The sequence below is a fragment of the Pimephales promelas genome, chromosome 12 (genome assembly GCF_988280905.1).
Source record: "Pimephales promelas chromosome 12, fPimPro1.hap1.1, whole genome shotgun sequence".
In the NCBI taxonomy this organism is placed as follows: domain Eukaryota; kingdom Metazoa; phylum Chordata; class Actinopteri; order Cypriniformes; family Leuciscidae; genus Pimephales; species Pimephales promelas.
In genome coordinates, this window is record NC_142780.1 from 14,714,085 (window position 1) to 14,820,245 (window position 106,161).

At 38.6% G+C, this 106,161-nt stretch overlaps 4 protein-coding genes across 11 annotated transcripts; 3 read left to right on the plus strand and 1 right to left on the minus strand.

The window, feature by feature from the left end:
- Positions 1 to 4,510: 4,510 nt before the first annotated feature.
- On the plus strand, positions 4,511 to 7,041 carry uts2r3 (urotensin-2 receptor 3). Its single transcript, XM_089118177.1, has one exon. It carries the CDS (start codon positions 4,636 to 4,638, stop codon positions 5,785 to 5,787), a length of 1,152 nt encoding a protein of 383 aa, XP_088974303.1. The 5' UTR covers positions 4,511 to 4,635; the 3' UTR covers positions 5,788 to 7,041.
- A 6,931-nt stretch (positions 7,042 to 13,972) lies between these two features.
- On the minus strand, positions 13,973 to 28,198 carry LOC120495081 (uncharacterized). Of its 7 annotated transcripts, XR_016145699.1 has the most exons (9): positions 27,814 to 28,198; positions 18,532 to 18,621; positions 18,094 to 18,185; positions 17,109 to 17,570; positions 16,062 to 16,418; positions 15,574 to 15,748; positions 14,875 to 15,316; positions 14,627 to 14,730; positions 14,313 to 14,435 (listed from the first exon to the last, which is right to left on the minus strand). XR_016145699.1 is itself a non-coding variant. In XM_039694480.2 (7 exons), exons 1-7 carry the CDS (start codon positions 28,134 to 28,136, stop codon positions 14,177 to 14,179), a joined length of 1,758 nt encoding a protein of 585 aa, XP_039550414.2. In that variant the 5' UTR covers positions 28,137 to 28,195; the 3' UTR covers positions 13,973 to 14,176. The 7 variants fall into 7 exon arrangements, 6 of the variants coding, with proteins under 6 accessions (XP_039550414.2, XP_088973672.1, XP_039550415.2 ...); XM_039694480.2 differs by lacking the exons at positions 14,627 to 14,730; positions 14,875 to 15,316 and having other exon boundaries at positions 13,973 to 14,435; positions 27,814 to 28,195; XM_089117546.1 differs by lacking the exons at positions 14,627 to 14,730; positions 14,875 to 15,316; positions 27,814 to 28,198 and adding an exon at positions 25,025 to 25,218 and having other exon boundaries at positions 13,973 to 14,435.
- A 2,437-nt stretch (positions 28,199 to 30,635) lies between these two features.
- stk31 (serine/threonine kinase 31) lies at positions 30,636 to 46,986 on the plus strand. The gene is made up of 26 exons (XM_089117545.1): positions 30,636 to 30,960; positions 31,044 to 31,114; positions 31,197 to 31,236; positions 31,323 to 31,375; positions 31,496 to 31,591; positions 31,660 to 31,731; positions 32,282 to 32,440; positions 32,577 to 32,896; positions 33,409 to 33,568; positions 34,841 to 34,966; positions 35,080 to 35,187; positions 36,193 to 36,354; positions 36,549 to 36,674; positions 36,980 to 37,162; positions 38,596 to 38,712; positions 38,901 to 39,020; positions 39,435 to 39,566; positions 39,756 to 39,857; positions 40,117 to 40,197; positions 40,630 to 40,755; positions 42,152 to 42,271; positions 42,370 to 42,456; positions 42,732 to 42,881; positions 43,988 to 44,113; positions 46,564 to 46,635; positions 46,734 to 46,986. The coding sequence occupies exons 3-26, from the start codon at positions 31,206 to 31,208 to the stop codon at positions 46,836 to 46,838; spliced, it is 2,934 nt and encodes a 977-aa protein (XP_088973671.1). The 5' UTR covers positions 30,636 to 30,960; positions 31,044 to 31,114; positions 31,197 to 31,205; the 3' UTR covers positions 46,839 to 46,986.
- Positions 46,987 to 47,439: 453 nt separating this feature from the next.
- On the plus strand, positions 47,440 to 76,723 carry pals2a (protein associated with LIN7 2, MAGUK p55 family member a). Of its 2 annotated transcripts, XM_039694539.2 has the most exons (13): positions 47,440 to 47,574; positions 54,449 to 54,524; positions 61,134 to 61,252; positions 62,927 to 63,079; positions 63,330 to 63,479; positions 64,320 to 64,547; positions 68,509 to 68,640; positions 68,755 to 68,851; positions 69,880 to 69,951; positions 71,821 to 71,982; positions 72,084 to 72,286; positions 73,385 to 73,513; positions 74,734 to 76,723. In XM_039694539.2, the coding sequence occupies exons 2-13, from the start codon at positions 54,518 to 54,520 to the stop codon at positions 74,908 to 74,910; spliced, it is 1,629 nt and encodes a 542-aa protein (XP_039550473.2). In that variant the 5' UTR covers positions 47,440 to 47,574; positions 54,449 to 54,517; the 3' UTR covers positions 74,911 to 76,723. The 2 variants fall into 2 exon arrangements, with proteins under 2 accessions (XP_039550473.2, XP_039550474.2); XM_039694540.2 differs by lacking the exon at positions 54,449 to 54,524 and having other exon boundaries at positions 47,458 to 47,574.
- The last annotated feature ends 29,438 nt before the right edge of the window (positions 76,724 to 106,161 follow it).

The following is a 106,161-nucleotide window of genomic DNA, read 5'->3' on the forward strand; positions in this document are numbered from 1 at the left end:
TCTCCATTTTAGACTGAACTTTTCTGAGAAAAAAAATGATCTGACCGTTTTAAGCTCTATAATGTTTTTTTTTTTTTTTAAATAATGGAAAGTCTATAGTAGTCTAACAGTAATTCACTTTAATGAATGTTTGCAAATATTTCAGTGACTCAAATGCCTTCAGTTTTACTTACTTACTGTGGTCACAAAATGAGAAGTGTATAGGAAAAACACTGAACTGTTGAACCAGGAGATAATTCATTAAACAGGCCCTAGGCTGCGATGATGATGATCCTGCTCTTGCGGTCAACTACACACATACTCTCCTTACCCCATTGATTAGATGTGTTTGAGTGTTGACCGTATCGGGTGTTCAGAGGTGGTGTTAAGTTGAAGTGTGTCAGCGGTGTGTGTGTGTGTGTGTGTTGGCAGGAGTGCAGTAGATGTGCAGATATGTGTTTGTTGGCCTTGTGTAGATGTGTGTTGGCACGCGGTGCGACTCTGAATTCGGTGTCAGTAGCTCATGAGACGACGGGGTTGTAACTTTTTCTCTCTGTCTGTCTCTTTCTCTCACTCTATTACTCTTTCTTTCAGTTATTTACGCTGGTTGTTCCTTTACACTGGACCGCCTTCATCTAATGAATCATCTTCATTTTACAGGAAAGAACATGTGTCCACACTGACCCGCTTCAAAGATCTCAGGATCAATGTATAACTGAAATAATATAGGTTGAATATTAATACAAACACTGTATGATAACTAATCTTGGTCATATAAAAGCATTTTGATAAACATGTTTAACTATTAGCCACTGTTCCCAGTTAGAATCTAATTCGATTTTGGTGTTTTGGATTTATTCTGACCTGACTGGTTAAAAGCTTTTTTTGTGGTTTACACCAAAATGATATCAAAACAAAGGAAAACCGGTCCCCATAATCAAAACTGTATGCAGCTCAAGTATCACTTTCCCCACTTTTTGTTTCCCTTGGTTTAACAAAAGTTTAAAGTGTTAGTTTACACTAAATTGAATATTCTATCATCATTTTTCACCCTCGTGTTGAGCCAATAGTGTATAACTTTCTTTTTTCTTTTGAAATACAAAAGAAAATATTTTTGAAGAATTATTTTTTTCCATATAGTGAAAGCCAGTGGGGCCATAAACAACATTGGACCCCACTGACTTTCATTATACACTGTTTTTACTCAGTATAGTGAAGTTTCAGCTATATAAAGTATTTAAATGCAGTTTAATTGTGTATTAAGAAATATCATTGTTTTAGAGGAGTCGAATAAAATGAGTTCAGGGTACTCTTATATTGTTTGTTTTTATAAACTTAATTGAATTGAGGCAATCGGTTTTCTCAAATGAAATGAGTTTAACTTGTTGGGAAAACAGACATTCCTCAAAACATCTTCTGTGTTTTATAAGAAAGTAAGTCAAGGTTTAGCATTACATGAGGGTGCAAGATGACTGAATTGATGATTTTTTTTTTGTGTGTACTATCCCTTTAATCCATTTATGTGGTTCTAGCATCCTTGTAGATATCCACACTATGCATCATTTTAAGTTTTGCATGACTAAGGAGGTGAAAATGTTCCACTGAAACGGTTTATCTCCATTAATGGTTCTGTATTCCTGTATGGTCGTTAGGGAGCGATAGCCTACCATATTTTTTAAGTGATTAAATGGTTTTCACTGCATCGGCTGTGGTTTGGATCGTGACGCGTATCAAAATTTCATCCAACATTTTTCACGCATGATTCAGCCTCAAAGAATGGGTTTAACAACATGTTCATTTGTCCTGTGTGTACCTGAGCAACTGAAATCATTTTACGTACCTTTTCATGTTTGCTGTTGTAATTCTCTAATAAATTCTACCTAAAATATTCCTTTTATGCTCCCAAACCCAAATAACTTTGATGGATGGTGGACATAAATATTGTTCCCTGACATTTACAAGTGTTTTTCCTATGGTATACTGACTGTATTGCTTTTGGCTCTGATAAATACAGCCCCAAAGCACAGATTTTTCACTCGTAAAAATGCTCGTTTAAAGTGGGCTGGAGGGATCTAATCACAAGAGAGAAGTTATTGAACACCACAATGAATATCAGTCAGGGTTAGAGACTAAACATCAAATCACATTCAGTCCTCTGCCAATAAAGATCAATTGTCTCCCTCCGATGCCATTCATAATAGTTGGTCTTTATTAAAGACACCCTTCTTTCTCCAGAGCCTCTCTTCATCCCTCCCTTCATTTGCTTCAGACAACATATGGGGAGTGGACTGACTGTGACAGAGATATTCTACACCATCCTAAGTTTCTTTAACTCTGCCCTTAGAGGAACATTAACACCTCGCTGAGCTTTTTGATTTATACTTTACAAACACACAATTTAATTAGAATATTCTAAAGAGGGATTTCCGTCATTGTCTCGCGGTTTGAAGTGTGGATATGCCGACATATGGAACATGCCATCTCTGAATACTCAATTTAAGGGTAAGACAATTTTAGGGTTTTAAAAAATAAGATTAGGCTACTGTGTTAGCTCATTTTAATCCGACTAATTTAGTTTACTGTGTCCGGAATTTAAGCGAAACAAATATCCTTTGCGTAAAGCTGTTGTAGCTATTTATTACAGTTTATTATTCAGTTTGTTTGAATAATAGCAGCCCATAGCTTACTTACAGTTTCATCTGTCTTATGAACATGCCGTTCTTACATGCGACAACCATCGAGTTTTATATTAAGGATGCGTATGATAGGGGACCGCGAAGTGTCGTTACACATTTTTCGTTACATCTGAAATTATGTGTTTTTGCGTGATGTGTCACAAACTTTGGCCTATGGGCTAGCCTATCTCCATATTTATCTGTTACGTATTAGAAATTTACAACGAATACATGAATTAAATGAATGTCAAGTAGCAACAAAGAGTGCAATTGTTACAATATTTCAATATCAGGAAACATTTTTTTCGTTTAAATATGTAGCTGTTTGTGGTAAGCAGATATAGCCTATAAAATAGGCCTTATATTATTATTCATTTTTCATTTATTTTTTATTCATATTATATTTCATTTAATTCAAAATAGCCTATAGGCTACAAAATAATGACAACATAAAAATGGAAAAAAAATTAACTGGCCTATAAAACAGTGTGCGTTTGTGTCAAGTGTTCTGTCTCGTTTTGTTAAGTCTTTATAAATGTTTCAAATTCCCTCCCCGTCAGATATTTATTCATTTATTTATAAACAGGTGAAAAGCTTGTGTGGACGTTATAGCCTATCAAATTAAAGATTAACACGATTTGATTAAGATGATATCTCTTGTTCTGTCATCATTCATTCAACATGCATTTTTTTGTTCTCCTGTAAATCCTTAATATGTTATCACACGCAACACACTTCTGCTGTCATGAAGAATGAATGATCTCACCCCTGTAGCTCATTTGGTTAAACTGATGGTGTTACAACTCGCTCACTGGCGCAACATTCCCCGATTTCCCCTGATTCAATGCAGACTACATGTGTTCGACATTTTTACATTATGAAAACAATAAATTACAACCACTAAAATGACTAGGACTCCTTTGACACTAACTCTTAAATTCCTAGAATTAGTCAACAAGAGTTTCAGTTTGCATAGCCTGCCCTAACCTAGGCTACATGAACAATTATTAAATCGTTTTTATTTACTATTTAATTGTCTCAGCTGGGCGTCTTAAGGTTTAAATGAACTAAATCCATATTTGTATTGATTTTATAAATAAATAAACTAAAACTAGCCAATCCGTGGATCTCCGTGTCGATCTAAAACGTGTTATTTAAAGCACCCTATGGGTAATGGGCGCAGCGGGTAACCTACTGTGCCAGTGCTTCACTGTAGAAACAGTAGCTCGTGTAGCCTCGTAACCCGTCTCTCTCTCAGGGTCACCATGTGCCACACACATCATTCTCTCCCATGTGTTCTTGCGGCCCCCCGGCCGGGCTTTGATCTTCACACCCGTCATTATGACGAGGATTAGAATTCCCCATGAAAAGAAGCGCTTTATGACGACGTAGATATAAGCTATAAGCAAAGTGCAGCAAAGTGTTTCTCATTGTCTTGTTTTTTTTTTTTTCAGGACTTAAGCTTAAAATTTCATAGGTTTGTGGGGTAAATTTTAGAGCAGCTTAAAACAGCGCTGCTGAGATCATTGATCTTAAATAGCCTAACAAGATCAATTTTATTAACAATAATAGTTCAGTTGTAAGCTAATAATAATAGGCTAGTTAAACGAATCCAACCAAGTTCGCTGTGTTGATATTAGTTAGTTGATCTCTTTACCAAAAAAAAACAGAATTTCTGTCAATACTGATTAATTATCCTGAACATAATATTATAGTTCTTGTAATTTGTGATGATATTTTGCGTAGCCTACTTTGACAAACTTGTACATCATTTCTAGTTGTAAATGAAAAAAAAAAAGGTTTATAAAATCACTCTTTTGTTTCTCTCTTCTCTCTCACCCATTAAAGCAGTCCGCACTCTCAGCTCTCCCCTTCAGATTTGGATGCTCTGATCACCTGGGCACAGTGAACACCCTAACACACTCTGAAGTAACATCTCTCAGAAGGTCACTCATCTTGGGATTCTTGCCATCCAGGACAAATGGACGTCTTTGGCTCCACTTCCCTTTCCTCTTCCCCTTCCCCTTCATACACCTTTCCCATTCTCACTAACCTCTCCCTTCCCTCATCCTCTCCTTCTCTCTCCCCATCCCCAAGTGTAGCCTCCACTGCTCTCTTCTGCTTTTTCCTATCCCTCCTTTCTCTACTGGGCATTCTGGGGAACCTGTACACCCTAGGGCTTCTGATTCGCCGCCGCAGGATGTCGAGGCGGCGGCGTACCTCTCCTACCTGTTGTTACGGCTCCTCCTGCCTCGGCACCTCCTCCCCTTCGTTCTCTCCCCCCTCCTCTCCCACCTCGTCCTCCTCCTCTTCCTCCCTTCACCTGCAGGTCCTGAGTCTGGCTTTAGCAGACCTGGTGTACCTCTCCACCGCCCCCTTCATCGTGTACGACAGCCTGGCATCTGACTGGGCCTTCGGTGAACTAGGCTGTCGGCTCCTGCTCAGTCTGGATTTGCTCACCATGCACGCGAGCATCTTCACCCTCACCGCCATGAGTCTGGATAGGTATCGAGCTGTGGCCGATCCGTTGGCTGCCTCGTCCACACCTTCCTCTGGACTCCTGCGAGTCGCTTTGGCCTGGGGCTTCGCCGTGGCTCTCAGCTTGCCCATGATGATCACTTTGCACCTCGAGGATGGAGAGAACCAGGAAGGCAAGTTGTGCGTCCCCGCCTGGGACGAGCAGAGTTCGAAAGCCTACCTCAGTATCCTCTTCTGCACCAGTATCCTAGGCCCAGGGCTGGCCATCGGAGCTTTGTACGCAGCTCTGGGGAGACTCTACTGGGTATCTCAGACGCAGCCAGCTTGGGTTGGAGGGAGCAACGCCTACCCACCCCGGGCACCTCGCCCCAAAGTCCTGCTCCTCATCCTGGGAATTGTGTTGACATTCTGGGCTTGTTTCCTTCCATTCTGGATCTGGCAGCTTCTACCATTGTACCGGCCTGAGGTTCTGCGCGTGGTGCCGGTGGGCACGCAGGTGACGATAAATCGCATCCTCACAGGGCTGACTTATGGAAACTCGTGTGTGAATCCCTTCTTCTACACACTGCTGACAGGCAAGCGCAGGCGTCCCAGCAGGAAGGCCATAAGCGCGGCTGCCCCACTCTGCAACAAGGGCAGCTCTGAACAACAATAACAGCTGCCCACTATTTTATTCGCAGCCCATGACCAGTAAGACTGTCCATAGTTATGCTCATTACACAGATTACTAAATTTGGTGCTAAAGGGCTTAAAGATTATAGCTTTGTACGCCGTGCAAATATAATACTACTCTTTTATCCAAGCCACTGATGGTGTGTCTTCTTCTGATGCTGGACCTTTTACATATATAATCATAGTTAATATGATCAGCAATATGGCCCCTGCAAACCAAAATGAAACAATAAGTGATGAAATCTTTAGGGTTTTGTCACCTTTGACACAGCAATCAATTGTGGTCAAGCCGCTGGACAAAAATGTGTGAAACATCTGTAACTTGAAAGGGACAAAACAAGCTTTGTCAGGATTCGTGAATCGCCCCCAGGATACTGTAAAAGCAGGTGTGAAACATTTAACTACCAAATCGGTTTAAGTGCAAAGGAGAAATTACATGGATTTGGCTCAAAGCTAAAGGACTTTGCTCTTTCGAGGAGGATAAATCACTTTTGTCACGAAGCCAGGATAAACAATCACCATTCTGCAATAGGACATTATGTTCTCCATGAGGTACTTCAACTAAAACACACATTTTTGCCAACAGACCTATTACAATCCTGACTTTGTGTATTTATTGGCACCTTATTTGAGTCATTCATTTTTTTATTCTACCTGATTCTGTTTTTTAATTGTCACAATTAAATTGAATTATGCAATTTTAAATAAAATTTTGAACAACTCTTAAAAAAAAACAGTAGCCAACATTTGAAGTGGATCAAAACCTTTCATCAAAAGTTATACATGAATTTTAAACAATACCCGTTCTTACTTTGATAAACTTTTTGATCCACTGCTGTAAATTGTTTCAGATCTACTCAATTTTTTTAAAAGTGCATCTTTGCCTATTTATGCATGTTTGTGGACAATGTCAGCTAGGGAAATATTTATATCTCTAAAATTGTAGATCAAATGTTCTTAAAAAAAAAAATAATAATAATAATCGTGCTGTATTTGAAAAATTGCACCAAGCCTGGACCCTTCAAGATATATTTTTGAAAAGATTTTGTTTTAATTGTTCTAGCTTACCTGTATTATATTTGTTATGATTTACTGTTTAATAATGCATTGCTTTGCACAAGAAAGCTTGGCTGAAAGATTTATAAATTAAATATGAGGTGCTTATTATATCTTACAATTGTCAATAAAGAAATATTCTATGCAAGAACAACAACTTTGCACAAGAAAGCTTGGCTTAAAGAATTATAAATGAAATCAGAGGTGCTTTCTATATCATGCAATTGTCAATAAAGAAATATTCTATGTAAGAACAAACAATATTGTTGGTTTAACTTAAAAAAAGTAAGTAACCTGGTTGCCTCAAAAATTGTCTAAAAACGTGGATTTCCATTTATCGGCCAATATATCGGTTATCGGCTTTCAAATACAAATAATTATCAGTTATCGTATCGGCCAAAATTGTCATATCGGTGCATCCCAACAACCTGGAAAAAGTGAGTTAATACTCAAAATAATAAGTTCTCAACTAAATCAATTATTTAAGTTGATTTGACAAAAGAAAAAATGTTGTGATTACTACACTGTAAAAAAAATAATGTTGGTTTAACTTAAAAAAAGTAAGTAACCTGGGTTGCCATAAAATTTTAAGTTGATTGAACTGGAAAAAGTGAGTTAATACAATGAAGGAGATTGATTTAATCATCAGAAACTCAAAATAATAAGTTATCTCAACTAAATAAATTATTTAAGTTGATTTGACAAAAGAAAATATGTTGTGATAACAAATCTTGAAAATAATGAGTCTTCTGGAAAGCTTTAGAAGACTTCCTGACACTGCTTAAATGATACTGCAGAAACGTGACACTGTAAAGCAGTACTGCCCTTATTACAATAGCAGATGAGTGGGTTTTTTAGTGAAGAAAAGAGATGGAAGGTCAGAGAGATGGAGAAAGGCATTAGAATGGATGAGAAATTAATTAGAAATGAAGAGAAAAACACAGAAAAGATCCAGAGAGAGACTGTGCAAATAATAAAAAAATGAAATATGGTTTTCATTCAGGAAGTATTTGTTTGTGTGTCTGCATTGGCCTGGACTATGCTTTTGCTAGCATTCACTTTTTTGTGGGTCTTGCATGGGGTGTGTGTGTGTTGTACTGCAGTGCTTGGATGTGACTGTGTTTTCATTGGATAACATCAGCCTTATTGAGTCTGTATCAGCTTTTTGCACTTTCTGAAACTGACCCACACCAGTGATGGTGTGTGCTTCAACCTTCATGTTTGGTTAGTGAACTTTGTAATGCCAGTTTGTGATTTATTGGCATCATTATAAAACAAGTACAGACCTTGCCTTTGCAATATGTACAATTCATGTGTATTGTTAAAATGGCAGCACTGTATTGGTTTATGGTTGCCTGCTGCTCTGTGACGCACATGAACTTTTGTTGTGTGTGTCTGTCTTTAGCCCCTTGGAGATGTAATTGGGACTTGGTAGTCTTGGCAGGTGTTTTTAAAGATGAAACATTAAGAATAAAAAATCAACAATACACAAATAGCAAATAAATAAGCTGGATACAGTGATCAATCACCTATAAAATATACATTTTTTATGTTTGAGGTTGGGGTTTCATTGAGCTATATCATAAAACACTGATGTTCTCATTTGGTCTAAAAGCTCCATCCAGTCACTATAACGTAGTTTGGAAAAACGCCATCTAACATGGGACTCCATGAGGACCTGATGTGTGCACCTCCCTCTCTTTTCATTTTCCTTAGGCATGTGTTTCCATTTACCTGAGAAACTTTACAGCATCTTGAAGGAATAATACTGTATGTGAATGTTCCTACCTCACGGTGTGATCAGTCCTATTGCATGAGAATACAGTTGCCACAACAGCTTCAGTTTGTCCCAATGATCCACTTTTCACTAGGGTAAATCCTGTGGAAAAAAACAAGCTTGTATTGTATTTAATATGTCAGTTATTTTATATTAAATGATAGCTTACCACTTACTCACCCTCAAGTTGTTCCAAACGTTTATGATTTTCTTTCTTCTGCTGAACAAAAAAGAAGATATTTTGAAGAATGTCGGCCACAAAACAGTTGATGGGCCCCATTGACTTCCATTGAATGGGGGGGGGGGGTGGTTGACTTTGTAATTCATCTTCCTTAATATCGTAGCTCTAATATCTCATTAGCTTTGCAAATATGCTGAATCACAGTCCGTCAACTTTTGGAACTTTAGAGTGGCTTTCTGTAGCTCGCACCACTAAGGTCATGGGTTTGATGCCCAGGAAGAGCAAGAACTGATAAAATGTGTACCTTAAATGCAATTAAAGTCTCTTGGGATCAAATGCATCAGTAGTTATGGCTTACATTTGTTATTGTTCTTCACACAAAAATATTGTATGACTTAGAATATAGCGCATTAGTCATGGGACAACTTGTGTGATACTTTATATTGCTTTTCTGGAGCTTGGCAGTATAAATCAATCTTTATTTGCAAGAAAAATGTTATTGCACAATCACAGCTTTTTGCGTTTCACAAAAGAAAGATCATTTTGAGTGAAATTGATGAAAATTTTGAATTTGGGTGAATTATTTATTTTATGCTTCTCATGCTCATCTATGTTCTGCGGATTCAGATTAATTGAATAGTATTTACCATTAAGAAGTCTTTCGGGGGGATGTTCTTAGCCTGATAGTTTAATAACAAGACTTTGGGGTCTTGAACTCAGACCCTCTCCGTTGTTCTCCCTCAAGAGGGTCTGAATGATTGAGCATGTGATAAACTTCAAACATATGCTAGTATCCAACGAACCCAAACAGTGGAAAATATTGCCATGAGGGAGGGCAGCAAATCCATAAGCTGTCAGTTTATATTGGTAGTCACCAAGAGCTGGTATGGTTGAGGTTTCCAACAATAACCACTGCGACCGTGTCGGAGAGAAAGCTCTAATTTTGAAGGAGGCAGCAGAAAGCTCCCGAAGACCAACCTCAGAGGTACTACGTATGGGGGGGAAATAGTTCACTTTTTTCCACTGCATCGTTTTGTGTTACCTGTGTGCTCCATAAATCCAACACATGTTCCTGTTCCTGGAATCCTGAGTGTCTTTCCATCCTCACACTCCCCTCCCTGCGCTGCAGAGTTTGTGGCAGGGGCAGGTGCCCCTCCCTTGGGCAGTCAGCTCAGGAAAGTCTCCTGCTGGGCAGACGAGACTAGGCCGAAGTTTAGGCCAAGCTCCTGCTGAGAGAGAATAAGAGGCTCCCTTTCTCTAAGACACACATACACAGACCCAAATTCAAAATTCCCATCTGTTTTTTCTCTCTCTCTTTTTCTTTGTATGCCTGTCGCTCTTCCTTGCCCGTTTTTCTCCCTTCTTGAGCAGTGAAAGAATATACAAACGCTCCAACGTGTAGAAAATGTATGACTGTCATTACATTAGATTGCAAAATATGAAATTAAGTGGAAGGAGGTAGCACAAATGATGAGACTGTGTTCATGACTTTGCAAATCTTTTTAATGAGTGCTTGATTCAAACTGACCAAGTCATATGATTTCAGGAAACTATAGGCTTTGTTCTGGTCCTGATCTTAAGTGAACCTATGAATGAAGCAGTATAAAATGTTTATTAAGTTTTATAATTAAATAAAAGTTGTATTTTTGCTGCAATCTCAGTGTGGTTATTTTATCCAGTAGATGTCCCTAGAGTGCGCATTTTTACTGAGCTTCGCAAAAAAAAAAAAAACATTTTTAAACGGCAATTGGTTCAGTTGATTCAGTTTTTTAAAGCCTCACTTTAAAAAATATGATCAATAAGTTATGACATGGTTTTACATTGCTTTAATTCATCAAAATAAGTTACCCAATTATCAACATTTTTATAAGTTATACAAAATTCAACTCATTTTTCAACAGTCAGTTTAATGTAATTTAAGTTGAAATGACTTAGACATCCAAGTTGGTTGTACTTCATTTAAGGTAGCAACTTTTTTTTTTTTTTTTACAGTTTATCACTTCTCTGATCCATAAGCACAAACATTTGTTTAGTTAAACATTTAAAAAAAAAGAAAAATGTTAATAGAATCCATACCAATTTGATAGGGATGCACGATATATCGGCCACATTATCGGTATCGCCGATATATGATCATTTTTAATGTTATCAGTGTCGGCCGATATATGATCATTTTTAATGTTATCGTTATCGGACCAACAAGAACATTTAGCCGATATCTAAAAGCCGATAAATGTATTATTTCCTTCAGCTGAGGCACTTTAGATGCGCACTGTTCAACATGATGCTTTTAAGTTGCTTGAAATACGATTGAAAAACTAAAATCCAGTTTAAGTGCAAAATGTGCAGTGCAAGTCTGTCATATCGGCAATACACAACATTAAAATAAGAACATCATAATTGTGTTTGTATCTTGGATTTTAAGGAGGAGACTTTTTTTGATAATCAGGCTCTCAAAAATTGTCTAAAAACGTGGATTTCGATTTATCGAAAACCAATATATCGGTTATCGGCTTTCAAATACAAATAATTATCGGTTATCGTATCGGCCAAAATTGTCATATCGGTGCATCCCAACAATTTGACAAATGTAAAAGAAACTGCTATGAGATTGTGTTGGTCGAAATACTTTCGGGTCCCCTCCTCATCATGACAAATAACAACAACAACAACAACAACAAAATCAGTTTTTGTAATGTTTATTTGAAACTCTTTACAAAGAAAAAAAAAAATCCCCACAGACTTGCTAAAGGGTGCTGATCGCCGCCTTTTATACCGTAACTTACGTTCACACACATTCACCAGAATGTTTATGTCAGCATGTTGCAAATCTTGCAGATGTGTGACTGAAAACCTTTCGAACACTGCCAGCAAACAGAAGATGGCCAGCAGTACAAGCGTCTCTTTGTAGACCGAGGGGCTCTGCTGCCATAAAGCACCTTCTCCTGCCTCAATCCCTGTCTTCACACATCCATGTCAGCCGCCAAGATCAGGCGAGACCCTGGTTTGCGTGCTTTGGAGGCCGGAGGTTACATAAATGAACATCAGAGCCACTGTTCACAGTAACACACTGATTCTGACCAGCAAGCAAAACTGTAAAAATGCCATGTCTGCACCTCTCACCAACCTCAGCAAATCTCTCCTAACATACAGTGACTACTAGTGAAAATGCATCTATTTTGCATTCTTCTAATTTAAACAACGGTTTTTAATACAAATCAACATAACATGACATGAGTAAATTGGGTAGCCTACATGAAATTCCTCCCTGAGGACAGTGGACCTGATCAAACACCTTTTTGTGCAAATGAAGTCACATGATTAATATGATCATGTTTAATTACTAAGAATTTCATGCCAAACTTTGTTATACATTTCTTAACGTTTGTTAACAAAAAAGTTTAAAGTTTAAAGGAAATCAGTTCCAGAATGTTTTATATGCAAATAATACAGAGGTTTTGTAGAGATCTTGCACCTCCTTCTGGTCGTATACGGCTAATAGCACCTGAAAATCTGTCATTTCAGCCTTCCATAGCCCCTCTAAATTGATTTCACTACGAAATTAAGAATATTCATAATATTCTAGTTACCATATCTGTATTCTAGAATAGGTCCTTGTGTCAATGAGTTAAAAAAAAAAAACACAAAAAAAAAAACAACCAAAGTCACATCTTTTATTCTTACTAGTTTCACATTTAGTTGGAGATGCAGATAGGAAAGATTCTTCAAAAGAACCATTCCATTAAGAATTGTCAAGCAACATCTTTAAGGTTTATTATCAGCTGAAAAGTGGAAAAACAGCCTGAAAACATTCACTGGAAATCAAAGCCATTTCAAAGGTGGTACAGTTCTCCTAGTCCTAGAAAGAACAGATTACTCATGTTCAAACATTTGCCCATTCTTTATAGCACCTAAATTTAAGTTATGAACTTATTACTTAAGTTCTATTTCTCCCAAAATGCACAATTCCCCAAAGCTATTTCCTGAAATAATAAATTGTGCAAACAAAATGGTTAAAAACACTACTTAAAGGAGTAGTTCACTTTAAAAAACACATTTGCTGATAATTTACTCACCCCCATGTCATCCAAGATGTCCATGTCCTTCTTTCTTCAGTCGAAAAGAAATTAAGGTTTTTGATGAAAATATTCAAGGATTTTTCTCCATATAATGGACTTCAATGGGAACCAAACGGTTTAAGGTCCAAAAGACAGTTTCAGTGTAAACTGTTCAAAGGGCTTTAAACAATTTCAGACGATGGATAAGGGTCTTATCAAGCGAAACGATCGCTCATTTAAAAAAAAAAAAAGCTTTATAAGCTCAAATGGTCGCCTTGCTCTATCCTGTTGCGTTCCGTTCGTCACTCTCTCTCTCCTGTTCGAACTCGTTTATCAAATTGAACAAATCCTTTTTTCGTGTCATTTGGTTTATTCAACAAATGAAATCAAAAAAGCAAAAGTTTTTTATTTAAAAAGTGAACTACTCATTTAAATTAACAACATTGCCTTCTAGTTGTTTTAAATTATTATTATAAGATATAATATTTTTGTATAACATGTAGCCCTAAATATACATTACTGTGAAAACGTAAACATTAGTAATTTCACCAAAATAACTAGAACAAAGGTTAAGCCAGTTATTTATATCTTTTGCTGTAGTGTCCATCTGAAATATCCTTTCCAATTATTCCTTTTGCCATTAATTGTAATAATCCATTGAGATTTTTGTATGCACGAGGAGTCTGACAGCAGCCGGTGCTCCACAGAGATCTGAACTCACCATCTTCAAGTCTGCCTGCGATTACATGAAGAAACAGACTCAATCCAGAAGAACTGCGGCAACATCTCCAAGATGCTTGAGGAAACCTTCCTGCAAAGCTACTGAGCTGTGAAAACTTTTAGGCATTCTGTTGTCAGACTCCTTGTGCATGTGCATACAAAAACTGATTATTACAATTTGGATTATTACAATTAATGACCAAAATAATTTTTGTTCTAAATTTACAGTATTAACAGTAAATTTACAATTACGCTATTTACAGTTATATAGATATGAACAACTGGCTTAAAACCTATTTTGAGTGTGAAAATACTAATGTGCATAAGACTTTTGCATTGTGCTGTACATAAATAAAAAACGACAATGAGCAAAGGCTGAGAAACCATGTGCAAAGTTTAATTAATTTACCGTATGATCAATGATTTCTCCTCCAAAATATAAAATCTAGACAGCAATAATCAGCAATTGAATGCAAGAACTTTTAAATCAAATGTACAGTACTTTGTATATAAAATTAAAACATTTTATGTTACATGTGGACATGTCAGCATCACCCGCAGTGAGGGCACAGCCCTGCACTCAAGAAGTGTTCTTGTTTACACGTCGCTTCGGTGCAGAAGGATTGTTTCCAGAGTCCTTGAGAGTCCATTTGTGGGGTTTTTTGTGCGTGTCAATGTTTTTTAGCTTTTGTCTCAGGTGTCTTGAAATGTGATTCCTTGAATGTCGTGTGAGATGACCGACTGGACGACTTGTTCGGTTTAAAAACTTCAGGAAGGCCAATACATCCAGTAAGTAGTGTCTGACATTCATGTTACCGTTCTGAAGGGTCACCACCCACCTTAAAATAAGGTTTGACAAGTTTAACATTTTAAATGATCATTTCATTTTTTTTTTTTTTTCCTTTTCCTGTTTTTAGAAATTGAACATTAGAGAAAATACTATTGAGATAAGATGATAATTAAATATGGCAAGTGAAAGGTTAAAGGGATAGTTCGCTTTGAAATTAATTTTTGGTACGTTTTAGCTTACCTCACGGGCATCCAAGATGTAGGTGTCTTTGTTTCCACAGTATTTTCAATTTTGATATTTTTAGGTCGAACCGTTCTTGTCTGTCAGTCATATAATGGAGGTCTCTGGGGTCCACCTCAAAGAGCATGCACAGAGAAGTCCAAATTAAACATGATTTAATGACTCGTAAATGTAAGTACACATTGATGGCCTAAGAAACGAAACGAGCGGTTTGTGGGAGAAAATGAACAGTATTTATATCGTTTTACCTCTTGTAATCAGAGCCACGTCCAAGTGATCTGAAAGTGCGGATGCTTTTGGTCTGCGCAAGCGCCGGAAAGCATCTCTCGCGCGGTCTCAGGGGAAGAGGAAATAAAATAAATCAACGTTGTCTGTTGATGTATCGAAAGTCTTCCATTGTGGTTTCCTGTATATCTAAATATGTTTAGATCTTCACAGTGAAAGGTAAAACTTACGAGATCTCTGTGTAAACAATGAGTGACGTACATGCACGAGATATCACTTCCGGCGCTTGCGCAGACCAAAGCGTCCACGCCCTCAGTTCACATGTAAAACTATATAAATACTGTTCGTTTTCTCACACAAACCGCTCGTTTCGTGTCTTAGGCCATTAATGTGTACTTACATTTACAAGTCATTAAATCATGTTTAATTTGGACTTCTCTGTGCATGCTCTTTGAGGTGAAAATACTGTGGAAACAAAGACACCTACATGTTGGATGCCCTTGAGGTAAGCTAAAAAATATCAAAAATTAATTTCAAAGTGAACTATCCCATTAATGCTAATTTTGTGTAAATTTTAAATATAAACAAGGTAGTCTAGCAGTCCAATAACACAACACCGTTTCCTGTTCTTGGACATTGAGTTCAGAATTTTACATAAAGAACAATCATAAATCTATGAAATGCTAATCTTTGAAGAAATTGTAAATGATTTCAGTACTCACTCATCGATCCGCTCCATGTTGTCCAAAAAGAGTAATGTTTTGATTGGAGTATAACCTTTTGTCATGTAGAGAATGAAATCTCTCACATGATTGACCTTCTCTGTAGTGTTTTCTCTCGCCTTACATAGTGGATTTTTACTCAAGCAATTCTTGTGGAAGCCTTTGAGAAGTTTCTCTGCACAAAAGGTAAAAACACAAAATGGCCATTAACAGTCCCTATTACAGCAATGCAAAATGCTTTAATACTTATAATTAAAATGATGGAAGCTGTGATTTTAAAATTATGGCTAAATGAGCTGATTAAGAATACACATAAAAATTATGTATGCCCAAAAAAGATAAAATGATTAAAATTATTCATTTATAAAACTAATTGAATGTAATAAAAATGAGTCACACTCGCTTTCTAAGATTAAGACTGTAGTCCCCAAGTAACAGTAATCATGTGATCATAATTAAAATGCACTTGCATTGCAAGTTGTTCTTACCATAATCAAGATCACAATGTGGAGAGTAGACTGAGTGCTGGGAGACTTTTGTACAAATAATGGCTCGAATTCGGTTTTGAAGAACTGCAATCTGTATTTGGAGTTCATCTCTGACTTTGGCAAGAATTAGACAATTTTCACATTGACCCTTCATGGCCAGTTCAGAAACTGTGCTGACAGGTTGAGGTGTGGTAGAAGACACTTGATTTGTCTGCATGTGGGTGGTCTGGTTTGAGATGCTATTAGAACAGACTTTGGGATCCTTCCGGTCCATGCTCTGTTCCTCAATGGCATCCTCAGTCTTCAAATCTTCACTTTTGAGAGTTTGTACAGGATCCTCCGAAGGTAACAATTCCACTGTAGAACAATTGGTACGAATAAATTTAATACAATTGTAATATATAGCAAATCTCATAATAATGTAAATTATAACATTGTGATGCCAAAGGGTGCTTTTTACACTAGCACTTTTGATGCACACCAGGGTTCGATTGATGTCAGAGTTTAGTTCAACTTCATTTGGATGATGTGAATACTGCTATTCGAACTCAGATGGGGACTGTACCGCTAAGTGAAAAGTGAACCGCTATTGATACCGCAAGGTTAGATAAAACTGAGTTTGTCTGTATTCGTATTCACTTTCTGGACGCACTGTAAGCAGAGAGAATGTACATCTCATTTCTTCTCGCCTTCGGCAAAAATGGACTCCCTCGTACTTTAAAACATTTGCAGTATGACGCTTTGAAAATAGCCCAGCACACAACATAGTTTTGGATGTTTGATAAGCTCCATTGCAAAATAAACATCATAAAAGCTGACCAATCAGGTTGTGAACATATTCTTATGCTTCCTAGGTTCGGTGTTAAAACGCCAATGTGAACGCCAAGCGGACCAGGACTAAATTTATTTATTTTTGGACCAGGCAAATCGAACCAAGAGAACCAAACTACATGTATGAACACCCTAAATGTCACAATATTATCCAATAAGTGTTTCATATCAGCATAATAACATTAAATTCATATAAAAATATTACAGATTACTTGCCATTTCCACAGTAACGATCAGTTTCTTCTTTGAGTTTGTTGAAAGTAAGTGGAACTGGGTGACTAGCATCTACACCCCCAGACATCTCTGGATCTTGCTGCATGCACCAAAACTCTGACTCGTCTGGGTCTTCCTGCTTCACCTGTACTGGGACTTCCAGCTTCAACTGTACTTGGTCTCCCTGCTTCACCTGTACCGGGACTTCTTGCTTCAACTGTACTTGGTCTTCCTGCTTCATTTGTACTGGGACTTCCAGCTTCAACTGTACTTGGTCTTCCTGCTTCACTTGTACCGGAACTCCCAGCTTCAACTGTACTTGGTCTTCCTGCTTCACCTGTACCGGGACTTCTTGCTTCACCTGTATCGGGACTTCCTGCTTCACCTGTACCGGGACTTCTTGCTTCACCTGTACCGGGACTTCCTGCTTCACTTGTATTATGTCCAGATTTAAAGAGGATGAATCTGGGAGTGGAAAGAGAGATGCGTAAAGATTCTCATTAAAGTTCATTGATAAATCATTAATCAGGAGCGTCAACCTCATTTAGATACAGGAGTGAGTTATTATTGTGTGTGTGCAACTGTGTACAGAACATGACTCAATCCTAAAATTACAATGACTGACATTGACAACCGCCAACGTTTTTTTATTATTATATATTACAAAAGTAATATTACAGCAAACAAATACTCATGTTCTACGATTTTAACCAAACCACCGTTAACAGAATCGGGTTAGCTTATGCTTGGAAGGCTGCTTTGCAGAGTGCACTCTTGAAGTGATGCTATGTTCACTTGTTAATTTGTACAATCATGTTTCAATAGTTAGTTAAAAAATTCTCTGTGTGTAAATAACAGAATTAAGCTGTAAAAGGTGAATTTAACTGCAGTGTGCATGTGGACCAGTCTTCTGGACCAGCATTTTGCTCAATAGAAGGTGTTTGTTACAAAAGTGTATATTCAGCCACACAGAAAAATATGTACTTGCCATTTCCATCACTATCTTCTTGCGCTTGCTCAAGTTTAAGTGAAACTGAGCTCCAAGGACCAAAACCCTCCGACTTGATCTCCTGCTCTTTGCTAGAAGAAACAATTCGATCAGATGAAATACTGTGGGAGCAAGTGTTTTGTAACTTTGAATTATACTGTTTGCTTAGCTAATACAAATTATGAAACATCCCTTCAGAGCTCCCTAAAGCCACATTTTTTTGAAAAACAAACTCGCACAGCCTGGGCAGAAAAACTAAATAAATATATCAATCAATTGATCATGCAATGAAAAAAATAAATACAAATAAATCGCATATCTCCCTAAAGATGCCTTGCACAATACATATAATGATATACATTTTAAAGGTTCAATTAAGGAAGGCCCTTTTCTTACTAGATTAAAAAATAATAATAATAATAATAATATTTCACTTACCGGTCGGACAAATTAGTCGAAACAGCTGCAGGTGGTGGTGGTCTTATGAATCCAAGCACCAAAGGGGTGGATTTAGCAGTTTTCTCGTAACTTTGGAAACATAAAAAAAAAATGTTAATGTTACACCGTAGCTGCTGTTATTAGCGTTGAGCTAATTCATAAAGGTAATAAACACGTTAGCTAAATAGCTCAAAACAGTAGCAAACTCCACCAAAAACAAGCCAAACCATATATATATTACCACTCCAAAAGAAAAACAGCAACCACAGCGTCGGTTTTCAGACCCTTTGAGTCCCGTAGTTGTCTCCAGCGTGGAAAACCAACAACGATGTTAACTCTAGTTTGAGCTCTTGCATTATCCAGACGTTTTTTTTTTTGTCGTAGCAAGTTCTAATACGGTTTTTCTTTTCCTACCTTTGTTTCCTGTGCCAAGTGTTGTTGGTTGAGGAGGAACTACAAAAGGTGGCTGCTGTTTATGCCATTGTCGTTCAGTGATCGCGTCGATGACGTGTGTTGTCCGCGCGAGCAGGGTGCGTGTGTATGTAAACACAGACCGCATGCAATGACTGGTTGAATATTTTAAGGTCCCGATTTAAAAATATTTTATTTTAAAATTACCCTCGTTACCCTCCCACTGAGTTCGTGCTCGTCAGTGCGTGTGCACCAGCTATAATTGCTGTATGGTATATGCGACAGACATGGTCATTGTACATTGTTCAATTGCTTATATAGCGGAGCACAAACAAGAACACTAGCTTTACTACTGTTCTTACTCTCGTAAGAAAGATAGAGTAGCATTGATTCTTAAATAAAGCCGAACTTTATCCCTTCATCTGGACATGTTTATCCACCTAACGTTACGTTCACACGGATTTAGTGCAAAAACTAACGAACCTGCCCAACAAATGCTAACGTAACGTTAGCTATCCATACCAACACATTTGGGCAAACATACTTAGATTACTACTAACATTACAATAAGAAATAAAGTAACTTGTTGATAAAGCACAATTAACGTTACCTGTCGAGAAGAAATGTTGCAAGCTCTGCATCCAGCCTGAACCCGATTAATTCGCGTAAAACTCTCCACCTTTCAAATGCCGATCCGATGTTAATCCTGGTTTTATTACGGGCACGGTCGCCTTCTTTCTTTACCTCTTCTTTTTCAGCACGTGTTCTCTTTCCTCGTTTTGTTTTTGACCCCCTAGCTCTTTCCGCCATCATCCCCTTTCGATGCTGTGCAAACTTCAGGCGCGTGCATGTGATTGTAAAAGGCCGGAGACACACAGTCTGCGTGGCGTGTCCTTTATTATTTCGGCTCAGATGTTAAAGCTATAGTCTACGATGTTCAAAAATCGGTCGAGAAAGCCTGAGACGGTTGGGAAGCTTTAAAAACTCATCCAGCCCCTCACACACACCCACACCCCTCCCCTCTGTACTTAGCAACACATGAAATGTTCTAAACTCCCCACTACCATTAATACTAATACTACTAGTATTGCTAAGGTTTTGAGTAATTGATATAGCAGCACACAGCGCATCTTGTTCAAATTCGGAAGATCGGCTCGAACAAAAACGCGCTAGGCATACTGACATACATTCAAGCACCTTAAGAAATATAATTACTTTGACCCGTGATCGGCGATGCTAAACGGCTAACACGAGCATGTCGTCAGACTGATAAAAAGCTATTTATGTAACATGTCACACCATAAAAGTATAAATAAATGTTTACCTGATCAACAAAAAGTCAGCCGTTTCAGCGTCGGTTTTCAGTCCCAGATCTCCCTGAAGCTTCCTCCACCGGTCAATGGTGGACCCTATATTTATTCTACTTAAATTGCGGCGTTCTTCACATTTTCTCTTAACCTCTGCTCTTTCCTGTACAGACTTTCTCTTTCGTCCAACCTTTAGAGTAGGAGCAAGCAGGGGTCGCGCGTTCATTTTGAACCAATCTTTAAAATGACTCGGGACTACCGAGTTGCCTCCGAGAGTGATTCGTTCATTTTGTAGTATCACCCGCGCATGCGCATTGAGCAACATATGGGTTCTGAATCTGTACTGGAAACCAGGGGCGTAGCCATTATACGTAGGCGTAGCCATTATACACCCCCCCCCCCCCCCCCCACACATTTCAAAATCTAAGTTCAAGGAAAATAAGACTAAACCAAAATTAAATAACCAAGACTTGGATGGTATTTTTCTCAGGAGATGTTTTGAGCATTTTACTTCAGACACCGGATTATCAGCAACCTGCCAAGGGAACTGCTAGCTGGCTACTAGCAATCTATTCAGTCAGCATATTTGTGTTTGATCTCTTTGAATTACTTGAAATATAAGACTTGCTAGACCTATGTTTAGCTACCAATCAACCTTTCCACAATGGATAGATTGATTTTATTTTTTAGTATTTTATAGTTAATGGAAATCAAATCAACCATTTATTTGAGTTATTCAGTATATGACTGATTAACAGTAATGTAAATGCTAAATGCCCCAATAGATATTGATACTATAACAATGCAAAGTATCCTATATGCTCTTAACCTTGCAGTTTTTCACATATCATGTAAGACTCAATTTCTCAATTTCTTTGCACAAAACTCTCCAGAAAGTGTCATTTTATCATTTATTTTTTAAAATTCTACGGGGGCATACCCCTCCCCCATTAGCATTTACTGTCCGGCATAGCGTAGAGCTACGTCACACGTAGGCTCACTATTGGCCGACGCTGATCATGTGTGTGATGCTTGTGACGTACAATAACAGAAGCTTACGTTATTAAACTAGTAACCTGACTCAAGGCAGAGAGAGAAACAAATGAATAGTTGAAATAAAGTCGTTTTTTTGTTTGTTATTTTTGTTTGTTTTTGCGCACAAAAAGATTTTTTGTCGTTTGATAAACTTAAGATTGAGCCACTGTGGTCACTTGGACTATTTTAACGATGTCTTTAATAACTTTGAGGCCAGCAAGTTTCAATTCCTCAAGAAGCCTATGGACTATGCAGTAGTGATCCAGCTCTCAGATTTCATCAAAAATATCTTAATTTGTGTTCCGAAGATGAAAGAAATCTTACAGGGTTGGAACATGAGGGTGAGTAATTACTGACAAAATTTTCATTTTTGGGAGAACTAACCCTTTAACTCCAACCCCCTCCCTTTTCGACTCCTTCCAAAGCCACGCCCCCCAAAAATTGAGAATGAAGAGTTGACATCATTGTACAGAGCCCATCCCATTTCCGCCATGTTGGTTGGATTCCCACGGCAAAACCGTGCGTTTTTAGCTCGGTAGTAGAAGAGTTTCTCGCAATACCGCACTGTTTTACCATGCCTGGAAGTAACTGCTGCGTTAAAAACTCCTCCAGTAACTCACACGATACATATGGAAAACATAGGAACAATGGAAGACAGTTTTTGGGGTTACCGAAATTGACACAGCAGGGAGAGTCTGATCTGACGAGGAGACGCGGATTGCTGGATTTGCTGCTGCCTTTAGTATACGATTTTCACTATTTGCTGTGCCTTAACGAACATATGCAAAAGTGTTGTTTGAGCGCCTTGTTCATTACTTTTTTATTTCATTGAAATAAATGTTTGAAAGAACTTGATATGGCTTAACAATATTTATTGAGAAGAGAACTGAAATATATAGGCTATTTGGACAACATAAGTTTCATGGACAACATAAGTAATAATAATAAAATAATAATACTGTCATTAGTGGAAAATAACAAATATATTGATGCTGCTTCTCCAAATACAGCTGTTTTGCACTTTGTGTGAGTTTGTTCCAGTAAGGTCCCTTTTCTTTCACCTTATCTTTTAGCATTGCTTTACTTTCTTCCTTTTTTTCTCGTATTCTTAGATCAGTCTTTGTCCTTCCAAAATAATAAATGCGCGAAAATTTAAGAGCTCTGGAATGTTTAGTTGTGTCTATGGGTTCTAAAGGCGTTGCCGCTGGTAACCGATAGCGTCTCCTACCATCATGGCCGACCGGCTCAGACCCCGCCCAAATAGGCAAGTGACTCCTCATTCTCAATAGATCCCCTAAACTTTTTAAACTAAAGTTAGATTTGGCGAAATGAAACAAAACCGCTTTCAACTGCAGATAGGCCTTTTGATTATTTATCGTCTCAGGCTCAGCCCAAGCTCAATAACAGTAATGTTATACTAGTCAACACCAAAATTACATTAGCCGCGTTTCCACTGCCGGGCTAGGGCTAACAGCGAGCCGAGCCAGTGGTCTCGGGCCTCAAGCACCAGGCTAGCATTACATGCTTCATGAAAAAATAAATTCCATCTAACTTATATGAAAACGGCAAGATTACCTGTCCAGCAGAAATAAAGCCATCATGGAGTCACTTTTCAGCCCCTTGAGATCCCTCAGTTGTCGCCATCGCTGGAAAGCCATGCCAACATTGACTCTCGTTTGATTTCTTGATTTATCCAAAGACTTTTTGTTCATAGCCTTTTCAAATACTGTCTTCCTTTTTTTTAATCCGCTGACTCTATATGCAGGTTCTGAGAATTCTGACTGTTCTATCTCTGCCATAATTGCACTAGCTTTCGTGCCTCTTCAAACGGGTGCGCGCATTAGGGCTGCGCCATATCAGCAGAGGTGGTATCCATGGTAGCAAGTGAGAGTGACAGTGAGTCGCCCCAGCCAATAATTTCTTTCGTCCCGAATGAAATTTATAAACACAAAAATAGTAATATACATTATGTAAACATTAATTTGTGTTTCTTTTAATTTAAAAAGTGCACCTGTAACATATTGCGATGATTATTATGCTAAAAATTAATTACATAAGTATAATTGCATTATGAATTGCTGTGAATACGGAAAAGCTCAGCAAGCACCCTGTGGATAGCAAGATCATTGGATAGCTGTATGCTAAATGCTAAGCTAATAAAACAAACACTAACAACGAGAAACGTTCAATTTCACAATCTATAGCTTCGGTTATATTAAACATATACTTTAAAATACATTAATGACTTGTTATAACGTAGTTCAAACGTCTTCTATAATTAAGTGATTTTGTATGATTTTTAACCAGGCACCAAAGCGATTACCCATAAAAAGTGCTTTGAACCAATCGGGTTGCTTGGGTCCTTAGCTCGGACCGGACTGATCTCTTCAGTAGGACGGGTTTTGGTCATAGACAGTAAACGAAAGTTTTGGTTTTGGTAGGACCAAAGACCATACTCTCCTCTCCTCATCACCACACCGGCAGATTTTGAAAATACACAATGGGCTATATGCACGCATAAGTTCCGCATTTGACGTAAGGATGCTCGTCCATTTCCGGTTGTGTAGATTTAAGCGGAGGAGAACCGAGGAAAACAAGATTATGGCAGAGTCTTCAAAATTTACTGTCCTCCCGTCTTTGAAACGAAACGTACACACGTTTAGATGTAATTTTATATATAGTTATATTTATTTAATATAATTTTAAAAAGAAGCATAAACACAACGAGGGGTGTCTGTTTTATCTGTTTTTGTGACTAACGTTTCATTAGTATAACCATGGAGTATAAAATTCAATATAAATTCTCGGTATTGCATTGGACTCTATGATCGGCGGAAGTTATCGAGCATCCCTAATGCTTCACCGGAAATACCGCCGTGCATAGAGCCCATTCAAAAGGTCCTTCTCTCCTCCCAACATGGACGCGCAATCATCCACGAGCGAAAACTCAGATGCAATAAGCCGGTTCCGTGATTACTTTAGTAGTAAATACCAAAGATATATGGATATCTATGGTAAATAAATACTACTAGTTCATTGGCTTCTCACCTGTCGAGCAGAAATGAAGCCACAGCTGCATCTGTTTGTAGTCCTTCCCGGTCCTTCAGTTGCCGCCAACGTTGAAAAGCATCGCCTAGAATGACCCTTGTTTTTGCGTTTTGTCTTTCAGCCGTTTTGTTTGCGATTGCTCTCTCAAATATCGATTTCCTTTTCCGTGCTGGTGTCTTGTCTGCCATTCTCCAATCAGAAGCAGCTTGTACTTACACACACACACACACACACACACTCTTTCTCTCACTCTCTCTCTCTCTCTCTCTCTCTCTGTGTACCGGGGCGACTTCATAAAGGGCGACTTGCACTTACTGTGACTGGGTCACGAGCTTTGAGAATACGCACGAAGGGGACACGCGCGAGAGGGGGATGGATTTAAAATTAAATGGAGTAAAGTTATGAATAGGTAATAGTTCACTTTTTACAATATTCCTGTTAAAGATACTGTTAAATACACATTACAAAGGATAATACCTCACGTAATAACCTCAACATCTGAAATAATCTAGATACGTGTAAATCTTATTTGAAGTTGTGGTCTCAAGAGACATTTCTATTATTGACTGATTTTGAGATGTTTACCTTGTCCACGCGGTGCATGACTTGTGCCAGGACAGCATTGCTAGCTTATTAACTTTTACTGGCAGTGATTTTAAATGGATTTCTCCAAATAGCATGACAAACTTTACCTGTCTAGGAGAATCTTCGCGACTGCGGCATCAGTGGGAAGCCCAACCTGTGCTTTTAGCGCACGCCAGCGTGTGAAATATTCACCCAAAATCACTCTGGTCTTGTTTCTATTTTCTGCGGCCTTTCTCTTCTTATCATAAACTTCGTATACATTTTTTCTCTTTCGACCCTCTGCCATTTTCAAACAAATGGCTGAAACCGTAACTCATCACACATAATACACCTAAAAGTGCGCATGCGCAGAAAGCAAAACCACAGAGGGACGAGCACGTTCGACGGCCTTACGTAAACATATCACCAGAATAAATGACTCTTAGGTGGACCAATAGTATCGGCTACCCACCCGGAAAATAAAATCCTCCTATGGACTACTTGCACAAAGTTGTACTAGGCTACTTTAGAAGTTCTACTTCTGCGTTCTACTTCTTACATGTACAATACACAAAATAATGGTGAACAGAACAACTGAGTTTGGATTGAATAATCTGATTTTAATGGCCAAATATTTCATACACAAATGTCGATTTCTTAAAACATCCCCTGTTTTTAATGCCTTTCTAAATGATATAATTCTGCATGAACAATCCCTGAAATGTTGCAAAACAAAAAAGCCCTAATTTTTCATGAATACTTATTCCCAAGTGTCTACTGCTGAGTCTTTTTGTTACAATGTTGTACTCCATGTTCAATTCATGTTGTAAGATTGACTGAATATGATTGTGATGTGCCTTGTTTTATGTTTGATATACGATTCAATAATAATAATAATAATAATAAAAAAGATTACATATCAGTTTCGGTTCATTGCACGTCCATACATGAGAATGCAGATTATCACTACATTTTATGGATGCCAATTAATTAAAACAATAAATAATGATCTGATCTCTGTATTACTTATCTTGAGCTTGCTAAAATGTTCCTATAAATATATTTTCTTTCCAACTGTTCCTGAATAACAAATAGGCTAAATATCCACTAACCTGCAGCAGCCTTATGTCTTCTCATTAACAGAATTTTTCATAGCCTACTTATATTCTATACTTGAGTTTACATTTTTTAATGAATTTGACTAATAAAAGTATTTCTTGTGTGCATTGGTGCTTTATTCCTGTCTTTTTAAAATAGTTGAATGAATGAATGAATGAATGATCACAAGGTTATTACAATATTTAATCCAAATAAATAAATGTCATACTGATGTTATTTATCTCTCAAACAATTCAGCGTCGCGGTCACAATTGTAGATGAACACTGACACCCTGTGGTGAAATAATGGCTTATTTTTAACAGTCGCAGCTTTCTCTAATTGGCTTGGTTTGGATTTAAACTTTATGTTCCGATGAGTTTTGAAAATTCTGCACACGGTAAACATCAGAATATCACTTCTTCTGTCAATAAAAATGTCCAAAATATAAATCTTATCACAGACACTCATTTTAGGTGGTGTTCAACTAATTGACCGCAGTAGGCTACATTGAAAGTAAACATAAGAAATAAGTGATATGTATTGTTTCCAAACGGAAGTGCGTCCAGTGCAAGTGGTCCATGCCTTTAACTGGAAAATTATCTATTTGCATAATGTCAGTCCCCACAGCAACCCTTTGTGGAAGTATAGCCTAGATCAGGGGTCATCAAATATTTTTTTCTCTGGGGGCCACATATCTTTCCTGACTGTGATAGGGGGGGTTATATATATATATAAAACATAGAATTGTATGACCCAGACAAAAATGACCACCAGCAGGCCTTGTGTTACTAGCCTGGCACAACCATCCCCACTACTATATCCACGTACTACTCAACACTTGATTCCGAGTTTGGCGAAAGAATACATTCTGTTGTGCAGCCAGTCCGCCTTTCATCCTCGAATCCTGTCTTCTCTTGCTTGCCCTCACAAGCTAGCATACTCTTTGTGGCGGATTTAGTGGTGACGACACAGATTATATTCTTTGAAAACTGCCACACTTTCTTTTGAAATAATACAAACTGCACGGTCCTTACACTGAACAAAAAAATAATAGTTGGTCCACTGTTCTTTGAAAACTCTGCACTCTCCATCAACTTTTCGCTTAACATTAGACATTTTGCTGTCCTGAACACTGACTGTTCCGTGTGCATGTCACTGCTTGATCTCGAGCATGTTGGGTGACGAATTTGGCAAATATAGTTTATTTTATTAATAAATATAGTTTTTAACAGAAAAAAAAAATCAACAAAATACCAGACGCAGACATGTTATTATTTTCCAAAAAGCAGTTAAAAAAAAAGGCTATGACGACTTTTGGGGGATTGCCACATAGGGCAGTTTTAGTGGGGGGCTGATGGGCATGGGCGGGCCTGAGTTGGCCCAGGCCTTAGTTTGGTGACCCCTGGCCTAGATATTAGGTATTTAGGAACAATTCTTTTTTTTTAAGTAAATTGGTGGGAGAAAGGAATATGTTGTGTGATGCATATTAGATAGGCTAATACCTGACTGAGTTATGTCTTTTGAGACTTTCAGTTCAAATTAATTTGACAGAAAACTGTAGCCTATGATAAAAATCAACCCTGCATTCTATAATTCAGATGTGATCTTAAAAGTAAGCTAATCCCCTGTCTTCCTAAATGTCCAATATTTATGTGGAAATTGTAACTTACAAGACATGTGGAATTTATTGGACTGGTCTAATTATCAACAATGGATGAATGAACAGCATCGTAAAGAATTGAAATAGCCTACTACAAGCAAGCGCAACAACATACAACATAGAACGCAAACAAGATTAGAAATAAGATATTTACTTACTAGTCCATCAACAAGGTCGCCAGGTCGGCATCGCTGTTGCATCCAGTGCTGCTTTTTAGCTCGCGCCAACGAGTGAAAGCCCGACCGAGTGGGACTCTTGTCCGGTTCCTCACTCGGTCAGATTCTCTTTTCCTTTCCATAGTTTCTTCCGACCGATTTTTCTTACCTTTTTCCATCATCAAATAAGCCTGATATGCGTGCAAGTGTTTTCTTGCTTCATATGTTGCTGTTGTTGTTGTTGTTGTTGTTGTAGTTATTGTGTGTGACATCGTTGCCATAAAGCTTGTCTTGATCCTCGCGAGATTTGTCGGGGGCGCTCCCATAAAAAGTTAAGAATGGCGCTCCTCTTCTCAAACTTCTTCTTCTTCTTCGTCTTCTTCTTCTTCTTCTTCTCTGGGCTTTGTGGCGGACCGCAACCAAGAAGTTCAGGTGCATACCGCCACCTAATGTGCCGGAGTGTGCCCAGGGCTTTAATAGGTTACAAGTAAATAAATTACTAGAAAACAAAACACGCAAAACAAACAAACAAAACAATCCAGAACAACAACATCCAAAAAACAACAAGTATATTTTATGATCTAATCCTGTAGCTTTGAGAAAATCAAAGAGAGCTTCACTCCCTTGTTTCCTCAATCATCCCTAAAATCCCTGCTAAATTCCATCCATGTCCTAATTAATATATCTTGTCTTGTAAGATGTTTCTCTCAGAATTATATTTACTACACTTCATGATGACATGCTCAACATTTTTGGGAACATTATAAGCCTCACATTTATCAGACAAACATTGACATAAAGCGTTGATTTTAACCCAGGATGTCCAAGCCTTTGTCTTGAAAACACAACGTCATCTCTTCTACATTTTCCTTTGGAGATCTTCACCTTAATTGATTTCTGTATACTGTTCTCCCTTTAGTGTCAGTGTCCCACTTCTTCTGCCATACGTCACTCACTGCTTTAATGATTTGGCCTGTCCTCCAAAGGGAACTGTCATTATTTCATAATCTTTCCATTTCAACACTGACTTTGCAATCTCATCTTCTTTCTCATTCCCATCAACACCAACATGACCAGGTACCCAAAGAAAGTGCACATCCACTCTCCAATTCTTTGAATTCTCAGCGTTATTGTGCATATTTCAATCAATAGATCATCGCTTACTGACTAAACGGGCTGCACAGCAGAGTCTCAACTCTCTCAGGCCGCACCTCTTATCCTCTTCTATCCTTCTACCACCAAATTTACTTTGAGGCTGTTAAATGAAGGTACAATTCTTACATAGTGTGCCAATGCAAAATATCTTAAATTTCCAGTTGCACCAAAAGCAAGGAAGTGCATTTTAAATTAATGGAGTGTATCCCTCTAGAGAATTTTTAAGATGTTAATAACATTTAAGATGTTAATAACAAGATGTTAACATCTTGATGTTGAAAGTTGTTCTTTTGTGTTGGAAAAGACAGACAAGATCAGTTGGAAACAACAGAACACCCTGTTTTATTATTGTAAATTTGCCTGTGCCTTTTGAGAGGATTTGCATTGGTTATTTCCTAAATTTGAAGATTTTCCAGAAAATATAATATTTGGTATGTTTATTAAAGATAAAACACGACTTGGCAGTTAACACATTTATTGTCTAAATTCTTTTTTCACAAGAATAGATTCCTGAAAACACTTCAAAACCTTTACGTTTTTCATAAGGAACTGTCGTTATTTCTTAATCGTTAAAATTAATGAAGAAAAATAATGCCTAAATGTTGTCTACTTTGATAGAGGATCTTAAACTTGCTAAAAAACCCTAGTCTTTTTTAAATTTTTTTATTTAGTCGGATGTATTTTTATTTTACTTCTTTATTTACTATCTTTATATATGCTGTGATGACTTGTTGTGATTGTACCAGGCCATTATGTTTGTTTATATTTTTCAATAAAGTTCTTGAAAAACAAAAAGTTACATTTACTTCTGAACAAAAAGTTGAACAAAAAAATGAAAAAAAGTTAATTTCTTTGTAGATAGAAATGGCTCATTCTAAGGTAATAAAAACATAATGGTTCATTTTGTAAGGTCTTTATACACCACTCAAACAGTTATGTATATTATCATGCATTTCTGACAATAGATCCTCATATATTTTACACAATGACTGCACCTTAATTTGAATGCAGCTACTGAGTGCTTGTGCTTTTCAAATGAAGAAGACCAGTAGACCTCCTCGACCAGTTCCTCTGAGGCTTCTTAGACTCCTCCTCAGCATAGAATGAGATGGTTTAGTTAGGTTAATGTCACACATGTTCCCTCTCCCACGGTCACGGCATAAAAATACTATTAAAACTTCATTTTGGAAACAATTTAAATGTTTATATTAACTGTTTTTTATTAATGTAAAACCGAGAAGGACAACCATCCGTGTTCTCTCAGTGGCGTACTTTATTGGCAGTTTAGTGTTAAGTGATTAATTAAAACAAAATATAACATGTAGGCCTGGGTAGCTAAATGACACTAGAAGAATTCAATTCTGTTTGCGTCATTCAAGAGTATTTTCCTGTTTATTAGGCTAGCAGCTTTGAAACAGTCTGTATTGTATAACACGCTGTAGATTATTTAGCCGAAAAGATTGCTTGTCCAGCTTGAGTAAAATAAAAAGCCACGATCTCTTCTCGCCACCTACTGGTCCACTGATGGGTCTGAGTCATTAAAATCGGTTCCTTCGAACAGCTGTTCAAAGATCCATATTTCTGCATATTGCAATATCGCATTCGAGTTTTTTTTAATTTAAATAAGACTATTTAATATCATCACTTTGATACATTAATTTGGCAAATACAGTTCTAGGTTGTTGATTTGTGAACTGCTCGGATCGATTGAGTAGCCTGATTCGAGATCGATTCGTTCAGACCGGTTCAAGCTATTCATTGAAAAGATCCTTACGAACGCGGTTTTCTCAAATCGGACGTCTTCAACAAATATTTTATTTTATTTTTTTAATTAAAATCCGAATTATTAGTTTACACTTAGCTAAAATAATATTTAGTTGCAGTTAAAATTATAAGCGGCAATGTAAAATAGCATGCTTCTTCAAACGTTTACTTTGAAGGGCAAAACACTAGACAACATCTGAGACAGCGTTATAGACCACTGTACAAACATTGGTGACTTTACCCCTTTTTTTTAAAAACCGATTAATTGGTTTGCAATTTGCATGTTTAACAATAAATTTCTTGCTATTTGACAGAATTTACCACAGAATCGATTGAAAACGTTCGCCTGTGTGGATTAGCAACGGGAACAGGTCGCTAAACATCGGTAAGTCTGGTAACATTACTGTCTAATGGAGAGCCGTGGAAAGCTAAAACGAATGTAACGGCTGCCATGTTGTTGACTTTAGGCATATCCCATGGATCACTCCGGGATTCAGTCTGAAAAAAGTAAGTTGCAGCTTTTCTCTTGGTTTTCAGTCCGTTTTTATACACGAGCTGATGTTTGAGTATTGCTTATCATTGTTGTTATCCAGTGGAACTCGTGGTTGTCACGCATGTTGTGGATGCCATCACGTTTTGGGCCCAGGTAAGCTACATTTTTTACTGTTTACGCTACTGTTAAGCTAGTGTTAGCCAAACAATGTACATTGAAACATTTCTATTAGATGCGGTATGTTCATTAATATGCTGTTTTTTGTTTCATCAGAATGTAACAGACAAAATAAACGAGAAGATCGATGGTATGCTGACAGAAAAATGCCCCATCGCGCCTATACTGATGGGAAGGCCAAGTTCACACAAGGCAAGTAATATATGGACAAATAGGAAAGACCTACAAGATCTGACTATTTGCTCCATTTTCCTGTGTAGGTCTATGGGGCACGATATTCAGAGGACAAGTGCTGGTACAGGTGTACAGTGCAACAGGAAACAGAAGACAAGGTTTGTAAAAAGCTGAGTAAATCAAGAAGGGCCCAATCAGATAGTAGCCTCAGTGAGGGAAGAAATTGAGTGCAACAGTTTGGTTCTGGAAGTAAAAATACCATTTATTTTCTCCATATGGGAATTGATTTCAACTTAGAAACCTAAACACAGATCTACTGTAAGCTACGAGGTTGCTAATCAATGGTATTTGCTTTTTTTAAGCACCCAGTCTGTATTATTTCAACAACATATGCTAAATGTATATATTTTTTGCTCAAAATAAAATTTTGTAACGTTGTGATTTTCCTCGTATTTGCCCCAAAAATGATTCGGGAAGGCCGCTGAAAAAGTGGGCGGCACTGTTGCACTCTATAATCAGAATTATTTGTTTTATTGGATGACATGACAGTGGGCTCCAAAAGCAAATGGTGTCATTTTTTTGATAGTGGACAAAGATACTTTGAGGTCTATTAAATAACAACTAAATGAATGATTAGAAAAGTATAGAGCTGTTTTTTTTTACGTGGTTCCTATGAATATCACATTTTAATTGGTCTTTTCTGCTCAGTTCTATATTTTGTACATCGACTATGGAAATATGGAGATTGTCAGTCGGTCTGATTTAGTTGAACTCCCTGAAGAACTGCAGACAACAGGACTGGCAAAAAAGTACAAGTTTTGGGGCTTTCATGTGTCAAGCGAGCAAGATTTCCCTCTTTTTTCACAGGTATCTGACACAACTGTTTTATAGAATGGTCTGTTTACTTATTAATATGAATTTAAGTGCATCTAATATTTGTTTACCATGAAATGAAATGTTCAGACTTGGATACAGCTCTTGCAACTGTTCTATTGTTCACTAGGGGAAGTCCTTCCTTCACAATATTATTCATGGAAAAAAGTTGCGTGTCCATAAAAAGTCAGTTTGCTTTGATGGAACTATCCTGGTTGAAGCCTTCCAGGGCAATCTTGATATTGGTGAGGAGCTGTTGAAATTTAAGTTTGCCAAAGTCAGTCTTCCAGGCAAGAGGGAGAACTCCCTTCCCACAGGAAACCTGCAGGAGTGCACAGGACTATGGCCCACCAGGAACCCAACAGGGGAGTTGGACACCATTGGCTCTTCATTGGGATGCATGCCGAAATTGCGGCCAATATTCTCAGACCAGAAACCTCAAGTTATTAAGTAAGTTTTGAGAGACGCAGACCGTATTAGAAGCATTTACCTCTTGTTGTTTGTGCTTAAAGTGTGCATGAAAAGAAAGTTGCAATAGATTATTCTTCCCTATTTTGACGGGTATCCGAGTGAAAAAATGTGGGGCGGGAGTTGATTTTGTCCATGGGGAGTTGATTGGATCATGGTTGTGTTTTGCTATTGCTGTGTTGTCATGTGAGTGACAGGTTGCCCCGCCCTTTCGACAGTAAACGAGTCATCTAAGAAGAGAAGAGGGAGGGGAAGTGTATTTTGATGAAAGATTATGAGGGCACATGAATTAAAAAAAAAGAAGAAGATGTGCACAGACAAATAATTTATAATAAGCACTAAAGTAGTCCATAAAAAAGAAGAATTGTCCATTTTGTTTTTTTAAGGATAACATTTCTGTTCACTTTATTATGGAAGTGGGATGTAGCACCCATAAGGTCTTCATGAAAATATCTTGATGAATGTTCTGAAAAATGTTTTTTTTCATGTTGTAGGGAGCAGAAAACCATCATTGCTCTCCAGCCTGTGGAGAAAATGCATGTTGTTGAGGAATCCCTTACTGAGATCAAGGCCTCAAAGGGAGATGGAGATGGACAGCATTTGAGCTCTCAGGATACTGAGCAGATGGCAAATGAAACTGAGTCTGAACTACAGGTGACGTGATGTACTCATTCTCTCAAATGTTATGTGATATGTTTATCATCATATTAATTTGTGGTCCTCAGCTGTTAGTTATCTTTTATTAGGGTTGTTGACATCAGACCTGTAGGGAAAAATGGTGACCCATTGGTCAAATATAGATTTAGACCCTGTCAACTTTCAAAAGTGAGAATAAAATACCCATATTTTTAATTGATATTAATGTTTTATTGATTGGTGGGCATACAATTTAGAAAACCAAAAATGTAGAAAATTGTAATACATTTGTACATTTATTCAAATTATTATATTAAATATATTACATTGAATTATTTTATTTTACATATTTTTAACTAATTATTTATTCACTGTTAGTTTAATGTTTAAAATCTAACAATTAATTTAGTTTACAATTGTACAATAAACATTCTTGCTATTTGATGTCAAATATAATATCTTGGTCCTGCAGTAACATCATTGATTTTCCATTGGTCAGTGTTCAAGATATTTAAAGACAGTAAAAATGTTCAATGGACAGAAAAAATGTTCAATGTACAATAATAGTCAGTAAGATTATTATTTATTTATTTATTTTTAAAGAAGTTTTATTTGACAAGGGCACATTCAATTGATCAAAAAGTACAGTAAAGATATTTATAATAATACAAAATATTTCTCTTTACATTTAGATTTAATCATTTAGCAGACGACATTCACTTAGAGGATATATTTCATATACATGCTATTTTTAAACATTCGATTCTTCAAAGAATCTGGAAAAAAAGTATCACAACTATATTCAACATTTATAATTATGATAAGAAATATTTTCTGAGCGCCACATTAGCATTTTAGAATGTTTTTGGAAAAATTAACTTTGAAGACTGGAATAATTGCCCAAATTATGTTTTAAAAATTATTAATATAAAAGTAAAAATGTTTCACAATATTATTATTTTTACTATATAATTACAATTGAAGACTAAATATTACAGGAACAATATTACTGTTTATAGTACCATATTTTCAAATAAATGCAGTCTTGGTGAGCATAAGTGACTTCTTTAAAAACATTAAAAAAAAAAAACTCTTATCTTGAATGGTAGTGTAGATCAGTACACTACCATTCAAGATGTGGACATCAATGTATGTACATTGTACATTGATGCTTGGTTCTCATTATCATTATGCTGCATGTAAGAAATCACACTTGATTATATAATGAAAGTGAAAACCCTGTTTACATGCGAGATCATCTGTGGCCTCTGTGCTGTTTTGTGTACACAGAGGATGAGAGAGGTGATAAATGAGAAGGACTTAGAGATCAAGATGCTAAAGGAGGAAGGGAGTGCGATCCAGAAGCGTGCATCTCTCCTGGGCCAGCAGCTTGAGGAGGCCAAATTAGAGCTCCAGGTGCCCTTGACTTGAGCTGTTTCACGCATGTTTTTGAAAATTTGGGTGATTGTTCAACTTGTTTTAGGTAATGACACAGGTTTATCTTATAAAGATTTGTGCATATTTTGCAGACATTGAAGGAGAATTGTGTGAAGACAAAGGAGACTGAACATAAACATCCTACAACCATTTCAAGCAGAATTTCCCAGCTGGCTAAGAAAGTGGATTCTCTGAGGAAACTAAGGCAAAATGATTTTTTCTTCTTATGAATACTTTCTATAATTGGGCTGTTTCAAAATGTTTACACTTAGTTGGGTTTTCATAGATAGCTTTTACATTAAACAATATTCTTTTTCACCCATTTGGGCTAATCAAGGTCCAAATGGTAAGATTTATCTTATGATGGTCACTTGTATTTTTATTATTAATTAGTGTTGCTTGCTAAGGCAAAATACTTGCTGTTTGTAGACATGGAGGTGGGCTCTTTTGATGTGGACCAATAAACAGCAACCTTGAAAATACCCAGAACACCCTTCATAGCAACACAATAAAAAACACATAGAACACAGTGCAAACTATCCTACCAAACACCCTAGAATCAAAGTAGAGAGATGGGATGGGTTTTAAAAATAAAACCAAAATAGTGTAACACTTCCTGTTTAAAGGGATTTTTCACTTTGAAATACATTTTTGGTATGTTTTAGTTTACCTCAAGGGCATCCAAGATGTAGGTGTCTTTGTTTCCGCAGTATTTTGAATTTTGATATTTTTAGGTCAAACTGTTCGTGTCTATCGGTCATATAATGGAGGTCTATGGTCACCACCTCAGAGAGCACGCACAGAGAAGTCCAAATTAAACATGATTTAATGACTCGTAAATGTAAGTATCGTGTCTTAGGCCATCAATGTGTACTTACATTTACGAGTCATTAAATCATGTTTAATTTGGACTTCTCTGTGCATGCTCTTTGAGGTGGTGACCATAGACCTCCATTATATGACTGACAGACAAGAACGGTTTGACCTAAAAATATCAAAATTGAAAATACTGCGGAAACAAAGACACCTACACCTTGGATGCCCGTGAGGTAAGCTAAAACATACCAAAAATTAATTTCAAAGTGAACTATCCCTTTAACATTCAGTTGTTGTTGTTTTTTGTTGTTGTTGAAAAGTTATCATTGGTTTTAATGTATAAGTGTTGGTGATTCAGAGGTGCACTTGCCATTATTGTGGGTTTGAACCTCAGGGAGAGTAATCCATGCTCCGCTGATGAAGATCACCTGTTGGAGTCCATCACCATCATCATGAACTACAGGATCTCAGTGCCATTGAGCTCAGAGAGGCTGGAGCTTGCTTTGAAAGCTTATGACAAAACCTTGGAGAATCTAAGAGGTTGTCAAGCCGTGAGTAAAATATACATTCTCCTGATCGATGAATGATTAAAATGAGTTTACGTGTAAGAGAATGTTGTCTCTGTTGCTCAAAAAAAGAGTTTTCATTAAAAATATTGCTGTTTGTGTGAACTATTGTTGTTAGGTTCCCTGTTGCATTGTTGGCGATGGCATGGCTTGTAAGATGTTTGTGTGTGTTCTGTCAGATGGCAGAAATAGAGTCACTGGTGAACAGCAGGAATGAGGCCCGTGGTCCTCTCGTAGCTGCTGTAGACCAATTCCTCACAGATGTGGACAAGCTGCCAATCAATGAGCGCTTGGACAAGCTCAAGGTATGCAGTGAAGACATTTTTAGGATTATACACACCATTATGGTATTTTTTAATATTTTCAGTTTTCATTTTGTGCCCCTGGCCTTTTATACTATATCAAATCATCTCAGATGTATTAAGCGAGGTACAAAGAACGAACCCCAGGACTTTCTTGTGTTTAAAATATCATCAAAATATATCAGCCAAAATATATCATCATCATTTAAAATATCATCAAAAAATATCAGCCAAACTGCATATAGTGTAAAGATTGACCTTACAGGTTTCCATTACTGCATTTTAAATGGTGTCGTTTGCATCTACAGGAAGTTGCATCATCATTGACTGCAATATTTAGCTCTGTTATGCTGGCGGAGCAGACTGAAGAGTACTCTTTTGAGAACTTCTGTGAGTGGAAGGGGAACAAACAGCAGAAAGTCAAAAACGTACGAAAAGCTACAGATGAGGCTCTCCTTGCTCTCAGCGGCTGGGCAGCCAGGCTTAGCAAGGTATGTTCGTTCATGTAAACCTCTTCAAATTCATGTCTCCTTTTACTGTTAGATCATTATTTGGCAAATTGGCTTTTAATTTAGAAGGATATGCATGAGGTGCTTCCCAATTCGTGTACTATTTTATGCTTTTTTGTAATTTAAATAGGGCATGTAGTTTGTTCACACTGAAAATTCCAAAAAGAAAAAGTGCACTTTACATACCTGTATGATGCACATCAGACTCTGATGTTGAATGACAAAATAACCGTATAAAAATTCATACATGTACATAGGTACATCCGGGTTCTCAAGTCTCACGCATTGGCCGTGAGACACACGCAGTTCAACCAGTTCACATGCTCACACGCCACACCATGTATTTCTCACGCTGAAAAGCATATATGACGTTGTAAACGAGGTGTAGGCACACAAAGTGAAGTTTCCTGCCGCTAGCACGTATCTCTCGGACAGATTGCGTTCATTAGGCAACATAGATGCGCGAACACACGGAAGTTGACGGAACGTTCTCGCCCACTGTACATTCGTTACTAGGTAACCAACAACATCGCACGAACACGTCGTGATGGAGAAGGGAAGAAAGCTCGTCTAAAATTTTAGGCTAGAACATTTAATATGTAGCCCATCGTATACATTATTATTGATGCAGTCAAAAACTCTACAAAAGTACTTTGCAACCAGGCCAGAAGCTTTGGCTCAGTTTGGTTTGCTTACATTACCTGAAACTATTAGAGAAATGTTAGTGGGTATGGGAAGGAATGAAGATGTATTTCTTCATTTTATTTTAAATTATATATTATACTGTATTAAAAGTCTTTCTAGTTACATTAAGGCTACATGTATTAAAGCAGAGTGCTCTGGGTAATATTATATCTTGTCAAAACATACATTAATCATTGCATTTGTATTTTTTACAAAGATAAGCAAAAAGATATGTGTACACACACACACATAAACACCTTAATATTCTAATATGTCCATTTGTTCACAATTTCTCACCACACAATAATTCATTATATCATTTCAACTAGACACATTCAAAATGCAAAAAGATTTGTTTTTCCAAACTGTTTGGAGCAATTTGTCATATTTTTTGTAATTTTTGTATATTTTTGAAATATTACCTTAAAGTGTGGGCTATATTTGATGTGATGAATTGCTCTGTCATTTATGAGATTTACCAATTGTTATAGTTTCAATTTGTGCTGGTTAATTATGAACAATGGGTCAAATTGAGGGGTGGGGATGGGCGAGGAGTGGGCGGGGCTCAATTGGGGCTCCTCCCCTAAGCGCATACGATCTCACTCCAAGCTTTTGATAAAACTTGAGAATCCTGGGTAGGTACATAATGTGTAATTTGGGACACCGCTATAGTTTATTGTATCATGGTACTTTATTCAAAGCCATAAGATGAAGCCTTTGTTCATTTTCAGTTTTCGTGTTTGATGGAGAAAACATCAGTGACCGAAGAAGATGTTGCAGAAAGTGTGGATGAGATCCTGATGAATGCTGACAATGCCCTGTGTGAAGAACTCCGTACTGAATTCTCTGTAAGAGTTTCTGTCCTGATTCTGATTCCTACCACATTCTGCTCAACTATGTCTGCCTTGTGCATTCCCTTTCTTTTGAGCAAGGGCACAATCCCTCAGGTTTTGATTTCCTCAGATAAACAGAAGTGTGAAATGCAAGCTACTACTGTATTACTGAATGGAAAATTTGTTTTCCACTTTTTTCATAGGAACAAGACAATCAAGAAAGGAAAATCGTGTTTAATGCCTTTCGCAAAGCCATGAGAGACATCCAGAGAGAACAAAGTTTGTTAGAGGAGATCAGGCAAAAGTACGAACTCAACACAAAGGTAAGAGATTCTCTGAGTGGCTGACCAGAAAAGCTGATTCTTTGGAGAGCTGATCGCTAGATGTTTAAATATTTATACACTACCGTTTACATTTTTGGGGTGTGTATAATTTCTTAGAATTTCGAAAGGCAAAATACAGTAAAAACAGAATGAATATTATTGCAATTTATTATTACAATTTAAAAAACCTGTTTTCTATTTCAATATATTTTACAATGTAATTTATTCCTGTGATGGTAAAGCATTGTGTCACATGATCCTTTAGAAATCATTCTAATATGCTGATTTGATGCTCACGAAACATTTCTTATTATTATCAATGCTGAAAACAGTTGTGCTGCTTAATATTTTGTATATGCACTGCATGATTATTCTCATTATCAGTTTTATTTATCAGTTGTCACGGCTATGCAGTTTAAGCAGGAATTACAGCAGTGGCAGAGCGCCCCTCCGAAAGCAGATGAACTGTTTGCAGTGAAGAAGCGCATCCGGAGCCTGCGGTCTCAGCTGCGCTGGAAACTGGTTGAGGTCAGCTGTATGGAGGAGGTGAGAACAGTCTTGTGCTCTGAGAAACCACATGGCGGGGCCACAGTTCACAAAATCTGCGCTGGGATCTCAGATGACCAGGGGCTAAATGTTGATTTATTGGTTTGATTTTGAGTAAATTGAGTAAATTACTGTATGCTGATTACATCTGATGGAAATGATCAGTTTATCAGTTTGAGTGTCCTTCAGGCAGAAGAGCTGGACCTGCCAGAGATTCTTAAGAAGAAGGAGGAGATCGCTGAGACGAGGAATGCTCTCTTTCAAGAAATCAGCCAAGAGAAGAAGCAATATGTATGTTTAGATGTGTATTTTTCAGATTCTTAGAATGAACACACAAGTGAACTCTTCCTCTGTTTAGTTGGTTTGAATCGTAGTACAAACAGTTAAGAAAGGCAAAGAATTATAATATAATAAGGTTTATGCCTTTATACCTGTGGTTGACAATGAAATACAGGTCATGGGATAGAATGAAAATATACAAGTACAAATTAACTATATATATATATATGGTACCTAATGCCTGAAATGTCCATAATGTGCTGATGTGCAGATAATGCTGTGTGACCTGGTGAAAAGAGGCTTTCCTGAGTTACCTATGATCTTTCCTGATGCCGATCTCAATGGCTATATGGTGAGTACTTGTTTTGTAAGTCCCTACTAGGGGTGTCACGATTCGATTACATTTTCCATTCAAAGGTCACGGTTTAATTCGATTCTCGATTTTGATCAATCGGCCAATAAGGATGCTCTCTGTCTTGCATGCGCTTCACGCTAGGTCTCTCGCTCTCTCCCTCTCTGCCGTGCGTGCAATACGGTTTGGAGCACAGCCTGTTTGTGCCGCTACGCGTGGGTTGTATATTCTTTTCCCCCACATGTTTTTAACTTTTCATGATATATATCATGATATAGCCAGTCCAATAAAGGCTTTTTAATTTTCTAAAGAAGAGTGCCTTGGATTTCCTTTTTCTGATATCAAAAATTAATTTCAAACTGAACGATCCCTTTAAGGCTTGCGTTGGAGAATAGTGACATTGTTTAATTTCTTGCATCCGTGTGCGTTCAGAGCTCTGCTGGACTGTTAATGAAGAGCTTGGACCGAGACATGTTTGACGCAGAGCCGATGAGAGAGCTGAGTGGGAGGAGACCTCTTCTTAGCACGGACTTCCAGGGGCAGAAAGTAGTCCTAAAGGTGAGTTACTATTGGATTAATTTCCCGTTGAACGTATTGCCAGTCTTCAACTGTAAAGACATTTTTAAAAGACAAGAGTTAAGAACAATGTAATTATACACCAAAAACGTGATATATAGTACAAATAAGCATGTGACGGACAAGTATAATGCTTCAGCTTCAAGGCAGACCCTGTCACATCTCAACATTATCCTACTTCCGTACGATATAGAATAGGGCAGAAACCTTCCAGAGTCCTTTTATTATTTTTACGTGTGCCCCAACTCAGTTTTTTTTTTTTATTATCATTTTTGAATTAATGGCTATGCCTGCCAGTAGTTTTGTATTTTTAAAGTATTCATACACTATAATAATATGCTTGTTGCGTCTGCAAATTCTGTTTTTTTTGCACAGGATTATATAAACATGAAGCTTAGGTACTACAGTTAAGAAAGATATGCCAGTCACAATTATGCTAGTACATTGTATACTACTCATAATTGTAAATTGTCTTTATATTTTGTCATGTTTTGTTATTCTATAAACAGATTTCTGTACAGTATTTAATTTGTAACAAGGGTGTTGGTTTTAATAGAAATTGATCACATTTTGTGTTACACTGAGATCATAAAATGATACAGTAAAGCAAACGAGATTGTTTTCCCTGAATATCAGCACAATTCTAAATGTATATTGAACTGTGTATAAAATCAATATATTTTTTCATTATCATAATTTCATTTACAAGCATAAATAATTATTGCATTTTCCAACGCTAAATAATGAACTATTTTCAGAAATGATGAGCTATTTTGTCTAGCGGTGGATGCAGCTGCAGTTTGGTGACGTGATATCAGACACAGAATGCATTTGGTGCTGATTTACATGAGCTCTAACTGCAACGTTTGTTAAAACAAGCGCAGAACGTGGAAATGAGTAAAGGGAAAAACAGCAAAAGCATACAAGAAATTAATGTAGAGGTCAGTAAGCTGGGCCGAGTTGAGTGGGGGACGGAGGGGGGTGACTCATGGGACGCCAGAGTCACTGTCGTGCCCTCTTGAGGTGTCGTGGGCTAGTAGACGAAACACTGAGGATGGAAGGTGCCCACTTGAAGACCCTAGAGATGTCCCCTACTCGGCTCAATCCAGATGGTTGTCGTGTTGGTCCACTAGGGAGACCACACTGTAGTTGCAGCCGTCGTGTGTGCCGCCGTTAACGGTGGACAGAGGAGTCACATCACCATATGGAAAGAAGCGTAAATGGATGGAGAAGCATAGTTCACCGTCTTAGTTTTGCTTATCTTGGCGAAAGCCTAGTACGAATCAGCATGAAGTTTTAACTTCTACTCTTGTCTAATGGAAATCATTTTGTCGCTGTACATTGCTGAATGTGTGTAAGGATGTTGTGTTGTCTGCAGTGCTACGCTGTGGATGAAGAATCAGAGGTGAAGATGCTTGAACAAGCTGCTCACTATCACAGAGCTCAGCAGCAGAGTCCGGCCACAGCGGTTCCTCTTCTGGCGCTGTTTTGCGGCAAAGTTCTCCTCATATTTTACTATACACTTGTTTCTGTCTTTTTTGCTGATGTAATTGCTCTGTACCATCTCATGCGTAAAATGTCTTCTGTTCTATTCAGTCTGATCCAATGGCATACATAATGGTACCACACTACTCTAATGGAAGTCTCAGGGCCATTCAGAAATCCTCCCCACTGTCCTCTTGTGTGAGTGCATCACTTCCGAATGTATTATTATATATACACATCTTATTTTATCTGTGTATTATTAAGAATTGAGTCATGACTGGTTTCTATAATTTGATTTATTTAGACAAAAAGTATAGAATTTTTATATCAAGCCTTAATGGGTTTTCAGCTGTAACATAAAACATATTTGGCTAGAATTTAAATTTTTGGTGCATCCATTTTGTGATTTATTTTATTTGAAAGGCATAAATCTATTTTTGTCCTCTGATTTTTATTTATTTATTGTGACGTAGGAGGTTAAGAAGGTGATGAAGGGTGTAGTTCTGGGACTGCAGAGTCTTCATGCAGCATCTGTTACTCATGCATCTTTGCATCCCAACAACGTGTTTGCCATCGGCCGAGAGAAAGGCATTGTTGGAGATTACGATCTCACAAAGACACCTGTAAGTGAAATTAAATAAATGCAACTTCAGTGACATTATGGATTAATTTACCTTTTGGGAGAAAGAATAAATAAATGGAAACAGATCAGGGGCCGTATTCACCAAGAATTTTATCTTACCACTAGGAGTAATCCTAAATCGCACTAAAATATTTTAGCTAGGAGTTTTCTCTTAAAAGTTATTAACGCCTTTCTGACCTACTCTTAGTAAGGAAAAATTGCAACGCCTAAATTAAGACTGAGTCGTCTTTGCTATGGATGACGTCAAATCTCATGCTCAAGCTTCCGCACAATGATCACGGTGATTGGTTGTTACATGACAGGGCCATCATGCGGAACATAACACAGACGCAACAAATCATGAAATTACGACATTTAAAAATATGTTTGTTTCCTACACAAAATAATAATAGTAATGTCATCAAAATGCATATCATGGTTGTGCAAGCAAAACTAAGCGTGAGACAGATTGGGAGAGGATTTGTTCGCAGATCAATGCAGCATTCCCACTTGTGTCGCAGACCCCGGACTATGGAATGCCGAAGCTATAAATGTAGACATAAAAACATAAATACATAAATGAATGTGGAAATAAATAAAAGTGGAAATAAATAAATGAATAAATGTAGAAATAAATGTGTGAAAAAATACAATTGTACATAAATATGTAAATAAAAGTATAAATACTCATTTATATGTACTTTTTTACATTTCTTTGTATATTTATTTATTTTTGCTTTTTTACATTTCTTCGTATATTTGTTTATGCATATATTTATTTTTAATTAAGTCAGCTTTGACATTCCATACCGGACGACTGCGAGAGGCGGTGGTATGCGCGACAATCCTCTGTGAATAGGTCTTAGTTTTGGAGTCCTCTCGACTTTCTGTCCTGACTTAGGTGCTGCTTTTAGGGCTAAAATGCTTCGTGAATAACTCTTAGAAAATTAGGAGTCGTAAAGTTAGAGTGCCTTGGATTTAGGAGTTGCTCCTAAATTCACCAGTTAGGAGCTAATGTTAGCCTTAAAATTCTTTGTAAATACGGCCCCTGATCTTGATCATTAAACCTCAGACAATAGTTTTGAAAATGCAAATCTTCAAATCTAGGAGCAGAGGATGTTTGACAGCGGGATGGTGGCCGGTTCCATCAGTTTGGTGGCTCCAGAGTTGAAACGGGGTCATCCGCCTTCCCCATCCACTGATATGTATGCCTTTGGAGGAATCATGCTCTGGGTACTAGATCTATTACTTGCTTGCTAAGTTGATTATAGTATATAATTTCCATTTATATACAGTTATATTAAGAATTATTATAAGATATAAACATAAAATCAACTGGTATCTTTAAAGTGCCTCTATTAGACCTTTTTCAGATTTTACCTTTCATGTAGTGTGTATTATTTCTGTTTGCACTGTAATAAGTGATCAGTTGACTTACCTTAAGCTACCTAAGGTAAGTCCACCCAAAAATGAAATTTCTGTCAAACCCGTAAGACCTTTCAGTCATCTTCGGAACACAAATGAAGGTATTTTTGATGAAATCGGAGAGCTTTCTGATCACTTTTTACGGTGTGTGAATGTAAAAGGTCTGCAAAGTTTCAACGGTCACTACCTGAAACGAGTCGACTTTTGAAGAACCTATGTAGGTTTCTAACGAATTTACATAATACCACCCTATGGTGTTCATTGGGCACCCACTAGCAATGTCTACTTTGCCCCGACCCTCAAACACTGTAGTTGTAGCTGAGTCCTGAAAGAGTTTGGTACGTGTTGTCGGCTTGTTGAGAAGACGCTGTTTTCTGCACAGCGAAATCGAATCCTATGGAGCCCATAAAGGGACATGGCGATGGAAAAAAATATGACAATGGAAACTTTTTTTTTCTCCTTCCCCTGAGAAACATAATGTTTACTCTCAAAACCATTCCTGCTCCCAAAAACGTTTGCTTTCCTCAGTGAAGCTTTGCATTCACTCACAAAGAACAAACTTGTGAGCAAGCAAACAAAGTTTCTTGGAGGAACGCAAAACATTTGCAGGAGAACACAAAAGTATTGACGCGCATTTTCATTTCATTTTCATCTCATGTTTTTTTTTCCATCACCATGTTCCTTTAGGGGCTCCATAAAAATACACTTATCATGCACTTTTAAAGGATAAATTGATAGATACAGTAAAACCAACACCATTAGAGTGCAACAGTCAAGTCCCGGAAGTAAACCCCATTCATTTCCTCCATCGGGAATTCGATTTTTAATGAAAACTAGTAAACCTTTAGACAGTCCTGCTGTTTGCTACGAGGTTGTTAATCGATGGTTTTTGCTTCTGTCGAAGCCATCATACCTGTATTATTTCAACTTATTTTTTGAAATACTCTTTAACAATGGAATTTATGATGGAAAAACTATCGTTGATTGTTGATGTTACTACGTTGTCAAAATACTTATTTGTATGTGTGCATGTTTTGCAAAAAAACTTAAAATATATTGTTATTTTTTCATTTGATTATTTTTTTTTGCAATGCTTCATGGGATTGTAGTTCTTTCCCTTATTAAAACTGTTTTATACACTCTTTTTGTCAGATTTTCATGGGAGAAATGAATGGAAAAAAAATAATTTGACAGTAGACCAATCACAGAGAGTCCGAATTATTCATCGAACCGTTTCAGACACTGAGAAAAGAGGTGATGATGTAATGTGTATTATTGAATGGATGTAAACCAATTATGGGAGACCTCCAAAACAAGAAGCATTTAAAGGGGGGGTTGACTGCTTTTTTTCTTTGCATGATTGTGTTTATGGGGTGCAATATAACATGTATTCATGTTTTTTCTTTTTTTAAAAGTCATATTTTTCATAAACTTCACCTTTATTGTCAGTCGCGCTCTCCTCTGTCCTCTAACGAGCGGTTGACTTCCTGATTCTATGAAAACACTCCCTCAGAAACACGTAGTGGGCTCAGATTGGTTAGTTTGGCACGGTGTGTTGTGATTGGCTAAACTGTCGCTCACGTTGTCCGGAAGGTTAACGCCCATTACCTTTACGGGCGAAACGTGCATGTCATGAGCTCTGGTCCAGTAAATATGTGTCGAACTGTTACTTACAGTCATGTTTGTTACTTATTTTTCTGGTGAAAGTGTCTTGCCTCAGGCTGTAATGCAAATTGATTTTTCAAATTTGCAGATTAATCTATGGTAGCTTGATATTATAATATTGATGACATGGCTATTATCTACCAACAAACATTAAATTGAATTAGCATATCCATTATGTAAAGTGGGCAATAGGTAAACGTTTCTATAAAGACGCTGGCTTGTAAACGTGAGCTACGCAATCTTTTGACGTTTGTAAAAAATAAAGCCCATGACACTTTATTCAAATGACATGGTGAAATATATGCCATATGCTATATGAGTCTGCCCAAGATGTGAGAACTCCTTCCTTCTATAGAGTTTGGGGGTATCGCTTGTCAACAAATGCACGTGTGTATTCTCTAGTGTAACCATGACAGATTTTACAACTGTAGTAGAAGACAATACTGTTTCCCAACTTTAGTGGACTTCGAGAGCAAAATTTCAAAAGCAACATAATGCTGCTTTAAAATAACATAATTTGGGAACTTTAAAAATAACCATTTGTGTACATTCAAGTCTTTTTCTGTCAGTAAAGTAGACTTTTCTGTTCACAGCTGCATGTTCCAGACTTCAGCGGAACTCTAGACAATGAGCATCAAAATGTAGAGTTCACTGGTTTGGATCTGGTATGTAGAATATAAGAGCTGATAAATATTTGTATGTTAATTTTAAGTTTAAAATTATTACTTCAAAATGATTCAATCATCTAATGTATCTCTGACAGGATGCTCAATTGCTGAAGCTTCTCTCAAAGCTGCTGATTTCCTCTACAAGACTGTCTGCTTCCGAAGCCCTGAAAGATGACTACTTCATCTCAGTTGATGTGTAAAATTTAAATGTGTTTATGTTTGCGTTCTTTGCCCTTTTTCTTTATAATTTTCTCTTAAGAAAAAAAAAACCCTCAGAGGTGTTTGTTTGTTCCCCACACCCATTTTCGTGTTCCTGAAATAAATAAAAGTAGATATGTAAAGGCAGAATAAAGTGGGAATCTTTGTCAATACAGTTCATTTTGTGCATGTAAAGAAATGCTTTAAATGTGTTGACGCTACCCTCTACTGGACAAGCCAAGATTAAACTCGAGGTGACCACCTGAACTAAAGATATAGGCTTTTTGAAAATTATTATATTTATATCGTTGTTAGATTCATTCGTGATCCAGTTATTGATGTTATTTTTGTAAAATTATATATATATATATATATATATATATATATATATAGCAGGCCTATATAATAATTCAGGGAAATCATTCACATTCAACATTTTGCCTGGTCATACACACCCTTATCAAGCTGAGCAAGTAATGGGGCGAAGAAAATATATAATCCTCACGTATTTCACAAATGAGTCGCACATGCGAAAACAATGGTCAGTGGGCGTGTCCTGTTTGCATCCCATGCCTCTAATTGGTCATTCCACTCGGGCGTCAACGACAAGGGCGTGTCGGAACGTCTTGACTGACAGAGCACTAGAGAGGATAAGTGTCTTGTTCTGTCTGCTTGGGAAGTTCATGGGGCTTTAAATTTCTCACCGGGACACAGATCCACCCAGTGGGTGTTAGTGAGGTAAGTCTGGGAACTGTGGATCTCTTGTGATTGTGGCTGCGGGTGTTTTGTGTGTGATAAAGACTCTACACGTGGCTGTCTGTCTGTACAGCTGTCTCACCCTGTGGACACTTTTGATTGGAGCGCTATCCAGCTAAATCCAGTTAGCCGTCTAATAATAAACAGCTGATTGCTGCTAGCGCTTCGCGGCTACACTGTTAAAGCTAGCTGTTGCATCCAATTCAAAGCATGAATGAAAGTACCGCGAAAACGAGCCGACCGAATTCACAATGTTAACTTTAATATGTTGTTAGGGGACGTTTTGTAAATGCTGTAACGTTACTAGCACAGCGCGAGCAATGTGCTCATTGAGTCCCACGCGCTGCGCGTTTCCTTGAAGTTGAATGGGCCGCACGTGCGCTTGTGTTGCCATCATAAAAATCTACTGCGTAATGTTTCTTACGGTCCGGAGTGGCTGGAAACGTAAACTAATGTTAGCTTATGCACAATGGAACAGTATTTGACTAGGACGTGCCACTGCCAGGACAGTCTACTGTAGCTAGAATGCGCGAGCGAGTTGCCTGGAACAATAAAGCGTCTCCATTCAAGACGGTCACTGGCCTTTGTTGTGGCGTTATAACTCATTTACAACGCACATTATGAAGTGCTTCATTAGTGGGCAATTTACGTATCTCAAAACAGACACCAGCAGCGTCGGCTTGCCTTTTTAAATAAATAAATTAATACACGTATTATTAATTTTTCTGCAATGATGTATTGAATTAATCAAAGTGGCAGTAAAGACATTACAAAGAATCCTGTAAACAATGGATCATATTCTATCTATCTTTCTTATAGGCTGCATAGTGAGGTGGTGTTCCAACTATGGTTGCATCATACGAAAATACTCTTAATTTAAGGAAAAATGCTTATTATTAAAAATCTTAAGACTACGTTAACTGGCTTTCTATGAAATCAATACAGTGAATGACCGCTTTCTGTGTTTTTCCAGTAGCTTATATTATAAAAAGGTTAAAAGGACTATAAAGTGGTTAATTTTCACCAAAACAAAAGACATGCTGTCTCTCAAAACATTCTTTTTGTCTTACATTTCATAATGAACTCAGACAAGCTTGTTCTTATCTGAAAAAAATTCTAAAAACTGAAGCTTTGGTTTCTGATGGTTGAACAATCAGATGTCAGAAGGGTCATTCACCACCCCTTGCATTAGTTACATCATGTTGGTGTTTGCAGTAACAGTTGAGCAAACATTTCATGTGATTTAGTTTGTGCTGACTTATTTCAGAATGTAAGCTTCTCGCACGCTCCTCAGCTTTGAAACACCCTGGCCTAGTTACATTTTTCCTAGCCTTTTGGCCTCAAGCTATTTCAGTGTATACTATAGCAGTGGCGTAGGTTTGACTTTGAAATTGGTGGGGACGGGGACAACAATTTATAATTAATTTATATGCCATTACACATTGTGTGCAAATACAATATGATTCAGATTAAAACAAGACAGATAGTCAGCATGTGACCACTCTGATCACTTCAAATTGCCAGTTTACTTGGCTTCAAAAATGAGACTTCTAAAACCTGTAACCTCTGTCCAAATATGGAGCATCAGAGCATTGAAATCATTAAATGTGACATTTTAGTTTCTTTAGGATGGACCTTCATACAGAAAATGCCCCCTGAAGTGAGACAGGAATGTCGCTGTCTTAGCTTTGAGATGCAGCCTTGATCTCATAATGACTTGTAATCAGATTAAACTTCCATATTCACCTGCTGCCACAGTTTTGTGGTTGTTCAACTTCCTTAACCTGTCAGAGTCTTGGAATGTATAGGCAATGCATTGCATTGTATAGCAGGTGTCTGGACTTGCGAAGACATGATTTAGTACATTTTGCTCTTTGTGCTGCAGGTGTACACTGCTGTTCAAATGTTTGGTGTTGGTAAGATTTGTAAAATCATCTTTTTAATCCTTTTTTTTTTTAATTAAAAATTGTAATAGTTGTAATAATTGTAATAGAGTCGCCAGTCAATGGTGTCATATCCGTGTTGCCCTCGGTTTCTGCCAGGTTTGACCCATAGACAGTAAAAGAAATGGACACAGCGACCCCATTGATTTCAATGGAGAAGACTGAAGCCCGATTATTGCACTTCCTGCCTGATGTCTGAGGGACTGCGCAGACTCAAACTGAGCTTCTCAGAAAGTTGCGTGGTTATGACGCAACCCCCTGTGAGAGGGCGAGAGCTGCGTGTTCCTGGCCCAGGCAGAGAAAGCAGATCACATAGTGGTCTCCGTCGCTGAGCGGGTCTCTGAACGAGCCGTAGGAAGTGCGAGGCATCTTAGAAAAGATGCTCACTGCTCTTTTAGACCGTAAGCTTTGCAAGAATGGATGCGTCACTGGATGGCGTAGCTCGCACGGATGGCTGAAGGTGGCGAAGGCGGCCGTCTCCTTCTGGCGCTGTCCTAAGCTGGCTTGACGCTTTCTCCATGACGCTTCTCTCTAGATCCAGCGACACGTAGAGCTTCGCTGAAGAGATGAAAATCAGAGAAACAGCCTCCGAGCCCTGCTTGTATATGCTAAGCCACGCCCATACAGGCAGGCTATGACAGCTCTTCATTGGATGTGATGTCACGTCTGGCTCAGTGGTAGGCTGCTAAATTTCCCGTAGGGCAGCCAATGAGCATGCTAGACAGCCTCCTGTAGGTCTGCTAGCTGCTGTACTGTGTTGACAATGAATACAATATTAAGAATAATTTTTTGTTTCAATATTACGAAAAGATGAATCTTTCCCGTAGCGTAAGCTTGCGCAATACTCGTTCCCTCTTCTAGAAAGAACCGAGGTTATGTTAGGTAACCGATACGTAATGCCTAGCAGGACGCTCATGCTGTTGTTTTTGTTCAAACATTATTGGCCAATGGCAAGCAGACTTGGAGGTAAAAGGGGAACTAAAACGAAGATCAGCATCTTTCGAGATGCTGAGAGCTCCACATCTGCGACAAAATTCAACTTGAATTTCGCGAGTGTTGCATGTACTTTATTAGACAGGTGAGCAAATCTACAGCTAATCAATGTTTTTTAGTTCAACATAATGAAATGTTAGAATATGATCTAAGTATTTTTTAGTTCCTTCATCTGAGCCTCTGAAGAAACAATTGGTTTATTTTATTTTCTCTGGAAATGCGGCGACACAACTTCCCAAAGTTTTGTATGGTCCAAACACAGAAGACTGTTTCCTCAGCTTGGGCCAATACAGATCTGGCCTCGATGAACGTCTGAACATAAATCGATCGAGCTACCAAGCAACAATTTCTGATATGTAGCCTAATTGTTCAAGTTCAGACAGGTAATTTTTCTCTCAAAATCATTCAATACTGTTTATGCATTAGTAAGTCAAGCCAGTGACTAAAATATCAACTTCACATAGTTTCTTTTAGTAGGTTGAAAATAATCTTATTTAAATTGTGAACAAATTTTACTGAAAGCAATCAAAGAACAATCTTTCCACACAGCGCAAGTTTATCTGGACGATTCCTTAGGAAATCAATGACTCATGTTAAACTGCACAATGAAGCTCTTACTGTATGTACATCATCATGTTTGCATTGGTAAAAGTATTAGAGAGAGTGCAGAAACTGCGTTGCAATGATAAGATCTTCCTTCTCGTGATCAACAGACTGTCCTCTGCTTGCGCAATGCTGCGTCACGCCAACATTTTATGTGATGGGAATAGATCTAAATGCCAATCACAGCAGTGGCTTGTTGCACTGAATCCCACAGCAGACACACCCCTTCAAATGAGTGTTCAAATCAGAGGCTAAAATCAGGCCAGGAAAAATGCCTTTTATTTCTAAATCATGACAAGTTTTAATGTACAAAACATACTAACATTATAAGGGCAACCCAGGAAACATTATAAAATAACTCCATGTCAGGGGACCTTTAAATACCCTGAGGATACACTTATTTAACTGAAAAAAACAAAGTTTGGCATCTTTAATTGTGTAGTGGAGGGGGAGGAGTTATCAGACTTGAATGACAAAATAACAATATAAATTTCATACACTATATGGTTGAGTACTGTAGGTCAGGTCATGAGTGAGTACTCCCGCAAACACAGTGAGTACATTACCGCCCGCACCCACACTCAGCCATCAAATCTAGGGGTGGTGAGGGAGCAGTGGATGAGATGCATGCCTTTGGTGTGAGAGACCCAGGTTCGAATCCACTGTAGCCCCTTTCACACAGAGATTGCGGAAAATACACGGATAATTTGACTCGGCATTTGTCCCGGGATTGTTTGATTTTGGATCATTCACACTGCTAGTGATTTGCCGCGCTCTGTGAGTGTGTTCACGCACAACCCGTAAACACACATAACGTCAGGATGAGACGTGTAACGTACGCGTCAAACATGTACACATGCATACCATTCCACAAAGCTGGTGAACGATCTCAGCTACAGTTGTGAGTAGTGAGGAGCTCCTGGTCTCTGCTTCGTTCCAGTTTGCAGACATTTGTTCGGCTTTTCTTTGTTGATGACGAACACAAACTTTCTTCTAAGAGCAACAGAGTCACGCGATGGCACGAGCGTCATCACTATGACACACCCCTAATGGCATTGGTCCTGGCATTTGTTCACACAGCACACGTTCCGGGACTGATTCCGGCAATGTTACTAGTTCCTCAATCCTGGGGATCAATCCACTAGGTATCAATCCTGGGTCGTGTTTGCATTCACACAGAAGGCATTCTGGCAATTTCCCGACAATTTCCCAGGATCAACGCGCTGTGTGAAAGGGGCTTGTGCAAGACACTTAACCCCTAGTTGCTCCAGAGGCATGCGACCTCTGACATATATAGCAATTGTAAGTCGCTTTGGATAAAAGCGTTAGGTAAATTTAAATCTAGTGCCGCCACGCCGCACTCTATTGCGTTGGGAGTTCATGTGTCTAGATCAAGGCCCAGCCCACGGATAGTGTGGGGTAATATGCTTGGGCAGAGAATCTAGCTCTAGTTGACGTCAAGGAATTGAGAGTTGCCATCTAGTCTCTTTGGTAGAGAGAGAGAGAGAGAGTGACAAGGAAAAAAATTTATTGTCTATCGCGACAGGCCTGTGAGTGAACACTGTAGGTCATTTCATGAGGAGTACTGTAGGTCATGAGGGAGCACTGTAGGTCAGGTCATGAGTGAGTACTGCAGGTCAGGTCATGAGTGAGCACTGTAGGTCAGGTCATGACTGAGTAGTGAGTACTGTAGGTCAGGTCATGAGTGAGTACCGTCAGGTCATGAGTGAGTACTGTAGGTCAGGTCACGAGTGAGTACTGTAGGTCAGGTCATGAGTGAGTACCGTCAGGTCAAGAGTGAGCATTGTAGGTCATGTCATGATTGAGTACTGTAGGTCAGGTCATGAGTGAGTACAGTAGGTCATGTCATGAGTGAGCACTGTAGGTCAGGTCACGAGTGAGCACTGTAGGTCAGGTCACTAGTGAGCACTGTAGGTCAGGTCATGAGTGAGTACTGCAGGTCAGGTCACTAGTGAGCACTGTAGGTCAGGTCACTAGTGAGCACTGTAGGTCAGGTCACGAGTGAGCACTGTAGGTCAGGTCACGAGTGAGCACTGTAGGTCAGGTCATGAGTGAGTACTGTAGGTCACGAGTGAGCACTGTAGGTCAGGTCATGAGTGAGTACTGTAGGTCATGAGGGAGCACTGTAGGTCAGGTCATGAGTGAGTACTGCAGGTCAGGTCATGAGTGAGCACTGTAGGTCATGAGGGAGCACTGTAGGTCAGGTCATGAGTGAGCACTGTAAGTCAGGTCATGACTGAGTAGTGAGTACTGTAGGTCAGGTCATGACTGAGTAGTGAATACTGCAGGTCAGGTCATGAGTGAGCACTGTATGTCATGAGTACATAATTTTGGATTTTTGTGAATTTTTGTTTTGAAGGTAATATTGTAATTTTCTTGCATTTAGTTATTTGCTCATTAATCCACTATAAAAAAAGTGCCAATTAAGTGAAAATGTTGATATGGCTTAATAGTACTTTCAATCAGATACCAACCTCAGTCAGTATAGTGTTATTGATGATGGACAGGGATGGGAAACTTCGATCCTGGAGGGCTGTCTTCAGGACCTCAAACAGAAGTGGCCCTCCAGGATAGAAGTTGCCAATCCCTGATATAGGCCTACAGACTAGTGAGTGTTTGCTGGTGTTGGAAATTTCTGACCTCTATGGCAGATTTAGCTGTCTCCATGAGCTCCAGATGAGAAGAGAGTGAGCAGAGATTCTATGAACTGCACTGAAATTCAATTTGCAGGTGAGTTATTACAAATAGTAAATTTGGAGGTCACATTTCCACAAATGGTAACGGGTAGGAGTATAGTATGCATCAATGCTTAATTACATGTTACTAAAGTACAACTGAGAGTTTTGCTTGTCTCTACATGAAATCAGTGTGATGATTCCGTAGTACACTGTGTATACATACACGCACATCGTACGATTGTGGTGTTTATGCCAAAGCTGTCTGGAATATCAGCAATCAGCAAAAACAAATCCAGGTATTGTTTGTAGAATATCTTTGAATGTGATTCTCTGATCCTATTGTGTGTAAAGATGGTCTGTTTGTGGGTAAAGTTCCTTTCTCTTGGATTCAAATCACTCATACTTCAAGGGCCCTGGTATTGTTTTAAAGAGCAGAAATAATGCTGAGATTTCCAAGAAAATCTCAAAAGGATCACTCTGATGCACTTGGATCTGGCTTGTGTTTTTATTGCAATCGTGTGACTTTCTCATTCTGTTTTAAATGAAAATGGGAAAAGTTGCACAGAATTATGGAGTGAATAAACATTCTGATGTGGACTTGCTTCTTCCCATCCCCAGGTGCATGGTTCTCATTGCTATTGAAGACAAATTTTGTCTTAGCCCTGAGCTTGCCCTGCCTTAGGAAAAATGACAGGTAAGCACCTTTTGAGCCTCTTATAGGTTAATGGGATCCTTTATACACCAGATACATGAAACTCATGGTATCCACTGAGACCAATATTATTTATTTAAAGATGTATGTATATTTATAATTAATATTTTAGGTTAAAAATCAGCTGAATTTTGTTTGAAGTATTTTAGGAAATATCTAGGGAAAGTTGTCCGATACCGATAATTCTTTATATTTGATAACCGATATATTGGCCAATAAATATATATTTTTGTATAATTTCTGAGAGCCTGATTACAAAAACAAAGTCTCAGCATTAACAGCCATTTCACAAGCACACAATTACAATGTTATCATTATAATTTTATGTAGCATGCCCTATATGACAGACTTGCACTGCACATGTTATACATGCACTTAATGTTATTTTTGTTTTTTTGAAGTGATTCTAGTCATATTTCAAGCATTTCAAAATCATCATGGTGTACCGTGCCCATCTGAAGCGTCTCGGCTGAAGGAAATTTTAATATAATGGCCAAATTTTCTTATTGGGCTGATAACGATTATATTAAAAATATTCCTATTTGGTGGCCGATATCGTGCGTCCCTAGAAATTTGAAATAACTTGTTTACTTTGTAAACATCAAGGTAGTACATGATATCAAACAATTGTGGCTATAATATTTATGATTAGGATTTTTGCCATATTCAAGGAGCCCTACTTTATCAGAAGCAGTTTTATGTTGCAGTGGCTTTAGATTTATTTATTTATTTATTACTTTTTCAGCTCGTTCACCCTATGACTGTGGTTGACATATCTTTTGCAAACATTTCCTTTGGAGTAAGGGTCAGAATGACCTCTTCAGTCCTTTCATCATAACTTTAGCAATGTCTAATGTATCCTGCCTCTATAGAGAGCGACCCATTCAGCTCTGGATGGAGCTAGAGAGGTTAACAAAATTGCTGATAAAATGGTGTGACTGAGGCTTAATGACCTGCATCTATGACCCACAGCGTAGTGTTTTCTTTCAGTTGCTTCCACTGACACAACATTTTCTATGCTGTGTTGTGCAGTTTGTTGCTGCCTGATAGTGGGAGAGGTCTCTGTGTGGGTTTGTTCACCATGTAAATGGTTACTGTTTCCATTATGCAAATGATGCCACTTTGTAATGAATATGCCCTTTTCTAGTGCTTTTCCGATGCAGTAATACACATGGATTGTTTTTGTCATTCTCTGTTACTGGATTGTGTAGGTTGCATAGTATTACACATGGATTGTTTTTGTCATTCTCTGTTACTGGATTGTGTAGGTTGCATAGTATTGACTGTAAACTGGACCCAAAAGCAGCTTTCTGCCACACCGTGCAGCCAAGCTGTAGGAAGCTGTGGAAATTGTGTGTTGGTGTGTGTGTGTTTGAGAACATAATTTTTTTTTTCTTCTCCAAAATGACCTTCGTATTTATAACTCAAAGCGAATTAGTCGCATTTGGAGCTTGAAATATTCCTAATTTTGTCTCTATAGTGGTGTGATTTGGTTTCGACCAACTGGCCAAGTAGCGTTTAGGTTACTACGTCGAACTGACATAATGCTGTCTTGCCTGGGAGACCAATCACCTCTAAATGGTAACAAAGTGAGATTTGCAGGCCGAGTCACACCTACCCTGACATATGGGTATAAATTGGATCAGCATTACTCACCTCATTGCTGTTTTGCCTCAGGAGTGCCATATGGTGCCCTGTCCCTAAGAAAAGAGGTCCTTCCTCAGGGGAATCCACCAGGGAGGGCCTTTTGCTAGGAGCATCAGTTCCGCAACTAACAAGACCTTCTCCTCGTCCTCCCTGACCTTGCACAGTTTCTGTTAGGGCTGTGGCTTTACGTTAAAAAATCGATTGCACAATCGATCAGACCAACCAACACAAGTTTCGAAAATTAAAATAGGGAATCGATTTTAATGGCCTTCTAATTTATTTTATTTTTATTTTTTTACCAAAAATGTGTTTTAGGTGGCCATATCAAAACTGTAAACAGAACATGTAGGGTGTTGGAAAATAACAATGTCTTTTCTGTTAACCAAAAGCTTTTTAATATACGCTATTTAGGGGTGTGGTCCGATCAGGATTTTTGGGGCCGATCACTGATCCCAGATTACTGGAAGCTGTATCACCCGAGACCAATACTGATCACCGATTACAGGGTCTATATTGAAGACCTCTATTTATCATGTAGCATTACTTAATAAACTATATTTAACAACAATGTACTTTAAGTATTACATTTAAGAGAAGACAATGTATCAACAACTTCCATATACGCTATCTGTAACTTTGCTTTTTTCTGGGATGCTTTGTCAGATTTTGTGGGCATTTAGAGAGGAAGAGAGATGGGGATAGAGATTATTAGATTCATTTCTCTCAATTTCTTAGTAATTGTTTTTTTTTTCTTGCAAAATTATTTTAAATAGATTAAGAAAGCCACCACTACTGGTCACATCTATATGGTTAGATTGAATTGTTTTGATCCAGTGAAGTCTGTCCCACCATGTACCTAATATAAATAAATAAAACATCTCCAGTTAACTAGATGAGCATTCATTTAGTTCGCTATTAAATAAGAAATCTAGCGCTAAAATGTGTTTTTGGACTCAAGCTGCGCACTTGTTACCACGGCGATCCGTGTCATGGATACAGTGTTCTCTTCAATCTATCGCCGTTGCGGACTCCATTCATTCCGGTGAAATCACAAAATAAAACAGAAATGCGTCCCTGCTTGATATAGACTGTAACCAGTAACCACTGATTAACATTCAGTTTTGATGAGAAAAAAAAATATGTATACGAGTGCGGATTAGAACCTGTAACCTTTGACGCGCTTGGCAAAAGATCTCCCATTAGACTATTGAATTACTCAAAGTAAATTGTGGATCGATGGATTTATTTACAGGTTGAGCAGAGAGGCTGCACAGTTTGACAAGTGGCTGCAGCATGGTACACATATTGCAGATTGCTAATGAATGGGCTATATGCACGCATAAGTTCCGCATTTGACGCAAGGATGCTCGTCCATTTCCGGTTGTGGAGATTAAAGCGGAGGAAAACCAAGGAAAACGGGATTATGAAAGAGTCTTCAAAATTTACTGTCGTCTTTGAAAGGAAACGTTCATGCGTTTAGATGTAATTTTACATATAGTTATGCTTCTTTTTAAAATTATATTAAATAAACATAAGCACAACGAGGGGTGTCTGTTTTATCTGTTTTTGTGACTAACGTTCCTTTAGTATAACCATGGAGTATAAAATTCAATATAAATTCTCTGTATTGCATTGGACCTTTATGATCAGCGGAAGTTATCGAGCATCCTTACACCTTCACCGGAAATACGGCTGTGCATAGAGCCCATTGTCTTTTTCACACACCTTGTAGAATTGTCAGACCGGTGAAGCCATTTTTATCAGGACGTAAATAAAATGTCTCATGAGTTTTGCGTCATCTATTTGGCTTTTTTTGGATCGGCCTTTATAGAGACCGCCGATCACACATCCTAAAGCAATTATCGTCCGATTATGATCAGCGACCGATCAATCGGAGCACCCTTAACGCTATTAGTTCAATGCAAGTGAACAAGCGCGCCGTTATTTGTTGCTTAGTGACGTGTGTGTGTTCAAGTAAGCCAGAAATGTGCAGATTCTGCACAATATGCTGTATTTAATATCACCATCATGATGAGGGCTCATGAGTTGCGTATTTGCGCTAAATCCGCGCAGATTTGACTTAGTCGAACTTCCCCAGCAAAGTGAGTAAATAGAAATACTTTGCAGGCATAAATGTACCAGAATTGCACACAATTGCACAGTCAAGGATAGTGAGAGAGGAAGACATTTGATCAGATTCTGACACTAAACTACCTCCATACTGCAAAAGCTCTTTATGCACTTCCGGGAAGAAAAGCACGGGGGCGGAGTGAGGCCATCTTCACATCACACGCTCCAAGTCCCGAAACCAATCATCCAGCCGCAATTGCTCAGAACAAATCTGAGCGCATGGTGGCCCAGGCAAGCATGGCTGTCAACTCTGAGAAAGCTTTGCGAAAGCTACTTTTAAAGGCGCTATACAAAATAAATATATTAATAACTCTGAATCAGATTCAGCATGAGCAAACACCGCTGAAGCGGGAAGCTCAGTGTCATTTTCCTCTCCAGAGGATGATAGCCCTCTCACCGATGCAGCTATCGACATCTGATCCTCATCTGGAGTGCCGAATGACATGCTGGGTTGCCGTGACAACTCGCGCTGTCAGCCAGCAGCTCACTGTGAAGTGAGAGGTCCGCTGGGGTTTTCCTTGAGGAAAACTCTCGCTGTAACTCTCAATCTCCCAAAGCGTTGACCCAAAGACCCGTGGCTGTGATTTCACACACAATCAGCGGCTAGGCAACAACAAAGGGGACTCGAGCCTTTACGAGAAAGGAGAGTTGCGACCGGCATGCCAACGTGTGAGAACATGAACCACCCACAAACGCAGTCTCAGCATGCTGGGCATGATCATGGCCATGCATTAGATAAAGTCAGGAGGCAAACGCATCTAGAAACACACGGACGAAAAGACGTCTTGAAAAAGACTCGTCCCATGCTTTCTCTTTTAGGGAACTGCTCTTTCAGCCGAAATGCCCTGGGATGAATGCTGCGCTCCACTGGAATAGTAGTAGAATGAAACCGCTCTGCTCCAAAGCAAAATATAAATGAAGAGACAAGAGAGTATGTCCTGGTTGGTGTGACTCGGCATGCAAATCTCACTGGCCAAGATCCATTAGCTCGTTTTGTTACTACTTTGAGATGATTGGGCTCCCAGGTAGGGGTGCACGATATTGACAAAAATGTGATATTGCGATATCGATAATGAATATTGCGATATCGATATTAATTTCGATATTTTTAAACGGATGTAAAACTACAAAAGTTATTGGAAAGCGCATCAAAAAAGATTAATAAATAAAACAAGTTTTCTTACAACATAAGATTTATTTAAACTGACAGTCATATTGGACTGGTACAGCATTAATAAATAGGCCTAAATAATATATCTACAGAACAGGACATGTTAGTTGTGTACACTACAGTGTAAAAGATAATAATAAATAGCAAGTCTACAGAACACACTATGCAACATAAACGCCACTATATGCGTTTTCTTTGACCGTATATAGCTATGACCGTGAAAAGAACAGGTGTAAATGCCCTGTGAAACGCATTCGTGACGTATTTGAATCTAATCGCTCAACCACTTCAGAAGGTGGTCTGATCTGCATTTCAGTCGAAACTGGACAAATGTAAATGCATCTCGTTGTTGAAACCAAAATGTACTCCTTCCAAAAACGCTAAAAATGAGAAGGTTAAAGGCTTGTCATGTTATGGCCAGATATGACGACGCGCGCGACTGCAACACGCATCACCGCAGATGTGCAGCTGCTGAACATTTCCTTTTCATCAAGTCAACGCGCAAACTATCGCAAATCAAAGTGAAAGTAAGTCGCAGACGCTTTTCACAGTTATCTTCATTAAAAGTAAATAAACGAACTGATCTATTTTACCTGATGATCATAAAACGCAGCTCATAACTGTTGCTTTCGGTGACGTGCACTCCATTAAATCTGCATATAGCGCGAGAATTGAAGATGGTATTTTGATAAATCAGATAGCTATCCGAACAGTAAAAACGCATGAAGTTGTCAGGTGGACCGTGGCCTGATGATACTTGTGCGCTGGTGTGCGCGTCGAGCCGGGGCAAGTGTGTGTGTGTGTGGGACTGTGTGGTTGGAGAGCAAGGGAGAAGTGAGAGAGTGACGGCGGTTAGCTTTGTAGCGAGTAGCGACTTTATATTGAGAAACAAAGTGTCTCCCCTGTTCTTTCTGACCACTGTAGGAAATCTGTAGCATGAAAAGTTAAACCTCTCTTGATTTAATATTGTTTATGGAGAAGGAGAATCAGGAAATGAGTCGGTGGGGAAATGCAACGGTGCATGTCGGACCAGACGCATCATAAACAAAATATTGCCCAAATATCGCGACACTTTCGATATGGATATCGAGCAACGTGATATCGCGATAACGATATTGATTCGATATATCGTGCACCCCTACTCCCAGGCGAGACCCCATGACGTCCTTCCGACGTAATGTTGAACGTGACTGACTGAATGGGATAGGTTAATTTTTCTGAGGTGCGTAAGAATGTCAGCTACACCTAGTTGTTTAACTAGATTGCTTTATTTGTTCAAATGCATTTCATTTTTTTTGTCTGTTTTGTTTTATGTATTATGTTAGTATTCGATTTGATATATTTCAATACCATGAATGACTGTATAGAATCCGTAGACCGTAAAATGCGTATGAAGTACTGTCTACCATAATATATTTATACCTGAAGGAAAATGCTTAAAGATTTATTAATATAAGGAAACCAAAAAAAGTATATCTGCAATTTGGTGTATAGAAGAAACATTCATTACATAGGACACCAGTTAAGTCATATGTCCTTCTGTTGCCAGTGTGCTTTATTCTTATCTTAGTCACCCCAATTACATTATGGGCTATTTATTTTAACGATGTGTGTAATTTTTTTTTCTTCTGTGTAACCCTCAGCCATGCAGCAGGTGCTGGATAACCTCAAAGAGCTGCCGCCTTCAACGGGAGCCAAAGACATCGACCTCATCTTCCTCCGTGGCATTATGGAGAGTCCTATAGTTCGTTCCCTCGCTAAGGTATAATTCTCCATTTTTAAAGGGGACATATCATGCTAAATCCACTTTTTTGCCTTGTAAAAAAGTTGCATTGCAGTTATGCTTTATATAGACCACAAATGTATGATTTATATGTAAAAATGAATGATTTTTCATTCATGTGAAAATGAATATATCCATATAAAAGCATATGTACCCTTTAAGTCTTGTACTATCTCTCACTTAGCGCTATAGCTATTAGGGGGCATGTTTAAAAAGTGTTTAAATTTAACATTTAGTCATTTAAATTTAATGTAGTTAATAAGAGATCTTGTATCCGCCACCTAAAATCAACATAAAACCTGTTCATATATCTCTAATCGTGTCCGTGCATTAATGAGCTGGATGTCAGGAGTTGTTTGCAGTGTCAGAGGTCACAAGAACGTGATGTACAGGGGCTCTCTTCTCATTCTTAATATAGCGGTGTGAAATTGTTTGGATTGTGAGATATACTGGTAGAGCTTCACTTTGTTTGATTAGGAACTAACACACTAATTGTGAGAAACATGTTTAATTGTGAGAAACATAGTTTTTTGTTACTATAGATTTAATAGCAAAAGATACACAAACAATACACGTGACTGACCCTTATGATTTTTCTTAAACACATTTGTCAAATAGTTGATGGATTGTAGCTTAATTTCTTCACTAACAATGTGTATATATTCAAGTAGATCTCTCAAATCTGTCATTTATTTAATTTCGTGAAAGTCGTAAAAATTCCCACCACAGTGTTAATTTCCACCATTTTAAAATGTGTTTTTAATGCATTTTTCAGTTTCATATGTTAAGTTTTGAACAACAACAATTTTGTGAACAATAAACAAAATATTAAAGTATTATATATTTATTTCAAAAATGACATTTCTAAACAAACTAGTTTGGAAAATGATGGTGGAAATATAAAAACCACATGTAAATAAACAAAACTTCCATAAACCACGTGTTTATTTAGACGCAAATAAATGTATTTATTTAAGTTGATAAATATGGAAGTTTTGTTTATTTACATATGGTTTATATAAAACTTCCACATTTATCAACTTGAAAAAAATAAAAATGTATTTATTTATTTAAGTTGATAAATATGGAAGTTTTGTTTATTTACACATGGTTTATATAAAACTTCCACATTTATCAACTTGAAAAAAATAAAAATGTATTTATTTATTTAAGTTGATAAATATGGAAGTTTTGTTTATTTACACATTGTGTGCTCCGGTCCTGCTCCTTGGTCCTAGCTAGACCTTGGTTTTCCTTCCTAGATTTTTTTTTTTTTTTTCCTGTTTGTTTAGATATTATTTTTAGTTGATTAATTAGTTTTAATTGTTATCATTCATATTTTTATGATGCATTTTAATGGTTTAAGATTGAAAGTCTGATCTATAGTTATCATTTATTCATGGGTAATTTGAAAATATTTTTGAGTAATTGTCTGATTTTTTTTTTTTTTTTTAAATAAAAATCATCCCCTGAGACACATTTAATTAAATTATTTCTGTAAATGTCTTTGTGTACGGTTGTTTAATACTCTTCTATCTGAAGTGTACCTGGCAGTGCGTTTGTTTAATGCTCTGAGTCCATCTAGACGTAATCCATTAATCCGTTTCTTGGTAAGAGACTCAAGCTATTTTGTCTCCACCCCCTCTCTCTCAGGCTCACGAGCGATTGGAGGACGTTAAGCTGGAGGCGGTGCGAAATAATAACGTGGAGCTAGTGGGCGAGATCCTGTCTGATATGAACAGTCTGATCAGCCGTGATGAAAGTGCAGCAGAACTCAGTAAGATCCTGAAGGAACCGCATTTCCAGGTACCAGATGTGTGTGTGTTTGTGTCTGACTGCCTCTTTTCATAACATTGTTGACTTGTTTATTTACAACTATTTATTCAGCCTGTTGCCTTCAGTAGTATAGCAAAATCACCTTTAAGCACTTGAGACCATGAACAAATTGAGTTGCTCATTTAAAAAAAATGTTTTGCTCATTCACTTTTTTAAGGAATATAATTAATTTGGTAATTTAATTATCCAAACTTGAATGTAATTCTCTTGGTAATTTCAGTCCCTGTTAGAAGCTCACGACAAGGTGGCTTCTAAGTCATATGAAGCTCCTCCCTCCAGCACCAATTCCACCAGCATGACCAGCTCATCCCTCATGCCTGCTGACACTGTTCGCATGATCAGCATCCAGAAGAAGGCCGGAGAGCCTCTTGTGAGTGACAGACATTCTCCGTTTCCCAGGATTAGATCCGATAGTCAGTCAGATGTTCCTCTCATTCAGAGTTGCTCTACTAACCACTAGCAGCTTGTGTTTCAGGCAGCGTGAAAAGTCATTTTTGCTCGGTCTGAAATGAATTATCTATCTATAGTGTATATATATATATTATGATATAAATCGATCGATTGATTTTATTATATAAAAAGCCACTGAAAATATCAATTTTATTTGTTATTTATTTTAGGGATATTGTATTATCTTATAATGCAATATCCATAAATAAATGCATGTTATTTTTAGTGGCTTTTAATATAATTTATAATAGGATAATATAATACAATATAAATAAATAACAAATAGAAATGCATATTTACAGTGCATTTTTATATAATAATACAATGTCCCTAAAATAAATAAAATAAAATAAATATTTTCAGTGCATTTGTATACAATAACATTTTTAAGACAATATCCCTAAATAATAAATATGATTTTTAGTGGCTTTTAATACATGTTATTACATAAAAATCCACTGAAAATATTTAATTTTTATATTTTGTATTCCTTTAAAAACCACTGAAAATAAGATTTACTTTTATTCATTTATTCATGGATATTGTATTATAAAGATACACTGAAAATATTTATTTATTTAAGGATATTGTATTATTATCTTATATTTTATTAATTTATTATATTGATTTATTATGAGATATATTATAGGAAAATATGCCCTTTATAAAGTAATAAAATAAAATAATTGTGATAACCAGTTTCAGGGTGCAAGTGACTCTGTGCTGGCATGTCAGAGATTCACGGTGTCATCTCTTTTAGGGTGTAACATTCCGGGTGGAGGAGGGCGACCTTGTCATTGCACGTGTTATGCACGGCAGCATGATTGACAGGCAGGGGATGCTGCACGCTGGTGATGTCATCCGAGAGGTGAACGGCCGAGAGGTGGGCAAAGACCCCATGGCGTTACAGCACATGCTGAGGGACTGCAATGGAGGCATCACCCTCAAGATCCTACCCAGCTACAGGGACACACCTCCACCCGCACAGGTCAGCACACCGCTGATTCAGTCCAATGAAATTAAATGATATAAAATATTCAAAAACATTTTGCCACCAAGTTGCCTGGTTGAGGGAAAACTCATACAAAATAAATGTAAAATGAACCTGAACCCATTTTCTGCAGCAAGATGTGGATCTTTCTCATCTGAGCTCTTTGTACTCTCAGCATCTGATTATTAGGGGAAAATACCAAGCATCTTTTCTCATAGACCTAATTTTAGTGCTTTACAACCTCCTGATGGGACATGGGTTAGTACAGTCCTCGAGAAGGAGGAAGGGCGACTCAGTTTCAGCATTATGGAGAGTCCCATAATTTGTTCCCTCGCTAAGGTAAAACTAATTCTCCATTTTAACTCTTGTTCCATCTCTCACTTAGCTCTATGGCTATTAGGGGACATCAATTGTTTAAATTTAACCATAAATTTAAAAATCAAATAATTGGTAATTAAAATTTAGTTAAAAAGAGATCTTATATCCGCCACCTAAAATCAACGTAAAACCCGTTCACATGTCTCTAATCGTGTGCGTGCGTTTATGAGCTGGAAGCCAGGGGTTGTTTGCAGTGTCAGAGGTCGTAAGGAGCTCAGCACTAAAATCAGTTTCAGTCTGGTGGCATTGTGAGCATGGTTATTCCTATTAATAACACAACCTGCGCTAAGTAGGGCAGATGGGAGGTGTCAAATCCTTACTCTACCCTTACTCTACACACCCTTACTCTATACTCTAAGGAGATCTGGGCCTGGAAAGAAACAGATCCTGAAAAGAAATCCTGATCTTCAGATGTTTGCAGGGTATGTTACTTAAAGTAATTAGTTATAGTTACTAGTTGCTTCTCACAAATAATAGCTGAGTTAAATCATTATAAAAGTAACTAATTACTAGGGAAAGTAACTATTGCGTTACTTAAAAAAAAAAAAAAAAGGTTAAAATAGGCCTATGTCAAATAACTTGGATGCACCCAATATTAAATATGTTAAATTAATGAAATGGACACTATATAATAAATTATTATTATAAAACATTGTACACTAATCTACACTATCGTAATGTTTCTGTGGGACAATGTGAGAGACGCCTATAAAATTCGATATATTATTATTACTATAGTAGAACAATAAAACATAATTTTAGGTTTAGGTTTTGAACTTTTAATATTTAATATTGCACAGACCACTAAGTAAATAAATTATGCTTAAATGTAACAAAAATTATACATGCACTCTTTTTAGTGAAAATTAAAATGATAAACAGTTTAACAAGAAGTGCTCCCAGAACCCGAATTCCCAGAACGTTCCCTGCAGATTGTTTTTTAGATTTTATTTGTATAACCATGTAAATTAATTAAAATGTTGCAGATAATTATTTATAAACAAACTATATAATGCTCGGACACACTCGGTCTCTCTCGCGCAGTCGAGCGTTCGCTTTGCTTTAGTCCAGTCCGGCGCGTCATAAAACACACACACACACACACACACCAGAGAAAAACGTTGCAGGTCCTATGGCGAAGAGAGAGCCTACTCGGATGGAAACCGCTTCAGTGAGCTCAATTAGGCTATAGTAACGACACATTTGATTGTCATTAAACGGTAACAACTTTGTAACAGGGGAAACAGTAATTAGTTTGAGTAGTCGTTACTGAGAAAGATAACGCCGTTAATAACGCCGTTTATTTAAAACGCCGTTTATTATTTATTTTTTTGAGTTGACAACTGAATTTAACTCCAGTCAGTGCGTATGTGGCCTTAAGGTCAATTTTATACTTCTGCGTAGGGTGCGGGCAGTAGGTAAGGCGTAGCATACGCACAGACGCGTACCATACCGCGTACCCTTTGTTGTAGCCTGACGCGCACCTCCTCAAAAATGTAACTACACCTCGCGACGACTCGGACCACAAGATCTGTGATTGGTCGGCTTGGTAGCATCGCATTTCCTCCTATGCATTTACGCACGTACCATCTCCTCCGTCGTCTTCTCTCGTTTCTGCTTTGTAGTTTTAGTAATTTCACTAAAATGAACTGTTTTTGAACCTCAATAAGTTCCAACTCCAACATGATCCGCTCTCTTTCAGTCGCCATCATAGATATGTATATAAAGGCTAGATGTGTTACGGCGGAGTTTCCATCGTCATCACCGGCGGCCATCTTGTCACAGACAAACTGATGTAAGATGAATGGTCAGCACAAACACAAATACTCTTATCTCGTGGAAATCTTGACGGATTTGGTTTCTTACAAACGTTATTAACGTGGCTATAATTATCTGGATGATTATTTATTTAGACACTTTTTTATTCATAAGTATGCAGGGTCATAACTACATCTCTGACGTTTATAACAAAACAAACCATTTGAAAATCGGTAGAAAATTGAGAAAGTTATGGTCATTTAAATAGTACATGTACCATTAACACAATGTTACGAGTGAGCGAGCTACCTGTGACAAGATGGCCGCCAAGTGCAGACGTCGACCTCCATTGGCCAGCAGCGTGGACGACATATCTAGCCTTTATATAGATATCTATGGTCGCCATTGCTTGTAGTAACCTAGCTACGAGGAATCTAAACACAGTGGAACATTAAAACCCTCCGTCGCCAACTAGCGTTTCGGAGCAGTACTGCACAGCAACCAAGACCTGAACGCAGAAGTATAAATGCTCACGACGGCTTCGCCTCGACGCAGAAGTATAAATTGGCCTTTAGTGGTCTGCTGGCGGGTGTGATGTCGTTTTTAGCTGGTCTTTCTTTAACAAGTTATTTTGCAAAACCTGCATCATGTTAGAATGACCATGTATTATAATTACTCTCTATGGTCATTAAAAATCCCATGATATCCTTCGAATAAAGAGTAGGGGTTTAACCCCGGCATCCTGGCCGAACTTGCCCATTAACCTCTATCCAACAAAATGGCCACCTAATCATCCTCATATACACTGATTGGCTTCATCACTCGGTCTCCTCCCCACCAATAAGTCGTGTGGTCCTGGTGCAATATGTCTGCCATCGCATCATCCAGCTGGATTCTGCTCATTTGGTGGTGGTCGAGGAGATTCCCCCTTCTATGTAAAAACACTTTGAGTGCCAAGAAAAGGGCTATATAAATGTAACTAATTATTATTATTGTTATAACAGTCAGAGCTGAAATATGCAATGGAAACGGTTGGAATGTATTGATTAGGAACCTTTTTTTATATTTTTAAACTTTTTGCAATCTGAATGAGTGATATTTGCTGCTTCTGATCCAAATACATTTATATAAATCCCCGAACAGTGCTGTTGCTGCACATCAACCACTTCCTGAGTGTATGCGTCTAAACAAGAAGATGTCCTTTACCAACTTTCCTTGAATAAGTAATGTTTACAAAGCTTGCACAAAGAGCAAACACCGGAGGCGAGGGTTTACAGGGTTCCTTTGCTTGTGTCAAACCCCCATTTGTGTCTTCTTTCGACCTGAACTTTACTCAGTGGCCTGGTTATGTGCCATGAACGGCCGCTGTATGTTTACCGTTGGGTCCTCATCGCTGATAAAGATCCACCACGATCCATAAATATTTACTGTGAAAACATGCTGTTGTCCTCTGTAGAGAAGTCCATTTACAACACACACCAACTTGGAAAATAAATGAAGAGAAACAGAAGCAACCCAAGTCATTTTTTTTTTTTTTTGGTTGCGGTATTGTGTAGATATGCATTGACAACGTGAAAGAGCATTCCTAAAAGCTGATGGTAGTCAATGTAACGTGGAAATGTTTTAGACAATCTGAATGGCGAAGGGTTTATTTAGTTTTATGAAAATGCTTCTCCTTTCCCAACTGTATCAACATCAGCATTAAATGTCAGAAAGCAATCCTTTTTGTCTTGTGACATGAGCTACGAATTGCATTTTTAGGCTATAATTAGCAGCTTAATTTATGTCTACAAGCACGAGTAACGCATTATTTTCCCTTTAGGTGTATTTGAAGCCACATTTCAACTACAATCCTGACACGGATAACCTGATCCCTTGTAAAGAGGCGGGTTTGGCTTTCTCTAAAGGAGACATTCTTCATATAGTGAACAAGGAGGACCCCAACTGGTGGCAAGTGAGAAGCAAATACACTATTTTTTTTCCAGATCCGTTTGGTCGGATTTATTTTAAGTGATGAAATATTTGACATATTGAAGCTATGTAGTGTTTGTTTCTTCTTTTTTTTTAGGCATGTAACATAAATGGAGGGTGCACTGGCCTGATCCCCAGTCAGTTTCTTGAGGAAAAGAGGAAGGCGTTTGTAAGGAGAGACCTGGATGGATCAGGTACAGTGGATTTTAGGCATTGGGAACTTAAAACCGTATACATACGCATTTTGACCATTCATTTACAGGTCAACACTGTTTTTAGGGACTGAAAAAGCAAAGTACATTTTTTTATTATTATTATTTTTTACCTATACTTTGTGTTTTTGTCAAGAACGAGGTTACCATTAAGCACTGACAAATTTTCACTTAATTCAGTGTGGAGGACATAACTTAGGATGACCAACTGTCCTGTTTTCCCAGGACATTTCCTGATTTCATATAAGAATATAACAATTTTCTTTCCATACTGAGGAGGCATAACCTACTTTAAATGTGTTGAAATTAATAAGGTCGCTTTGAGTAAACTTCGAGTATCATTTGAGTTGGCCCATGTGTTTGCTGGGCCGAGTGTTCTGGTTTTTGTTGATCAAAATATGGTCACCCTAAAATAACTGATAACAAATATAAAACAGATATACACAAGAGAAACGGATACACATACATAAAGAATAATAGAAAAATGACGATATACTTGATTCACAGGTAGAAAGTGCCTACTGAAATAATCTATGTCTGACATTAAGATAATTAAGGTGTCTATGAAAATAATTTTTATGAAAAGTATACTGTGATTGTCTCCATGTAAACTACATTATTGTGAATTTGTGAAACCAGTGACGTTGTGCGTATTACTGTATGTGTGCAGTCTATAGGTGCGTACTTTCTTTACAAAGTGACTGCCGCCAACTACTGGCCTTGAATGCATAATACGCCGTTTTAGTCGTTTTCTCGGATCCAAGTGAAAGGGCATAAGTTTGACTTTGCATTTTTGCAAAGTTTGGAAAGAAACAACAAAGGAAAGACCTTTTCGATTTTTATACATCACTGTTGTTAATGTTCCCTTGGAAACTGGATAGTGTAGTTGTGGATGAAATCATACTTTGCTATAATCTTAATTGGAAAATCTAAGAGTAAAGGTCTTTCCTATTGCATATTACTACTGTAATCTGTTTACAATCTGTAACTGTTTTACAACTTTGTTTTAGGAATTCTCTGCGGGACATTAACTGGAAAAAAGAAGAAAAAGAAAATGATGTACTTAACGGCAAAAAATGCAGGTTAGAATTGCCTCCGTTATATATGGCCATCTGTGTAATATACTGGTGATCTTTTCTATGTGCTGTCAAAACAGCGCCGACCCGCCGTGGCATGGACTCTATAAGACCCTGGAAGTGTCCTGTGGTATCTGGCACCAACACGTTACCAGCAGATCCTTCAAGTCCTGTAGGTTGTGAGGTGGAGCCGCCGTTGGTCCAGCATATCCCACAGTTGCTCGACTGGATTGAGATCTTGGGAATTTGGAGGCCAGAGGCAGGGTGCATTACCCACTTCTATGAGGAGAGACAAACCACAAACCGACAACAAGGCGTTGGGCGCCTAAGGCTCATAGACGCATGAGGACAATGAAGGCTATCCTGTCTGGTCTGAGCCAACAGAAGGTCTACTGTGGCGCAAGTCACACAATTTTAATGATGGCTTTGGGAGGAACAAAAGCCTAACCCCAACCGACAGTATGTCACACTGTGATTGGTCTGAGGCTATGCAGCCCCCATACACAGCAGAGTGCCTATAATGACCCCTGTCCACCGTTGAAAGCATCTTCAATGGAGCAGTGGAGGAAGGTCACATGGTCTGAGTACCGTTTTCTTTTACGATATGTGGGCCGCCATGTACATACTTCCCCAGGTAAATTACTGTAGGATGAAGCTGGTGGAGGGAGTTTGATGCTCTGGGCAATGCTCTGCTGGGAAACCCTGACATTTGGCACATACCACCTGCCTAAACGTTGTTACAGACCAGGCACACCCCTTCATGACAATGATGATCCCTGGTACAAGTGGCTTCATTTTAGCAGAATAATGCACCCTGCACACATTGTTCAAGAATGGTTTGAGGAACAAGATGCAGAGTTCAGGGTGATACCCTGGCCTCCAAATTCCCCAAATTCAATCTAGTTGAGCATCTGTGGGATATACTGGACCAACAAATTCAATCCACTTCACCTCTCCACCTACAGGATTTGAAGGATCTGCTTGAAGTCTTGGAGCCAGATAGTACAGGAAACCTTCTGGGTTTTCTTACCAGGTGGTCATAATGTTTTGGCTCATATATAACACACACACACACACACACACACACACACACACACACGAAATTAATACTTCTATTCAACCAAGGACATCAGAAATGTTTCAAACATTACAGTAAACACATTTAAAATATTTCAAATAAATGTTTTGCTTTTGATCTTTGTTTATCAAAGAATCTTACAAAAATATATATTGTGGTTTCCATAAAGCAGCACAACTGTTTTCAACACACACTTTTTTTCTTAAGCACCAAATATTAGATTTGAATTATTTAGCATATTAGAATTATTTCTGAAAGATCAGTAATGATGCTGAAAATTCAGTTTTGCCATCTCATGAATAAATTATACTTAATATTAAAACAGTTATTTAAAGTTGTAATATTTCATATTACAGATTTTACTCAAATGCATCTTTGGTGGATGTAAGAGTCTTATTTAAAGGGATACTCCACTCCCCCAGTTGAGTTTTTTACCGTTTTCGAATCCATTCAGATGATTTTCTGATATTTAGAAGAATATCAGTAACCAGACAGTTTCTGGTCCCATTTACTTCCATAGTAGGAAAAAAATATACTGTGAAAGTCAACGAGACCAGAAACTGTCTGGTTACTGATATTCTTCTAAATGGTAAAACACAACTGTTTAACTCTGGAGGAGTTTTAAAATGAGCCTATTTCCAAAAAAAAAAAAAAAAAAAAAGTGGAGAATCCCTTTAAAAACATTAAGAAGCTTACCTTTTAAAATAAAAACGTACCGACCCTAGACTTTTGAACAGCAGTGTAAGTGCTTTTAAAACATAAAAAAATAACTTTTAAAACTCCTTTCTTTCTAATAGAATTTGATCGGCATGAATTACAGATCTATGAAGAGGTAGCAAAGATGCCTCCATTCCAGAGAAAAACACTTGTACTGATTGGTGCACAAGGTGTGGGCCGCCGAAGCCTCAAGAACCGTCTGATTGTGGTAAACCCACTGAGATATGGAACTACTGTACCTTGTGAGTCTATGAACATTAATACTATGAACATTAATACTTAGCTGTCATGTTATTTTACAAACATAAACAGTCACTCGTTGAGAATTTCATCTGTTTCTCAGTCACTTCTCGGCATCCACGTGACGACGAAAAGGACGTCCAGTCGTACTGCTTTGTTTCCAGAGAGGAGATGGAAATGGACATCAAGGCAAGTCGATACCTGGAGCACGGAGAATACGACGGCAATCTGTACGGAACCAAAATTGACTCCATCCATGAAGTCGTACGCACAGGGCGTACTTGCATACTGGACGTCAACCCACAGGTCAGTGGATTGGTGAAAATAACACAGGATAGAAAGGCTAGGTATTTTATGTTCAATGAAAGCTTGTTTTTTTTTCCCTCATAAATGTTTAGGTATACTATCAGAATTGTGAGATATAAACTTGAGATTGCAATGGGAAAAAATAATCCGTGGCAGAAACAAGCTTGCATAATATTGTAATCGTCTTTATATATTAATTTTAGATAAGTTGTGATACAGAGCTACCTAGATCTCTGAGATTGTTTGATATATGCCACATTGATTTTATTCAATCATTAAGACCCCGTTTACACCTGGTATTAAAATGCGATCTGTATCCAGATAAGTTATCCGGATAATAAAAAACGCATGTTAATGCAAGGTGTAAACGCGTTGTGATCGGATCGTGATCGGATCTGCCTGACCACATCTGGAGGTAGTCTGGCTCGCATTGTGTCCGGATCTTTACTAGGTGTAAACGCAATCTGGTTGTTGAAACCACATATGTATATTTTACTCCTCCCAAAAATGCTAAAAAATAAACGAGTGAGAGCGTGTTATATAGGCTATGTCATGTTATAGCCTAGTCAGATGCGACACGCATCACCGCAGATGAGCAGCTGAGCGTCTATTCAACGTGCAAACATCGCAAATAAAAGTGAAAGTAAGTCACAGACGCAGTTAACACATCTTCAAGTAAAGAAACGAAATTATCTTACCAGGCCTGTTGCCACTCTCTCTTATTGATGTCTCGGATTTGGAAATTAGCTGATGATCAATAAAATGCCGCTCAGATCTGTTGCTTTTGGTGGCGTGCAATCCAATAAATCTGCATATAACGCAGGAGGTGAAGATCGGATTTATATCCGTTTTGCAAAAACACATTTATGTGGCCAGGTGTAAATGGAATCAGTACTTATTATCCGGATAACTTATCTGGATACAGATCGCATTTTAATACCAGGTGTAAACGGGGTCTAAGAGACAATGACTGAAGTAAATCTGTTGAACAGTCAGCTCATCTCTTCCTGTCTCTTAGGAAACAGGAAGAGATGACTCGTCATCACTAGTAAAATAATTTAAATATATATATATTTATTTAATAAATGTGCTCTACAGGCTCTAAAAGTACTGAAGACATCAGAGTTTATGCCATTTGTGGTATTCATCGCGGCCCCGGAGCTCGATACACTACGGGCCATGCACAAAGCTGTGGTGGATGCTGGGATCACAACCAAGCAACTGACGGTTAGCCTCACATCTGTCTCAACAGTTCATGCACTCCACAGAGCGTAACAGTCCAGTTCTGGAAATAAACTCCCAAAATATAGAGAAATATATTTGTATTAACAGAGCTACCTAGATCTCTGAGATTCTTTGATATATGCCACATTGATTTTATTCAATCATTAACCCTTGTGCATCCTTGTGGACATTTTTGTCCTTTTCAGTTTTGTTTTTTTGATCACTTTGCCTGTGTTAAAGCTAACTGCAAAAAACTTGGCACAGGTGTGTATTTTTATTGGAATTTTACTATTTCACCGTCATTTTCTTAAAAAAAATATTTTTTGCATTAGGTACAAAAAATACTCCCTCTCAGCCCCTTTTGGACAAAAATGTCCACATTGAAACCCATTAAAACTGCCATTTTTAATTCCCAGTTCAGTTAACTATAAAATTATGCAATCTTTCTTAAGAGGCTTTCATTCTGATGGTAAGGCTTCAAAATTTTATTTTTTACTATTTTTTTATCAGATGGTGTCATTTTTTTTAAAGTTTGGCCTATAAAACAAATATCGCTTTTTTCCTGTTTTCTGGTTTGGCATACTATAGAGCCAACTGGATAAATTATGCAACGATATTTGTGTGTTGGTATGGATGTCAGAGTGTGGTTAGTATGTGTGTTATAAAAAAATATGTGTGTGTGTGCGCATGTGTGTTTGTCAGACTGAGAGAGAAAAACTGCAAATTCAAATCCAATCACTGTGAGCTCCAGTGGGGTTTTGCTGGGACCCAATGGGGAAAATATGTTACTACGCCCAAACAAACTGTTACCGAAAGCTGATTTTTTGAGATATCATCCTCAAATTTGGAACACAACCTATTTAGATTTATGGCTTTGATTTTATTGTAGTTTTGAGTTCAACCTGATTTAAAAAATATATATTTTATATAAAATATTATTTTATAAATAATTTTCATAAACTTATACCTATATAACTTTTTTTTGGATTTACTTATTATTATTTTTTTACTTCAGCAATAATCTGCAAAGGGTCTTCTTTAAAATGAGACCAAACTTAAGTCTGTGCTCCAAAGCGTCACATTTTTATGACAGTTTTTTGACATGGACATTTTTGTCCTCTTTTTACCTATGTGTAACTTTTTTTAATTGATGCACAAGGGTTAAGAGACAATGAATGAAGTAAAGCTGTTGAACGGTCAGCTCATCTCTTCCTGTCTCTTAGGAAACGGACCTAAAGAAAACGGTGGACGAAAGCAGCAGGATCAAGCGGGCGTACAATCACTACTTTGATCTGACTATAGTTAATGACAATCTGGACAAGGCCTTTGAGAAACTGCAGGCAGCTGTGGAGCAGCTAACCACACAACCGCAATGGGTCCCTTTGAACTGGGTTTACTGAGACATACAGATCATTATCATCATCAGCGACGGCTCCACTGATAGGTCAGCGGCACAGAACACAAGTTCACACTGAACGGACCCACCAGTCACTATGCAAATGTACACTAGCTATCCAGTCACAACAGACAGAAGGGAAGTGTACTTATTTATTAATGTTTTTTTTTATGTTCTACTGACTAAACATATTTTAAAGAATGTTACTTGGAGGGACAGAAACAAATAGGATTTTTTTGGAATGTCATTGAAATGGTAATTAATTTTTCATTCTAGTATAAGGTGCATTACAGTATTGAAAGCAGGAGGTCTGTTTTCTTGCTGTAATTTTAGAGTGTCTAACATTGGTTTACAGTGCAGTATTCATCTTGCATCTCTTCATCTTTCTGAAACGTATGTCATATAGTTCATTCACTACAGTATGTCAAATAATTTTATAGTTTATCCAGCTTCTGACTTGGTAAGATCTTTATTAGCCTTGAGTTTTTTTAGTTAAATTCAAGAAACGCTAGGAGTAAGGCAGTTTTAACTTTTAAAATATCATGGGTGCACTTTATTTTACAGTCCTGTTCAACATGTACTTACTATAATTACTAGGTACTAATCCTGAACCTATCCCTAAAGCGCAAAGTACCTTTAGTTTTGACGCGAAAGCTTGTTGTGTGTCTACAGCCGAATACATCTAGTGTCTGCGCTACTTCTCTTCCGAAGTTATGACCGATTCATATTCTTTGTACTCTTTAAACTAGAGTTGCATGTATTGTTGCTGCCATCGCCAGTAGTTTGTTTCACACTTGCGGTTTTGGCCACTTGAGAGTGCATGCATGCAACAGGAACTAAGAGCACACTCTAAATTGGCTTTGAGGTTAAGAATCGTTCATGTTCAGGAAATTGCGTGCCCTGATTTCGTGGAATGTCTAGAAAACCTTTCCAGTGCAAGTTAAATTAGATGTTGCATATAGACCATTTTACGAGATGTAAACAACACTGGTCCAGAAACACTTCCTGTTTCAGTTTGTAACTGTTTTTTTTTATTTTACATGTAAAGAAAACATCTTAAAGATGTTTGTTTAACTTTTTGATTCAGTTTTATATGTTCTGTTGGTTGTATTTTATCCCAGCTTTTATGTAGTGTTAAAAAACTGAAACAGGAAGTGCTTCTGGACCAGTGTTGTTTACATGGTCTATAATTTGGTAGTAAAACATTATTGAACATTTTATTAGTACAGAGGCCACTGATATTATATGTATTTTGTCATCATTGTCGTTTAAACTACAGTTGTGTGTTTCTTAATCGCCCTTTGTCAACGTGTGCGTTTATTTTTGTTGCAGTCTCTAGTTGTTTCTTCTAATTTTTTTCTTTTTTAATTGTGAGCAACAGTATTGCCACCTTGTGACAAACTAATTAGTGCAAAGGCATATGTACAAATATAGATTAAAAATATTGCTGCGCATACCATAATTACCCTAGTGTATGAGTGAAAACCTAAGTGTACTTTGAGCTTAAGGGACAGGTTGCAGTATGTTTTTGCTACACTGCGCTGCTTTTGAATAGTTTTTCTATGTGAACATTCATCTTGCTGATTTTTCAGCATCTCGCACATGACAACTTGTCTTGAACTTTTACCATGAGCACTGCATTTCAAATTGAAAATACAGCTCAAAACCTTGGCTGCTTTTCCATTCACCAGCGCCACATCTCTGCTTTTGGAGGATACTATTGTGTGCATCTCGTGTTTAAAGGGTTAGTTCACCCAAAAATGAAAATTCTGTCAGTATTTACTCACCCTCATGTTGTTCCAACCCCGTAAGACCTTCGTTCATCTTCAGTACACAAATTAAGATATTTATGATGAAATCTGAGAGCTGGATCACTCCTCCATACTAGTCCATAGGCTTCTTGAGGGATTGAAACTTGCCGGCCCCGAAAAGTTATTAAAGACATCGTTAAAATAGTCCAAGTGACTACAGTGGCTCAATCTTAAGTTTATCAAACGATGTGAATACATTTTGTGCGTAAAAACAAACAAAAATAACGACTTTATTTCAACTATTCACTTCCTTCTCCATGGGCCTGTAGTCAGTTAACGTAGTGTGGTAGCGTAGAGCTACGTCACACGTAGGCTCACTATTGGCCGACGCTGGTCATGTGTGTGATGCGTGTGACATACAATAACAGAAGCTTACGCTATTAAACTAGTAACCTGACTCGCGCAGAGGGAGAAGTAAATCAATAGTTGAAAAAGTTATTTTCGCGCACAAATGTATTCTCGTCGTTTGATAAACTTAAGATTGAGCCACTGTAGTCACTTGGACCATTTTAATGATGTCTTTAATAACTTTTCGAGGCCAGTAAGTTTCAATTCCTCAAGAAGCCTATAGACTAGTATGCAGTAGTGATCCAGCTTTCAGATTTCATCAAAAATATCTTAATTTGTGTTCCGAAGATGAACGAAGGTCTAACGGGGTTGGAACAACATGAGGGTGAGTAAATACTGACAGAATTTTTATTTTGGGGTGAACTATCCCTTTAAAGCAAAAATGTGTTCTGTGTGAACTACCCATAAACTCAGGGCAACTCCACCATCCTGCTTCGTTTAACTCCAACCCTGATCAAACTCGCATGTCTGTAGATTTCTAGTAATCCTGAAGACCTTGATTGTAGCTCGTTTAGGTCTGTTTGATTAGGGTTGGAGCAAAAATCTGCAGGATAGTGGATCTCAAGGGTGAGTTGCCCATCCCTGCCATAAACCTAAACCCAAGTTATCTTGTGTTACTCACACATGATGAGAGTACTGAGTAGCAAGTATACTGTAAGTGAATGTACTATAAAATAAAGTGCCACCAATATCACGGTTTCATTTAAATTGTAGCAGAATTATGAGTTTAGTCGTATACAGAATCAGTGCTGTATTTAGCTAAATGCCTTTTTACACGGGCACAAAATGACCAATTGTGTCCTGATCACAAGCTACCTGGCTTCCCAGTGTCATAACAGTCTTGGTTGTCTCTTGCCTGTAGTGATGCATCTCTGTCTCTGGCGACTTGCTCCAGTGTCTTTTTCAAGGCTGTGTAACTCATTTTTATCCAGCTTGCGTAATTCATTTGAAAATTCTATATTTTGCAATACAGAGTTGTATTTTCTGACATGAAACGGCTGTCTAATAAATTAATCTTAAACGTTTAAGTACAATGATCCTAATTTTTTACTATATATGAAAACAATCTTATGCACATCAAAATGTGAAATGATTTAAGGCAGGAAAGTGGATACAGGGAATTACAAAACCTTTTTTTTTTTTTTTACTTTTTTTTCACAGTATTGGATATTCACTTTAAAAGATTTGAGATTACAAAAGTACTTTAAAAACAACAAATATATGTATATAGATAAACATATTCAAAGACCAATTCAAATTGACAACGGGCAGTTGTCTTTTACAAGATGGCAGTCATCCACAAAACAGCCGAAAGGCCATTTAAAGGATCAATGATTTTTTTTTTTCTCCTTCATCCCCGAGTATATCACCCACCTGCAGGGTTTAATGCCCTTTGGTCACTTAATAGCTGAGAAGCCTCTCGCTGCATCCTGCGGTGGAGATCCAACCCGGCCCCATCCAAGTGTGACGTCAGAAGCTACCACGCCCATGCCCAAATTGGACACATTCTCGTTAACATTTAAAAACAGGAAGAACTATCGAGAAGAGAAGACTAGAAGACGAAGGTAACTGCGAAACAAAATGCACAAAACACACTTGCGGTTTTAGTATAAACACTGTTTAACATAGCCTAATACGAATGAGCTGTATGAGAATGAGATGTTACCTGTTGTAAGCTGCTCTTATCACTTTATTAGTAGTTTGTAATGTGTGCGGCTGATCACTTGACTAGCATGCCTGCTCCGCAATTAGCGCGAAAGCCCGCGATATGTAATAATTTATTACAGGTAGCTAAACTTAACATTTCATATTTGACATAATTTTTTAGGTCATAAATGTTAAACGAATGACAAAAAATAATCAGGCAAACTAATAGCCATTTTGAACTGAAAATTAGTATAAAAAATAGTAACGTGTAATGTAATAATTAGTTTACTGTCATTGTTGTGAGGGGACAAGAAACATTAACAAAGCCGTTTTCATCATTTTAGGCACATGAGTAATAATGAATGTATACATATTGAGAATATAATACAAATTGTAGCCTTTAGTACAAAGCTAAGTCTTCAGAGGGGAAGAGAAAGTGATGAAGAGACTGAGGAAAAAAGAAAGAGTGAGATGAGAGGTGAGGCTCTCCTCTCCTTTGACAAATAATCTACTGCCCACTGACATGGTTTTAAAGCAATTTCATATCCTTTTTTTAGGTCTTCAAACGTCTTGAAAATGCAAATATCAGATAACTAAAAAATGTGAAGCCCCTACCAACCTCAAATTTAGGACCTCTTTGATTATTAAGCCCTGTATTAGGCATACAAACAATAATAAATGTGTAGCCTATACATATTGTGAATGCATTTGATAAACTTAATTACCAAGCTTTAGCTTTCAGTAATAAACGCGTCTGAAAAAAAATTATTCATAGGCAAAATCAACCTATATCAGTTGACCCTATGTTTACTTTCTTCACTGACAGAAAAATGAAAAGCCTATATCAGTCAAAGCTCAGTTAGGAGTTAAATTTAAACTTAAATTTAGCTTATCCTTACATTTTTTGTTTGTTTTTGGGGGCGTGTTAGAGTGGGATTTTGTTAGGTGGTCCTCAGAAAAAAAAATGGAAGATAAAGTGGTCCTTGGGCTGAAAAAGTTTGAGAAACACTGGTCTAGTGCCTCCATTTTTGCACTCAGGTTTAAGTCTCATGGCCCTCTATCAGAATCCAGAGTTTTGAGAGGATTGGAGAAACTTCATTTTTCGCCTGAAAAAAAAAAACGAAAGGGGTACCACTGTCGTTTTTTTTTTTCGGGTTGAAATTTTGAGTTTCGATATCTCAGCTCTGGAAGGGTCTAGAGCCTCCATTTTTGCACTCAGGTTTAAGTCTCATGGCCCTCTATTAGAATCCAGAGTTTTGAGAGGATTGGAGAAACTTTATTTTTCGCCCGAAAAAAAAACGAAAGTGGTACCACTGCCTTTTTTTTCGGGTCGAAATTTTGAGTTTCGATATCTCAGCTCTGGAAGGGTCTAGAGCCTCCATTTTTGCACTCAGGTTTAAGTCTCATGGCCCTCTATTAGAATCCAGAGTTTTGAGAAGATTGGAGAAACTTTATTTTTCGCCCGAAAAAAAAAAAACGAAAGGGGTACCACTGTCGTTTTTTTTTCGGGTCGAAATTTTGAGTTTCGATATCTCAGCTCTGGAAGGGTCTAGAGCTTCCATTTTTGCACTCAGGTTTAAGTCTCATGGCCCTCTATTAGAATCCAGAGTTTTGAAAAGATTGGAGAAACATCATTTTTCGCCTGAAAAAAAAACACGAAAGGGGTACCACTGTCGTTTTTTTTTTTTGGGTCGAAATTTTGAGTTTTGATATCTCAGCTCTGGAAGGGTCTAGAGCCTCCATTTTTGCACTCAGGTTTAAGTCTCATGGCCCTCTATCAGAATCCAGAGTTTTGAGAGGATTGGAGAAACTTCATTTTTCGCCTGAAAAAAAAAACGAAAGGGGTACCACTGTCGTTTTTTTTTTTCGGGTCGAAATTTTGAGTTTCGATATCTCAGCTCTGGAAGGTTCTAGAGCCTCCATTTTTGCACTCAGGTTTAAGTCTCATGGCCCTCTATCAGAATCCAGAGTTTTGAGAGGATTGGAGAAACTTCATTTTTCGCCTGAAAAAAAAAACGAAAGGGGTACCACTGTCGTTTTTTTTTTTTCGGGTCGAAATTTTGAGTTTCGATATCTCAGCTCTGGAAGGGTCTAGAGCCTCCATTTTTTGCACTCAGGTTTAAGTCTCATGGCCCTCTATTAGAATCCAGAGTTTTAAGAGGATTGGAGAAACTTCATTTTTCGACTGAAAAAAAAAACGAAAGGGGTACCACTGTCGTTTTTTTTTTCGGGTCGGAATTTTGAGTTTCGCTATCTCAGCTCTGGAAGGGTCTAGAGCCTCCATTTTTGCACTCAGGTTTAAGTCTCATGGCCCTCTATTAGAATCCAGAGTTTTGAAAAGTTTGGAGAAACATCATTTTTCGCCTGAAAAAAAAAACGAAAGGGGTACCACTGTCGTTTTTTTTTTTTGGGTCGAAATTTTGAGTTTCGATATCTCAGCTCTGGAAGGGTCTAGAGCCTCCATTTTTGCACTCAGGTTTAAGTCTCATGGCCCTCTATCAGAATCCAGAGTTTTGAGAGGATTGGAGAAACTTCATTTTTCGCCTGAAAAAAAAAAACGAAAGGGGTACCACTGTCGTTTTTTTTTTCGGGTCGAAATTTTGAGTTTCGATATCTCAGCTCTGGAAGGTTCTAGAGCCTCAATTTTTGCACTCAGGTTTAAGTTTCATGGCCCTCTATTAGAATCCAGAGTTTTGAGAAGATTGGAGAAACTTTATTTTTCGCCCGAAAAAAAAAACGAAAGGAGTACCACTGTCGTTTTTTTTTTCGGGTCGAAATTTTGAGTTTCGATATCTCAGCTCTGGAAGGGTCTAGAGCCTCAATTTTTGCACTCAGGTTTAAGTCTCATGGACCTCTATCAGAATCCAGAGTTTTGAGAGGATTGGAGAAACTTCATTTTTCGCCTGAAAAAAAAACGAAAGGGGTACCACTGTCGTTTTTTTTTTTCGTGACAAAATTTTGAGTTTCGATATCTCAGCTCTAGAAGGTTCTAGAGCCTCCATTTTTGCACTCAGGTTTAAGTCTCATGGCCCTCTATCAGAATCCAGAGTTTTGAGAGGATTGGAGAAACTTCATTTTTCGCCTAAAAAAAAAACGAAAGGGGTACCACTGTCTTTTTTTTCGGGTCGAAATTTTGAGTTTTGATATCTCAGCTCTGGAAGGGTCTAGAGCCTCCATTTTTGCACTCAGGTTTAAGTCTCATGGCCCTCTATTAGAATCCAGAGTTTTGAGAGGATTGGAGAAACTTCATTTTTCGACTGAAAAAAAAAAACCGAAAGGGGTACCACTGTCGTTTTTTTTTTCGGGTCGAAATTTTGAGTTTCGCCATCTCAGCTCTGGAAGGGTCTAGAGCCTCCATTTTTGCACTCAGGTTTAAGTCTCATGGCCCTCTATTAGAATCCAGAGTTTTGAAAAGATTGGAGAAACATCATTTTTCGCCTGAAAAAAAACCCGAAAGGGGTACCACTGTCGTTTTTTTTTTTTGGGTCGAAATTTTGAGTTTTCGATATCTCAGCTCTGGAAGGGTCTAGAGCCCCCATTTTTGCACTCAGGTTTAAGTCTCATGGCCCTCTATTAGAATCCAGAGTTTTGAGAATATTGGAGAAACTTTATTTTTCGCCCGAAAAAAACCCCGAAAGTGGTACCACTGCCTTTTTTTTTTGGGGTCGAAAATTTGAGTTTCGATATCTCAGCTCTGGAAGGGTCTAGAGCCTCCATTTTTGCACTCAGGTTTAAGTCTCATGGCTCTCTATCAGAATCCAGAGTTTTGAGAGGATTGGAGAAACTTCATTTTTCGCCTGAAAAAAAAAAACGAAAGGGGTACCACTGTCGTTTTTTTTTTGGGTCGAAATTTTGAGTTTCGATATCTCAGCTCTGGAAGGGTCTAGAGCCTCAATTTTTGCAGTCAGGTTTAAGTCTCATGGCCCTCTATCATAATCCAGAGTTTTGAGAAGATTGGAGAAACATCGTTTTGCGCCCGAAAAAACAAAAACAACGAAAGGGGTACCACTTTCGTTTTTTTTTGGGGTCGAAATTTTGAGTTTCGATATCTCAGCTCTGGAAGGGTCTAGAGCCTCAATTTTTGCACTCAGGTTTAAGTTTCATGGCCCTCTATTAGAATCCAGAGTTTTGAGAAGATTGGAGAAACTTTATTTTTCGCCCGAAAAAAAAAAACGAAAGGCGTACCACTGTCGTTTTTTTTTCGGGTCGAAATTTTGAGTTTCGATATCTCAGCTCTGGAAGGGTCTAGAGCCTCCATTTTTGCACTCAGGTTTTAGTCTCATGGCCCTCTATCAGAATCCAGAGTTTTGAGAGGATTGGAGAAACTTAATTTTTCGCCTAAAAAAAAAACGAAAGGGGTACCACTGTCATTTTTTTTTTGGGTCGAAATTTTGAGTTTCGATATCTCAGCTCTGGAAGGGTCTAGAGCCTCCAATTTTGTACTCAGGTTTAAGTCTCATGGCCCTCTATCATAATATAGAGTTTTGAGAAGATTGGAGAAACTTGATTTTTCGCCCGAAAACTGAAAAAAACGTAAGGGGTAACACTGTCGTTTTTTTTTTCGGGTCGAAATTTTGAGTTTCGATATCTCAGCTCTGGAAGGGTCTAGAGCCTCCATTTTTGCGCTCAGGTCAAAGTCTCGCGGCCCTCTATCATAATACAGAGTTTTGAGAAGATTGGAGAAACTTGATTTTTCGCCCAAAAACTGAAAAAAACGTAAGGGGTAACACTGTCGTTTTTTTTCCGGGTCGAAATTTTGAGTTTCGATATCTCAGCTCTGGAAGGGTCTAGAGCCTCCATTTTTGCGCTCAGGTCAAAGTCTTGCGGCCCTCTATCATAATCCAGAGTTTTGAGAAGATTGGAGAAACTTGATTTTTCGCCCGAAAACTGAAAAAAACGTAAGGGGTAACACTGTCGTTTTTTTTTTCGGGTCGAAATTTTGAGTTTCGATATCTCAGCTCTGGAAGGGTCTAGAGCCTCCATTTTTGCGCTCAGGTCAAAGTCTCGCGGCCCTCTATCATAATCCAGAGTTTTGAGAAGATTGGAGAAACTTGATTTTTCGCCCGAAAACTGAAAAAAAAGTAAGGGGTAACACTGTTGTTTTTTTTTCGGGTCGAAATTTTGAGTTTCGATATCTCAGCTCTGGAAGGGTCTAGAGCCTCCATTTTTGCGCTCAGGTCAAAGTCTCGCGGCCCTCTATCATAATCCAGAGTTTTGAGAAGATTGGAGAAACTTGATTTTTCGCCCGAAAACACAGTCGTTTTTTTTTTTCGGGTCGAAATTTTGAGTTTCGATATCTCAGCTCTGGAAGGGTCTAGAGCCTCCATTTTTGCGCTCAGGTCAAAGTCTCGCGGCCCTCTATCATAATCCAGAGTTTTGAGAAGATTGGAGAAACTTGATTTTTCGCCCGAAAACTGAAAAAAACGTAAGGGGTAACACTGTCGTTTTTTTTTTTCGGGTCGAAATTTTGAGTTTCGATATCTCAGCTCTGGAAGGGTCTAGAGCCTCCATTTTTGCACTCATGTTTAAGCCTCATGGCCCTCTATTAGAATCCAGAGTTTTGAGAAGATTGGAGAAACTTGATTTTTCGCCCAAAAACGGAAAAAAACGTAAGGGGTAACACTGTCGTTTTTTTTTTGGGTCGAAATTTTGAGTTTCGATATCTCAGCTCTGGAAGGGTCTAGAGCCTCCATTTTTGCACTCATGTTTAAGCCTCATGGCCCTCTATTAGAATCCAGAGTTTTGAGAAGATTGGAGAAACTTGATTTTTCGCCCAAAAACTGAAAAAAACGTAAGGGGTAACACTGTCGTTTTTTTTTCGGGTCGAAATTTTGAGTTTCAATATCTCAGCTCTGGAAGGGTCTAGAGCCTCCATTTTTGCGCTCAGGTCAAAGTCTCGCGGCCCTCTATCATAATCCAGAGTTTTGAGAAGATTGGAGAAACTTGATTTTTCGCCCGAAAACTGAAAAAAACGTAAGGGGTAACACTGTCGTTTTTTTTTTCGGGTCGAAATTTTGAGTTTCGATATCTCAGCTCTGGAAGGGTCTAGAGCCTCCATTTTTGCGCTCAGGTCAAAGTCTCGTGGCCCTCTATCATAATCCAGAGTTTTGAGAAGATTGGAGAAACTTGATTTTTCGCCCGAAAACTGAAAAAAACGTAAGGGGTAACACTGCCGTTTTTTTTTTCGGGTCGAAATTTTGAGTTTCGATATCTCAGCTCTGGAAGGGTCTAGAGCCTCCATTTTTGCGCTCAGGTCAAAGTCTCGCGGCCCTCTATCATAATCCAGAGTTTTGAGAAGATTGGAGAAACTTGATTTTTCGCCCAAAAACTGAAAAAAACGTAAGGGGTAACACTGTCGTTTTTTTTTGGGGTCGAAATTTTGAGTTTCGATATCTCAGCTCTGGAAGGGTCTAGAGCCTCAATTTTTGCGCTCAGGTCAAAGTCTCGCGGCCCTCTATCATAATCCAGAGTTTTGAGAAGATTGGAGAAACTTGATTTTTCGCCCAAAAACTGAAAAAAACGTAAGGGGTAACACTGTCGTTTTTTTTTTTGGGTCGAAATTTTGAGTTTCGATATCTCAGCTCTGGAAGGGTCTAGAGCCTCCATTTTTGCGCTCAGGTCAAAGTCTCGCGGCCCTCTATCATAATCCAGAGTTTTGAGAAGATTGGAGAAACTTGATTTTTCGCCCAAAAACTGAAAAAAACGTAAGGGGTAACACTGTCATTTTTTTTTTGGGTCGAAATTTTGAGTTTCGATATCTCAGCTCTGGAAGGGTCTAGAGCCTCCATTGTTGCACTCATGTTTAAGCCTCATGGCCCTCTATTAGAATCCAGAGTTTTGAGAAGATTGGAGAAACTTGATTTTTCGCCCGAAAACTGAAAAAAACGTAAGGGGTAACACTGTCGTTTTTTTTTTCGGGTCGAAATTTTGAGTTTCGATATCTCAGCTCTGGAAGGGTCTAGAGCCTCCATTTTTGCGCTCAGGTCAAAGTCTCGCGGCCCTCTATCATAATCCAGAGTTTTGAGAAGATTGGAGAAACTTGATTTTTCGCCCGAAAACTGAAAAAAAAGTAAGGGGTAACACTGTTGTTTTTTTTTCGGGTCGAAATTTTGAGTTTCGATATCTCAGCTCTGGAAGGGTCTAGAGCCTCCATTTTTGCGCTCAGGTCAAAGTCTCGCGGCCCTCTATCATAATCCAGAGTTTTGAGAAGATTGGAGAAACTTGATTTTTCGCCCGAAAACTGAAAAAAACGTAAGGGGTAACACAGTCGTTTTTTTTTTTCGGGTCGAAATTTTGAGTTTCGATATCTCAGCTCTGGAAGGGTCTAGAGCCTCCATTTTTGCGCTCAGGTCAAAGTCTCGCGGCCCTCTATCATAATCCAGAGTTTTGAGAAGATTGGAGAAACTTGATTTTTCGCCCGAAAACTGAAAAAAACGTAAGGGGTAACACAGTCGTTTTTTTTTTTCGGGTCGAAATTTTGAGTTTCGATATCTCAGCTCTGGAAGGGTCTAGAGCCTCCATTTTTGCGCTCAGGTCAAAGTCTCGCGGCCCTCTATCATAATCCAGAGTTTTGAGAAGATTGGAGAAACTTGATTTTTCGCCCGAAAACTGAAAAAAACGTAAGGGGTAACACAGTCGTTTTTTTTTTTCGGGTCGAAATTTTGAGTTTCGATATCTCAGCTCTGGAAGGGTCTAGAGCCTCCATTTTTGCACTCATGTTTAAGCCTCATGGCCCTCTATTAGAATCCAGAGTTTTGAGAAGATTGGAGAAACTTGATTTTTCGACCAAAAACTGAAAAAAACGTAAGGGGTAACACTGTCGTTTTTTTTTTGGGTCGAAATTTTGAGTTTCGATATCTCAGCTCTGGAAGGGTCTAGAGCCTCCATTTTTGCACTCATGTTTAAGCCTCATGGCCCTCTATTAGAATCCAGAGTTTTGAGAAGATTGGAGAAACTTGATTTTTCGCCCAAAAACTGAAAAAAACGTAAGGGGTAACACTGTCGTTTTTTTTTCGGGTCGAAATTTTGAGTTTCAATATCTCAGCTCTGGAAGGGTCTAGAGCCTCCATTTTTGCGCTCAGGTCAAAGTCTCGCGGCCCTCTATCATAATCCAGAGTTTTGAGAAGATTGGAGAAACTTGATTTTTCGCCCGAAAACTGAAAAAAACGTAAGGGGTAACACTGTCGTTTTTTTTTCGGGTCGAAATTTTGAGTTTCGATATCTCAGCTCTGGAAGGGTCTAGAGCCTCCATTTTTGCGCTCAGGTCAAAGTCTCGTGGCCCTCTATCATAATCCAGAGTTTTGAGAAGATTGGAGAAACTTGATTTTTCGCCCGAAAACTGAAAAAAACGTAAGGGGTAACACTGCCGTTTTTTTTTTCGGGTCGAAATTTTGAGTTTCGATATCTCAGCTCTGGAAGGGTCTAGAGCCTCCATTTTTGCGCTCAGGTCAAAGTCTCGCGGCCCTCTATCATAATCCAGAGTTTTGAGAAGATTGGAGAAACTTGATTTTTCGCCCAAAAACTGAAAAAAACGTAAGGGGTAACACTGTCGTTTTTTTTTTGGGGTCGAAATTTTGAGTTTCGATATCTCAGCTCTGGAAGGGTCTAGAGCCTCCATTTTTGCGCTCAGGTCAAAGTCTCGCGGCCCTCTATCATAATCCAGAGTTTTGAGAAGATTGGAGAAACTTGATTTTTCGCCCAAAAACTGAAAAAAACGTAAGGGGTAACACTGTCGTTTTTTTTTTTGGGTCGAAATTTTGAGTTTCGATATCTCAGCTCTGGAAGGGTCTAGAGCCTCCATTTTTGCGCTCAGGTCAAAGTCTCGCGGCCCTCTATCATAATCCAGAGTTTTGAGAAGATTGGAGAAACTTGATTTTTCGCCCAAAAACTGAAAAAAACGTAAGGGGTAACACTGTCATTTTTTTTTTTGGGTCGAAATTTTGAGTTTCGATATCTCAGCTCTGGAAGGGTCTAGAGCCTCCATTGTTGCACTCATGTTTAAGCCTCATGGCCCTCTATTAGAATCCAGAGTTTTGAGAAGATTGGAGAAACTTGATTTTTCGGCCGAAAACTGAAAAAAACACTGTCGTTTTTTTTTTCGGGTCGAAATTTTGAGTTTCGATATCTCAGCTCTGGAAGGGTCTAGAGCCTCCATTTTTGCACTCATGTTTAAGCCTCATGGCTCTCTATCAGAATCCAGAGTTTTGAGAGGATTGGAGAAACTTCATTTTTCGCCTGAAAAAAAAAAACGAAAGGGGTACCACTGTCGTTTTTTTTTTGGGTCGAAATTTTGAGTTTCGATATCTCAGCTCTGGAAGGGTCTAGAGCCTCAATTTTTGCAGTCAGGTTTAAGTCTCATGGCCCTCTATCATAATCCAGAGTTTTGAGAAGATTGGAGAAACATCGTTTTGCGCCCGAAAAAAAAAAACAACGAAAGGGCGTTTTTTTTTGGGGTCGAAATTTTGAGTTTCGATATCTCAGCTCTGGAAGGGTCTAGAGCCTCAATTTTTGCACTCAGGTTTAAGTTTCATGGCCCTCTATTAGAATCCAGAGTTTTGAGAAGATTGGAGAAACTTTATTTTTCGCCCGAAAAAAAAAAACGAAAGGCGTACCACTGTCGTTTTTTTTTCGGGTCGAAATTTTGAGTTTCGATATCTCAGCTCTGGAAGGGTCTAGAGCCTCAATTTTTGCACTCAGGTTTAAGTCTCATGGACCTCTATCAGAATCCAGAGTTTTGAGAGGATTGGAGAAACTTCATTTTTCGCCTGAAAAAAAAACGAAAGGGGTACCACTGTCGTTTTTTTTTTCGTGACAAAATTTTGAGTTTCGATATCTCAGCTCTAGAAGGTTCTAGAGCCTCCATTTTTGCACTCAGGTTTAAGTCTCATGGCCCTCTATCAGAATCCAGAGTTTTGAGAGGATTGGAGAAACTTCATTTTTCGCCTAAAAAAAAAACGAAAGGGGTACCACTGTCTTTTTTTTCGGGTCGAAATTTTGAGTTTTGATATCTCAGCTCTGGAAGGGTCTAGAGCCTCCATTTTTGCACTCAGGTTTAAGTCTCATGGCCCTCTATTAGAATCCAGAGTTTTGAGAGGATTGGAGAAACTTCATTTTTCGACTGAAAAAAAAAACCGAAAGGGGTACCACTGTCGTTTTTTTTTTCGGGTCGAAATTTTGAGTTTCGCCATCTCAGCTCTGGAAGGGTCTAGAGCCTCCATTTTTGCACTCAGGTTTAAGTCTCATGGCCCTCTATTAGAATCCAGAGTTTTGAAAAGATTGGAGAAACATCATTTTTCGCCTGAAAAAAAACCCGAAAGGGGTACCACTGTCGTTTTTTTTTTTTGGGTCGAAATTTTGAGTTTTCGATATCTCAGCTCTGGAAGGGTCTAGAGCCCCCATTTTTGCACTCAGGTTTAAGTCTCATGGCCCTCTATTAGAATCCAGAGTTTTGAGAAGATTGGAGAAACTTTATTTTTCGCCCGAAAAAAACCCCGAAAGTGGTACCACTGCCTTTTTTTTTTTTGGGTCGAAAATTTGAGTTTCGATATCTCAGCTCTGGAAGGGTCTAGAGCCTCCATTTTTGCACTCAGGTTTAAGTCTCATGGCTCTCTACCAGAATCCAGAGTTTTGAGAGGATTGGAGAAACTTCATTTTTCGCCTGAAAAAAAAAAACGAAAGGGGTACCACTGTCGTTTTTTTTTTGGGTCAAAATTTTGAGTTTCGATATCTCAGCTCTGGAAGGGTCTAGAGCCTCAATTTTTGCAGTCAGGTTTAAGTCTCATGGCCCTCTATCATAATCCAGAGTTTTGAGAAGATTGGAGAAACATCGTTTTGCGCCCGAAAAAAAAAAACAACGAAAGGGGTACCACTTTCGTTTTTTTTTGGGGTCGAAATTTTGAGTTTCGATATCTCAGCTCTGGAAGGGTCTAGAGCCTCAATTTTTGCACTCAGGTTTAAGTTTCATGGCCCTCTATTAGAATCCAGAGTTTTGAGAAGATTGGAGAAACTTTATTTTTCGCCCGAAAAAAAAAAACGAAAGGCGTACCACTGTCGTTTTTTTTTCGGGTCGAAATTTTGAGTTTCGATATCTCAGCTCTGGAAGGGTCTAGAGCCTCCAATTTTGTACTCAGGTTTAAGTCTCATGGCCCTCTATCATAATATAGAGTTTTGAGAAGATTGGAGAAACTTGATTTTTCGCCCGAAAACTGAAAAAAACGTAAGGGGTAACACTGTCGTTTTTTTTTCGGGTCGAAATTTTGAGTTTCGATATCTCAGCTCTGGAAGGGTCTAGAGCCTCCATTTTTGCGCTCAGGTCAAAGTCTCGCGGCCCTCTATCATAATACAGAGTTTTGAGAAGATTGGAGAAACTTGATTTTTCGCCCAAAAACTGAAAAAAACGTAAGGGGTAACACTGTCGTTTTTTTTTTCGGGTCGAAATTTTGAGTTTCGATATCTCAGCTCTGGAAGGGTCTAGAGCCTCCATTTTTGCGCTCAGGTCAAAGTCTTGCGGCCCTCTATCATAATCCAGAGTTTTGAGAAGATTGGAGAAACTTGATTTTTCGCCCGAAAACTGAAAAAAACGTAAGGGGTAACACTGTCGTTTTTTTTTTCGGGTCGAAATTTTGAGTTTCGATATCTCAGCTCTGGAAGGGTCTAGAGCCTCCATTTTTGCGCTCAGGTCAAAGTCTCGCGGCCCTCTATCATAATCCAGAGTTTTGAGAAGATTGGAGAAACTTGATTTTTCGCCCGAAAACTGAAAAAAAAGTAAGGGGTAACACTGTCGTTTTTTTTCGGGTCGAAATTTTGAGTTTCGATATCTCAGCTCTGGAAGGGTCTAGAGCCTCCATTTTTGCGCTCAGGTCAAAGTCTCGCGGCCCTCTATCATAATCCAGAGTTTTGAGAAGATTGGAGAAACTTGATTTTTCGCCCGAAAACTGAAAAAAACGTAAGGGGTAACACTGTCGTTTTTTTTTTCGGGTCGAAATTTTGAGTTTCGATATCTCAGCTCTGGAAGGGTCTAGAGCCTCCATTTTTGCGCTCAGGTCAAAGTCTCGCGGCCCTCTATCATAATCCAGAGTTTTGAGAAGATTGGAGAAACTTGATTTTTCGCCCGAAAACTGAAAAAAAAGTAAGGGGTAACACTGTTGTTTTTTTTCGGGTCGAAATTTTGAGTTTCGATATCTCAGCTCTGGAAGGGTCTAGAGCCTCCATTTTTGCGCTCAGGTCAAAGTCTCGCGGCCCTCTATCATAATCCAGAGTTTTGAGAAGATTGGAGAAACTTGATTTTTCGCCCGAAAACTGAAAAAAACGTAAGGGGTAACACAGTCGTTTTTTTTTTCGGGTCGAAATTTTGAGTTTCGATATCTCAGCTCTGGAAGGGTCTAGAGCCTCCATTTTTGCGCTCAGGTCAAAGTCTCGCGGCCCTCTATCATAATCCAGAGTTTTGAGAAGATTGGAGAAACTTGATTTTTCGCCCGAAAACTGAAAAAAACGTAAGGGGTAACACTGTCGTTTTTTTTTTCGGGTCGAAATTTTGAGTTTCGATATCTCAGCTCTGGAAGGGTCTAGAGCCTCCATTTTTGCACTCATGTTTAAGCCTCATGGCCCTCTATTAGAATCCAGAGTTTTGAGAAGATTGGAGAAACTTGATTTTTCGCCCAAAAACTGAAAAAAACGTAAGGGGTAACACTGTCGTTTTTTTTTTGGGTCGAAATTTTGAGTTTCGATATCTCAGCTCTGGAAGGGTCTAGAGCCTCCATTTTTGCACTCATGTTTAAGCCTCATGGCCCTCTATTAGAATCCAGAGTTTTGAGAAGATTGGAGAAACTTGATTTTTCGCCCAAAAACTGAAAAAAACGTAAGGGGTAACACTGTCGTTTTTTTTTCGGGTCGAAATTTTGAGTTTCAATATCTCAGCTCTGGAAGGGTCTAGAGCCTCCATTTTTGCGCTCAGGTCAAAGTCTCGCGGCCCTCTATCATAATCCAGAGTTTTGAGAAGATTGGAGAAACTTGATTTTTCGCCCGAAAACTGAAAAAAACGTAAGGGGTAACACTGTCGTTTTTTTTTCGGGTCGAAATTTTGAGTTTCGATATCTCAGCTCTGGAAGGGTCTAGAGCCTCCATTTTTGCGCTCAGGTCAAAGTCTCGTGGCCCTCTATCATAATCCAGAGTTTTGAGAAGATTGGAGAAACTTGATTTTTCGCCCGAAAACTGAAAAAAACGTAAGGGGTAACACTGCCGTTTTTTTTTTCGGGTCGAAATTTTGAGTTTCGATATCTCAGCTCTGGAAGGGTCTAGAGCCTCCATTTTTGCGCTCAGGTCAAAGTCTCGCGGCCCTCTATCATAATCCAGAGTTTTGAGAAGATTGGAGAAACTTGATTTTTCGCCCAAAAACTGAAAAAAACGTAAGGGGTAACACTGTCGTTTTTTTTTTGGGGTCGAAATTTTGAGTTTCGATATCTCAGCTCTGGAAGGGTCTAGAGCCTCCATTTTTGCGCTCAGGTCAAAGTCTCGCGGCCCTCTATCATAATCCAGAGTTTTGAGAAGATTGGAGAAACTTGATTTTTCGCCCAAAAACTGAAAAAAACGTAAGGGGTAACACTGTCGTTTTTTTTTTTGGGTCGAAATTTTGAGTTTCGATATCTCAGCTCTGGAAGGGTCTAGAGCCTCCATTTTTGCGCTCAGGTCAAAGTCTCGCGGCCCTCTATCATAATCCAGAGTTTTGAGAAGATTGGAGAAACTTGATTTTTCGCCCAAAAACTGAAAAAAACGTAAGGGGTAACACTGTCATTTTTTTTTTTGGGTCGAAATTTTGAGTTTCGATATCTCAGCTCTGGAAGGGTCTAGAGCCTCCATTGTTGCACTCATGTTTAAGCCTCATGGCCCTCTATTAGAATCCAGAGTTTTGAGAAGATTGGAGAAACTTGATTTTTCGCCCGAAAACTGAAAAAAACGTAAGGGGTAACACTGTCGTTTTTTTTTTCGGGTCGAAATTTTGAGTTTCGATATCTCAGCTCTGGAAGGGTCTAGAGCCTCCATTTTTGCACTCATGTTTAAGCCTCATGGCTCTCTATCAGAATCCAGAGTTTTGAGAGGATTGGAGAAACTTCATTTTTCGCCTGAAAAAAAAAAAACGAAAGGGGTACCACTGTCGTTTTTTTTTTGGGTCGAAATTTTGAGTTTCGATATCTCAGCTCTGGAAGGGTCTAGAGCCTCAATTTTTGCAGTCAGGTTTAAGTCTCATGGCCCTCTATCATAATCCAGAGTTTTGAGAAGATTGGAGAAACATCGTTTTGCGCCCGAAAAAAAAAACAACGAAAGGGGTACCACTTTCGTTTTTTTTTGGGGTCGAAATTTTGAGTTTCGATATCTCAGCTCTGGAAGGGTCTAGAGCCTCAATTTTTGCACTCAGGTTTAAGTTTCATGGCCCTCTATTAGAATCCAGTATTTTGAGAAGATTGGAGAAACTTTATTTTTCGCCCGAAAAAAAAAAACGAAAGGCGTACCACTGTCGTTTTTTTTTCGGGTCGAAATTTTGAGTTTCGATATCTCAGCTCTGGAAGGGTCTAGAGCCTCAATTTTTGCACTCAGGTTTAAGTCTCATGGACCTCTATCAGAATCCAGAGTTTTGAGAGGATTGGAGAAACTTCATTTTTCGCCTGAAAAAAAAACGAAAGGGGTACCACTGTCGTTTTTTTTTTCGTGACAAAATTTTGAGTTTCGATATCTCAGCTCTAGAAGGTTCTAGAGCCTCCATTTTTGCACTCAGGTTTAAGTCTCATGGCCCTCTATCAGAATCCAGAGTTTTGAGAGGATTGGAGAAACTTCATTTTTCGCCTAAAAAAAAAACGAAAGGGGTACCACTGTCTTTTTTTTCGGGTCGAAATTTTGAGTTTTGATATCTCAGCTCTGGAAGGGTCTAGAGCCTCCATTTTTGCACTCAGGTTTAAGTCTCATGGCCCTCTATTAGAATCCAGAGTTTTGAGAGGATTGGAGAAACTTCATTTTTCGACTGAAAAAAAAAACCGAAAGGGGTACCACTGTCGTTTTTTTTTTCGGGTCGAAATTTTGAGTTTCGCCATCTCAGCTCTGGAAGGGTCTAGAGCCTCCATTTTTGCACTCAGGTTTAAGTCTCATGGCCCTCTATTAGAATCCAGAGTTTTGAAAAGATTGGAGAAACATCATTTTTCGCCTGAAAAAAAACCCGAAAGGGGTACCACTGTCGTTTTTTTTTTTTGGGTCGAAATTTTGAGTTTTCGATATCTCAGCTCTGGAAGGGTCTAGAGCCCCCATTTTTGCACTCAGGTTTAAGTCTCATGGCCCTCTATTAGAATCCAGAGTTTTGAGAAGATTGGAGAAACTTTATTTTTCGCCCGAAAAAAACCCCGAAAGTGGTACCACTGCCTTTTTTTTTTTGGGTCGAAAATTTGAGTTTCGATATCTCAGCTCTGGAAGGGTCTAGAGCCTCCATTTTTGCACTCAGGTTTAAGTCTCATGGCTCTCTATCAGAATCCAGAGTTTTGAGAGGATTGGAGAAACTTCATTTTTCGCCTGAAAAAAAAAAACGAAAGGGGTACCACTTTCGTTTTTTTTTGGGGTCGAAATTTTGAGTTTCGATATCTCAGCTCTGGAAGGGTCTAGAGCCTCAATTTTTGCACTCAGGTTTAAGTTTCATGGCCCTCTATTAGAATCCAGAGTTTTGAGAAGATTGGAGAAACTTTATTTTTCGCCCGAAAAAAAAAAACGAAAGGCGTACCACTGTCGTTTTTTTTTCGGGTCGAAATTTTGAGTTTCGATATCTCAGCTCTGGAAGGGTCTAGAGCCTCCATTTTTGCACTCAGGTTTAAGTCTCATGGCCCTCTATTAGAATCCAGAGTTTTGAGAGGATTGGAGAAACTTAATTTTTCGCCTAAAAAAAAAACGAAAGGGGTACCACTGTCATTTTTTTTTTGGGTCGAAATTTTGAGTTTCGATATCTCAGCTCTGGAAGGGTCTAGAGCCTCCAATTTTGTACTCAGGTTTAAGTCTCATGGCCCTCTATCATAATATAGAGTTTTGAGAAGATTGGAGAAACTTGATTTTTCGCCCGAAAACTGAAAAAAACGTAAGGGGTAACACTGTCGTTTTTTTTTCGGGTCGAAATTTTGAGTTTCGATATCTCAGCTCTGGAAGGGTCTAGAGCCTCCATTTTTGCGCTCAGGTCAAAGTCTCGCGGCCCTCTATCATAATACAGAGTTTTGAGAAGATTGGAGAAACTTGATTTTTCGCCCAAAAACTGAAAAAAACGTAAGGGGTAACACTGTCGTTTTTTTTTCGGGTCGAAATTTTGAGTTTCGATATCTCAGCTCTGGAAGGGTCTAGAGCCTCCATTTTTGCGCTCAGGTCAAAGTCTTGCGGCCCTCTATCATAATCCAGAGTTTTGAGAAGATTGGAGAAACTTGATTTTTCGCCCGAAAACTGAAAAAAACGTAAGGGGTAACACTGTCGTTTTTTTTTTCGGGTCGAAATTTTGAGTTTCGATATCTCAGCTCTGGAAGGGTCTAGAGCCTCCATTTTTGCGCTCAGGTCAAAGTCTCGCGGCCCTCTATCATAATCCAGAGTTTTGAGAAGATTGGAGAAACTTGATTTTTCGCCCGAAAACTGAAAAAAAAGTAAGGAGTAACACTGTCGTTTTTTTTCGGGTCGAAATTTTGAGTTTCGATATCTCAGCTCTGGAAGGGTCTAGAGCCTCCATTTTTGCGCTCAGGTCAAAGTCTCGCGGCCCTCTATCATAATCCAGAGTTTTGAGAAGATTGGAGAAACTTGATTTTTCGCCCGAAAACTGAAAAAAACGTAAGGGGTAACACTGTCGTTTTTTTTTTTCGGGTCGAAATTTTGAGTTTCGATATCTCAGCTCTGGAAGGGTCTAGAGCCTCCATTTTTGCGCTCAGGTCAAAGTCTCGCGGCCCTCTATCATAATCCAGAGTTTTGAGAAGATTGGAGAAACTTGATTTTTCGCCCGAAAACTGAAAAAAACGTAAGGGGTAACACTGTCGTTTTTTTTTTCGGGTCGAAATTTTGAGTTTCGATATCTCAGCTCTGGAAGGGTCTAGAGCCTCCATTTTTGCACTCATGTTTAAGCCTCATGGCCCTCTATTAGAATCCAGAGTTTTGAGAAGATTGGAGAAACTTGATTTTTCGCCCAAAAACTGAAAAAAACGTAAGGGGTAACACTGTCGTTTTTTTTTTGGGTCGAAATTTTGAGTTTCGATATCTCAGCTCTGGAAGGGTCTAGAGCCTCCATTTTTGCACTCATGTTTAAGCCTCATGGCCCTCTATTAGAATCCAGAGTTTTGAGAAGATTGGAGAAACTTGATTTTTCGCCCAAAAACTGAAAAAAACGTAAGGGGTAACACTGTCGTTTTTTTTTCGGGTCGAAATTTTGAGTTTCAATATCTCAGCTCTGGAAGGGTCTAGAGCCTCCATTTTTGCGCTCAGGTCAAAGTCTCGCGGCCCTCTATCATAATCCAGAGTTTTGAGAAGATTGGAGAAACTTGATTTTTCGCCCGAAAACTGAAAAAAACGTAAGGGGTAACACTGTCGTTTTTTTTTTCGGGTCGAAATTTTGAGTTTCGATATCTCAGCTCTGGAAGGGTCTAGAGCCTCCATTTTTGCGCTCAGGTCAAAGTCTCGTGGCCCTCTATCATAATCCAGAGTTTTGAGAAGATTGGAGAAACTTGATTTTTCGCCCGAAAACTGAAAAAAACGTAAGGGGTAACACTGCCGTTTTTTTTTTCGGGTCGAAATTTTGAGTTTCGATATCTCAGCTCTGGAAGGGTCTAGAGCCTCCATTTTTGCGCTCAGGTCAAAGTCTCGCGGCCCTCTATCATAATCCAGAGTTTTGAGAAGATTGGAGAAACTTGATTTTTCGCCCAAAAACTGAAAAAAACGTAAGGGGTAACACTGTCGTTTTTTTTTTGGGGTCGAAATTTTGAGTTTCGATATCTCAGCTCTGGAAGGGTCTAGAGCCTCCATTTTTGCGCTCAGGTCAAAGTCTCGCGGCCCTCTATCATAATCCAGAGTTTTGAGAAGATTGGAGAAACTTGATTTTTCGCCCAAAAACTGAAAAAAACGTAAGGGGTAACACTGTCGTTTTTTTTTTGGGGTCGAAATTTTGAGTTTCGATATCTCAGCTCTGGAAGGGTCTAGAGCCTCCATTTTTGCGCTCAGGTCAAAGTCTCGCGGCCCTCTATCATAATCCAGAGTTTTGAGAAGATTGGAGAGACTTGATTTTTCGCCCAAAAACTGAAAAAAACGTAAGGGGTAACACTGTCATTTTTTTTTTTGGGTCGAAATTTTGAGTTTCGATATCTCAGCTCTGGAAGGGTCTAGAGCCTCCATTTTTGCACTCATGTTTAAGCCTCATGGCCCTCTATTAGAATCCAGAGTTTTGAGAAGATTGGAGAAACTTGATTTTTCGCCCGAAAACTGAAAAAAACGTAAGGGGTAACACTGTCGTTTTTTTTTTCGGGTCGAAATTTTGAGTTTCGATATCTCAGCTCTGGAAGGGTCTAGAGCCTCCATTTTTGCACTCATGTTTAAGCCTCATGGCCCTCTATTAGAATCCAGAGTTTTGAGAAGATTGGAGAAACTTGATTTTTCGCCCAAAAACTGAAAAAAACGTAAGGGGTAACACTGTCGTTTTTTTTATTGGGTCGAAATTTTGAGTTTCGATATCTCAGCTCTGGAAGGGTCTAGAGCCTCCATTATTGCACTCATGTTTAAGCCTCATGGCCCTCTATTAGAATCCAGAGTTTTGAGAAGATTGGAGAAACTTGATTTTTCGCCCAAAAACTGAAAAAAACGTAAGGGGTAACACTGTCGTTTTTTTTTCGGGTCGAAATTTTGAGTTTCAATATCTCAGCTCTGGAAGGGTCTAGAGCCTCCATTTTTGCGCTCAGGTCAAAGTCTCGCGGCCCTCTATCATAATCCAGAGTTTTGAGAAGATTGGAGAAACTTGATTTTTCGCCCGAAAACTGAAAAAAACGTAAGGGGTAACACTGTCGTTTTTTTTTCGGGTCGAAATTTTGAGTTTCGATATCTCAGCTCTGGAAGGGTCTAGAGCCTCCATTTTTGCACTCAGGTTTAAGTCTCATGGCCCTCTATCAGAATCCAGAGTTTTGAGAGGATTGGAGAAACTTCATTTTTCGCCCGAAAAAAAAAACGAAAGGGGTACCACTGTGGTTTTTTTTTTCGGGTCGAAATTTTGAGTTTCGATATCTCAGCTCTGGAAGGGTCTAGAGCCTCCATTTTTGCGCTCAGGTCAAAGTCTCGCGGCCCTCTATCATAATCCAGAGTTTTGAGAAGATTGGAGAAACTTGATTTTTCGCCCGAAAACTGAAAAAAACGTAAGGGGTAACACTGTCGTTTTTTTTTTTCGGGTCGAAATTTTGAGTTTCGATATCTCAGCTCTGGAAGGGTCTAGAGCCTCCATTTTTGCGCTCAGGTCAAAGTCTCGCGGCCCTCTATCATAATCCAGAGTTTTGAGAAGATTGGAGAAACTTGATTTTTCGCCCGAAAACTGAAAAAAACGTAAGGGGTAACACTGCCGTTTTTTTTTTCGGGTCGAAATTTTGAGTTTCGATATCTCAGCTCTGGAAGGGTCTAGAGCCTCCATTTTTGCGCTCAGGTCAAAGTCTCGCGGCCCTCTATCATAATCCAGAGTTTTGAGAAGATTGGAGAAACTTGATTTTTCGCCCAAAAACTGAAAAAAACGTAAGGGGTAACACTGTCGTTTTTTTTTTTGGGTCGAAATTTTGAGTTTCGATATCTCAGCTCTGGAAGGGTCTAGAGCCTCAATTTTTGCGCTCAGGTCAAAGTCTCGCGGCCCTCTATCATAATCCAGAGTTTTGAGAAGATTGGAGAAACTTGATTTTTCGCCCAAAAACTGAAAAAAACGTAAGGGGTAACACTGTCGTTTTTTTTTTTTTTGGGTCGAAATTTTGAGTTTCGATATCTCAGCTCTGGAAGGGTCTAGAGCCTCCATTTTTGCGCTCAGGTCAAAGTCTCGCGGCCCTCTATCATAATCCAGAGTTTTGAGAAGATTGGAGAAACTTGATTTTTCGCCCAAAAACTGAAAAAAACGTAAGGGGTAACACTGTCATTTTTTTTTTTGGGTCGAAATTTTGAGTTTCGATATCTCAGCTCTGGAAGGGTCTAGAGCCTCCATTTTTGCACTCATGTTTAAGCCTCATGGCCCTCTATTAGAATCCAGAGTTTTGAGAAGATTGGAGAAACTTGATTTTTCGCCCGAAAACTGAAAAAAACGTAAGGGGTAACACTGTCGTTTTTTTTTTCGGGTCGAAATTTTGAGTTTCGATATCTCAGCTCTGGAAGGGTCTAGAGCCTCCATTTTTGCGCTCAGGTCAAAGTCTCGCGGCCCTCTATCATAATCCAGAGTTTTGAGAAGATTGGAGAAACTTGATTTTTCGCCCAAAAACTGAAAAAAACGTAAGGGGTAACACTGTCGGTTTTTTTTTCGGGTCGAAATTTTGAGTTTCGATATCTCAGCTCTGGAAGGGTCTAGAGCCTCCATTTTTGCACTCATGTTTAAGCCTCATGGCCCTCTATTAGAATCCAGAGTTTTGAGAAGATTGGAGAAACTTTATTTTTCGCCCGAAAAAAAAAACGAAAGGCGTACCACTGTCGTTTTTTTTTCGGGTCGAAATTTTGAGTTTCGATATCTCAGCTCTGGAAGGGTCTAGAGCCTCAATTTTTGCACTCAGGTTTAAGTCTCATGGACCTCTATCAGAATCCAGAGTTTTGAGAGGATTGGAGAAACTTCATTTTTCGCCTGAAAAAAAAACGAAAGGGGTACCACTGTCGTTTTTTTTTTCGTGACAAAATTTTGAGTTTCGATATCTCAGCTCTAGAAGGTTCTAGAGCCTCCATTTTTGCACTCAGGTTTAAGTCTCATGGCCCTCTATCAGAATCCAGAGTTTTGAGAGGATTGGAGAAACTTCATTTTTCGCCTAAAAAAAAAACGAAAGGGGTACCACTGTCTTTTTTTTCGGGTCGAAATTTTGAGTTTTGATATCTCAGCTCTGGAAGGGTCTAGAGCCTCCATTTTTGCACTCAGGTTTAAGTCTCATGGCCCTCTATTAGAATCCAGAGTTTTGAGAGGATTGGAGAAACTTCATTTTTCGACTGAAAAAAAAAACCGAAAGGGGTACCACTGTCGTTTTTTTTTTTCGGGTTGAAATTTTGAGTTTCGCCATCTCAGCTCTGGAAGGGTCTAGAGCCTCCATTTTTGCACTCAGGTTTAAGTCTCATGGCCCTCTATTAGAATCCAGAGTTTTGAAAAGATTGGAGAAACATCATTTTTCGCCTGAAAAAAAACCCGAAAGGGGTACCACTGTCGTTTTTTTTTTTTGGGTCGAAATTTTGAGTTTTCGATATCTCAGCTCTGGAAGGGTCTAGAGCCCCCATTTTTGCACTCAGGTTTAAGTCTCATGGCCCTCTATTAGAATCCAGAGTTTTGAGAAGATTGGAGAAACTTTATTTTTCGCCCGAAAAAAACCCCGAAAGTGGTACCACTGCCTTTTTTTTTTTGGGTCGAAAATTTGAGTTTCGATATCTCAGCTCTGGAAGGGTCTAGAGCCTCCATTTTTGCACTCAGGTTTAAGTCTCATGGCTCTCTACCAAAATCCAGAGTTTTGAGAGGATTGGAGAAACTTCATTTTTCGCCTGAAAAAAAAAAACGAAAGGGGTACCACTGTCGTTTTTTTTTTGGGTCAAAATTTTGAGTTTCGATATCTCAGCTCTGGAAGGGTCTAGAGCCTCAATTTTTGCAGTCAGGTTTAAGTCTCATGGCCCTCTATCATAATCCAGAGTTTTGAGAAGATTGGAGAAACATCGTTTTGCGCCCGAAAAAAAAAACAACGAAAGGGGTACCACTTTCGTTTTTTTTTGGGGTCGAAATTTTGAGTTTCGATATCTCAGCTCTGGAAGGGTCTAGAGCCTCAATTTTTGCACTCAGGTTTAAGTTTCATGGCCCTCTATTAGAATCCAGAGTTTTGAGAAGATTGGAGAAACTTTATTTTTCGCCCGAAAAAAAAAAACGAAAGGCGTACCACTGTCGTTTTTTTTTCGGGTCGAAATTTTGAGTTTCGATATCTCAGCTCTGGAAGGGTCTAGAGCCTCCAATTTTGTACTCAGGTTTAAGTCTCATGGCCCTCTATCATAATATAGAGTTTTGAGAAGATTGGAGAAACTTGATTTTTCGCCCGAAAACTGAAAAAAACGTAAGGGGTAACACTGTCGTTTTTTTTTCGGGTCGAAATTTTGAGTTTCGATATCTCAGCTCTGGAAGGGTCTAGAGCCTCCATTTTTGCGCTCAGGTCAAAGTCTCGCGGCCCTCTATCATAATACAGAGTTTTGAGAAGATTGGAGAAACTTGATTTTTCGCCCAAAAACTGAAAAAAACGTAAGGGGTAACACTGTCGTTTTTTTTTTCGGGTCGAAATTTTGAGTTTCGATATCTCAGCTCTGGAAGGGTCTAGAGCCTCCATTTTTGCGCTCAGGTCAAAGTCTTGCGGCCCTCTATCATAATCCAGAGTTTTGAGAAGATTGGAGAAACTTGATTTTTCGCCCGAAAACTGAAAAAAACGTAAGGGGTAACACTGTCGTTTTTTTTTTCGGGTCGAAATTTTGAGTTTCGATATCTCAGCTCTGGAAGGGTCTAGAGCCTCCATTTTTGCGCTCAGGTCAAAGTCTCGCGGCCCTCTATCATAATCCAGAGTTTTGAGAAGATTGGAGAAACTTGATTTTTCGCCCGAAAACTGAAAAAAAAGTAAGGGGTAACACTGTCGTTTTTTTTCGGGTCGAAATTTTGAGTTTCGATATCTCAGCTCTGGAAGGGTCTAGAGCCTCCATTTTTGCGCTCAGGTCAAAGTCTCGCGGCCCTCTATCATAATCCAGAGTTTTGAGAAGATTGGAGAAACTTGATTTTTCGCCCGAAAACTGAAAAAAACGTAAGGGGTAACACTGTCGTTTTTTTTTTCGGGTCGAAATTTTGAGTTTCGATATCTCAGCTCTGGAAGGGTCTAGAGCCTCCATTTTTGCGCTCAGGTCAAAGTCTCGCGGCCCTCTATCATAATCCAGAGTTTTGAGAAGATTGGAGAAACTTGATTTTTCGCCCGAAAACTGAAAAAAAAGTAAGGGGTAACACTGTTGTTTTTTTTCGGGTCGAAATTTTGAGTTTCGATATCTCAGCTCTGGAAGGGTCTAGAGCCTCCATTTTTGCGCTCAGGTCAAAGTCTCGCGGCCCTCTATCATAATCCAGAGTTTTGAGAAGATTGGAGAAACTTGATTTTTCGCCCGAAAACTGAAAAAAACGTAAGGGGTAACACAGTCGTTTTTTTTTTTCGGGTCGAAATTTTGAGTTTCGATATCTCAGCTCTGGAAGGGTCTAGAGCCTCCATTTTTGCGCTCAGGTCAAAGTCTCGCGGCCCTCTATCATAATCCAGAGTTTTGAGAAGATTGGAGAAACTTGATTTTTCGCCCGAAAACTGAAAAAAACGTAAGGGGTAACACTGTCGTTTTTTTTTTCGGGTCGAAATTTTGAGTTTCGATATCTCAGCTCTGGAAGGGTCTAGAGCCTCCATTTTTGCACTCATGTTTAAGCCTCATGGCCCTCTATTAGAATCCAGAGTTTTGAGAAGATTGGAGAAACTTGATTTTTCGCCCAAAAACTGAAAAAAACGTAAGGGGTAACACTGTCGTTTTTTTTTTGGGTCGAAATTTTGAGTTTCGATATCTCAGCTCTGGAAGGGTCTAGAGCCTCCATTTTTGCACTCATGTTTAAGCCTCATGGCCCTCTATTAGAATCCAGAGTTTTGAGAAGATTGGAGAAACTTGATTTTTCGCCCAAAAACTGAAAAAAACGTAAGGGGTAACACTGTCGTTTTTTTTTCGGGTCGAAATTTTGAGTTTCAATATCTCAGCTCTGGAAGGGTCTAGAGCCTCCATTTTTGCGCTCAGGTCAAAGTCTCGCGGCCCTCTATCATAATCCAGAGTTTTGAGAAGATTGGAGAAACTTGATTTTTCGCCCGAAAACTGAAAAAAACGTAAGGGGTAACACTGTCGTTTTTTTTTCGGGTCGAAATTTTGAGTTTCGATATCTCAGCTCTGGAAGGGTCTAGAGCCTCCATTTTTGCGCTCAGGTCAAAGTCTCGTGGCCCTCTATCATAATCCAGAGTTTTGAGAAGATTGGAGAAACTTGATTTTTCGCCCGAAAACTGAAAAAAACGTAAGGGGTAACACTGCCGTTTTTTTTTTCGGGTCGAAATTTTGAGTTTCGATATCTCAGCTCTGGAAGGGTCTAGAGCCTCCATTTTTGCGCTCAGGTCAAAGTCTCGCGGCCCTCTATCATAATCCAGAGTTTTGAGAAGATTGGAGAAACTTGATTTTTCGCCCAAAAACTGAAAAAAACGTAAGGGGTAACACTGTCGTTTTTTTTTTGGGGTCGAAATTTTGAGTTTCGATATCTCAGCTCTGGAAGGGTCTAGAGCCTCCATTTTTGCGCTCAGGTCAAAGTCTCGCGGCCCTCTATCATAATCCAGAGTTTTGAGAAGATTGGAGAAACTTGATTTTTCGCCCAAAAACTGAAAAAAACGTAAGGGGTAACACTGTCGTTTTTTTTTTTGGGTCGAAATTTTGAGTTTCGATATCTCAGCTCTGGAAGGGTCTAGAGCCTCCATTTTTGCGCTCAGGTCAAAGTCTCGCGGCCCTCTATCATAATCCAGAGTTTTGAGAAGATTGGAGAAACTTGATTTTTCGCCCAAAAACTGAAAAAAACGTAAGGGGTAACACTGTCATTTTTTTTTTGGGTCGAAATTTTGAGTTTCGATATCTCAGCTCTGGAAGGGTCTAGAGCCTCCATTGTTGCACTCATGTTTAAGCCTCATGGCCCTCTATTAGAATCCAGAGTTTTGAGAAGATTGGAGAAACTTGATTTTTCGCCCGAAAACTGAAAAAAACGTAAGGGGTAACACTGTCGTTTTTTTTTTCGGGTCGAAATTTTGAGTTTCGATATCTCAGCTCTGGAAGGGTCTAGAGCCTCCATTTTTGCACTCATGTTTAAGCCTCATGGCTCTCTATCAGAATCCAGAGTTTTGAGAGGATTGGAGAAACTTCATTTTTCGCCTGAAAAAAAAAAAACGAAAGGGGTACCACTGTCGTTTTTTTTTTGGGTCGAAATTTTGAGTTTCGATATCTCAGCTCTGGAAGGGTCTAGAGCCTCAATTTTTGCAGTCAGGTTTAAGTCTCATGGCCCTCTATCATAATCCAGAGTTTTGAGAAGATTGGAGAAACATCGTTTTGCGCCCGAAAAAAAAAACAACGAAAGGGGTACCACTTTCGTTTTTTTTTGGGGTCGAAATTTTGAGTTTCGATATCTCAGCTCTGGAAGGGTCTAGAGCCTCAATTTTTGCACTCAGGTTTAAGTTTCATGGCCCTCTATTAGAATCCAGTATTTTGAGAAGATTGGAGAAACTTTATTTTTCGCCCGAAAAAAAAAAACGAAAGGCGTACCACTGTCGTTTTTTTTTCGGGTCGAAATTTTGAGTTTCGATATCTCAGCTCTGGAAGGGTCTAGAGCCTCAATTTTTGCACTCAGGTTTAAGTCTCATGGACCTCTATCAGAATCCAGAGTTTTGAGAGGATTGGAGAAACTTCATTTTTCGCCTGAAAAAAAAACGAAAGGGGTACCACTGTCGTTTTTTTTTTCGTGACAAAATTTTGAGTTTCGATATCTCAGCTCTAGAAGGTTCTAGAGCCTCCATTTTTGCACTCAGGTTTAAGTCTCATGGCCCTCTATCAGAATCCAGAGTTTTGAGAGGATTGGAGAAACTTCATTTTTCGCCTAAAAAAAAAACGAAAGGGGTACCACTGTCTTTTTTTTCGGGTCGAAATTTTGAGTTTTGATATCTCAGCTCTGGAAGGGTCTAGAGCCTCCATTTTTGCACTCAGGTTTAAGTCTCATGGCCCTCTATTAGAATCCAGAGTTTTGAGAGGATTGGAGAAACTTCATTTTTCGACTGAAAAAAAAAACCGAAAGGGGTACCACTGTCGTTTTTTTTTTTCGGGTTGAAATTTTGAGTTTCGCCATCTCAGCTCTGGAAGGGTCTAGAGCCTCCATTTTTGCACTCAGGTTTAAGTCTCATGGCCCTCTATTAGAATCCAGAGTTTTGAAAAGATTGGAGAAACATCATTTTTCGCCTGAAAAAAAACCCGAAAGGGGTACCACTGTCGTTTTTTTTTTTTGGGTCGAAATTTTGAGTTTTCGATATCTCAGCTCTGGAAGGGTCTAGAGCCCCCATTTTTGCACTCAGGTTTAAGTCTCATGGCCCTCTATTAGAATCCAGAGTTTTGAGAAGATTGGAGAAACTTTATTTTTCGCCCGAAAAAAACCCCGAAAGTGGTACCACTGCCTTTTTTTTTTTGGGTCGAAAATTTGAGTTTCGATATCTCAGCTCTGGAAGGGTCTAGAGCCTCCATTTTTGCACTCAGGTTTAAGTCTCATGGCTCTCTACCAAAATCCAGAGTTTTGAGAGGATTGGAGAAACTTCATTTTTCGCCTGAAAAAAAAAAACGAAAGGGGTACCACTGTCGTTTTTTTTTTGGGTCAAAATTTTGAGTTTCGATATCTCAGCTCTGGAAGGGTCTAGAGCCTCAATTTTTGCAGTCAGGTTTAAGTCTCATGGCCCTCTATCATAATCCAGAGTTTTGAGAAGATTGGAGAAACATCGTTTTGCGCCCGAAAAAAAAAAACAACGAAAGGGGTACCACTTTCGTTTTTTTTTGGGGTCGAAATTTTGAGTTTCGATATCTCAGCTCTGGAAGGGTCTAGAGCCTCAATTTTTGCACTCAGGTTTAAGTTTCATGGCCCTCTATTAGAATCCAGAGTTTTGAGAAGATTGGAGAAACTTTATTTTTCGCCCGAAAAAAAAAAACGAAAGGCGTACCACTGTCGTTTTTTTTTCGGGTCGAAATTTTGAGTTTCGATATCTCAGCTCTGGAAGGGTCTAGAGCCTCCAATTTTGTACTCAGGTTTAAGTCTCATGGCCCTCTATCATAATATAGAGTTTTGAGAAGATTGGAGAAACTTGATTTTTCGCCCGAAAACTGAAAAAAACGTAAGGGGTAACACTGTCGTTTTTTTTTCGGGTCGAAATTTTGAGTTTCGATATCTCAGCTCTGGAAGGGTCTAGAGCCTCCATTTTTGCGCTCAGGTCAAAGTCTCGCGGCCCTCTATCATAATACAGAGTTTTGAGAAGATTGGAGAAACTTGATTTTTCGCCCAAAAACTGAAAAAAACGTAAGGGGTAACACTGTCGTTTTTTTTTTCGGGTCGAAATTTTGAGTTTCGATATCTCAGCTCTGGAAGGGTCTAGAGCCTCCATTTTTGCGCT

What these genes read in the sequence shown, in the direction of transcription:
- uts2r3 (XM_089118177.1), top strand. Translation starts at nt 4,636, where the DNA reads ATGGACGTCTTTGGCTCCACTTCCCTTTCCTCTTCCCCTTCCCCTTCA.
- LOC120495081 (XM_039694480.2), bottom strand. Translation starts at nt 28,136, where the DNA reads ATGGGAGCGCCCCCGACAAATCTCGCGAGGATCAAGACAAGCTTTATG. An exon ending in AGAAGATAGTGATGGAAATG is followed by an intron (nt 17,571 to 18,093) that starts GCAAGTACATAT and finishes TTCCACTCCCAG; the next exon opens with ATTCATCCTCTTTAAATCTG. An exon ending in TGATCGTTACTGTGGAAATG is followed by an intron (nt 16,419 to 17,108) that starts GCAAGTAATCTG and finishes ATTGTTCTACAG; the next exon opens with TGGAATTGTTACCTTCGGAG.
- stk31 (XM_089117545.1), top strand. Translation starts at nt 31,206, where the DNA reads ATGGATCACTCCGGGATTCAGTCTGAAAAAA. An exon ending in ATTTCCCTCTTTTTTCACAG is followed by an intron (nt 32,441 to 32,576) that starts GTATCTGACACA and finishes ATTGTTCACTAG; the next exon opens with GGGAAGTCCTTCCTTCACAA. An exon ending in CCTCCCCACTGTCCTCTTGT is followed by an intron (nt 42,457 to 42,731) that starts GTGAGTGCATCA and finishes ATTGTGACGTAG; the next exon opens with GAGGTTAAGAAGGTGATGAA.
- pals2a (XM_039694539.2), top strand. An exon ending in ACACACCTCCACCCGCACAG is followed by an intron (nt 64,548 to 68,508) that starts GTCAGCACACCG and finishes TTTTCCCTTTAG; the next exon opens with GTGTATTTGAAGCCACATTT. An exon ending in GAGAGACCTGGATGGATCAG is followed by an intron (nt 68,852 to 69,879) that starts GTACAGTGGATT and finishes ACTTTGTTTTAG; the next exon opens with GAATTCTCTGCGGGACATTA.